Source organism: Vulpes vulpes, chromosome 2 (genome assembly GCF_048418805.1).
Source record: "Vulpes vulpes isolate BD-2025 chromosome 2, VulVul3, whole genome shotgun sequence".
NCBI classification, from domain to species: domain Eukaryota; kingdom Metazoa; phylum Chordata; class Mammalia; order Carnivora; family Canidae; genus Vulpes; species Vulpes vulpes.
In genome coordinates this window covers 161,513,720-161,615,259 of record NC_132781.1, presented here as the reverse complement: position 1 = coordinate 161,615,259, position 101,540 = coordinate 161,513,720, and the positions used below count along the sequence as shown (strand labels likewise).

The following is a 101,540-nucleotide window of genomic DNA, read 5'->3' as shown; positions in this document are numbered from 1 at the left end:
GCACCATACTAAGTGCTCATTAGACACAAGCCACAATGTGTCATTGTGTCACATAAAGGATCGGAGAGTGCTGAATGCAGTTTCTAGAAGTTGGCCGATCCCAACAGTCCGATGGGCTCCGCCCACTCAGGGCCTGGGCTGCCAGGGCTCCGCTTCAACACGTGGCTTCCAAGGTAGCCTTGGCCACCAGCATCCCGCTGACCTCCAGGAGGAGGGAACGAGGGCTGTTGAGGGCTGTTCACGGAAGCTTTTCTCCCAGGCCTGGAGGCGGTGCTGTCTGTCCCTGGCGGGGGGCGGCGTGCAGGGAGGCTGTGCACCTAAGCTACCCTGGTGCCCAGGTGAGAGGTGCACAGGTGTCCCCTGGCGGCGCTTCAACCTCCCCTTACACAGACCCCGGCCCCTGCGAGGAGGTGGCCCTGTGTCCCATCCGGGCACTCAGCCGGCCCCAGTCCAGAGTCCCCCGTGATGCCCCGTCTTCCTTCAGGCCTGGATTGTGGCTCCTTATGGTCTAGGAAACTGAACTCAAGAGAAGTTCTGTGCTCCCGCCCCGAACACAGTGTTGACTCAGGGACAGAATAACCGCGATAGCAAATCCCATTCAGAAAAGAAGAGGGAAATGCAACCACCCGCCAAGGGGTTGGGGAAGTTCCTCTGCTTCTAATGACCTCCTGTGGCAGGGACTCCCCTATCTATTGTCCACGGCCCCACCTGAAGCAGGCTCGGTTGGCCTTCCTAAGGGCTTAGGCAGCTCTCGGCTTGCCGCTGGCCCAGGCCTGGGACTGGGGTTGTCTAAAGCCTCAGAAAAGTCTCTGGTTTTTGAACTCTGGATCTGTAGTTTCTTTGGCAAAACAATTTACTCAGTAACACTTAAGGGGCTTCTGATTATTTGCTCCAGTCAATCCTGCACTGCCAGGGACCACACTCGAGTTCTCTCATGTACACAATCCCCAAGCATGATTCACTGCTTTGCTTTCTCACTGCCAGTCTGTTCTCCGTGGCATTGAGAGTTAATCTGAAATAGATTTGAATGAGAAAAACTTAATATTCTTTTTTTTTTTTTTTTTTTTTTTTGCCACAAGGCTGAGTCTTGCTGGGCCTTGGTATTCAAAGCCTATTTCAAACTTAGCTCTTACTATCTGAAGCCCAGAACAAGGAAATTTACTGGAACAACCCTAAATTCAAGACCCCAAATGTCTTGGCACCATTCCTTTTGCATTCTGCTTGCAACAAGCCAGTTCTTTCATAAACTTGGTTCTTTCTCATCATGTAAAAGTCAACACACCCACCAGACATTTTCCAACCCTCCCTTGGAGACCTGAGCTTCAGGGTCCGTACGTAATGGGTCAACCATCCGAGGTGCCACCAAAGAGGTTTACCAGATGTTTCACCCTCTGAACAATAAGCACCTCCATTTTTCTAGCCTCCCTATATCCATATCCTCCTTGACTATCAAGACAGGGCCTCTTTTAAGGTTTTATGGAGAATAAAAGTAGTACCAATATTGGTATGGACAGAGGCTAACTGCTGGAAGGTACCCAACTCAAATACCAGTAGCTTAACACAACAGAACCTCATTTCTCCTTGACAGCCCACACTGAGTTCAAGTCCTTGGAGGTAGGAAGACTCAACACTATCATTCAGGAAACTGGCTTCGAGCAGCTCGGCCCTTTTCACCTGGCTTCCAGAGTTTGCCCTGGCCTTAAACATTCAACTGGAAAATAATGGAAGAGAGGATCAAGCTCAAGTGGTTTTTATAGGTGGGACCAGAAATGGAACATATCGCTTCCCACACAAAATCAACGAAAACCACAGTAACTGGCCACACCTAGCTGAAAGAGAGGCTGAGAAATGTAGACCAGCTCTGTGCCCAGTAAGAAGACGTCAACTAACCCAGCTTTTGTCTCAAAAAGAATATCCACTTTTTTTTTAAGATTTATTTATGATAGACATAGAGAGAGAGAGGCAGAGACATAGGCAGAGAGAGAAGCAGGCTCCATGCTGGGAGCCCGACGTGAGACTCCATCCCGGGACTCCAGGATCGCGCCCTGGGCCAAAGGCAGGCACTAAACCGCTGAGGCACCCAGGGATCCCCTCTTTTTTTTTTTTTTTAAGATTTTATTTATTCATGAGGGACACAAGAGAGAGAGGCAGAGACACTGGCAGAGAGAGAAGCAGGCTCCATGCAGGGAGCCCGATGTGGGACTCCATCCGGGGTGGGACTTGATCTGGGTTCTCCAGGATCACACCCTGGGCTGAATGAAGGCAGTGCTAAACCGCTGAGCCACCTGGGCTGCCCGAATATCCACTTTCTAATGTCTGGTGGGGACACAGGAGCCTTGTCTTGACTCCCAGTTATATAGTCACAGATTGAGACCCCCTCATTCTGAACTACTGAGAATCAATTTCTTGCTGAGGGTATCAGGACAATCTCTTGTCTATCCTAAAGCTTGGAAATGTTGTGTGTTTAATTTTTTTTTTAATTTTTTTTTATTTAAGTGACTTGGCCACCTGGGTGGCTCAGTCTGTTAAGTGTCTGACTCTCAACTTCTGCTCAGGTCATGATCTCATGGGTGGTGGGCTTGGAGCCCCGTGTTGGGCTCTGTGTTCAGCAGGAAGTCCGCTTCTCTCCTCCCCCTCCCTCTGCCCCTCCGAGCACACTGTCTCTGTCTCTCTCTAAAATAAATACGTCTTGAAAAAAAATTGTGACTTACAATCAACCATTTTGAAATTAATGAGTAACTTGGAAACACCTTAGGTGTTGGCCAACGTGGAATCATTGCTATGTGAGCGATTTGTATTGTGGGGCCTTCACCTGAGAAGATTTCAGTGTACCTGGAACATACCTGGGAAGCTGGTGTATATGGGGAGTTGCTTAGACATATCCCCCCTTGTTCTGTTAGGGTTCCTTGCCTATCTAAAAAGAGTGATGAGAACAGGGGCTCCTGAGTGGCTCAATCAGTTAAGACTCTGGGTTTCAGCTCATGATCTCTGGGTGGTGGGATCAAGCCCCATGTTGGGCTCCATACCCAGCATCAAGTCTGTTACCCTCTCCCTCCACCCCTCCCTCTGCTTGCATCCTCTCTCTCTTTCTCTCTCTCAAAAATAAATAAAATCTTAAAAAAAAAAAGTGGGGACGCCTGGGTGGCTCAGTTGGAAGAGCCTATGGCTCTTGATCTTGGGGTTGTGGGTTCAAGTCCCACGTTGGGTATAGAGATCACTTAAAAAAAGGTGTCAGGGAAGTAAATGCATTGGGGGTTTATGACAGGAATCTATGGCTTGGAGGAGGAAAATATAAGGAAAGAGCAGGATATTCATTTAAAAGTAGAAATACAGGGGTGCCTGGGGGGCTAAGTCTGTTAAGTGTCTGCTTTCAGCTCAGGTCATGATCCTGGGGGTCCTCTGCTCAGCGGGGAGTCTGCTTCTCCCTCTCCCTCTGCTGCTCCCCCGACTCGTGTTCTCTCTCTCTCAAATAAATTTTAAAAAAGATTTTATTTATTCATGAGAGACACAGAGAGAGAAGCAGGCTCCATGCAGGGAGCCCGACTTGGGACTCCATCCTGGGCCGAAGGCAGATGCTCAACCACTGGGCCACCCAGCCGTCCCAATAAAATCTTTTAAAAAGTAGATTTATTTGTTTATTTGAGGAGGGAAGGGGCAGAGGGAGAGAGGGAATCCTCAAGTAGATTCCCCGCTGAGTGCGGAGTCCATCAGGGCTCAGTCCCAGGACCCTAAGAGCCAAAATCAAGCGTCAGCCGGGCGAGCGAGGCCCTGCTCACCTGGCTGCCTTCCCCTCCTGCTCCTCTCGGCTGCCCTCCCTCCCTCCCAGGCTCACCTGCTCCCTCCCACTCCAGGCCCTTTGAATTGCTTATTTCCTTCCTGGGGAAGCCCCTTCCTCCCACGCCTTCGTGCCTTTGTCTCCCTTCCTTCGGGTCTTCACGCAGATAGCACCTCCCCAAAGGCCTTCCCTGGCGTCTTGATCTGAAATTCAAGCTGCCGCCCTCTTCCAGTCACTTCCATTCATTCCTCTCCACCACGCTAACCACTGCCCAGCCTCCCTGCATTTCACTTCTGCTGACTGTCTTCCCCTCCCTTTAGAATGCAAGCCCCGTGGGGGGGCGGGGGGCCTGTGCCTGTCCCTCCTACTGCTCTACACCGGGTGCCTAGAACTGTGCTGGTGCGTAGTCGTCGCTGCGCTGAGTCAATAAATCCACGAGCACCGTTATGCTGCTTCGGTTTCTCATCTCAAAGGGCTCCACGGCTTGTACTGTAAGTGGAGGGACATAGCAGAACCGTGTCTGAGGCCCAGTGAGGCCACTGAGGTCAGCTTGCAGGTTTAGGGATTCTGGCCTAGGATGACTGCTGAGTCTGAGTTTAAAGTCGGTTTTTTCTAGGGACACCTGGGTGGCTCAGCAGTTGAGCATCTGCCTTTGGCCCAGGGCGTGATCCCATGGTCCCAGGATCGAGTCCCACATCTGGGTCCCTGCATGGAGCCTGCTTCTCCCTCTGCCTATGTCTCTGCCTCTCTCTCTCTCTCTGGGTCTCTCATGAATAAGTAAATAAAATCTTTTTTTTTAAAGTAGATTTTTTTTTACAAAGATTCATGAGAGACCCAGAGAGAGAGGCAGAGACACAGGCAGAGGGAGAAGTAGGCTCCCTGCGGGGATCCTGATGTAAGGCTCGATCCTGGGACCCCGGGATCCCGCCCTGAGCTGAAGGCAAACATTCAACCACTGAGCCACCCAGGTGTCCCGAGGTTAAAGTAGATTTTATTTTATTTTATTTTATTTTATTTTATTTTATTATTTATTTATGATAGTCACAGAGAGAGAGAGAGAGAGAGAGAGAGAGAGGCAGAGACACAGGCAGAGGGAGAAGCAGGCTCCATGCACCGGGAGCCCGACGTGGGATTCGATCCCGGGTCTCCAGGATCGCGCCCTAGGCCAAAGGCAGGCGCCAAACTGCTGTGCCACCCAGGGATCCCTAAAGTAGATTTTAAAATACAGATGACAAAAAAATAAATAAAATAAAATAAAATAAAATAAAATAAAATAAAATAAAATAAAATACAGATGACATTCTGGGGTTAGTAAGTTTGCGGCTTCCACGCGAAGTAGTACTTTCTATTATATGCACATATGCCACTAATTTGGGATATTGGCAAACAGCATCCCTCAGCTAATGGTTGTATGGGCTTTGACTATACTTCCTCATCCTTTACCTTCTAGAATGGAAAAGCCCAAATCAGATGTAAAGAGAGGCAGCTTCTATTGGGTCCTAGTTCTCTCCCATCCTTTTACTTCTACAGCCAGCTATAAAGATTTTCTGCATCCCAATTGGATTAAAAATTAATCAGAAGATATGGATTCAACAAACATTGAAAAATCATGTGCCAGACACTGAATTGGTGCTGCGAAGACATTCCATGAACTGAGCATATTCCCAGGGAGCTTACCCTATAGCAATCTCTTTGAAGAGTGACAACAAACAGCATGACAGGTAGTAATAAATTCAAAACAAAAATTTAGTAGATTTGCACATTGGAAAGGACTAGAGGCTACTTAATGTTGAGCAAGCAAGGAGAAAGTTCTTCTGAGAAGCTAACATTTAAATCAAGACCTAGGGGATCCCTGGGTGGTGCAGCGGTTTGGTGCCTGCCTTTGGCCCAGGGCGCGATCCTGGAGACCCGGGATCGAATCCCACGTCGGGCTCCCAGTGCATGGAGCCTGTGTCTCTGCCTCTCTCCCTCCCTCCCTCTCTCTCTCTCTCTCTCTCTCTCTCTCTCTGTGACTATCATAAATAAATAAAAATTAAAAGATAAATAAATAAATCAAGACCTAACTGACAAGAAGGGCCCTCCCAGGTGAGGATTTGGGTTATATTATGTTAGGCTAGATGGAGGGGAAAAGAGGCCAAATTTTTCAATAATTTGTTACAAACGAACTTTTTTTTTTTTTAAGATTTTATTTATTTGACAGAGAGAGAAAACACAAGCAGGCAGAGGGAGAAGCAGGCCCTCTGCTGAGCAAGAAGCCCGATGTGGGGCTCCATGCGGGGCTCTATTCCAGGGCCCTGGGATCATGACCCGAGCCAAAGGCAGATGCTTAACCACCCGAGCCACCCGGGCGCCGCTACAAAACAAGTTTTTTATCTTGATTATGTTACAGCCCAAGACAAGGGTTCCTGGTCAATGGGCGGCTCTCCTCTCTGCAGTGATGCGGGAAGCCACGCTCTTCACATCTTGTAACTCAGACATCCCCTTTGCTTCGTCATACCTGGTGGAAGAAGAAACAGCGTGGAGAAGGAGTACCCACTTGCTCAGGAGCCCAGCCCAGAAGTGGGTCACTTTATTTCTATTTACGTTCCATTAGAGGGAACTTGCTGATATACCCAGGCCTACCACAAAGGAGGCCGGGAGATGTCATCTAGCGCTGTGCCCGGCCGTAATGCTGTCACTGTGAGGAGGGCAGATGTTGGTGAACAGCTGCCTCCACACTAGGGCCTTTGCCACACGAGGGGAGAGTGTCCTAGCAAAGGCCCTCAGATGTGACCACGCCAGCGTGTTTGAGAAATGGAAGGTTGGCAGGGGCTGGCACACACCGGGACTAGGAGAGGAGTCAGGGAGAAAGGCTGGATCAGATCAGCTAAGGCCTCGGAGGCCAGAGAAGAGTCTGGATGTCATCCAGATGCTGTGACGTGTCAGAGGCTTTTAAACTCAGAGGCTGAACAACTTCCCAATTTTCACCAACCCATCTTGCTGACTGGACAGTCATGAGGAAGGAACTGGATGTTCAACACATTTTTTTACATTTTTAAAATTATGTTTTTAAAGTAATCTCTATACCCAGTGTGGGGCTCGAACTCACAACCATGTGATCAAGAGTCACACACTCTTCTGACTGAGCCAGTCCAGGTGCCCCTGGATGTTCAACATTTTATTTATTTATTTTTTAAAGTAACTTCTATTGATTTATGATAGTCACACAGAGAGAGAGAGAGAGGCAGAGACACAGGCAGAGGGAGAAGCAGGCTCCATGCACCGGGAGCCCAACGTGGGATTCGATCCCGGGTCTCCAGGATCGCGCCCTGGGCCAAAGGCAGGCGCCAAACCGCTGCGCCACCCAGGGATCCCTTAAAATCAAATCGCTTAGGCACAGCTGGCTGGTTTCATCAGTGGAGTGTGAGACTCTTGATCTTGGAGTTGTGAGTTCAAGCCCCACCTTGGATGTGGAGATTACCAAAAAAATGTTTTAACTAATAATAAAAAGGGCACCTGGGTGGCTCAGTCAGTTGAGCATCTACCTTTGATTCAGGTCATGATCCAGGGGTCCTGGGATCGGGCCCCAGCTCAGGCTCCCTGCCCAGTGGGGGAGTCTGCTTCTCCCTCTCCATCCCCTGCTCATGTTCTCTTTCTCGCTCACTCTCTCTGTCAGATAAATAAATAAAATCTTTAAAAAATAATAATTGATGTACAACCAGCTCCTTTTGTTGTTGTTGTTAAGGATTTTATTTATTTATTCATGAGAGACACACAGAAAGAGGCAGAGACACAGGCAGAGGGAGAAGGAGGCTCCCTGCGAGGAGCCCAGTGCAGGACTTGATCCCAGGACCCTGGGATCACTACCTGGGCCGAAGGCAGCCATCAACTACCGAGCCATCCAGGTGCCCCTGTTTTTTAAATGACTCGGTCCAGGGGAAGCCCGGGTGGCTCAGCAGTTTTGTGCCGCCTTCAGTCCAGGGTCTGATCCTGGGGACCCAGGGTTGAGTCCCAAGTTGGGCTCCCTGCGTGGAGCCTGCTTCTCCCTCCGCCTGTGTCTCTGCCTCTCTCTCTCTCTCTCTCTCTGTCTCTCATGAATAAATAAATAAAATCTTTAAAAAAATAAAAATAAATGACCGGGTCCAATGACCTTTTAAGCATATGGCAGGGTAAAGCTGCCAGACTTTTCCCCTACCCTTTTCCTCTCTGAGGCAGCACACAACTTTGGAAAGAAGAGTAAAGAAGACCCGGTGGCCAGGTCTGTGGACTCTCTAGGATGTGCCTTCCTACCCAACTCAACCCTCGCCCGATGGGAGTTGGGCAGTGGGAGACGGAGGTTGGGACCATATTTAAAGGAAGAGGGGATCCCTGGGTGGCTCAGCAGTTTGGTGCCTGCCTTTGGCCCAGGGCGTGACCCTGGAGTCCAGGGATCGAGTCCCACACCAGGTTCCCTGCATGGAGCCTGCTTCTCTGTCTGCCTGTGTCTCTGCCTCTCTCTTTCCCTCTCTGTGTGTCTCTCATGAATAAATAAATAAAATCTTAAAAAAAAAAAAAAAAGGAGGAAAAAGTCATTTTTCCTGTGGCACTGATTTGGAAACTAAGACAGTGATTTGCCCGAGGCCTTAGCATGAGTCAACTGAAGCTTTTGACTCCCGATGCCTCAGAGTCTCATGCACTGCCCACATGATCAGCAGGCTTGTGCAACAAACGGATGAACTTCAGTGGCTCCCTGTAACAGGCCCGATAGGCATCCTGGGGCTTTTTAATTTTGTTTCTTTCTGCGTTCCCTTTCTTTTTCTTTTTTCCTTAAGTAATCTCTCCACTCAACCTGGGAGTCGAACTCACCACCTCAGTCTACAGTCACGTGCTCTCCTGACTGTGCCAGCCAGGTGCTCCCTGGGTTGCCTTGGTTTTGACAGGCAAGGATGAATTCCACATTTGAGCTCTGGGCGTGGGGCAATTATCTGCACGTGAACACACACTCGGCCCCCTCCTGTTGCCTGCAAGAAGTCTTACGGGACTAAAATGTGCCTCACTTCCCCCCCCCCCCCCCCACTTACCCAGGCAAACCTGAGGAATTCGGTAGGCAGGCAGACCCTGTGTTCCTCCTGAATGTTGTAAAAGTTGAATGGGACCATCATCCCCCGACATGTGAAGATGAAAACAGTAGGCAGGGGATCCCTGGGTGGCTCAGCCTTCAGCCCAGGGCGTGATCCTGGAGTCCCGGGATCGAGTCCCCCGTCGGGCTCCCTGCATGGAGCCTGCTTCTCCCTTTCCTGTGTCTCTGCCTCTCTCTGTGTGTGTCTCTCATGAATAAATAACTAAGTCTTAAAAAAAAAAAAAAAAAGAAAGAAACAAAGAGAACAGTATGGCAGGCATGCCACCACCTTACATCACAGGTATGTAGCCAAGCAATGATACGTCAGTTGAAGCCGTCAGGTGCCCAAGCCATGAGTAGTCATTTATGGGAAGGTGGCACCCAGCAGAAGACGCCGCCCAGAAGATGTCTTACTGTTTGACAGCAAAGAAGAATCACAAAGCTTGTGGGTTCCACTCTGGGCTGAATGGATTCTCATGAGCCAGAGTTGCATGTGACAGGTCAGGGCCTGTAGGCACCCTGGTCCAGGTGCAAGGGGAAGCAGGTGCCGCGGAGCTATCAGACTGGTCGTTCAAGCATCTTACCTCTGCCTTGCCACAAACACCTTTGGACACGTGACTCTTTCCTCATTTGAAGTAACCCGTCCTCTGTTCTCAGCCTTTCCCCTACCTGCCCAGCGACTGCAGCCTCTTCCCCACCTGTCACCTACCCTAGCCCGGCTCCACGAGGCTGTTCTCTCTTATTTTCCTGAATTCCGTACTAATAAGAAATGCTCTCAGTTTAGAGACTTTGCTTCTTTTCCTAAAGGGTTAGTTAGGTCAAAGCCCCTGTGGAGTCACCTGCTACAACAGTACGAAGAAATGTAGAGGGATCTTTGGTTACAAATGGCTTCTATCATCTGTACAGGACCTGTCGTGTGACAATATATGACACAAATGTATGTAAAGCACTGAGTTCAGCGCATGGCACATAGTCAGTACTCAGCACTTACCACCATCATCATCGTTAGTGGTGAGAATTCTTGACCTAGATCCTGAAGTGGCGGTAGAATGCGGTTTCTCAGGTTGTCCTCCTTCTTCTTCTTGACACATAATTTGGTCCCCCTTATCCAGCCGCATAAAAACAAAACAATGGGTGCCCGGCTGGCTCAGTTGGTGGAGTATGCAGCTCTTGATCTTGGGGTTTTAAGTTGGGAACCCATGTTGGGGGGGGGTGTATTTTTTTTTAAATAAAACCGTAAGCAAATAAATAACTACCACCATCTTGGGTCTCTCCTGGGGAAACTGAGGGATGGAGGGGAATCTTTTGGTTGTCTCTGGGGTGGGGGCTGTCTAGGATAGGCTGTAGGATCAGCGTTTCATTACGGTGCTGAGATGACCAGGTCTGGGAGGCTGAGGGACGGGTAGTTGAGCAGAGAGGAGGGAAAATAGGGAGCTGAAGTTGAGAAGTGGGGCATCTTAAGAAAAAAAAAAGGAGTACTGATCATTTCTCAATATATACAAATATCAGATCATCATGCTGTGCCCCTGAAACTAACGTTATCTGTCAATTGTATCTCCATTTCATAATGTGAAAAAAATGAATCTATACTGACTTTAAAAAAAAAGTGTAGGTGATCCCTGGGTGGCTCAGGGGTTTTGTGCCTGCCTTTGGCCCAGGGCGCGATCCTGGAGTCCTGGGATTGAGTCCCACATCGGGCTCCGGGTGCATGGAGCCTGCTTCTCCCTCTGCCTGTGTCTCTGCCTCTCTCTGTCTATGTCTATCATAAATAAATAAATAAATAAATAAATAAATAAATAAATAAATAAATAAATAAATGTCAAAAAAAAAAAAAAGAAAGAAGAGGGACTAGCAGATGCATTAGGATCTATTTATTTGGGGACCAAATTAGCTAAGTGAGCCAGGCAGGAGACTGAAAACTGTTCCCACACAGGTGGCTCTCGGGGAATTCCGAGAGGGGTGCGCGTGGGGTTCAGGGCTGGGCAAGTTGGGGCCCCCCCGGAGTGGTCGCACCGAGCGGCTGGGATGTGGGCACCAACCAGGGCGGGTGCTGCGACGTTAGGAAGCGCAGAGGGTGTGTTGGGGGGGGGGAGGAGCCCCAGGGAAATGGCCTGAAAGTTTAGGACTGGGGCGGGGAGGGCCGGCTTCCCTGGGTGGAGAGGCCGCAGGGCTGGGGGTCTGGGTGGGTGGGTCGGGGCGCCGGGTCCCTGGGGGTCCCTGGGGCGGGGGGGGGCGGGGGGGAGGGGCTGGGCCGTCCGGGGGGGTGGGTGGGGGAGGGGCTGGGCCGTCGGGGGGGGGGGGGGCTGGGCCATCGGGGGGGGAGGGGGCTGGGCCGTGCCGGGGGGGGGGGCGGGGGAGGGGCTGGGCCGTCCCGGGGGGGGGGAGGGGGAGGGGCTGGACCGTCCCGGGGGGGGAGGGGGCTGGGCCGTCCGGGGGGGTGGGAGGAGGGGGCTGGGCCATCGGGGGGGGAGGGGGCTGGGCCGTGCCGGGGGGGAGGGGCTGGGCCGTGCCGGGGGGGGGGGGGGGGGGGCGGGGGAGGGGCTGGGCCGTGCCGGGGGGGGGGGGGGCGGGGGAGGGGCTGGGCCGTCCCGGGGGGGAGGGGGCTGGGCCGTCCCGGGGCGCCCCTCCCCCCCGCCCGCCCGCCCGCCTCGGCGCCGCCCCGCCTGACATCAGTTCCTGCCGCCGCCGCCGCCGCGCAGCCCGCGGCCTCCTCCCCGCCCGCCGCGCTCGGGAGCCGCCGGGCCGCGGCGGAGCGAGGGGCCGGGCGAGGCGAGGGCCGGGCGGCGGGCGCCGGGCCCCGCGGCCGGCACGACGGAGCCCCCGCACGGCCGGCGGCAGCGGTTGGCGGCGGCCCCGGGGCCCCGGCGCGGGAAGCGGCGGCGGCGGGGCGGCGGCGGCGGCGCCATGGAGCCGCGGGAGGTGAAGGACCGCATCCTGGAGAACATCTCGCTGTCGGTGAAGAAGGTGAGCGCGGCCGCGGCCCCGAGGCCCGCCCCGAGCCCCCGGCCCCGACGTCCCGGCGTCCCGGAGCTGGGGGCGCCCCCCGGGATCCCCGGGGCTCGGGGACACCCCGCCCTCCCCTGGTGGCCCCGGGGCGATGCGGGCAGCGGGCGGCCCGGGAGAGCGCGTGGCCTCCGCACTGCTAGTGAAGCCCGAGGTCCAGGTGAGCATCCCCGGAGCGCCCTGGGGCGTCACTCGCGGGGCCCCGACCCTCGCCCCCCCCAACCGCCTCCCGGGGCCGGCACCTTGGGGCGCCTGCCGGTTCGGGGTGACGCCGCCTCTGGCCCCGGAAAGTTCCCGGCATAGTCCTGCTGCTCAGGGGTGGCGCTGGGATGGCTGCGTTTGGGCGCTTTGACCCAGAGCCGCAGGTGCCCGAGGGCTGCGGTTCGGGGGCTGCTGACCCACGGGACTTGGTGGCACACAGACCCCGCTGCGTGGGGCTCCTTGCAGGAGGCATCCCCGGCCCAATTCCGGGTAGAAAAACTACCTATTAAGGGTATGTCACTGTCGTGAGAAAGTCAGCATTATCTGGAAAAGGATCCTATTTTCTCTCTTTTTTAAAGATTTTATTTATTTATTCATGAGAGACAGAGAGAGAGGCAGAGACACAGGCAGAGGGAGAAGCAGGCTCCCTGCAGGGAGCCCGAAGGGGGCTCCGTCCCAGGACCCAGGGATCTGAGCAGAAGGCAGAGGCTCACCGAGCCCCCCGAGGCCTCCCGGGTCCTATTCTCTTAAAACCAAACCAGAATTGAAAAATCATTTGAGGAACATGGTTGGATTTTTTTTTTTTTCTCCCTAATTTGACATCCTGGCTCACCTGATCGTCTCAGAAATGGGGAATGATTTAGAGGGGGAAAAAGCGGTCATCAGATTATTTTAATTCAATAAACCAAACCATTCAATCAACTGTTATATTTAAATAGCCCCCCCCACACACACACAGACACTTAAATTCCTCAAAAGTAGCATAGGCTAGCAATTTTACCTTTCATTGATATCAATGTGGCTTAAAAGAAAAGTAGATCCGTAAAGGATCTTACTGAAATGTCCTCCTAAAAGCACAACTGAAGGTAACATTGCAGACATGGGACAAAAGTTTTGTTTATTTACTTTTCCTGAGCTTTGCTAATGCAATTGAGGCATGGTTTTTGCTTACTCAAGGAGTCCGGGATTAAGCAAATACTTTGTCAAAAAGCAATAATAGATCTTTCATAATGGGAGAGAAAGGAAGACAGCTGACCCTTCTCATCTAATCTGGGCCGATGTTGGCTTCAGGTAGGCCAAGCGCTTTGTCCCTGCAGTTCCAACAAATAAATGGAAAGTGCCGGTAGAAAGGGGCTAGACATGGATGCTGTCATTCGTGTAAGCATGAATCTTTTGAAGACAGAGATTCATTCTGAGAATCAGGCTGCCGTTTATGAAGGAGTCGGATGTGCTTGTCAAGATTCTTGTAATCATATGCGTTGGACAAGCACATTTTATTGAGCTGTAATGCTCGCCGGAAGACAGAAGTCCCACACTGGCAACTGGAAACCCATCCCTGGGTGCATCACAGCCAAAGGCATGACGAGCAGCATGGTTAAGGATATGGATTCTGGAGCGTGGCCGCCTGCCCTGCCAATTAGTAACCCTCTAATCTTAGGTAGGTGCCTTAAGCTCCCCATGCCTCATTTTTCTCATCTGTAAAAGCAGGGGTAAAATTAGGGTTGTGAAAATTTAACAGGAGCATATATAGAATGTTGAGCAGGGTGCTTGACCCCGTCTTAGGAAGCTGTTCTTCATCTGTCCAGGCTGCTATTACAAACTACCATAAACTGGATGGCTTATAAACAGCAGATATTTACTTGTCACCGTTCTGAATGCTGGAAGTCTGAAAATAGGGTGCCAGTGTGGTTGGGTTCTGATGCGGGGCCCTCTTCCGGTGGCAGACTGCTTACTTCCCCTGGGTCCTCACGAGGGCGAAGCAGAAGGGAGCTCTCCTGGATCTCTTTTATTAGGGCATTAATCCCTAGCTGAGGGCTCCACCCTCATGACCTCAGCACCTCCCAAAGGCCCCACCTCCAAATGCCATCAGGACGGGTTAAGATTTCAGCCCATAAATTTACGGGAGGGACACAGAAATTTAGTCTATAGCACAAGTGGTTAGCTTTTTGTTTGTGGGAGAGCCAGTTCCTCACTTCTACAAGGTTCTGAAGATGGCTAAGTGCCTCACCACCTAAGGCTTGTTATACAACATCATTTGGACTTGTTACCTGCTTTCTTTGTAGGCTGTGTTTCAGGGAGCTGTTTTATATTCCCGAATCATGAAGTGCATTTGGTTTTCTGAATCAGAGTATCTGCTCCTAATCGGAATCAGATCAGCTACAGCCACAGGCGTTGAGGGCTACCAGGCTTGGGGTCACATTTGTCCTTGAACACCAATCTCACCTAAATTTGTTATTTAGCTCCTTGAAAGTTGCTTTGCCTTTTTTTTCTTTCATTCATCCTGCTGCTAGTGAAATGGTCTTGCTGATCCCTTTTAAGGATGTTGCCTGAAGAAAATGAGACGTGTATTTCTGCAAAAAAAGATCTGATCCGTTGTGTATTACTGTGTTTGCAAAGGGTATTTGAAAGATGTATCTATTTTTAGAGAGAGAGAGAGAGAGGTGCAGGGAGAGGGGCAGAGAGACGAGGGAGAGAATCTCAAGGAGGCCGCAGGCCTTGCGTGGAGCTACATGTGGGGCTCCATCCCACCGCCCTGAGATCATGACCTGAACCAAAACCAAGAGTCGGACACTTAACTGACCGGGCCACCCAGGTGCCCCTACAAAGGGTATTTTAGAACTTTTTACTAAAATAGAACATGCCTATAGAAAACAGAATATACCTGTACTCCTAAGTGTACAGCTGAATGAGTTCTCGCAAAGTGAACGTATCCACGCATCCAGCACCTGGATGGAGAAACAGAACATAACCGGCCTCCAGGAGCCCCCTGTGTCCCCGCCCCAGAAACTACATCCCCAAGCACAGCCACTCTCCCCAAGGAGTATTGTCGAGCTGAGCCATTTTCACAGGTTTTGTGATGACGAGCATGTGCTGTAACCCCTGAGAGGTGACATTAGCTGTTATCCCGCCTGGCCCCAGGGGCCCCTGTGTTTTGATAGGAAGGCAGGGTTGGGAGGGTTAGGGTGAATTGAGAACTCAATAGCACAGGTAAATGAGAAGCAAGTTCCATATGTTCTAGAAAGGGAGAGAAGGCAGAAACATCCCAGGGGCAGATAAAGCCTGCGGTTGGTGATTTGTTCATAGTTAAAGAGAGATGTCCAAGTCAGAGACAGTGTTGGCATTTAGAATTGGCATGTGGTTCTACTAAATAGCATCTTCTCCGGGGGGAGGGAAGGCAGTGGTTTTCCCGAGAGTTCTGTTTTGTTTTTGAGGAGCCTGTGTGGTGCACACACGCACAGTATGAGGAGGAAGCAGCCTCCGTCCCCCAATGGTTTGTGTGATGGTTGGAGGGAGAATTTAAAGTCAGTAGCTGAGGAGAGGCCCCCAGAGAAGGAGGGCTTAGCTGAGTCTTCACAGACTGGTAGAACTCCGAGAAGGAGAAGGAGCTTGTGGGTGGAAGGAACAGCCGAAACATCCCCGAGGACGTGGGGACACCCAGGCCGTCTTCTGGGAGACGGACCAGACCTCAGCGTGCCCAGGCGTCCGCTAGATGCAGCTAGAAAGGGCTTTGCGTGGAAGCCGTAGAGCGCAGTGGGCACAAGTGCAGGTTTCAGGGGCGCACAGGCCCGAGGCTGGGTTTGAATTCTGGCTTTGTCACTGACCTTTTGGACTCTGGCAAATTCCTGGGCCTCCATCAGCCGCAGCAGCCGTCGGAACTTACAGTATTGTCATGAGAATGAGGTCCCAGGACAGGATACACTTCAAGGCACTTAGCACCGTACGCAGGCCTAAGTGAGACACGCGCCACCGTTACGCTCATGTCAACTCTGCAGCTGCTCTCGTGGGCTCCCGCTCAGAGCCTCAGGCGGCTCTTCTCTGTTTCTTCAAGCTCGTGCTTTGCCAGACTTTTTCTATTTATTTATTTGTTTGATTGTTTATGTATTTACTTAACAAAATATGTTATTTATTTCAGAGAAAGCATGAGAAGCAGACTCCCCCCTGAGCAGGGAGCCCAATGTGGGGCTCGATCCCAGGTCCCCAGGATCCTGACCTGAGCTGAAGGCAGACATTTAACTGACTGAGCCAACCGGGCGCCCCTGTCAAACTTTTTCATAAAATGCCAGGTAGTTTTCAGCCCATATGGTCTCTTTGCAACTACTCAGTGCTGCCCTTGTAGCTGAAGAAGGAAGCACAGAGAATCCATCCGTGTAGGAGGGCAGCTGTGCTCCAAAAAACCTTTATTTACAAATGCAGACTGTTTTGTGGGCCCTACTTGGGATATGTGCCTGCGTGCACGCCTAAAAAGTCCTCATCAGGGATCCCTGGGTGGCTCAGGGGTTTAGCACCTGCCTTCAGCCCAGGGTGTGATCCTGGAGTCTCGGGATCGAGTCCCACGTCGGGCTCCCTGCATGGAGCCTGCTTCTCCCTTTGCCTGTGTCTCTGCCCAACCCCCCCCCCCCCCATGAATAAATAAATAAAATCTTAAAAAAAAAAAAAAAGTCCTCATCAGGGTAGGGGGTTGCCTTCAGAGAAATTGGTGTGCCCGGTCCTGTAGTTAATCAAGTCTCTATTGCAGCTGTGATTTTGTGTGTTATCTCAGGCTTGTGGAATGAATATGGACATTGGTAAATCCCATCACGTGTCCATGTGCTTAGTGTTTCAAAAATATTTACTGAATGCCTCGTCCTGCCCCCCCTCCCCCGCCACCGTATGTCCATATGTCCCTGCTGTCCAAGGCCCTAGCAGGGGAGTAGCGAGCAAGGCAGATCAGATCCCTGCCCTCATGGAGCAGATATTTCAGGGAGAGAGACAAGTGATGGATTAGTGACAAGCCAGTACAAAGATGATTTCAGATCACGATTAGTGTTACGGAGGCACGAGACCGGATACTGTGACAGACCTCGGCAGAGGAGTGTGCTGTATAGAGGAGGTGACCAGAGAAGACTGGCCTCAGGAGGCGATGCTGCCTCCAGTAAGGGACACTGGCCAGGCACCGAGCAGCGGTCTCAGTCGGGGTCTCTCGGCGGGGATCTGCTCACCCTGGCGAAGGAGCTGCAGCTGTGAGGTTCACCTAGCTTGTCGGGGCGGCTGAAGAGGCTGGCGAGGGTGGTGGGCTCCCCTTGGCCCCGTGTCCCCGTCCCCCCCAGAAAGGTTAGGTCAGCCAGCTCATTAAAAATTAGCTAGGGCAGCTGATTTCTAGAGAGGTCCTTGTATTTATATATATGTGGGAAATATAATGACCATTGGGTTTCAATCAATAGTGTTGTGCTCTCTGGCTTCATGGAAAAACTCTTAAGAGTCTAAAAGTCTTAAGAGTTCTGAAAATCCCCAATGACCTGAGTCACTGGGCAGAGCTCTAAATAAAATAATACCTACTCACACATTCTATAAACCGAGGTGCTGACGGTCAGGGTTGTTTCTCCTTGCTTCTTCTCCCCCTGCAGTAACTATTCTGTGCTCCTTCCCTCTCTCACAGAACAGAGGCTTCCCAGTGAGGGACACTGGGGACCTGAAGGCCCCCAGCTGGGAACCACCCGACCCTATGAGTGATCCCACCAGGCCCAGCATCAGATACTAAGTGAGAAGCGGGAACTGCCTTTCCTGAGCCCTGCCCATTCAGCCTTAGGACATAGGCTTTCCTTTTACACAATGCTTCTCTAACATTAGGTTTCTGTTTGAAGCCTTGTGACACTATGGGTCCCTCTGTCCCATCACAGAGCACCCTAGGCCCTCTCTTTCTCCGTGGCTTGCTTCTAGCATGAAGCTTGTCCAGACCAAAAGCCCCATTTGACGACTGGACGCCGGTAGAAACTCACCCGCACCTGGGGTTGGATGGAGCAGGTGGCACTCTGGTGGCCGCAGGCCCGCGTGCCACCGGGTGGGCCATAGCTGTCTCCCTAGTTGGTCTGGAGTTCCGACGGAGCAGCGGCCATCCCGCGGGTCCCCCTCAGAGCTCATCCAGCCAGAGCCCGTTGTGGCCTGCTAGCTGCCAAAACTGGGCTGAAAGCTAACGTGGAGTGGTCAAGCCAGGTTTGAATGTGGAAAGAAAGGAGCAGTATTTGGAGCATGAGTGTTGCAGGAAGAAGGTTGGCGTTTGTAGGTACTGTGGGGCTCTCAGGTGGTCGATTTCTCAACTTGAGTCTTTAGTGCTCACCTTGGGGATGAGGCATCAGGATTCACCACCCTGGCAAGGGTATGATGCCACTGAAGCTGGTGGTGCCCTTAGGTCCAGGGAACGCAGTGGGGCTCTTTTCCCAGGTGTCTGCTCCGAGGGAGGCTGAATGAGGCAGCAGGGCTGGTTGGTTCAGGTGAACTTTCCTTTCCAGCCCTGTCCTTATTGCTGCTTGCTTAAGGTGGGAACATCCTAGAACTTTTCTTTGAGGCAGGAGAGTAAGGCCAGTCTCTGGGAGAGTCCCTTTGGCTGGAGCTGAAAGTTCGGGTTTGGTCTGTTGGTTATTGTGACCATCCGGGGTCCCAAGAGGGCCTCCTGCATCTTGCTAGCAAATCAGCTGGCCCTGCCACGCAACCATTCTCCTGTTTTATGTATTTGTAATTTATCATTTGCCCCTTTTCTTGAATGCTTTTAAACGTTATAGAAATATATAAGGAAAGGGCCACCTGGCTGGATCAGTTGGTTAAGCATCTGACTGTTGATTTTGGCTCAGGGTGTGATCTCAGGGTCGTGGGATGGAGCCCCGCCTTGGGCACTGGGTGTGGAATCTACTTGAGACTCTCCCTCGCCCTCTGCGCTTCCCCCACACTCATGTGCACACATGTGCACGCTATCTCTCTCTCTCTCTCTCTCTCTCTCTCTCTAAAAAAAAAAGGAAATATTAGGGGTAGGGGTACCTGGCTGGCTCAGTCACAGGGGCACACAACTCTTGATCTTGAGGTCATGAGTTTGAGCCCCATGTACTGTGTATGATTGCTTAAATAAAGAAAACTTTATTTTTATTTATTTATTTTTTTTTTTTTTAGAAAACTTTAAAAAAGGGAAGGAAGTGTTAGTTTTCCTAGAATCACCTCTCCTCCCTGGATAACTGTGCTTAAGAGTTGAGATCAACAGATTCTAAGAAACTCAGTCATATATGAAAACAAGAAAGGCTACTGGTGTAAACTTTAAGTCCACAAAAATCTCCAAACTTTATTTTAGTAAGTAGTCAACCTCTGTTCACACTTTCTCCCTAGGTTCTCTTTTTTGGGTGTTGCAGGCTACTGAGGCATGAGGTGGCCGAGTACACAAGAGGTAGCAGGGTAGTAACACCAGAGGAGTCCCTCCATCGAGTTTCTTTAGCACCTGCTGGTCACACACATTTCCTGCGTCAGGCTCATAACAAATTTGCAGGGCAGGCCGGGAGCCCGGTCTAATACCTGAGTGGAATGAGGTCTGGAGAAGGAACTTGCGCGGGATTCTTTTTTTTTTTTTTTTTTAATTTTTATTTATTTATGATAGTCACAGAGAGAGAGAGAGAGGCAGAGACACAGGCAGAGGGAGAAGCAGGCTCCATGTACCGGGAGCCCGACGTGGGATTCGATCCTGGGTCTCCAGGATCGCGCCCTGGGGCAAAGGCAGGCGCTAAACCACTGCGCCACCCAGGGATCCCGGGATTCTGATGCTCATAAGGGGCAGACCTGGACTTGCACCATGATTCTGGCTGTTGGCTCTTTCCAATTCTCCGGGCCTTTTCCATCCCCGTGATGTTTGTCTTGAAATCACAATAGATAACCCATCCTCTCAAGTCAGTCTTGTGGGCCAGGCCTCCTTAAAACCACGTGTTCATGGAACAAATATCTGCTGAGTGACGGTGATGAGCTGGACGGTGATGAGCTTTTCTTCCAGTCACCAGGAATCGGCAGCGAACAGAACCCACCAAGCCCCTAGCCCTGGGGCTGGCACTGTGGAAAAGAAGACGGTCACCGGACCACAGTGGATTGGGTGTACACTCAGCTGTCCCCCCATGTCCTTTAGCAGCCAGCCTGAGTTCTTGATCCACAGAGTTGCCGTCCTGCCTCCTGACCGTGCATTTACATTTTTAGCCTCTGTCTGACTGTATTGCATGACCAGGGGGTGGAAGCAGGGGTCCCCCAGTGTCCCCCAAAACCTAACATTTTGATGTAGACAGTGACTCGATGACATTTTCTGTAGCCACAAAATGGTCGTCGGGTGAGGGGTGCCTTCACCAGGTCATGTTGCAGGTACAGCCGAGGGGAGGGGAAGTGAAAGCAGAATGCAGAACCAGTGAGGCTCCCAGGCTTTGAAAGACCCTCCTTCTTCCTGCCAGTGCCACACACACCACTGAACACGGGGCACTCCGAAAGCAGGGCCTGCCTCCGTCCCAGGGGTAAAATCGTGGCATGGAGTCGTGTGTGCTACATGTTCTTTCAGGCCAGTGTTTGGCTTCTAGGGCCGTCCTCCTGCCCAGTGACCTCCTAGTGGAGACTCTTGTGGTTTGTGTCCTCACTGTGAAAGGAGTCCTCAGTCCCACCAGGAGAGGTCAAGCCCTGTGCCGTGTCCGGAGGCAGGACAATCGCAGTACCTTGGGGCCAGGACACTCCTCCTCCAGGAAAGAGGCATGTAACTGCTTCTGAAAACCATATGCCATCAAATTTCCCAAAAGATCTGCGCCCAACGAGGCCTGTCCCCTTCTGCTGTCACTGTTCTAACACTCCAAAGAAAGCACAAAAAAAATGAAATCCGTGGATAATTCAAGTACCTGCTTTTTTTAGCTTTTTCCTCCTGCATGTCTTTCCACAGAGCTGCCAAAAAAGCAGAGAGCTTGCCAACTCTCCAGTAAAGGGGCTAATGAGTAGCGATTTGGGCAGTGGGAAAGAAAACCATATAATTGGGTGTATTTAGTAGCAAATAAATGGTTAAGAAGCATTGATTTCACTCATCTTGCTTAAGAAGCAATGCAGGCTCATGGGAAACAAACAGCACACCCTTCATGGTGACTCTCCGTACTGGGCCAGCCAGACCCAGGCTGCCACCCAGCCTGGGCACAAGCCTTTCCCGGGCATTCCCGGGCAGGGGCATTGGAAGATGGACAGTGTTTTTCTTTCTTTTCTCTCTCTCTCTCTCTCTCTCTCTCTCTTTTAAAGGTTTTATTTATTTATTAGAGCACAAGCCAGGGAAGAGGGAGAGGGAGAAGCAGACTTCCCGCTGAGCAGGGAGTCCGATGTGGGACTCAGTCCCAGGACCCTGGGATCATGACCTGAGCCGAAGGCAGGTGCTCAACCAACTGAGCCACCCAGGTGCCCCTGGACAGCGTTTTTCATGCCCACCAAGAAACCAGGCTGATCATTTCTGAGCTACAGGATCTCTGATTCTTACGAAGCGATGATCTCTGGTCCTGTAATCTTCAGTCATTGATTGTCATCGGGAATGAAGTATTTTTCAGGCTAAGGTGAGGTGGGATCTCAGGGATTTTAAAATTAGGTGAATAAGTCATGGGGCGCCTGGGTGGCTCAGTTGGTTGAGCATCCGAGACTCTTGACCTCAGCTCAGGTCTTGATCTCAGGATTGTGAGGTCAAACCCTGTGGTGGGCTCCACACTGTGTGTAGAACCTACTTAAAAAAGAATAATAATAAAATAAAACTAGAAGAGTAAGTCAGAAACACTGCAGTTGCCTGGGGTTGGAGGAGCAGCAGACACCCAGCAGGCCAGAGCCTCTGTTGAGGCTAATGTCCACGAAGGAGGCAACTAGGACACTCCTGACTTTGTCCCAAAGCCCAGCTCCCATTCTGCGAGCCTTGGGAAGGGCCCAAGGCCCTCAGTGAGAGATGGGGATGCGCGCTGCCCAGCTGGTTACGGCAGGTACCCCTGACTGTGCTTTAATCATCGGGGTGGATGGAAACAGAAGGTGTCCAGGAACAGCCACTCCGCGGCGTCTGAGCACACCGGCCAGGACTGTGCCGAAAGGCGCAAGGACCACCGGACGAAGCCAGGAGGGCCAGGAAGGGCCTTCGCCTCCCTGGGGCCCCAGTCTCCCTGCCGGAAAGCCAGGATTCCGGCTAAGAGATCTTCGGCGCAGTCAGTAGTCAGACTTTTTTTTTGTTTTCTTTTTCTTTATTCAAACTTGCTTCACTGATGGCCTCATCCTGACACACACCCCCGCCCCCCAACAATGGAGGAGGCCCCATTTTGTGGAGGAAACTCCACTTTGTAAGCAGGTGATTTCTGCTCTTAGATTCTGAAATTCTTCAACCTGGCCAGTCCCAGTCTTCTCTTAGATTCCAGTGGAGCTTCTCTACAGAGCTGCTGCTGGCCCGGGTCTTCTGTTCCTCAGACCAGGCATCATTATTCTTTTTTTTTTTTTTTTTATGGTGAAAAAAAATTAGATTTATAGCCAGCTGGACTCAGTTTAGATGATCCCAATTTTGTTGGCAACATCCAAAGCATCATAGCCAGGAACCAGTCGAACATATGCTTTCTCCTCTCCATCAGGCCTGATCAAAGTGTTGACCTTGGCCACATCAGTGTCATAGAGCTTCTTCACAGCCTGTTTGATCTGGTGCTTATTGGCCTTGACATCCGCAATGAACACAAGTGTGTTGTTGTCTTCTATTTTCTTCATGGCTGACTCCGTAGTTAGGGGGAACTTGATGGCATAGTGATCAAGCTTGTTGCTCCTGGGGGTGCCCTTTCGAGGATATTTGGGCTGCCTTCGGAGACGCGGGGTCTGGGTCTCGGAATGTAGGTGACGTGCAGATCTTTTTTTGTGACTGTGCACGCCTTTCAGCACCGCTTTCTTAGCTTTCAAAGCCTTTGCTTTGGCTTCGGCTTTGGGAGGGGCAGGGGCTTCCTTCTTGGTGAAAGGGAGGCATCATTATTCTTAAGAAGTTTTGCTAAGACTTAAAAGGCTCCACTTGGCTGCCTTGTTTGTTTGTTTACTTGTTTATTTTGGAGGGGATGAGTGCTGAGCACCGGCCTCTCAAATCTGTGCCTGAAGCCAATGCAAAATCCTGGTGCGAGATCAGGGTGGGGGCCACTCTATCGGTGGACTCCCTGAGGGGACATGGGTAGTTCTGAGCACACCAACTCTTCTCCAGTGACCTCTGCTATGGATGAGCCATGGTGGGGTCCCCCCCCAGGAGAGTTCAGGCATCAAGGTTTAGGGACATCCCAGCCCCCAATGCAGGTGATAAATGGTAGCACATGGCTGGACCTCTGCCTCTCCTCTGAGTCCCTCCCTTGGGGAGAAGAGTGAATGTCGTGATGTGAGGACCTCAGGGCCAGTGCAACCCCACATAGTCCCAGTGTGAATAGAATTCCAAAGGCAGGGCAGGCAGTGCCCCTCCTCGTTTTCCACAAGGCTCATCCCTCCCCCAGAGCACACCTGCAGCAGCATCAGGTGAGAGGCAGCTCGGGGACTGGGGACTCGGTGGCCCTGCAGGGTCCTGCAGCTCAGGACGTCTCTGAGTTTGAGTTGAGCTCCTATCTCCAGGGCCGTCATGGCTTTAATTTTTAAAAGAGGTGATTGGAGGTCAGGTGGCGTCCACCCTTTGTCCCGGGGGGTTTTCCTGCTTTTGGATTTCTACCTCCTGGGCCTGGAGTGCGAGGCTGTTCTAAACATTCTGTGGTCTAAATATACCTGGTCTCCATGGAGCCAGTGGGGCGGCTGCCGCTGCCTGGGGAGCAGAGGAGAGCCAGTTCCTCCGCCTGGTGGGTCCGCGGCTCCCGTGCTCAGCAGGGAGGGAGCGGGTCCAGGAGGGAGCCCCGGGCCAGGCGGCGACAGGCAGTTCTCTGTGCCCCCCTGCCTTGTGGACCCTCTCGCTATAGTTGGCGCAGGGATGATTTATCCTGCTCCATAAATACAGGGACGTGCCCCCCCCCCCCAGTACAGCCTGTGAGCAGGTGACAGATCCCAGATGTCCCTGCTGTTTGCCAGGCAGCATCACCGCGCCCTTGGTGTTGACCCCCAGGAAGAGAGAAGGAAGGGCCTCTGTGACTTCTTATTTTCCTTTGGCCCTTTATAATCTTTCATGGCCACCTTTAAGTTAACCTGTTAGGGACCAATTCTGGAAGGATTTCTTGGTACCAACCACAGAACTAGAAACTGTTCCTTGGTTGTGTCAGTAAGGGGAAGAGAAGACAAAGAGGGCCAGTGGCTCTTGGAGCCGAGAGTGGGCCCAACCTTAATTAAAATGTCCTGAGTCAGGCTTTTCTTGGCTTGCCGGAGCGGAGCGTGCCACCCACAGTTCCCAGCAGTCACGGGGTCTGACGCGGCCTGGGCCTCGCCTCGTGATGGCCATGGCCAGTCTTCCCAGGGTGCTCGGCCTGCCTGCCTGCCTGCCTGCCTGCCGTCCTCCTGGCTTTGAGCGCGTGGGCGGGCTGGGCCAGCACTCCCCGGCGCTGGGGCCCGAGTGCACCCCAAGAGTCAGGAGCAGCTTAGCCCATCGATCGGGGTGTGGTCTGGGAATATGCCTGACTTAGAGGACTTGAGGGAGACTGTGGCTTTTTAAAAAATTGCTTTAAATCTTAATCCCTCTCTTTATTGTCATCTGACCTTGCTTATTTTTATTTTTTTTTAATTTAAATTTTAGTTAGCATACACTGCGAGATTGGTTTCAGGAATAGGATTCAGTGACTCACCACTTACATACAACACCCAGTGCTCATCACAAGTGCCCTCCCCACTGCCCTTCAACCGTCTCGCCCCTCCCCCACCCACCTGCCTCCGTCAAACCTCAGTTTGTTCTCTATCGTTAAGGACCTTGCTTGTTTTAAAATTTCCTTCTGATGGGAACACTTCATCCCGCCCTGTTAGAGCACACCAGCCCACCTGTGTCCACGCCGCCTGGGGCAATGGGTGCCACCCTGTATTTCCTGTTCAAGGACTTGACTCCTTTACTCCACTCCCATTTTCTTGCCACTCTTGACAAAACTGGTCAAAGGAGTTTTCTGTATTGCTGTCTCCTCTCCTCTGTCCCTCTCTCATTTCTCATCCTCTTCCTCTCTCTCCTTCTTCCAACCAAAAGTAGACAGGTGTGCTGAAGTCCCTTGTAAAGCTCTTACATCGGGGACTGTTTTTGTGTCAACTGTACCCCTTTGTTATTTTTGTTTTTTTTTTTTTTAAGATTTTATTTATTTAATCCTGAGAGAGGGAGAGAGAGAGAGAGAGAGAGAGAGGCAGAGACACAGGCAGAGGGAGAAGCAGGCTCCATGCAGGGAGCCGGATGCAGGACTCAATCCCGGGTCTCCAGGATCACTCCTGGGCCAAAGGCAGATGCTCAACCGCTGAGCCATTTGCTCGGCATCCCCCTTTGTTATTTTTGATGCAGATCCCAGACATCCATACATTTTCCCATAAACATTGCTCAAAGATGAGGATTCTTTTCTCATGTAACCTAATACCAACTATCACACCTTAAAATTTTTTAAAAAATTTTTTTACTTTAGAGAAACAGCGAAAGAGCATGCACATGCAAGCAGTGGAAGGAGCCCATGAGGAGGAAGAGGGAAGGGGAAAGAATCCCGAGCAGAATCTGCCCTGAATGCAGGGCTCTCGATGACCTGTCATGACCCTGAGACCATGACCCCAGCCAAAACCAAGAGTCAGACGCTCAACCTACTGAGCCACCCAGGTGCCCCACTCACATTGCCTTTATTGGGGTTCCCAGCACTTACATTTCTGTGGGAATATAATCCCGATGAAGGGATCATTCCTGGGATGCCTGGCTGGATCAGTTGGAGTAGCATGCAACTCTTGATCTTGGGGTTGTGAGTTCGAGACCCATGCTGGGTGTGGAGATTACTTAAGACTAAAAACAAACAAACAAAAAACTTAAGACTAAAAAAATATATGTTTAAATTAAAAAGTGGGGGGGAGTTGTTCCCTCCCTTTGGAAACTTTCTTCAGTTGGCTTCTGGAGCACACACTGTCCAGATTTTCTACCTGCCTCTTTGGCTGTGTCTTCTCAGTCCAAAGCAGTGATCCTCAGCCCAGGCAAGGCATCAGATTTACCTGGTGAGCACTTTTAAGAATGCTGGTCCCCGGGCTCCACTTCCAGAGTTTCTGCTTTAATCGATCTGGGAAGGTGCCTGGGCATTATTATTTTCCTTCCGTTCCCAGGGGGTTCTGTTGTGCAGATTGAGTGAGGACCCCTGGTCTCACATTGGAGTGCCCTGGCTCAGTACTCAGTGCTTCCTGCACTCACAGGGTGACCTCATCCAATTCCTCAGCTTTAAATACCTCTCCCTGAGCTCCAGACCCATTTATACAACCGTCTGCTTGACATCTCCACTTAGATATCTGGTAGGTATTTTGAATTTACCGTGTGCAGGACAGAATTTCACCTGGCACCCCCATTCAGTTGCTCAGACCAAAAACCTTAGAATCATCCTGGCACCTTCCTTGCTCTCATATCCCACATCTAATCCATAAATAAATCCCCGGGGGACCACCATCACAATAGATCTTGAACCTAACCTTTCCCACTTCCACCACTACAGCCAGCTCTAAGCTTCCACTATCCATCCACACCAGTGATATAGCCTCCCAACCAGTCTCCCTGCCTCTACCGTGGCTTCCCACAGTCTGTGTATACACGGCACAGAAGCTGTAGCAGCCTCGTAATGTATTTTTGGGAGTATGGTAATTCCCTGTTCTCAACTTCCCAATAACTTGCTGTCAAACTGGCAATGAACTATGAAGCCCTTATTATGGCCTATATGACATGTGTGATGTGGCCCTTGGCTGCCTTCTGACCTCATATCACTCACATCATCACTTCCTGAGTTCCAGTCATACTCATCTCCTTACTGTTGCCCCTGCCTCAGGACCTTTGCACCTACTGTTCCTCTAACAAGAATACTCTTCCCTAGATACCTCAACAGTCATTTCCTCAGCAAGATCTTCTCAGATTGATAACAGATTCCCTGTATCCTACATTTTCTTTTTTATATAACATTTTTACTCTTGAACATGGTATAATGTATATGCATAGTTATCTCCATTTGCCACCAGAATATAAGTTTTACAAGGGCAAGAACTTCTGTATAAAATTAGTACCTGATATACACACAGTAGTTGTTCAGTAAATATTTCTTGAAATAACAAATATTGAACCTCCCCTCTGACCACTGCTGAACTGAGGTTTGGGCAAAAGACACCTCTCAACCCAACCTGTCACAGGTTAGGTATGCACTCCTTGCTGCCTCTACTCAAAGCTTCAAAGCTCTAGACCAAAAGTCAGCAAACTTTTTTTTTGTAGAGGGCCAGATAAGATTTTAGGTTCCATGGGCCATACAGTTTATCTTGCATTTACACACTGCTGCTATCATAGTATAAAAGGAACTGAAGGGGAGGCCAGGCTGGCTTAGTTGGAAGAGTCTGTGACTCTTGATCTCTCAGATACATGAGTTCAAGCCCTACGTTGGGTGTAGAGACTACTTAAAATAATAATAAAAAAAAGATAGCTGTAGATAATACAAAAACACTTGGACATAGCTGCATTCCAATAAAACTTTATTTATAAAAATAGAATAGGAGGCTGACCCCCCTGGCCATGGTTTGCTGGCCCCTGCTCTGAAATTGTCCACCTTTTCCCCAAATCCACATAGAAAGAAATACCCAAAACTACTTGGCAATCTGATCAGCAGGATGAATTTCTTCCCAGAGTGGGAAAATCTGGAGCAACTGCGGCTTGTGTTACCCAAACAGTATACTTCCTCACTACTGGGAAGATGCCAGTGTGGGGCAAAAGGATGGTGAGAGTAAGAGGCAAGCTTTCTTCTTTAAAAAAAAGCTGCACTGGCATTTTTCCTTGTCCATCTTCCAAGAAGAGGTGCTGCAGGAGACACTGAGCTCATTTCTACCCCGTGATGGAAAAAGTTTAGTTCTGTGGCTTGAAAAAGAGGGACTGCACTTCCCTTTCTTGGGTTCTCCTACAGCACATTAGATAGAGCATAACATTTCATATACATTATTCATTCAAAGATCTTGAGCCCAGATGGAAAGACCTGGATTAAGAGTTTGGCTCTGCCACTTACTAGCTCTGTGACCTACTTTATGTAGTTGCTGTGGTGATTAAATTAAACAGTGTTTGTAAAATGTGTCCTTGTCACTTTGATAAAGACAGTGTAAATATTATCTGAACCTTATAGCAGCCCGTAGGGAGGATACCATTACTAAACCCATTTCAGAGATGCAGACGCTGAGGTTAGAGAGGTGAAATGGCGAAGTCACTCGTCCAATGGCACACAGTGAGTGAGCAGCAGAGCCCACATTCAAATCCAAGTTGTCTGACTCCAGAATGCCTACTCTTATCCACCCTGCGACTTCCTGGTACCTGTAATAAGCACTCAATAAAGGATGGTGCTAAACCTAGCTGGCACTAGCTCCAGCAGCAGGTGTCGGATGTAACTGAAGAGTCCCTGGGAATACAGGTTGGTAACTGTGCTTCCAGGCTGAGTGATGTTCATTATCCTCATTCCCTAAATTCTGTTGCCCCAGAGCCCTTGTCTATGTGATGTGTGCTTCCCCCCCACTACCCAGGCCTTTCAGAGCCTGCTGACCTCACTGGCGCGGTGAGTGGCTACTGGCTGTGGCCTCTCCTCGGTGAAAGGAGACGCTGTTTACATTGGAGAGTTGCTGACCCAGCTCTCCAAGTATGAGCTCAAGCTGTGGACACGACTCCTAAGGTTCTCCTGTCATTGGTTCATAGGCATTCCCTTTCTTCTTCCTCTTCCTCTCAAGAACCATTCTGGGCTGCAGCATTGATACCAGAACACCTTGTCCCTTGAGATCATGGAAAATCTTGATTAAGTTGCTGTAAAAAGAGCGGTTAAAGAGTAGGCTTTGGAAACTCCCTGCTAGCAAACCAGTGATCAGTATGGTAGTTCTTGAGAGCAGAGCCCTACGTTGTGTCTTATTTGCACCTACTGTTAGGGTTAACCAAGTGCTGTATTTTGGTTTGACTAAGAACATGGGTTTGAGGAGTCTGGGTGGCTTGGACCCAAGGCTCAGTCAGTTGAGCGTCAGATTCTTGGTTTCAGCTCAGTTATGATCTCAGGGTCGTGAGGTAGAGCCCCATGTCAGACTTCATGGGGAATCTGCTTGAGATTCTTTCTCCTTCTGCCCCTCCCTCCACTCATGCTCACTCTCTATTTAAAATAAATCTTTAAAAAAAAAGGATATGGGTTTAATATTCTTAAGAAGCTTGGCTAATATTTATTGAGTGCTTGCTGCTTATATGGTAAGCCTTTTGCATGCTTTATATCCTTCCATTCCCCAAACTAGCACCATCTGATCGAACTTCCCCAAGGACAGAAATAGTCTGTATCTGCACTGTCCAGTTCAGTAGCCACTCACCACCTGGGGCTATTGAACATTTAAAATGTGGGTAGTGCCACCAAAGAACTGAATTGTTAACTGTGTCTAATTTTAATTAATTTAAATGTAACTAGTCGGGGCACCTGGGTGGCTCAGTGGTTGAGCATCTGCCTTCGGCCCAGGTCGTGATCTTGGGGTCCTGGGATCAAGTCCTGCATCAGGCTTCTCCCTCTGCCCATGTCTCTGCCTCTCTCTGTGTCTCTCATGAATAAATAAATTAAATCTTTTAAAAAAATAAAATAAATGTAATTAGTTCTATGAAGCTAGTGGCTGCTATACTGGACAGCTCAAGTCTCTCCCATTTTACAAATGAGAAAAAAATGAAAGTTGAGACAGTTGAGCAGTTTGGCAAAGGTACTCCACTCCATAGTAGCAGAGCCAAGGTTTGGACCCTTGCTTCCTGCCCACAGCCCCCACTCTTCACCACCATGTTACATACTCTTTCTGTTGTAGTTTCTGCAGAAGTGGTTTCCTGGTTGGCAGACTGTTCCCTAAATCATAATATATGTGTGTGTATGCAATCCACCTTGCAGGCAACGTGTGAGACCTACCTAAGAAAGCTGTGAAATTTGCCAAACAATAGAAAAGAAGACCTGCATAAATGTTCCTGTGTGGGAAGACCTAGCCTGGCAACGATACCACTTTTCCTCCCCGAATAATCTCTGGACTCAGTATGATTCTTTTCCAAATCCAAAAAAGGAACTGCATTGAAATTTGATTCTAAAAGATTGTGCTAGAATAGTCAAAACAATTTTGAAAAAGAATAGTTGTGAGATGGGGTGGACTTGTTCTGCTCGTATCAAAATGAGGAATAAAAGTGAAAATAATAAAAAAAAAAATCAGAGACTGGCACAGGAACAGGCAATGGGCTGGTTAAAATAATCTAGACAGGAGGCATGTGAAATCACAAATCAGTATGGGACCCTTAATAAATGTGGAAATGGATTACCTATCCATAAAGTAATAAGGCTCAATCCTTACCTCATGCCACATATAAAGTAGGGATCTAAATGTAAAAGAAGAAACCAAAAAAGTCTGAAAGCTATAGAAGAATAGAAGTACTTTTATATTAGACTGGGGGAAATTGGAAACCGTGAAGGGAAAGGTTGACAGATTTGACTCCATAAAACGTAGACGTTTCTCAATAGGATAAAAAAAACCCCACCTTAAGCAAAATTTAAAGGTCAGTTGACACTGGGCAAAAATAACAATTCAAAGCAACATACAGGATTGAATCCTCCATCAACAAAGAGCTACAACAGACCATCGAGAAAAAGGCAAGCAGATGGAAGATGGAGCAGATTGAAGAGGGAGTTCACAGGAAAAGAAATAGAAATGGTAGGAATGGCTGATAAGAATGTTCAGCTGCACTAGTGATGAGAGAAATCCAATTTAGATCAGGTCCTGGGGCGCCTGACTGGCTCCATCAGAGGAGCACGCGACTCTTGATCCCGGGGTTGTAAGTTCTCAGCCCCACGTTAGGCATAGAGAATACTTAAAATAAAATCTTAAAAAAAAAAAAAAAACAAAACAAAAAAAAAAAAAAAACAAAACAAAAAAAACCCCCAAACAATTAGGTACTGTTTTCCACCAGTTGGACTGTCAGGAATTCGACTAATTATATCCAGGGTTAGCTGGCACAGTGAGAGTGCAAATCGATCCAGCGTTTTAAAAGGCCTGCAGGTTCTCTCACCGTGCAAAGTACTCACACGGGATCCACGGGTGCTCGCCGATCGTGGGGCATCGAGGAGGGGAGACAGCAGCCATTAGCTAAGGCGTCCTATTTTAGCACACAGCGCGGCTCTGAAAAAATGTGGTCGCTCTGTCTGTAATGATACGGAAATAGATGCTTCATACGCTGTTAAGAAAAAGCACATTTGGGAACAATGAGTATAGCATGACCTGGTTTCACTTTTTAAAAAATTGTTTTTAAGTCTGCCTGTGCAGGAAGCGGGTTGGGAGGACACACAAGCCGTTGGCCAGGGAGGGGGGCCAGGAGGTCTTTGTACTTTATTTATTTTTTTAAAAAGGTTTTATTTATTTATTCATGAGAGACACAGAGAGAGAGAGAGAGAGAGACACAGAGAGAGACAGAGAGGGAGAGAGGCAGAGATACAGGCAGAGGGAGAAGCAGGCTCCATGCAGGGAGCCCCATATGGGACTCGATCCTGGGTCGCCAGGATCAGGCCCTGGACTGAAGGCAGCGCTAAACCGCTGAGCCACCCGGGCTGCCCATCTTTGTACTTTATATACACTTCCAGGTTGCTTGAATTTTTATGGTGAGCAAATGTTTTCGGAATAATTGTTTTAAAGGCCTCTTGACCCAAGAAAGGAGTCTGAGTTCCAGCTCTGGCTCCCTCACTGAGCTGACACTCCTAGAAAAGAACTTAACCTCCACTGGTTTTAGCCACCTCCTCTGTTGAAACAAAAACAACATTTAAAAAAAAAGCTTTTCCACGTCTCTTGAGTGTTCTAGTAAGCGTGGCTACTTTTATAATCAAGAAAATGAGTAAATGCCCGGTTTGCTTTCTTAATAACGGAGCCCACCAGATCTCAAAAGATCCCGCCAGCTCTAAGCCTCCCTGATGTCAGATCTGCTCGGGTTTGGGGGCAAAAAGAAGAAGAAAGAAAGGGTGGACACCCGCATGGTGGTTCTCAGCACTGAAGTGGGCAAGACCGTGGGGGGCCGTGGCTGGGAGGGTGGGATGGTTTGCATGAGCTCATTGCTTTCTTTCGGTTCTGGGAACCTTCCTCCCCGGCCTGCTTCACCCGCCTCTAGGGAGGGAGGGCAACCCCACGGGACTGGGGCCTGTGCCCCAGGCCTGGGGCCTGTCCCCGGCCAGCAGGGCTGCTGGGCTTACCCTGGGCCACAGGGAAGAGAGGCTATTTTTGTTGTGGGGCTGAGTGGTTGGCCTCTGGCCAGGAGGCGGGCTTGTCGGCCTGGTTGCTGTAGCTTGCTGCTGCCGTCTCTACCACCCACCCAGACAGCCCTCGAGAACACGATTGTCCCGTGCCAAGAGCTTAAACCTGAGATGCGTGTTCTTCTTGGGTGTCCGTCCCACGTCTGGCCGCTAGAAGGGCAACAGCAGACCAGCATGTGGCTAAAACGAACTTGGAAGCCCTGTGTCCTACGGCTTTACTTGAAAAGGACCCCTGCTTTCTTAGCCCTAACTAACCCCACAGAGCTGCCCTCACCTTCGTCGGCCTTTGCTCAGTGCTGCCGTTCATCTCGCCTCCTGTCCTCGACCTTTTATCCCGCCAGCCAGGAAACAAGCATCCTTCTGGGTGTAGACCCTGACATGAGCCTGGCACACACCTTGACCCGTGTCCATCCTCGTCTGTTTCCATGGGCAAATCCCGGGTCCCGCATCAGCCTCCGGAGCAGGTGCCCTGGTCTGCCGGCCCTTCGTTTGTGCAGAGGAGCAGCTCTGAGCAGGGCTGCTGTGGGATGCAGCTCCGGGAGCAGGGGGCATTTATACAGATAATACCACATGTGGGCCCCGGGGAGGTGTGGCGCCGTGGCCCTGGCTCAAAGCCTGGGACCACCTGGGACCTACACTCAGACCGAGGATCCTGGATCCCTCCCAGCATCAAGCTGTCATTGCGCAGGGCACTAACTGGGTGCCTCTTGGGGACTGGGCTCTGAGGATACTGCCCTCTGGAGCCTGTAGGGGTCAGCGGCTGGTGCGAGCGGGTCGAGGTACACTTCTCTGTTGGTCACCATGGATATCATTTAACTGGTTTTCTTTCTTTTATTTTTGTTTTAATATTCTATTTTTTTAAAGATTATTTATTTGTTCATTCATTCATTCATTCATTCATGAGAGACACAGAGAGAGAGAGAGAGAGAAGCAGAGGGAAGAGCAGGCTCCATGCAGGGAGCCTGACATGGGACTCGATCCCAGGACTCCAGGATCACGACCTGGACTGAAGGTGGCGCTGAGCCACTGGGGCTGCCCTAATTTTTTTTTTAATTTTTTTTATTATTTATTTATGTAGTCATACAGAGAGAGAGAGAGAGGCAGAGACATAGGCAGAGGGAGAAGCAGGCTCCATGCACCGGGAGCCTGACGTGGGATTCGATCCCGGGTCTCCAGGATCGCGCCCTGGGCCAAAGGCAGGCGCCAAACCGCTGCGCCACCCAGGGATCCCTGCCCTAATATTTTATTTTTAAGTAATGACTACACCCAGCGTGGGGCTGGAACCTCCAACCCCGAGATCAAGCGTCGCGCGCTCCACCCACTGCTTGTCTTAGCTATATCTGCCTCAGCCCTCCTCTTCATCTCTCTGTCTCATTTTGGGTGGATTTCTTCTCCTTTCAGTTGCAGAGCTACTTCGCCGCCTGTGAAGATGAGACCCCCGCCATCCGGAACCACGACAAGGTCCTGCAACGTCTGTGCGAGCACCTGGACCACGCCCTGCTGTACGGGTGAGCTGGAGGTGCTCCCTGCCGAGGAGCCCCGGGGACGTCCCGCGCAGGGTCTGCCTCTCATCCCGCCTCCCGGGGGCCGAAGGAGACTCGCCTCGCTCGGTGGCCGCAGGCTGTCTGTGGTTGCCCGGTGAGCGTCTCTGAGCAGGCGGGAGCGGCCGGACAAGCCGTAGCAGCAGATGAGCCGCGGCGGGAAGGCGGGAAGGTGGGAAGGTGCGGTGGTTGCCCGTGGGCGCCGCCGGGAGCCCGTCCCTTCAGCCTGGAGCTCGGCACCCACATGAAGGGGACCGGGCCGGGCCGGCTGCAGCTTCCCAGGGTGGCCTCCCTCGGGTCACGGCAGCTCCTGTCCTACTTCCTCAGCCTGCAAGACCTCTCATCTGGCTACTGGGTGCTTGTGGTGCATTTCACCCGGAGAGAGGCCATCAAACAGATCGAGGTGCTGCAGCACGTGGCCACCAACCTGGGGCGCAGTGAGTAGCACCAGCACGACGCTGCGGGCAGCCGGGGGCTCCGGGGGCCTGGGGGTCAGCCCCGGCGAGGCTGAGGGCCGGGGGCGGGCAGCTGCTGGTGCCCTGCACGTAACAATTAAGGGGGTGGGTGGAAGGAGAGTGAGGTGCTAAGGAGAACCCGACTCCTATGGAATCCCAGAGCCCGATCCCGGAACGGGGAGCCTGGCCCCTCTCCCTGAGCGAGGATCAGTGTTAGCCGGCAGGATCGGTGCACGCAGGACGGTGCACAGTCCTTAGGCTTCTCGACCCACCTGGAGTTTGTACCCTGCGCTCCCGGTCAGAGTTCACTGGCCTGCCACCAGCGAGGGTCTGACTAGGGAACACAGATTTCAGGGGTGACGGCACCCCCCACGAGAGAGGAGGCTGTCAGAGTGCTTGAGCCCCTCGGCTACCCTTGCTGCCCTTCCTGCCCTCGCTTGGCCGAGAGAGCCAGCCCCTGACAGACCTTCCCTCTGGTCACTCCTGCCCTTCATTTGCAGGCAGGGCCTGGCTGTACCTGGCGCTCAACGAGAACTCCCTGGAAAGCTACCTGCGGCTGTTTCAGGAGAACCTGGGTCTGCTGCATAAGTACTACGTCAAGTGAGTGTCTGGAACAGTTTGTCTCACGCAGCCCCGGAGCTCCCGTTGAACCTCGTCCCAAACACTCTTGTCACTTGCACACATCACGGTGTGCCGCGTTGGAGGCCCAGCCCGGCGTGGCATGCCGAGAGCCCGTCAGAGATGGCCGAAGAGCCTCAGCACCCTGCGTCTCATGGCTCTGCCAGGAGTACGGTTCCAAACGCTCCGCCCCCGCCCAGCCCTCAGACCTTACTAGAATGCTCAGCCTTTGCTCGGCTGCTGCCAGAACAAAGCATTTATGTCATCTGCTAAGAGCCAGATGAACCCTAGGCAGGCCCCGGATCTGAAGACCATGCCGACCGTGCCGTGGGGCTCCAAACCCAGGAGGAGGTGCTCCAACGGAGTGGGTGAAGGCTGCCCCAAGCTGGGTGCCCTCCAGGCAGTGGGGATGTCACATGTCAAATTTCAACACAGCCGGCTCGCCAGCGAGGTTGGGGCCAAGCTGGTAACCATCGTCCCTCCTCCTGTCTCACAGGAATGCCCTGGTCTGCAGCCACGATCACCTGACTCTCTTCCTGACCTTGGTGTCTGGGCTGGAGTTCATTCGATTCGACCTGGATCTGGTGAGACGCCCGGGCTCTTGCTGCCTCTAGGGGCAGACGTGCGGTTTCACTTCCCTGGTCCCTCTCAGGGAGCCTGTGAGTGTGACTGAGCCTGAGCCACCCCCCAGCCCCGTTTGTTCAGGGTCAGAAGAGTGGAACTGAATGGAAGGGGGTGATTCTCTCTTGGCTTCTCTAAGCCAGAATCCTAGTTCAGGGGACTCCCTCCTGCCTCTCTTCTAGACTTGGAGAAAAGATACACTGCCTGGAAAATTTAGCATTTTTTTTAAATTTTTATTTATTTATGATAGTCACACAGAGAGAGAGAGAGAGAGAGGGGCAGAGACACAGGCAGAGGGAGAAGCAGGCTCCATGCACCGGGAGCCCGACGTGGGACTCGATCCCAGGTCTCCAGGATCGCGCCCTGGGGCCAAAGGCAGGCGCCAAACCGCTGCGCCACCCAGGGATCCCTGGAAAATTTAGCATTAATGTACCCTCCTTGTTGTTTAGGATGTGAGTGTTGTTTTTGTGGGGTTTTTTTTTAATGATTTTATTTATTTATTCCTGAGAGACACAGAGAGAGAGGCAGAGACACTTGCAGAGGGGGAAGCAGGCTCCCTACAGGGACCCCATGTGGGACTTACTCCCAGGACCCCAGGGTCACGCCCTGAGCCAGAGGCAGATACTCAACCATTGGGCCACCCAGGCGTCCCTTGCATTACTCCCTTAGCGACTTATTTCGGAATGTAGCGCCGCAAGCCCCCTGATTTCCCAGAGGAGAGCAAGCATGGGAGGTAGGACGGCGGCAGGTCTGCCCAGGCCACCGAGGCCTCCGCAGCCAAGCCTGCTCCCTGCGTTCTCCTCTCAGGACGCTCCGTACTTAGACTTGGCCCCCTACATGCCTGACTACTACAAACCCCAGTACCTGCTGGACTTCGAAGACCGCCTCCCCAGCTCGGTGCAGGGCTCGGACAGCCTGTCCCTCAACTCCTTCAACTCCGTCACCTCCACCAACCTGGAGTGGGATGACAGCGCCATCGCCCCGTCCAGTGAGGGTAAGCGCCTCGGGCAGAAGGCAGCCACGCTGTGCTGTGGCACTGGTGCTGGAGCCACTTACACTTGGCTGGGTGACGGGTCTCTGGGGGAGACTGGAAGTTCAACGGGGCCGAGCATTTTCCAGGCCTTCATTCGTTTCCTCAGCATCTCCGTGGTCGGTGGAACACTGGTTCTGGGGACGAAAGGCCAAGATGAGACCGTGTGAATCCAGAAGGCTAGGGCCGCAGGCCTGGGGCCGGGGAGAGGGCGCGGGGTGGGCGGTGTTCTAAGTGAGGAAGGATTGACTGTGTGCCCGGAAGCTCCCTGCCATTGTAGGGGTGAGTGCTGCCTGCCCGGGGCGGTCAGACTCTGGTCCTAGGCAGAAAGAGGCTGAGCAGCCCCTGCAGGGAGGAGAGAGCCAGGTGGGTCCGGGGTGTAGTGGAGACTTGCCCCTGTCTCCTGAGCCCACCTGATTTCTGAGGCCCTCCTGCACCTGCTAGGGTGTTAGCACCAACGGCATCCACTGCATCAAAGTGGGAAAAAGTTGTCAAGTCTGTAGGTCATCTTGTCGTCTTGATCCAATGACTGATTGGAGCAGCCTGGTTTCTTTCAAACCTTAGGCTTCTGCGTTCATTTGAAAAACTGGCGGTTTCTCCACCTTCACCCCCACGTGGGAAACGAGAGCTCTTCATTTACTGCACCTGCCTCACCTCCAGGGAAGGAGACCCCAAGCACGAGTTCAGCCCTCAGGGCTCCCTGGAAGTGCTTTGGCCTTGCGACCTTGGCCTTCTTTCTTCATGAAAGCTTGTGCAATGGGCCCAAGGTCCATGAGGCCGGTTACTTCCAGCCTTGTTAGCAAGGCTTGCATTGCTCCTTGTACGAGCAGAGGGCAGTGGCTCAGTCTCCTCGGATTGGGCTCATGGGCCGCCTCCCAGAAGGCAGCGGCCGGGCCCTGAAGGGGTAGTCAGGCCGTCCACAGTGGAGGTGTCCCCCTGACCCCACCTCACCCCCGATGCTGGGTTCAGAGGAAAGGAAGGCAGGGGATGGGAGCCCACGCTCTTCTCAGCCAGAACCAGGTCCTGGGGCTGGCAAGGATTGTCCCCAGGGTCTTCCCAGCAACCCAGCTGAGAAGCAACGTGAGCTCCCTAAAGCCATTAGAGAAAATGCAGAAAGTTCACCCTTTTTCCTCTCTCGTTTTCTCCCCATGCCTCCCGCCCACCACCCCCACCCTCCCTGTCCCTCCACTGCCTGTTTCTAATCTTCAGTTTTGTCCCCCGTTTTTATAGATTATGATTTTGGAGATGTGTTTCCAGCAGTGCCGTCTGTACCCAGCACAGACTGGGAAGGTGGGCCAGAGTCCGCTGTTACCCTCTTTTCCTGTTTTGCTGCGTTTCTGTGCCAAGCTTGCTGCATGATTCGAAATCAGCTCGTTGTTTATAATAATGTCAATGATCCTAATAAAGCCAAGTTTGGTGTTCAAATAGATGGAATTCTGCAGTAGGAGAACTTGACCCCAATTCTAGGCAAACCCCTTCTCCTGGTGCAGGGCTCCTGCCTTTACGCGGTGGCCTCGTGGCGTCACCAGGTGACTGTGTTGCAGGTCCCCAGAGATCACCCTCCCCCTTTCTGATGCTCGTGGAAGCACCAGGTACGTGTAGGGAATTGCCAGCTCCTGGGGTGCCAGTGGCCTGACCAGCGGTGAGCTGAGACTTGTTCTGGAAAGCGTAGGTTGAACCTGCAGATCATAAGCTCCTTTAGGTCAGATGTGCTTCTGGGTCAGAAGCCTCAAGAAGTGGAGGCAGAGGTCTCGACCCCCCTGCTCCGGTGTGGGTGGCTTCCTCCCCGGTGGTGTTGAGAGACTGAGGATCCCGATGGGCGAGATTGCCCAGGCACAGCCGAAACTTCCTACAGGGAGATTCTCCGAGAGGTTTTAAGGCAGATTAAAATCCAGGCTGTGGGCCTCCCACCTGCCCACTAGGCGGCAGCAGCGCTCGGGCTCCCCGGCTGGGCTTCTGGAAACCAGGCGGCTCTACCGCACGTTCCCATGATTACTGAAAGCACAAGGCTCGTTTCTGAGGGGTTAATGCTTCCTCCTTAGATCTGAGGCCAGAACCCCCACCCCCCGGGAGGCAGAGCCTGCTGCCCTGTGGGCTGCTGCTGCCCAGGGCCAGCCCCGGGGGGAGCGGCTCTGGCTGCTGACTGCTCCCGGGGCAGGAGGGGCAGGAGGCGAAGGTGCCTCTTTCCACTGCTCCAGAGCTGGCCCCTTGTTACCAGCGCCGTGATCTCTGAGTAACGGATGACAGATGATCTTTTTCCGAGGAATGTATGAAATAGCTTAGTTTGTAGGGAAATAAGATATGGCCTTGGGGAAAATTAATTATATCATCTGGCCAAGAGAGTAGCCCTGGAGAGTGCCACGGGTTAGTTAAGACGAAATCCAGAATTCCATCGTAACATCGTTTATCGGCTCAGCCTCTCTTCTTGCAGTGCACATGCTGGGCATTGGTTTCTCCCCCTCTGATTCTAACCACTAACCCCCTCCTGACCCAGCTCCTTGCCGCCCTTTGCAGTCACCTGACAAGCAGGGCCCGACCTTCTTCCGCAGCCCTCCAGAGCTCCCGGTGGCCTGAGAACTAACAATCTGGGTTGCACTGCTTGCTCAGGCTGGGCCGGGCTGGGCTCCAGGGCGGGGTGAGCTTTGTCCCCACCATGGTCTCCTGCTTTCCTGAGTCCCCAGGTCTGCTCCGGCAGCTCACCTGGGGAGGCTTTGTCTTCTCCTTCCACCTGGAGGAAAGCAGGATTTGGGGGCAGCTCCAAACTCTGGGCCCAGGGGCAGGGGTGGGGGTGGCCTTCTGTGGTCTTTGGCTTGTTTACAGAGCTGGTGGGTAACCCAGCCCTGACACCCACCACGTCCCGTGGCCTGCTCACTCACTGGGCGGGACTCCTCCCACAAGCAACTGCAGACCCCTAGGGGCTGGGATGGCAACGTAGGGCCTCACGGGAACCGGGACAACAATGTAGGGCCTCACGGGACCTGGGGCAACAATGTAGGGCCTCACAGGACCCAGGACGACAATGTAGGGCCTCACGGGACCCGGGACAACAATGTAGGGCCTCACAGGACCCAGGACGACAATGTAGGGCCTCACGGGACCCGGGACAACAATGTAGGGCCTCACAGGACCCAGGACGACAATGTAGGGCCTCACGGGACCCGGGATGACAATGTAGGGCCTCACGGGATCCGGGACGACAATGTAGGGCCTCATGGGACCCGGGACAGCAATGTAGGGCCTCATGGGACCCAGGACAACAATGTAGGGCCTCGCGGGACCTGGGACAACAATGTAGGGCCTCACAGGACCCTTTTTTGAGACCTAAGGGCAAGGTTTTCCCCATGTGAGCACTGAGGCTGTGGGGGCCCAGGGCATCTGCAGGAAGTCTCGTATGTCACTCGTGATTTTCTGGCTGGGCTGGCAATGGCTTCTGGCCCCCACCTTTGTCCTTATATTAAAAGACAATGTACTTTTAAAAAAATGGATGATGTGCTGCATCAGCAGACAGCTGCCCAGTGGTTTCCAAGACCCACTAGGAAGTGGACAGCAGGTTGGGCGGTTCCAGATGAGGCTGAGGATGGGAAGCATGTTTGCCACGTCTCCTGTGGGCAGATCATGGCCAACAAGATGTGTGTAAGCTGGCCAGTGAGGCGTGACCATCCCGTGTCCCGTGCCATTAGCTCTCAGCCGACCTCTCTGACAGCTGGGCCTGCGTTCCCTGCCGCGGCGGCTCCATCTGCCACCAGATAATGCCCCGTGTGCTCTCCGTGCTCCTGTTTCTGGGCTGGCTGGGTGGGGGCATGGGGGTGGGGGGGCAGTTAAACCCGCCCCTCTCTGGAGAGGAAGCATCCCCTGCCCCCCTTCTCCCCCAGGTGGAGCCAAGGGTGAGGGGGACTCAGAAAGGACCCGCAGGAAGGCAGAGACTTGAGCGAGATGGAGTTCCCAGCTCTCGCCCTAACGGGGTGCCTGGTCCTGCCCCCCGCTGTGGGGGTGTGACCATGTCAGGGAGAGAAGCAGCCTTGGGGGCACCCACTCGCCACACCTCCCTTCCCTTTGCATCTCCTTGGCGCCCCGGCCTCATCCTCCCTACTGTGCTCTGGGCCCTTCCGCCTTTCCACCTTGCTCCTCGCCCCCTGGACTCCCTCTCCTGCCTCTCAGCCCCTCCCCGCAGCTTCTCTGATCCCCGCTGTCTCCTTCTATTTTCTCTCCCTTTTTTGCTTTTTATCTGCCTCTGGTGGGCAGAGCGGGGACCCTCCAGGGGACTTTGGGTGTGTCAGCCCTGCCGTGGCCGGTGGCACTGAAGGGGCTGCCGGGGACCCCTCTGGCTCCCTCTGACGGAGGGCTCTAAGGTTAACTTCTTGAGGCATCAAGGTCACCGTCCCTGAGGGGCCTCAGCCCGGAGCTGGTTAACCTCGGGGCTCGGCCAAGTCGCTGGGAGCTCTCGCGGGTTCTCGGTGGCGGGGCGATGGTGTCGCTCCAGGTCACTCTTAAAGCACAGATCCCGGGTCCTGTTGGTCTGGGCCTCTACTCCTCAGTCAGGGCCACCCCGACCAGATTTCCCCGGGAGGAGGAGGAGCTCAGCTGCCTCCGTCGTGAGATAAGGCAAGCTCTGGGGTCCGGGGGCCCCAGGTGGCGTCTGACGGGCTGCCTCTTGTTTCCCGTCCTCCCAGATGGAGACCTCACAGACACGGTCAGCGGCCCCCGCTCCACTGCTTCCGACCTGACCAGCAGCAAGGCTTCCACCAAGAGTCCCACCCAGCGCCACAACCCCTTCAGTGAGGACCCAGCAGAGACGGTGTCCTCCTCCGACACCACCCCTGTGCACACCACCTCTCAGGAGAAGGGGGAACCCCACACTCTCGACCTGCCGGACGCCTGCACAGAGCTCGAAGTCATTAGGTCAGTGGGGAGGGGCCCCGGGAGAAGTGGGGTGAGCATCCCCGTGTCCGGCCCGTCCACCCCTCGCATCACGTTTCAGTCCACGCACGCCGGGACCCTGCCCCCCGGGGGCAGATAGGCGTCTTCCTGGAGATGAAGTGGTTCTCCAGGAGTTCTTCAGGCAAGAAGAAACAGGGCCCGAGCCCAGGAGACGCTGTGGCCCAGGTCTCCAGGGCCGGAAGGTCACCTTCTCCCCGGGGGCTTCTTGGAATGTCGATGTACCGTTTCTGCGATCTGTGCTCATTCTGGCTCCGTGTGGCTCCCTGAAGGGGAAGTGTCTCCATCAGTAGACAGGGACCTTCAGGGAAGGGAAGGAGGAGGCGCGGGGCAGATTGGGACGCTCTGGGCCCAGAGCCTCCCGGGCTCCCTGACCTCCCCCCGCTCCTGCCCCTGAGACTCTCCACGCTGAGTAAGATGCTGTGCGTGTCGTACCCTCCGAGGCTTGCTGGCCCGAGGCGGGGGTCGGGGTCCCGCTCTGCGGGCCGGTTCAAGGCCTGAGCAGCTTAAGTGGCTCCGATCTGGGGTCGCCTTGCCAGACCCATTCCAGCCACCCTGCAACCAAAGAAGTGTGAGCCCAGAAGACTTCGAGTGCACTTCTGGTTGAGCCATCCCTGGTGATAACCTGCTGGGAAGTGAGGTCAGCTCAGGGTCCGTTGGCCACATCCCAAGGGGAGGGCCAAGTGGAGGTGCCATCGTTCTGACCGACCAGGGCCTGTGTTTGCTCCCGAGAGCACAGCTGGCACAGCTGCGTCCTCAGCTAGAACTCGTGGGACGGGCTCAGGGGTTCCTCGGGTCCCCACCTCCTCCAGCAACGGGGCGTACCTCAGGGCCTGAGCTGCTCCGGCCCCCTGGCCTGGCGCCTCCCACCCAGGACCTCTGAAGCTCTGGCTGTGCCCTCAGAGGTCACATGCCCAGATCCCCTCTCTAGACCCGGCCCACCTGATCGCCCAGTACTGCGGCGCTCAGGCCGTAAGCCTGCCCCATCGCTCCCGTCCCAGGGTCACGAAGAAGAAGAAGACGGGCAAGAAGAAGAAGGCGAGGTCGGATGAGGAGGCCAGCCCCCTCCACCCCTCCTCCACCCAGGACGGCTGTGCCCGGCGCGGGGGCGATGGTGACAGCCTTGTCGGCAGCCCGGGCCTGGGGCGGGCGTCCCCGGACGCCACCTTCACTGCCCCCCAGGAGGAGGGAGAGGGGCCCAGCAGCACGGCCGAGAGCAGCGAGCTCTCGGAGCCCGGCCAGGTGGGCCTGCTTATCCCCGAGATGAAGGACACGTCCATGGAGCGCTTGGGGCAGCCCCTGAGCAAGGTGATCGACCAGCTCCACGGGCAGCTGGACCCCAGCACCTGGCGCTCCCACGCCCGGTCCCCAGACCAGTCCTTTCGGACCGGCTCTCCCGGGGACGCCCCGGAGAAGCCGCCATTTTGCGACTTTAGTGAGGGGCTTCCAGCCCCCATGGACTTCTACCGCTTTACCGTCGAGAGTCCAAGCGCTCTTACATCAGGTGGCGGCCACCATGACCCTGCAGGGCCTGGCCAACCGCTGCATGTTCCTGGTAGCCCTGAGACTGCTGGCCAAGAAGAGGGAGGAGGAGCAAGAGGGGCACAGACGCCCGGGCCCCTAGAGCGCGCCCCGAGGGAGCCCCGGGAACTGGCCCCTGAGTCGCCCCTGGCCCGGGAGCCGCCCGGGCCTGAACCGGAGCCGGGGACCCGCGAGGCTCTTTGCCAGCTCAAGCGAGACCGGCCCAGCCCGTGCGTGAGCAGCGCTGAGGACTCGGGGGTGGACGAGGGGCAGGGGAGCCCGTCGGACACGACCCACTCGGCGGAGTTCAGGTGAGCGGGGCCCTCGGGCCGCCGGCCTGACGCTCGCTCCCGGCGGGCATCTGTCCTCCGGGTACCCCGAGCGCAGCCGCGGGCGCCCCAGCCTGGGCGGGGGGCGGGGTGGGCTGTGAGTGTCCCCCGCACCCCGTCGGCTCCGCCTGCCCCTGGCCTAGCCTGACACCCTCCCCACGCGTGTCCGTCTCTCAGGGTGGACAACAATCACTTACTCCTGCTGATGATCCACGTGTTTCGAGAAAACGAAGAGCAGCTCTTCAAAGTAAGTCCCGGGAGCTCAAGGACGGGGCGGGAAGGCCTGCGGGCCGGCCGGGGCGGCGGGGCCGGGGTGCCTGAGCCCGCTCTGTGTCGGCCCCGCAGATGATCCGGATGAGTACCGGGCACATGGAGGGCAACCTGCAGCTGCTCTACGTGCTGCTCACGGACTGCTACGTCTACCTGCTTCGGAAAGGTGCCTGCCGCCCCGGGCCCGGCCAGAGGCAGAGGACGAGACTGACTCCCTCCCTTTCTCTGTGCCCCCCACCCCGGCTCTTGGCCGCCTGGTGGTGACCGAAACACCCCAGCGAGTGCCACCGGCCGTCCCGGCAGCCCCGTGGGAGCCGGGGCCTGCCTGCCACGAGCCCCGCGCCCTCCGCCTCCTCCACCGTGTCAGATCGCAGGGCAGGGACGGGTCCTCTCTCAGAGAGGCCAGGTCTTAGACATGGGGCAGGGGGAGGGAAAAGAGGCCACTGCGAGTTATAGGCATCGGGGTCTCCTCTCTCAGGGGCCGCGGAGAAGCCATACCTGGTGGAAGAGGCTGTTTCTTACAATGAACTTGACTATGTGTCGGTGAGTGCAGGCTCTGCAGTTGCCATACGCTGTAGGACAGGGCCCCTCGGGCCACCCACCCGGCCACCCACAGTCGGAGCTGCAGAGGAGGCGTGTCCTGCCTTGGCCCCAGCGCCCCCGGGGTGGGGCGTCAGCTTATCTCTCGAGCAGCTTCTACAGGTGATGCGGGGGATAAGAACCGAGTCTGAGATGCCTCTTCATCCACCATATTTCTGACCATCCCTCCCCAGCTCTCGCCAGGGTCCCAGGCCCCTGGGGCTCTCCCTGCGGCCACTCCAGGGCGTGCTTCCTCCCTCCCCAGCAGCCCTCACCTGGCCGGGCTGCCTCTTCCGCAGCAGCCAAGCCCCGTGCGCATGTGAAGCTGTTGTTTCCGGCAGGTGGGCCTCGACCAGCAGACGGTGAAGCTGGTGTGCACCAACCGCAGGAAGCAGTTTCTGCTGGACACGGCCGACGTGGCCCTGGCCGAGTGAGTGACATGCCCCTGGCCCCCCCACCTCCCCTGGCCTGTAGCCCCCGCCCCTAGGGATGGAGGGTGCAAGGTAGGAAACAGAGAAGTGGAGATCAGGTGTGTTCCCTCTGGCACCTGCTGGAAGCGTGCAAGCACACTGACGGACCCACGTCATCAGCTCAGGTGACCTCAGACCCTGTGTAGCCTCCAGAGAGGACTGGCCTGAGGGCTGACGTGAGTTATCAGCAGGAACACGAGTCCGGCTGCTGGGCCACGGGGCCATGGGCGCCCCCCCCCCATGCCTTCATACAGAAATTACTGGTAGTGAGATCGTGTCGTTGTACTGACTTGGGTCCCACCCACACCGGTTCCGCTGCACCACCGGGGCTGGTCCTCCCTCGCCGGCAGCGCCCAGGCCCCTGGCCACTGGGAATGGCCTTTCCAGGTCATCGTTTGAGGCCAGTGATCACTGGGCATCACTGCCCCAGCTGCTGCCCTGAGCTCTGGCTCCAGCCAGCAACCTCCCTGAAGTTTCTGTGCCCCCAGGCCAGAATCCTGTCCAGTTGAGAGGCAGGCCTCCCCGCTGCCCCCCCCTGGGGCCTATGACAGCAAACCCCACTCCCTGTGTAGGTTCTTCTTGGCTTCTTTGAAGTCCGCCATGATCAAAGGCTGCCGGGAACCACCTTACCCCAGCATCCTGACTGATGCCACCATGGAGAAGCTGGCACTGGCCAAATTTGTGGCCCAGGAGTCCAAGTGTGAGGTAAGCACCTGGAGTGGAGGGAAACTGTCGTCCCTGAGAGGCCGCCTCTGGTGTGAGGTCAGGCCGTGCAAGTAGAGGTCTTTAGCTTCTCCGTCACCCACTGGGGAGGAGCTCTCCTGCCCCTGGGTCCTGTCCCCCACCCCACCTGGGGCGTGTCCTTGCTTCCTCCATGGCCATTCCTGGGCCTGGGCCGCTGGTGAGCCTGGCCCAGACCTCACCGCTCTGTCTGCTGCCCAACCCCCCAGGCCACTGCTGTCACCGTGCGCTTCTATGGGCTTGTACACTGGGAGGACCCCATGGATGAGTCCCTGGGTCCGGTCCCCTGCCACTGCTCACCCCCCGAGGGCGCCATCACCAAAGAAGGCATGCTGCATTACAAGGCAGGCACCTCCTACTTGGGCAAAGAGCACTGGAAGACTTGCTTCGTGGTACTCAGGTGGGAGTCCCCGCAGCTCTGGCCTCGGGCGTGGCCTGGAGCTCGTTGGGCAGTCAGGCCCTCAGCAGGGATCTCTGTGGGCAGGCCACTGAGGAGAGCAGCCCACGGGGGCCTCCTTCCAGCCCCGCAAGGCTTTTAGGGTAGACACACCTCGGGATATTAGAGCTCCTGGGTAAAGCCAGCCATCTTCGGGGCCCAGTCGGCTGCTCCAAGCCGTTCACTGCCCCAGGTCGGCCTGAGGGGGTAGCGTGCCCTCCTGTGCCTCTGGTTCCTTCTTCACCCTCCCTTCCATAGAAGACAGGCCCCTTGGTCCCTGGGGGGCTTAAGGCCCCAGCTTGCAGGGGGCCCCCAGGATGTGGGCTCCACCTGGCCCTTGGTTCTTGGGACAGGCCTCACCCCTGCTGTGTTGTGCTCCTGCAGCAATGGGATCCTCTACCAGTATCCTGACCGCACCGATGTCACCCCTCTGCTCTCGGTGAACATGGGGTGAGTGTCCTGGCAATGGGGGCTGGGCGGTGTGGGGACTCCGGCTGAGCCTGGGGCCCAGGGCTCCTGTCCCCCTGGCTTGAGCTGCCAAGGGCCTCTTGTCATCCTGCCCCACTCAGCCGCACCCCATCCAGCAGCCCTGACTGGTACCCAGGGGTCTGCGGAGCTCTCAGGGCCACAGGACCCCAAGCCAGGGGAGCAGGGGCAGCTTCCTGTCAGGGAAGCAAGAGGAACTCCTTGCCGGGAAAGGATCTGGCCCGGCAGGGGCGGCGGTTGCTGCCCTGGCAGCTCCTGACCTGCTGGAAGATTCACGTGTTTGGAGGAAACCCCAGGCCCAGAGAGGGAACGTGGATGAACGCGCCCCGATTCTGAGAGGTCCGGAGCTAAGAGCCCACCTCAGCCCTCTCCTGGCCATGCTGGGATAGCTAGAAGGATCTGGCAGTTCTGTAGACAGATGTTGTTACGCAGCAAGGGTGGGTCTGGCCGGCAGCTCCAAGCCTCTCCCGAGAGCCCAAGGGGTCTGTGTCCCCCCACCCCCCCGGGGCCGCGGGTGCAGGACGCTCGTGTCGCATGCCTCAAGCCACCCCCCCTTGCTTCCCTTTCACCCCTCGTCCTCTGGCCCAGGGGGGAGCAGTGCGGTGGCTGTCGGAGGGCCAACACCACGGATCGGCCCCACGCCTTCCAGGTCATCCTCGCCGACCGGCCGTGCCTGGAGCTGAGCGCCGAGAGCGAGGCTGACATGGCCGACTGGATGCAGCACCTGTGCCAGGCTGTGTCCAAAGGGGTGAGCGCCTCCGGCCTGCACCGTTTCCGGCCTCCCGACCCGATCAGGATCCCCGGGGTCCCTTCCCTAAACCCACAAGCTCAGGGGCAGCCTGCGAGTGGACCCGAGAGCTCAGGGCCACCTGTGGCCTGGACGCTCGGGCACCCCCCAACCCCACCTCCACTTCTGAGGTGGACGGAGCCCAGCTGACCTCTGGAGGGAGGGGCCGAGGGGCGGGCTGGACCCCCGGAGTGGGGAGTTCTGGTTCTGGCCAGCCCGGGAGAGCTCCAGCTCGCCTCTCCCCTCCCCTCTGCCAATGCCCTCCAGGTCATCCCCCAGGGGGTAACTCCCAGCCCCTGCATCCCCTGCTGCCTAGTGATCACCGATGACCGCCTCTTCACGTGCCACGAGGACTGCCAGACTAGCTTCTTCCGCTCCTTGGGCACAGCCAAGCTGGCCGACATCAGCGCCGTCTCCACCGGCCCTGGCAAGGAGTACTGTGTCTTGGTGAGCTGGGCGGGGGCGATGGAAGCAGGCCCTGCAGGAGGAGGGCGGCCCCTGCTCACCTGGGGACCCGCTCTCCCCAGGACTTTTCCCAGGACAGCCAGCAGCCTCTCCTACCCTGGGTCATCTACTTGAGCTGCACATCTGAACTGGACCGGTTCCTGTCTGCGCTGGGCTCTGGGTGGAAAACCATCTACCAGGTACCTAGCTGCCCAGCGCCCCGAGGAGTGAGTGGGGCCACTCCCTGGGAAAGGAACCCTGCTGGGACAGAGGAGGACTTGGGGCCTAGGGACAGCGCTGTACCAACAGCTCCAGGACAGACTCCAACTTGTAGGACAGAAAGGGCAACACTCGGGGTGCCTGGGGGGCTCAGTCATTGAGCATCTGCCTTCAGCTCAGGTCATGACCCCGGGGTCCTGGGATCGAGCCCTGCATGGGGCTCTGTGCTCAGCAGGGAGCCTGCTTCTCCCTCTGCCCTTCCCCCTGCGTGTGCTCTCCTGCTTTCTCTCCCTCACATAAATAAGATCTTAAAAAAAAAAAAAAGCAAGACTCCCCCTCCCCCCACCAGGGCATCTGAGGCCACAGCTGATAGTAGAACCTAGGAAACGCCGGTCCTGCCCTTGGTCCCTGGTGCGGAGGGCCTCCGGGGTCCCCACGGCAGCCCTCACGGACCCCCTCCATGTCCCTCAGGTGGACCTCCCCCACAAGCCCATCCAGGAAACCTCCAACAAGAAGTTCGAGGACGCCTTGAGCCTCATCCACAGCGCCTGGCAGCGGAGCGACAGCCTCTGCCGCGGCAGGGCCTCCCGGGACCCCTGGTGCTGAGGTGGCGCTGGCTGGTGTCCGTGGCCAAGAAACGCAGGCCGAGCAGCACCCGCCGTCATGCTCTGTCATCGTGCCGCTCGGGGCCAGGCTTCCACCCCTGTTCCATAGCCCGTTCCCGCCCTGGGGGACAGAACCACCAACCGGGGCTTGAGACAGGGTCCCTCTCCTTCCAGGGATGCAGGATGGGTGCTCCACACTCTTGGGCGTCCCGCCCAGCCAGTGGTGACTGGAGAGCGCTGGGGCAGAGGGTCTGAGCCCTATGGGCTCTGCATACGCGCGGCATATACAGATGCATGTGCATCTCTTCGGGATGGCAGCGGAGTAACATCCACTCTGAGGGGAGCAGAAGGACCGGGGGGCAGGAGTCCCTCTTCCTCTCCTGGGTCAGGGGTCTGGGCCGAGGCCCGGCCACCCTTGTTCACGCTGGAACACTCAGCTGGCTGTGCAGGGAAGCCGGACACTAGGCTGTCAGTGCATGTCCCCTCCTCACTAACTATCCCCAGGCACACTGCCGCCTGCCCGGCCAGGGCCTACAGCTGGGGGGGTTCAGGGCCAGGCGGCCCCTCCCTGGCTGCCCAGAGGCCCTGCATGTCCACGGCCCCTGCCTCTCCCCAAACCGCAGTGCCAGGAGGACCCAGGAGGACCCAGGAGTCAGGCTGCTTCTGCTGGGAGAGAAGGGAGGGTGGGGGGCTTGGAGAGGAGCAGAGCCCAGCGGCCCGGGGTCCCCGTGCGTGCCTCCTGACCACCCCCTTGCTTGGCTGGAGCCGGGCCCTCTGGGGGAAGGGGTCAGATGGTCTGGGTTTTGTTTTTTAAAATAAAATAGACATGTTATATTGCCAAGACTTGTCACTGGCCCTTTGTGACCAGCACGGAGGTGGGGGATGCCCGGCCCCCCTCTAAAGCCCCTCGGCCATTCATGCCATGATTTTCTTCCAGCCGCTGCTCTGCCGCCATGGGAGGCCCAGTCATCCACTGCCCCCGTGCCGCTCTCTGGAGCTCAGGCCATGAGGCTTCTTGGCCTGACCTGACCTTTGCTCTCCTTCCTACTTCCTGCCGTGGCCAGTGAGGGGAAGCTACCCCTCTAGTCCCAGGGCAAGTGTCCGTGGCCAGCCTCGCCAGCTCTCGGGGTGGGTGCCGGGCATTTGGGAGAAACCCAAGAGAGTCCACACTGTCCCCAGACCTCTTGTTGAGCTGCTGCCCTGGGGGCCCGCCGGAGGGTGCCAAGCTTACCAGGCCCAGGTTGGGGAGGGGGTTGCTGGGAGGCCCTCTGGCACTCTGCACTGCCACCGCCAGGCCCTCACACCTGGGAGGGTGGGTGTGGAGGCTGTAGAGTTGGGGTTCCCGGCAGGGTGGCTCTGCCTCGGGTTCTCACTGGAGCGGGAATGACCCAGGGTGTGCATGGCAGGGGAGAGATGCCCTGGGGACAGAGGCCAAGGTGGGCAGGGTGGTGCTGGCCCCCAGCCTGAGCAGCCTGGACCCTTCTGGCAAAGAGCCACTCCCATACCCCGGCCTCTCCTCCAGGAACAGCCCAGAAGGGGCCCCCACCAGGAGGAGGGGCAGGTCCTCATGGGGCGAGTGACCAAAGCCGCAGGCCACTCCTTGAGACACATGGCCCAGGGGCCCTGAAGACTTGGGAGGCAGATCTGGGAGAAAGGAGCCAGACGTGGGGGTGGGGGGCAGGGGCCGTGGGCCACTTTTTAGTGGGTGAAGCCCTGTGCTAGGCACGCTCTGCCCACATCCCTAATCCTCCAAAACACCTCGAAGCAGGTATTAAGATCCTTATATTACAAATAGACTGAAGCTAAGAGAGAGGAAGTGACTCGCCCAGGGTCACATTCAGAATCAGCTCCACAGGGTCGAGAAGCCCTTTGCCACCTCTGCTCTTCCTGACAGCGGGACCATAGGCGTGGGAGCCAGACTGGAAGACGGAGGCCGGCCACGGGGAGCCACGGGGAGCCACGGGGACGGTGCGGGGTGGTTGTGGGCAGTTGCCGCGTGGCCTGGGCACTGAGCTGCAGCAGGACCCGCCCAAACAGAGGTGGGGCAGGGCCACCAGCCCTTTGCCCCAAGGCCAGAGGGAGGTCTGGAGGGCACAACAGCAGGAGGTGTCTCAGCTGATTGGCACCTCCCTGCCCCCAATCTCCCTCCTGCTTCAGGTGACCTTTTCCCCAGATCCCAGGATCCAGGCACAGCCCTGCTGGGAGGTGTGGACAACTCCGACAGCTGGGGTTGGTCCGAGCCAGCAGGGGCGTGTCCCAGGCTCTGCCAGCCCTAGTGGCTCAGCAGAGCCGGGGGACTCCTGAGACAGACGGGGGGCCACCAACGACGATCCGCCTGGGACCTCCGCCCTCCAGACATGGCCCCAGGCCCCCTAGATCCCCAGCCCCTGTGACCGTGCAGGGGTGCAGGCAGCCTGAGCGCCACCACCCCAGGGCTGTGCCCATGTCCCTGACCCAGGCACAGCCGGCCTCGGGAAGAGAGGCCAGGGAGACGGTCGCCCCAGCCGTGGACCTGGTGCTGGGCGCCTCGGCCTGTTGCCTGGCCTGCGTCTTCACCAACCCCCTAGAGGTGGTGAAGACAAGGCTGCAGCTGCAGGGGGAGCTGCAGGCCCGCGGCACGTACCCACGGCCCTACAGGGGCTTTGTGACCTCGGTGGTGGCTGTGGTCCGCGCCGATGGGCTGTGTGGCCTGCAGAAGGGGCTGGCCGCCGGCCTCCTCTACCAGGGCCTCATGAACGGCGTCCGCTTCTACTGCTACAGCCTGGCATGCCAGGCTGGCCTCACCCAGCGGCCTGGTGGCACCGTGGTCGCGGGCGCCGTGGCTGGGGCACTGGGAGCCTTCGTGGGGAGCCCTGCTTACTTGGTGAGTGCCTTGTCTCCATCCTCCACCGCCCCATGACCCAGCTCCTTCGGCCAGCGGCTCTGGAGCCTTCCAGACTAGCCCTGGTGCCGGGTGGAGTGGGCCAGGCTGGACGGGGCTGCTCCCGGGACAGCCCTGCTCCGGGGTTGGAATCTGCCCCTTGGCCCAAAGCACCAGAGTCTTGCCTGGATGCTCGTTCTCCTGGGTCCCTGCCCCGCTCGGGCCTGAGCCACGGGAGGGCGCAGAGGGTGGCGGGACTCGCGCTGGCTCAAACCCAGCGTGGTCACTTGTCTCCCCGTGTGGCCTAGCAGGTTAAGAATAAGCGAGGCCCCCGCGTCCAAGGCTGCATGCTGGATGCTGAATAGTCCTTATCCCACTTAGTCCAGAGAACAGCTTGTCGAGCGGAGCAGATGGGCTGGGAGAAGGTTTGGTGACTTGCCCAAGGTTACATGGAGACGCAGACCCCGAGCCTCACCCCAGCCCTATTCCACACGCTCCCTAAGCTGTGGGTGTGGGCTCATGGGGGTCTGGATGTTGAGGCACAGCTCATCCAGTCCCCCTGTCACATCTGGTCTCACAGATCAAAACGCAGCTGCAGGCCCAGACCGTGGCCGCGATGGCCGTGGGCCACCAACATCATCACCAGGTAGGAACCGGGGTCCGCAGAGCTCCCTGGGCTGGATGGGCCCTGAGGGGGCAGGGGCTGCCTGGTGACCCAGTGCCTTCTCCCCACAGAGTGTTCTGGGTGCCTTGGAGACCATCTGGCGGCAGCAGGGCCTGGCAGGGCTGTGGCGGGGCGTGGGGGGAGCTGTGCCCAGAGTCATGGTCGGCTCAGCCGCCCAGCTGGCCACCTTTGCCTCTGCCAAGGCCTGGGTGCAGGAGCAACAGGTGAGGAGGACCATCTGCCTGCTTTCTCCCTGTCTGGGCCCTTGTCACGCCCTGGCATCTCCCCAGCTGGACCCCCACCTAGGGAAGCCCAGGGGGAGGTGACAGCCAGGGCCCCTGAAGAAAGCCGAGGACCCTGGCTCTGCCCTCGTGCCCAGCGGGTGTGTGGGGCCAGCAGTGAACCCTAACGCTGCGAAGGAGCTGGGGTGGGCGAATGGCCGGAGGCACCTGGCCTGCTCCCTTTCCCCAGCTCTCCGGGCCCCCAAGTGCTGGGAGGGTGCGGGGAGGACGGCTGCAGGGGTCAGAGCCTGCACCATCCCTGCAGTGGCTCCCGGAAGACAGCTGGCTGGTTGCCTTGGCTGGAGGCATGATCAGCAGCGTCGCTGTGGCTGCAGTCATGACCCCCTTTGACGTGGTCAGCACAAGGCTCTACAATCAGCCCGTGGACGGAACCGGCAGGGTGAGCAGGGGGGGTGCAGTGGGAGGTGGGGGCATGGGGAGCTGGAGGGCACCCCCGGGCAGAGGCAGAGCAAGCAGGGGGGGTGCAGTGGGAGGGGTGGGAGTGTGGGGAGCTGGAGGGCACCTCAGGGCAGGAGCAGAGTGAGCAGGGGTGGTACAGTGGGGACTGCGGGGACGTGGGGAGCTGGCGGGCACCCCCAGGGCAGGGGCAGAGCGAGCAGAGGAAGGTACGGCGGGGATGGGGAGTGGCATGGGGAGCTGGAGGGCACCTCCCCGCATGCATGTGCACACACACACACACACACACACAGCCAGAGACACACGGACATGTGACACACGTGCAAACACACTGACCTGGCTTGTTTGCTGGGCACCTGTGTCCCACACATGGGCTAATAAGCATTTTCCCAGCTGGATTTCTTTCTCTCCTCACAACCACCTTCATTTTCCTGATGAGGAAACTGAAGTGACGTCAGAGAGACCCGGTGCCGTGCCTGAGGTCACCTGGCTGATAAGCACAGGAGCCCGAGTGGGGATCCAGGCCTGACCCCACGGCCTCGCAGACACACAGGCCATCATGTACACCAGGGCAGGTTGGGCTCAACACAAAGGCGCCCTCCAAAGGCTGAGTCAGGGATGAAACCCACCCGTGTGCCACTAGCCAAGCTCGGGATCCCACCCGGGCATGGGGCCGCGGCCTGGAGGAGGAAGTCCCTTCTTAAATTTCACAGCCTAAAGGGCCACCTTTCTGTAATTTGCTCAGCTTGGGGAGAGTGTCTCTGCTGATGTGCCACAGAAGCCCCTGCACACAGACACCCCCAGCTGTGACCCCTGTGGTGACCTCCACCCTGTGTCTGTCCCCAGGGCCAGCTGTACAGTGGCCTTGCCGACTGCCTGGTGAAGATCTGGCGGCAGGAGGGCCCCCTGGCGCTCTACAAGGGTCTGGGCCCGGCCTACCTGCGCCTGGGCCCCCACACCATCCTCAGCATGCTCTTCTGGGACGAGCTCCGGAAACTGGCTACGCGGGGCCAGCACCAGGGCACCTAGGCCGCATCCCTCATGTCCCTGTCCTGACACAGCCCGGGGCCTGGCAGGAAGCCACGGCCCAAGCCAGCTGGGAATGGCCGTCTCAGAGCAGGCCACGGGTCCAAGGTCAACCCAGACCCATGGCCCACCCAGGGCCGGGGCAACTGCTCTGGCTCACCAGCCACTCTGTTCTCCAGCAAGTTCTCTTCCTTGTCTGTACTGGGTTAGCTTATCCCAGAGCCTTACCCATTATCATAATAACTGCTCCAGGGCATGGCCACCACCACGAGTGGGTCACCCACATGCATCAGCTTGCTTAGTCCTCTGAGACTGTGAAATCCTCTTCTACCCGAGGCTCAGCAAAGTGAAGCACTTTGACCAAAGCCACACTGCTTGGAAGTGGCGGAACCAGGACTGGAACTTAGCTCTGCCCAGCCCGGACTGGTGCCCCTGGCAAGAGCCAGGACCGTGGGGGCCGGAGCACCCCCGAGGGTCACCGTACAGGTGGGGAGGCCCTAGGATGCACCAGGAGGCCATCGTGTCACATCTGCGTTAGCGAGCTCGGGCTGCCATGAGAAGCGCCCCAGACCAGGAGGCTCACACAACAGCCGCGGTCTCACAGCCGAGAGGCCGCAAGTCCAAGGTCGAGGGGTCAGCAGGGTTGGCTTCTCCTGTCCTCTTCTCCCTGGGTCCTCGCGGGGACTTCCTACTGTGCCCATCCATGTCCTAATAGGACAGCAGTCACGTTGGGTTAGCACCCACCCTAATATCCTCATCTTAACCTAATCACCTCTTCTGAGACCTCACCTCCAAGTACAGTCACACCCTGGGGGTTAGAACTTCCGAATGCGGGCGGGGGTGGGGTAGGTGGGGGGACATCATTCGGCCTGTAACACCAGCTGCTCCTGCAGGCCCCCTAGACGCCCTGCACTGCGGGCACTTGCACAGATCCTCAGGCCAGTTCTGAAAGGGAGCCCTGGCTGTGCCCATTCTTCAGATGAGGAGGCTGAGGCCTGGGGCCGGGAAACGACCCGCCTCCAGTCAGTGGCAGAGCCGGGTGTCCTCAGCCCGGGTCCTTTCCCCCAGCTGCAGCCACACTCCCCCCAGGGAGCATGTTGAGAGGCCCAGGCCGCGGACCTTGGGCTTCGGGACACCGAGTCCCTGGAGGGGATGGGGCGGGTCCGGGGTCAGCAGCCCGCCCACCGCTGTTCCAAGGGGCGCCCCTGCCACACACTCCAAACCAATAAAGTTTTCTATTTTGTTCACTTCACGACTCCCTTCTGTGGGCAGCGTCAGGCTCCCTCACCCCGGAACCGCAGCGCTGGGCCCCTGGGCGCTCTCTCCTCGGTGGGGGGGGGGCGGGGGGGGGGGAGGACTGCAGGGACGTGGGCCAGCGCCACACCCGGCGGCGCCACCTGGAGGACAGAGGATGGCAAGGCCGCAGCGGGGGGAGGGGGAGGAGGCCCAGCTGGGTCCCACCGCAGGCAGGCGGCGGAGAGGGCCCGGCCTCCAGACCTCAGGCTGCGGGGCAGAGCCCAGCTGCAGGGCTGCGGCGGGGGCTTCCGGAGGGCATCCCTATGAGCAGGGACAGAGGCCCCCCTCATGCTGCCCAAATGTGGAGCCCCCAGAACGCTGAGCCCCGGAAGGCGCGGCCCCCGCCTCCCCTCCCCGCTGGACTTCTGACCCGCCTCGCCCCTCCCCTCCGCGCTGACACCTTTGCCCCAGCGAGAGGCCTCCAGCGCCGCAGGCTGGGGCTGATCCACGCCATGGCCGTGTTCTCCCTGCCCTCCCTCCCCTCCTGGCTCCCCGGCCTCGCCTCCCCGCAGTGGGGCTCCGGCCTCCTGGACCCCATCCTGCAGGGTGAGCGCCGCCTCCCGCCCCTCGCGCCCCGCCCCGTCGGGCAGCTCCGGGCAGGGCCCCCCCCTCGGCCGTGGGCCCCCCAGCACCCCTAACCCGGCCCCCTCGCCACCCCCCTGCCCCTCAGGCCTCATCGGGGCCTGCGGAGTCTCGGTCCTCAACAGCCTCCTGAGGGTCTACTTCTTCGTGAGCTGTGCCAGGTGAGCGTCTGCCCACCCCGCCCTCGGGCCCCACAGAGCTTCCCGGCCCGCGGGTGGGCCTGCCCCCGCCCACGCCCCTGTGCCCCACAGCAACCCCCGGCGGCGGCTGGAGAGGCAGCGGCTGCGGGCCCGATGGGCTTTGCTGGACACGGTGCACCTGGCCGGCCTGGCCCTGATCCTGACGGTCCTGGGAGCCCGGGTGGCCGCCCTCGTGGTGCTCGAGTTCTCCCTCCGGGCTGTGTCCACGCTGCTCTCCCTGCGCAAGGTAAGAGGCCCCGAGCGGGCAGGTGAGCCATTGCACGGCCGGGGCCCTAGTTTGCATGCTGGAGCTCAGGAAGCGGGGCCCAGCTGGAGCACCCCGTCTCCTGGCCACCCCCGCTGTAAGCCGGAGCCTGCAGAGTGCACGCTGCCCCCTGGGGTTGGGGGGCCTGCAGCCCCCGGCCGAGAAGACAGTGGTGGCGGCTCCTGGCTATCCGGCCTCCCACGGGCTGTGCTGTGCCAGACACTGTGGGGGCGTCACCTCGAGCATCCTCACAGCCCTAGGGGGTAAAGCTCTGCTGTGATCTCCACAGATGGGGAGACTAAGGCTCAGGGACAGTGCGCGGCTTGTCCCGGGACAACGGGCAAGAAGTAGAGTCAGGCTTTGAACCCAGGGCGGGAAGGCTCTGAGCCACCAACTCTCAGCAAGCGCTCGGGGCCCAAGTAACCATCAGGGTGGAAAGTGAGCAGGAGGATGGTCCCAGCAGGCCTTGACCCGAAGGCGGCAGTCCTTAGAGCATGACTGCAAGCTTCCGGCCGCCTCCAGCCCCCACAGAGTGGTCTGCGTACCTTCCCGGCTCCCTCGTGGCCCCCGCCCCGCCCCGTCCCCGGGTGGGCGAGCGGCAGCCTGAGCGCCCACCACCGAGACCCCCCTTGGGCTCCCTCCTGCCCAGGGCTCCGAGAGGGAGAGGCTGCAGCTGTACCTGCTGTGCCAGTACTCGCTGGGCTGTGCGCTGAGCTGCGGCCTGAGCTTCCTGCAGGAGGGCGCCCCCCACCGCACCCTAAACCTGCTGCTGGGCCTCTGGCTGGCCGCACTGCTTAGCTCAGGCGCCCGGCGCCTCTGCCGCCACGTGGACCAGCTCTACGAGCTGCACAGCAGCCAGAACTACTGCGGGGTCTGCCTGGGTCTGCTGGCGGGCGCCCACCGCCTCCCTCCGCTGCTGACCCGCGCCCTGGCCGTGGCCTTCGCTGTGGGTGACCTGGCGGCCGTGGCCCTCATCAACCAGGACTTCCCCACCACCTCGGACGCCGTGCGCTTCTGGACGCCGCTGGTCATCTGCTATGCCCTGCTGGTCATCTACATGCAGGGTAAGGGCCGCGGGGGCGCCGGGCAGCAGCTGGCCCACCTGGCGCTCGCATCCCGCCGTCTGACCCGGGCTCGGCGCGGTGCTAGGTTCCGGGGAGGCCAACAAGCAAAGGCCCAGTCTAGTGACGGAAGCCACACGGGGCAGCTCGGAGGGGCTGTAGCGTGCAGTGGGAGCCCTGAGGAGATAGAGCTTGAACTGGGTTTTTGTTTTTTAAGATTTATTTATTTATTTATTTATTTATTTATTTATTTATTTATTCATGAGAATACACAGAGAGGAGAGAGAGAGAGAGAGGCAGACCCACAGGCAGAGGGGAAGCAGGCTCCATGCAGGGAGACTGATGTGGGACTCGATCCCGGGTCTCCAGGATCACACCCTGGGCTGATGGCGGCGCTAAACTGCTGAGCCACCCGGGCTGCCCCTTGAACTGGGTTTTTGAAGGATAAGTAGGACCCCCCTGGGAGAAGTGTGTGTCTGTGGGGAAAAGAGATCCTGGCAGAGAGAACCCTACATGCCGGAGCCCAGAGGTGAGAGAAGGCATGGCACCGTCAAACAACTGAAAAAAGTTGAGTGTGGGATGAGGCTGGCCAGCTTCACGGGGCCTGATGGAGAGCCCTCATCAGCCAGTCTGGCCGTCGGATGAGAAGCCCCGACAGGGTTTTCAGCAGGGCAGGGTGACCTGGTCAGATGTGAGGTGTAGGAAGAGCCACCTGGCTGCAGGGGGCAGATGGCATAGAAGTGGCAGGAAAGGGAAGGGCAGTCAGGCAGAGAGCAGCAGGTGCCAAGGCCCTGAGGTGGAAGTGAGCTCAGCGTGCTTGATGAACAAGAAGGAAACCTGGGTGGCCGGGGGGTTAATAAGGAACGGGAGCAAGTCAGAGGTGAGGTGAGGTTGGAGCGGGCATGGTTCACATCAGGCAGGACCTCACAGGCGAGGTGAGGAGTTTATGGAGTTTACTCCGAATGCAGTGGAAAGTCCTGGGAAGAATGTAAGCAAAGGAACGATTTCATCTCGTTGATGTGTTTAGAAGGTCACCAGCTGCTGAGTAGACATGGAATAGACTCGTGACCTACAAGGTCAAGAACAGAAGCCAGGAGCTGGGACTGGGCAGGGAGTGGGGACATGGGCTCAGATGGGGATCTACTTGGTGGAGAGAGTCTCCAGGGTTTCCTGATGGATCGGATGTGGGAGCACAGTCGGGAGACTCCTGCCACTTGGAGCTGGTGTGCTCCCCCCCACCCCCACTGCAGGCAGAGCACAGGCAGCCTGGGAGTGAGCATGCCGCCAGGGAGGCAGGTGCTCAGAGAGTGGAGATGGAGGGGGCGGTGCAAGGGGAGGGGAGGGGGGGCGGGGGGGGGCTGGGCGGCCCAGGCCCTGAGGCCCTGACCCAGCTGGACCTCAGGCCGGGGCCCCAGGCATGATGGCAGGCAGGTGGTGACAAGCACCCCGCCCCCCAGAGGAGCAGAGGCAGCAGTCTGGCCTGCAGGGCCAGGTCCAGACTTTGCTGGTGCGCATGGGTGGCCTCTTCGTGCTGCTGCTGACCGTGGGCAGCTGGCTGGACCTCCTGGGAATCCTCCTGTCCCTGCTGGGTGAGCTCTGGTGCCTGGCCAGCATCCACACTCTGCTGGACCTCTGCCAGATACAGGTGGGCGCTCCACCCCGCGCGTCCCCCAAACACTGAGCCCTGGCTCCAGGCCACCCGAGGAGCCTCGACAGGCCCAAGTTTAAGAAGAGCAGGGGTGGGGGCAGAAGGAGCTGAAATCCCCTCTCCCTCCTGGCATTAACCTTGGACCCTCAGAGGTCCTGCATGGGAGGAGGGGTCTGGGTAACCGGAGGCCTGAAGTCCCCAGCAGAGGACCGGGGGACTGAGAGGTGTCCTCCATCCTTCCCTCAGGATTCTCCATCCCAGAGGCCTTCGGTGTCAGCTCCAAGGCAGCCTCAGTCCCAGCCCTCAGCACGTGCCCAGCCCCGGGGGACAGCCCCCTCCTGACCTGCCGTAGCAAAGACTCAGAGTCTGTCTCAGGCCCACCCGGGCTCATCCAGAGGCCTGGACCCCAGGACACTGCCCCGAAGCAGGGGGGCAGGCTGGCCCCCACCTGGGGGTTCCGTGGAGGGAGGGTAGGGTTTGGGGCTGGGCCCTCTAAAGGGGGGGCAGGTGGAGGCCACTGGGTGAAGCCCTATGTTTCTCAGCCCCCTCGGACCCGCCTTCCCTGGGAGACTATTGCATCCTCCGAATGACCCCCCTTCACCGCCCCCTCCACAAACAGTAATAAAGATGATATTTTTCAACCTGTGCTTAGAATCATGAACACACAGAGGGAAAGAGGCCGCCCTGGGGCCACACAGCCCTTCTGGCTGGGGCAGGGTCCCCTGGGGTGTAGGTCAGTATTGGGGTGGCTGAGGAAGCGACAGGGACGCGGCGGCGTGGACTCGTGGTCTATAGAGCAGCCACTCAGTTGTGGGTGGATGGTGTCTGTGTCCTGTCCCATCCTAGGCTAAGGGTCCCATCCTAGGTGGGGGTCCTTGCCACCTCAGCCTCGCTCCTCTGGGAGGCCACAGGGCATCTGGGAAGAGGCTGGGTACCAGCTCTGCCTACTTGCTGTGTGCCCTTAGGTGGGTCGCTGCCACTCTCTGAGCCAGTCCAAAGGAATATTGCCACGTGTAGGGTGCTGACCACGTACCAAGCACTTTTATGATCTCATTTTGTTCTGACATCAGCCCAAGACACAGATACTGTTATCCCTTTTTACAGATTCAGAAACAAGCTCAAGGGGCCCCTGGGGGGCTCAGTGGGTGAACGTCTGCCTTCAGCTCAGGGCATGACCCCAGGGTCCTGGGATCGAATCCTGCATCAAACTCCCTGCAGGGAACCTGCTTCTCCCTCTGCCTGTGTCTCTGCCTCCCTCCCTGGGTTTCTCATGAATAAATAAATTAGAAATCTTTTTAAAAAAGGAAGAAAAAGAAAGAAGAAAGAAAGAAAAAAAGAAAGAAAAGAAAAGAAAGAAAGAAAGAAAGAAAGAAGAAAGAAAGAAAGAAAAAGAAAGAAAGAAAGAAAGAAAGAAAGAAAGAAAGAAAGAAAGAAAGAAAGAAAGAAAGAAAAGCTCAGAGAGGTTATGGAACTTGCTCAAGGTCACAGAGCTAGTTAGTGGCAAAGTCAAGATTTGAATCCAGGTGGGCTGAACCCCAGAGCTCAAGTGCTTTGCATGCTTCCTGCTGCCCTCTTCTTGTTAAGCACTGGGGCCAGGGAAGCCAGCAGAGGTGCACATAAAACAACAAGATGAGTCCATTCCTGGAAGGTTCTGGAATGTGGTTCCAGCCACCTTATGAGAGGCTCCATCACAGCCATGTTTGCCTGGCCCTGGCACCCAGCCCATAGGGATTGAGAGCCCTTTCCGAGGAGGGGCCCCACAGGCAAAGAAGACTCCCGGCCAGGGGCTTCCAGGGGGTTGCCAGGGTCAGGTTGTTCGGCAGTGGCAGAGGATGCACCAGGGGGAAGGGAGGCAAGAAGGCCCTTGGAGGATTCCAGGTTCCGGTGAGTCTTGCTTCTGAGCAAAGGCCACCGTGGTCACCCAAAAGCGACTGCTTCCAGACAGTCTGGTGTGGGATTCTCTGCTCCCCACCCTGGGGCACACCTGGCACACAGGGACAGGCTGGTTCCAGCTCATTCCTCCACAAAGGGCCACCCAACTGACAGCTGGAGCCCAGCCTCTGAGCCCTTGCTCTCCGGGCTCTACCCCCAGGAGGGCCCCTCAGCTCCAAAGTAGCTGAGGTGGGGGAAATGCCTGTGGCTGCCCCCTCCCCCAAACCAGCCCCCCTCTGCCTGGGAATGCGCGCAGCTCCCTCTGGGCAGGAAACTTGCCCCAGCCTGGGAGGAAATGGCTCAGTGATTGGGCACACAGCCAGCCCTTACCAGACCCAGACTGGGCACCGGGTTCCGACTCGGGCCTGATGTTTTTGCTGGAAGGTTCCCGGGCCCCCTGGCCCCCAGTACAGTCTGGGACCTGGTGGGGACAGGGCTGGGAGGGGATTGGATTTGGCGGTCCTTTCCTTTTTACGGACAGAAGGACTGTTTCCAAACAAAAATTGGGGCCATGTGAGTTGGAATAGGATTCTCTTCTTATCTATTAAGTTATTTTTGTGAGAAGTCTGACAAGGGTCTGAAAATTAGATCACTCTAAGTGAGGCGTTTAGCAAACCTCCACACCAAACAAAGAAAAACAGGCCTGAAGTCCAAAGAGCAGAGGAAATCCAGGAGGTATGGTCTGGAAGGGGGTATGAAGTCAGGACTTGTTGTTCCGCAGAGACCGTGAGAACCTGAATCCTGGGCCTGGACCAGCATCCTTGTGAAGAGGCAGGACACCAGGGCCCCTAGTGTCAGCTAAGAGGGGACGGTAACCTCCAGGGCAGCCTCCTCCCTCCTGAGCCCCCTACTTCCGGCTCTTCTGAGCTATGGGATGGTCCTTTCGGGCATCTGCATACCTTCCCCTATCCGCTCGTTCACGTACCTACTGATCATCTGCGTGGGGCCGGGCTCTGGGCTGGAAAAGATGCACAAGCAGCAAGTGTCCTGCAAAGAAACAGAGCTGGGTGAGAGGCCAGAGTGGCAGGAGGTTGGGGGCGAGTGGGCTGGGGAGAGTGTGTGTGTCAGCCACGGCTGCGTAACAGGTGGCCCCCAAAGCTCGCAGCTTAAACAACAGACCTTCATCACCTCACTCTTTTTTGAGAGAGAGAGAGCGCGTGCTTGAGTGGGGGTAGGGGGAAGGTTGGGGGCAGGGAGGGTGGCAGAGAGGGAGAATTTTTTTTTAAGATTTTATTTATTCATGAGAGAGGAGAGAGAGAGAGAGGCAGAGACATAGGCAGAGGGAGACGCGGGCTCTATGCAGGGAGCTCGACGTGGGACTCGATCCCAGGACCCCGGGGTCACGCCCTGAGCCGAAGGCCGACGCTCAATCCCTGAGCCACCTGGGCATCCCAGGAGAGAGAGAATCTCGAGCAGGCTCCACATCCAGCTGGAGCCCAACACGGGCTTGATCTCATGACCCTGAGATCATTCACCTGAACCGAAATCAAGAGTCAGATGCTCAACCGACTGAACGTCGCAGGGGTCCCCACTGTCTTTTTCCGTGGGTCGGGTCCCACAGCCTGGAAGGGTCCTCTGGCTCAGGGTCTCCTCACAGACACAGACAAGGCGCCGGCCAAGGCTCTGGTCATCCTAAGGCTTGGCTGGGGGAGGATCCGCCTCCGAGCTCACTCACATGGTGGTCGGCGGGATTCAGTGCCTTGTGGGCTACTGGGACCGAGAGCCTCGGGTCGTCTCTGCCTGTTGCTGTGGGGTCTCCTCGCCACGTGCGCCTCTCCACGGACGGCTGACGTGGCAGCTGGCCTCCCTCAGAGCCAGCCAGTGAGGGAGAGAGGAAGAGAGAAGACAGCAGGACGGAAGCCACAGGCCTCTTGTAGCCGCGTGTTAAACGCAGCACCCGTTGCTCTTGCTGCGCTCTGTTGGTTAGAAGCAGGTGTCCGAGCCTCGGCCCACCCTTGAGAGGAAGGGCCTTACACAAGACACGGCGCAAGGTGAGGAGCCTTGGAGGCCGCCTTTGAAGCTGCCTCCCACGGAGGCCTTCTCTGAATGGGCCGAGGGAACAAGCCAAGCACGAAGCTGAGGGAAGAATACCCCGGCTGAGGGAACAGCACGGGCAAAGGCCCTGAGGTGGCCACGAGCTGAGAATATTGTAGAAACAGCAGGAAATGCAGCGTGGCTGGAGCATCAGAGAGGATGGAGTGGCAGGAATGAGGTTTGCAGGATGCCTGGGGGGTTAAGCAGTTAAGCATCTGCCTTCAGCCCGGGGTGTGATCCCAGGGTCCTGGGATCGAGTCCCGCATCGGGCTCCCCGCGTGGAGCCTGCTTCTCCCTCTGCCTGTGTCTCTGCCTCTCTCTGTGTCTCTCATGAATAAATAAATAAAATCTTTAAAAAAAAAAAAAAAAAGGAATGAGGTTGTGGAGGTGGGCAGGGACCAGATCGCCCAGGGCCCCGGTGAGGGTCAGGACGGCAGCCAGCGGAGTGTGCACAAGGGAGCGGCACAATGTGACTTCTGCTTTCAAAGGATTCTTCTTGCTGCTTGTGGAACCGACAGTGCAGAAACAGAAAACCAGCTTGGAAGCATTTGGAATTAGCCCCATGAGATGATGATGACTTGGGAATAGTAACCCAGGGCTTGGACCAAGACGGTAGCCAAGGAAGTAGCCCCAAGTGGCTGGACTGGATTGGATGCGGGGATATGGACGCGTCGTGAAGAGCTCCTAGGGCTTCCTGACCAATTAGAGGTGGGTTTGAGAGAACGAGAAGAAGCCGGGACTCTGGATTAGCTTTTTGGCTGGAAGAACCGGGTGAACGAGGTGGGAAGCATGTGGGGCAGAGCAGGGCCGCCTCCCGCAGGGCCGGTCAGCAAGGCCCGGGGTTACGAGGCGTGTGATGCGGTCTGGGGCCAGGAGGGGCTCCGTGGGGGCCCTGCTCTCGCCAGATGGTCTGGCCATCAGAGTGGAGATGCGTGGTCAAGGAGTAAGAGCAGGGCCAGTCCAATTTTAGGGGCCCCTTTAGAGGAGAAACAATACACGATTTGTACCAAAGTGAGTAGTAGTGGGGCGGCTGGGGGCTCAGTCGCTCAGCGTCTGCCTTCGGCTCAGGTCATGATCCCGGGGTCCTGGGATCGAGCCCCGCGTCAGGCTCCCCGTGGAGCCTGCATCGCCCTCTCCCTCTGCCTGCCGCTCCCCCTGCTTGTGCTCTCTCTCTATCAAACAAATAAATAAGATCTTAGAAAAATATATAAAGTGAATAGTGATCGAACGATAAGAAAAGCATAATAAATTGCTGGAGGCCTCGAGACTTGGGTTCTTTCTTCTGACGTCTCCCTGGGCAGGGTGCCAGGAGCATTTAATGGAGAATGCTTCCTGGGTGTGACCCGGCTGCCCCCCAGCAACCCTCATGGGTGCCCCTATGAGTAAGAGGCCTACACACTCACAGTAAACCCACCTTGGCTAAGAGAGGAGTGGGGAGGCCAGCTGGGGGCCAGGAGGGGGTCTCAGGGATGGGGGGTACTGAGACAGATGAAGCCAAGGGTGGGGGGCCCCTGGCAGGGATGGGGGCTCAAGTGGGAGGAATGGGATCAGTGAGGTGTTTGAACCGGGGCTCAGCCTTGGCAAGTGGCTGAGGGCTTAGGGCAGCCTCAGGGACCTCAGGGACTGGACCAACACCAGGATTTCCCCCTCTCTGCCCAAGAAAGGGCTCTGACCTGCAAGGCCGGGGTCCGGGAGGGGCCTTCCCAGCCCGCTGAGCCTCAAGCCCCCTCCATGCCCACCCCTCACTCCAGAGCCCATGCTTTTTGGCTAAGTGCAGGCAAACCGTGGGAACCAACCAGCCCAGACAGTGTCAGCTCCCTTGGGTCGCGGGGGTGGGGGGGCACCCTCCACCAGTACCAGGAGGGGATTAAGACCCAGACAATGTTGTCACAGCCAGGTCTGGGAGGCTAGGCCCTGTGTGGCCCCAGGGACAGAGGCTTGGGGCTTGAGAGGAGGGGAATTTATGTGGCTATAATGTGGTCCAGTCTGCTCCCTGTTGATTTTCATTTTATTTTATTTTATTTTTAAAGATTTTATTTATTCATGAGAGACACAGAGAGAGAGAGGCAGAGACACAGGCAGAGGGAGAAGCAGGCTCCCTTCGGGGAGCCCGATGTGGGACTCGATCACGGGACTCCAGGATCATGACCAGAGCGGAAGGCAGACGCTCAACTACAGAGCCACCCAGGTTCCCCTTATTCTTTTTTTTTTAAGATTTTTTAAAAAGAGCCAAAGGTCAGGGCGTGATCCCAGAGTTCTAGGATGGAGTCCCACATTGGGCTCCCCACAGGGAGCCTGCTTCTCCTGCCTATGTCTCTGCCTCTCTCTCTGTCTCTTATGAATAAATAAATAAAACCTTTTAAAGAAAAGATTTTATTTATTTGAGCACACAAACGAGAGAGCGAGAGATCGGAGGGACAGGGAGAAGCAGACTTGCCACTGAGCAGGGGGCTGGATATGGGACTCGATCCTAGGACCCTGGGATCATGACCTGAGCCAGAGGCAGATGCTTCACCGACTGAGCCACCCAGGCACCACATCCCCCTTGTTATTTGTGGATTTTTTTCCTTTCATTTCTTTTTTTATTTTTTTAAAGATTTTATTGATTTATTCAGAAGAGACACAGAGAGAGGCAGAGACCCAGGCAGAGGGAGGAGCAGGCTCCCCACGGGGAGCCCGATGTGGGACTCGATCCCAGGCAGGATCATGCCCTGAGCTGAAGGCAGATGCTCAACCACTGAGCCCCCCAACGTTCCGCCCCCTTGGTTTTCGTTTTGTTTTGTTTGCCCCCTTGGGTTTCCACCGTCTCCCTACACACCTGCCCGTCAGTACGTTTGCCTGGATCAGGCCGCCTGAGTTTTTTGTTTTTGTTTTTATTTATTTATGATTATGATAGTCACACACAGAGAGAGAGAGACAGAGAGAGGCAGAGAGACACAGGCAGAGGGAGAAGCAGGCTCCATGCACCGGACGCCCGACATGGGATTCGATCCCGGGTCTCCAGGATCGCGCCCCGGGCCAAAGGCAGGCGCCAAACCGCTGCACCACCCAGGGATCCCCAGGCCGCCTGAGTTTAAATGGAGCTCATGTGCTAGCCTTGTGACCCTGAGCAAGTCACCCTGTCTGCGGACAGCACAGGGCGGGCAGGAGGGCACCCGGAGGCCCACTGAGGCTCAGGCCCCCCACCCCTCCACGGGAACTCAGCCTCAGCCGCGCCCTCTGAGGTGAAGGGTGGGCGCCCCCGTCCAAGGCCAGGGATGGGAGGCGGCACCAGTTCAGGCCGATGCTGAACCACCTAGAGGAGGAGGGGAGTGAAGGGCTCCGGCCTCCCCCATCAGGCCCCCTGACTAATCCCGGATCGACAGCTGAGCACAGGGCACCCGGGGGGGCTCAGCGGTTTAGCGCCGCCTTCAGCCCAGGGCGTGATCCTGGGGTCCCGGGATCGAGTCCCACGTCGTCGGGCTCCCTGCAGGGAGCCTGCTTCTCCCTCTGCCTGTGTCTCTGCCCCTCTCTCTCCCTCTCTGTGTCTCTCATGAATAAATAAAATCTTGAGAAAGAAAGAAAGCTGAGCACGTCTGCATTTCACATCCAAATTGGAGCAGGTCTGACTCCAAAGCCCAAGCCCTTTACAGCTCACTGCCCATCACTCCCTCTCACATGATTTGCATATGCAGCTACTTAACCCCCCCCCCCCCAGTCCAACTGGTGCATTTGGTAGGAATTACTGCGTCCATACGATGCGCTAAGCTGCGTGCTGGAGACCCAGAGAGTGATGGGACACGGCCTTGCTCCCAGTCTCATGGGGAAAGCGTAGTGGTGCAACTGAGCAGCCTTGGGATGTAACCACGGGATGGACATGACCCCTAAGCCTGCCTGGAGGAATCAGGACAGGCTTCTCAAAAGTGGGGACAGGGATGCAGAGTTTGCCAGGAGGAGGAGATGATCCAGGCCCATGGGGTCTCACCAGTCTTCACCATGACTCTGCTTTAAGCAACAGAAACACCATTTTAACCTGTTGAACACAAGACAAGAAAAAAGAGAATGCATTAGCTCCAGAGGGAAGACTTCAGGTATGGCTGGATCCAGCAGCTCAAGTGATGAGATCAGTTACCTCTCCTCTTTCTCATCTCTGTTCCCCTGCCCTCTGTGTTGGTCCAAGTGCTTGTATAAATGGTGCCAAGCTTGCATCCTGGCAGCCTGGCAAAACGGTGTCTCTTTCTAAATGGTTCCAGCCAGGCACTGAGAGTGGGGAGTGGGGTTCCTCAAACAGAAATTAGATGCTGTTACAGAATCCGGGAAAGTGATGCTGGCTGACTGGAACCAGGATGTCCCTTGGATTCTCAGGTAGAACCAAGCACTTTAGGGCGGCCCAGGTGGCTCAACAGTTTAGCACAGCCTTCAGCCCAGGGCCTGATCCTGGGGTCCTGGGATCAAGTCCCACATTGGGCTCCCTGCATGGAGCCTGCTTCTCCCTCTGCCTGTGTCTCTGCCTCTCTCTCTCTCTCTGTGTGTGTCTCTCATTAATAAATAAAATCTTAAAAAAAAAAAAGAAGAAGAAGAAAAGAAGAACCAAGCACTTTGTTCCTCTCACGGTGATATCCGCGGACCTCTGTCCTCTACCGCTAGGGAAAGGAAAGGAACTCATCTCTGACCACCTGCCAAGCACCGGGCATATTTACCCACATTCATCCATCAGATCCTCACAGTGAAACCATGGTTTTCACCTGGGCTACCCCCAGGTTACAAGAGTAAACCGAGGCCCACAGAGAAGTGATTGGCCCCAGGTAACCAGCTGACAAGTGGTGGAGCTGGAATCACCCACAGATGCTGGTTTTACTCATATCTGCTTGGGCAGAGGTGGGGGGCACTTTCTGGACCCCGACACCCCCTGCCCAGCCCCACACCCAGTAGGTGCTCAGGAAGTAAGTGCTGAACTGATCTGACTCCCAGCAGGCAGAGCAGGGGATGCAGGAAGGAACAGGGGCAGAGCCAGGACCGGGAGGCCCAGGGGGGCTTCTGGGGCTGTTGGCCAAGAAGTGGACCCCCTGCCCCGACCCGGATGTGTGACTTCATGCAGCTGTACGTCTGCCTCCCATCCCCCACCCTGGGGCTGACAGTTCTGACCTGGCAGATGCTTCCCTTCCTCAAGGCCTCTGGGCCGGTGGGGGCTGTGGCTCCGGAAACCTTGACCCTGTTCCGGGCTCTCACTGCCCAGCGTGTGGACTGTGAACAGCAAGCTCTGGAGACCAGGCGAGGGTGACGTGAGAACAGCCATCGGTGGGCACTGACGATGGGCCCGGCCCTGGGGTGGCCTTCTAGTGCCTCCGTCCCCACAGTTCTGCACAGGGAACCATTCACGATCCCATTTGAGGGTATCTGGTCCAGCTCCCCTATGGGTTTTTGTTTCGTTTTGTTTTGTTTTTTGAAAGGTTTTTTTTTTTAAGTAATCTCTACCTGCAATGTGGGGCTCGAACCCACGACCCTGAGATCAACAGTTGCGTGCTCTACTGACTGAACCAGCCCGGCACCCCTCCCCTCTGTTACAGGTGAGGAAACAGAGCCTCAGAGAGGGAAGGAGCTTGTCCGAGGTCACCGCCAGCACCAGAATGCTGGGAATTAAGCCCAAGGCTGACCCCCAAGCCCATGTATTCCCACGGCCTCCCGTCCCTGGACCGTCGTCCCCTGTTCTTCTCACGGCTGGCTCCTCCTCATCTCAGCTTGAACGGCACCCGCCCCCCGGAGAGGCCTTCCCTGCGCTCACCCACACACTCCTTCCTGGCACATGTCCCCATGTAGTATGGTCACTGGTAGTAACTGTCCTGTTAATCTGTGTTACATGTTTCTCCTTCCCCCCCACCCCCGCCCCGGAAGTTCCTTGAGGACAAGGATGGATTGTGTCTGACTGGATTCCCTTGGGCTCCTTGACTCGTTTCAGCACGTAGGGACGGGGCAACAGAGGCCAGCTGAGGACAAAGGTCGAGCCCGGGACCTCACACTGACAAGTCCTTGAAACAGGCAGAGGGACCTTCCTCTAGGGACTCAGCTGCCTTGAGGTTCAGACTTTGCTAAGGGCAAGAGGCAACCTTAGCCCGACCCCCAGGATCCTGTGAGTCTACTTTACCATATAAAAATTCCTTTAGAAATTTCCTTTATCGGGATCCCTGGGTGGCGCAGCGGTTTAGTGCCTGCCTTTGGTCCAGGGCGCGATCCTGGAGACCCGGGATCGAATCCCACGTCGGGCTCCCGGTGCATGGAGCCTGCTTCTCCCTCTACCTGTGTCTCTGCCTCTCTCTCTCTCTCTGACTATCATAAATAAATAAAAATTAAAAAAAAGAAAGAAAGAAATTTCCTTTATCTCTAAGCCCCCCAAGATCCATGTTGGCGGTCATCCCCCAGCACATGACCCAGCGATACACATGGGGGTCCCATGACTCAGGGGGTCTGAAGGGTCCCATGACTCAGGTTTTATTAGCCGGTAATAAGTGACCTCTCCCCAACAATAGCCCCCTCAAGGTCCTGGAAACCTTGCTTCCCAAATTCCTTAGAGAGGACGGTATCCCTAAACCCCTCCCAATCAGCCACCCCTCAGGGCCCTGGGGTAGCAGCTCTTCCTGCCCCCGGGGCCTGTCCCTGTACTTTAATAAAACCACCATTTTGCACCAAAGACGTCTCAAGAATTCTTTCTTGGTCATCGGCTCCAGACCTCACCCCACCAAGCCTCACCTATATCCCAAAACTTCATCATAGAGTAGGTGCCCGCCCGACGTCTGCTGCCCCAAGCCCTCTTCCCGGGCGGTAGGTGCCACGCTCCCCTCAGACTGGACGGCGGCCAACGTCCACACTGCCCCAGGTCTATCCCCCAAACTCTCTCCTACCCCTTCCCTGCCAGCCCCACCGGGGGTCTCAGCTGCCACAGCCCTAATAAAAGATTGAGCCCCCTTGCTCGGTGCTTGCCAGAGGCCGGCCCAGGCCTGGCAGGACAGGAGGAGGGGAGCGGGGAGCAGGGGCGCTCTGAGCTCGCAGACAAAGGGCGTGTGTTCCCATCCAGTGCACTTCCTGGGTTTCCATTACAGGAAGCTTGGCACCTGCCAAGGTGACACTGACACCAACCGGGCTGGTGCGGGACCGCCTTAGCGGGACGCTCCTCTGCACCCAGGAGCAGCGACGGAGGCAGAACCCACGGCCAGGGGTGCTGAGCAGCAGGTAAGTGGTGGCAGCTGGACCCCCCATCACCCTTCGGCTTCCCCCTTCCCCAGCCAGGCTTAGCCTAAAGCAGCTGTGTGGAGGCCTGGGCCCTAGAAGGAGGCGGTGTGGCTCTGGACGGACGAGGGCCCCAGATCAACCCTTGGGTGCCTCATTGTCTCACCTGGGGGTGCAGTGAGGTGGCTCAGGGGAGATCATGGAGGTGAGGAAGGGCAGCTTCATTTTTGTCTATTCTAAATAAGCTTCTGGTTTACAAAGCACTTGAAAGGGGGGTTCTAGGCCCATGGTATCTGCAAACCCCGGGTCACACCTTCATCCTTAAGATCCTTCCCATCCCTGGCAGCCAGCAGCGCCCCCCTCCCAAGGCCCTGGGGAAGCTCCGGGGGCTGCTCCAAGCAGCTCCCAGCAGCGCTGCAGGCCCGGGAATGAGCCCGACCAAGGGTTCGGGCTGCCTGGAGTCTGCGTCTGCTCCGCCACACGGGGTTCTAGAAACCTCGCTTCCACATCCCTGCTGGTGGCAGACGCAGGGGCCTCGGGACCAGCAGAGCAGCACCCAGGGCACCGGTTCCTCTGGGTTTGAATCCAGAGCCACCACTTGGCCCTCCTGCGGCCTCACACCTCTCCGGGCCTCAGTTTCCTCAACTGTGAAGCAGGAATGACCAGCCCTGCGGCCTGGGGCTGTCCTGGAGATTCGATGGAGGGGGCTGTAGGTCAGGCGCCTGCACATCGGAAGCCTCTGCCACGGTGGTTACCGTTTTGGTATCGTTATGGTGGAGGCTGAGAGGCTCAAAGTGGGTGAGGGATTCAGAGAGGCTGGGATGAGGAGGAGGAGGGGAGGGGGGAGGAGACTGGTTACCCAGGTGCCCCCCTCGCCCCCCCCAAGTGTGAATCCCTCAGGAGCCGCCCCAGAGCCATCTGGCCTGGGGGACCCTAGGTCTGGCCACAGGGGCGAGCTAGACCCTGCCTGGCCTCTCCCCAGATGGCGCTGGGTTCAGCCTCTGGCCTCAGCCGCTGTGGGTTTAATCAAAAGAACAATCTGTTTGCCTCTGAATCAGACCCAGATTCCTTTTCCCAGCAATGTTCCCGAGGCCTCCAGGGACCCAGACGGCCCATCCCCATCCCGGCTCCATCTCCTGTCCTGGGGCCCGGGCTCTGCTTCCTCCTCCCTGCTCCGCTCTGGCTTGGGTCCGGGGACTGCAGGAGGTGGGAGGGAGGTGGACACTGCAACCGGGTGGCAAACCAGGTGAACTGATTGCCTCCTGGGCGCTGCATACCAGGCTTCCTGGAGGGGCCTTGGCCCCCCGGGTGACACTGGGACCCCGCTGCAGAGGGTTTGAGGGTGTACACAAGCGGCGATAGCTGCTCAGGACAGCAAATTCAGATGACTTGCTGCGATGAGCCTCTGAGACCCCCACCCAGGGCCACCCCTAAAAAAGCCCCAAGCCCAGAATATATTGACCCATTGGCTGCCGGAGTGGTTCTCACGGTCACTACCACCTTTTATCCTGAGGCTGACCCCGAGAGGTAAGCAGCCACTACCCCCATTTTACAGACAAGAAACTGAGGCTCTGGGAGGTGGTGCAACTGCCTAGGGTCACTGGGTTAGTGAATGGCCATGGAACCCAGGTCCCCCTGACTCCTAGGACCCTGGGGGAGCCCAGGTCCCCCTGACTCCTAGGACCCTGAGGGAACCCAGGTCCCTGAATCCTAGGACCCTGGGGGAGCCCAGGTCCCCCCACTCCTAGGACCCTGAGGGAGCCCAGGTCCCTGACTCCTAGGATACTGGGGGTGTCCAGGTCCCCGACTCCTAGGACCCTGGGGGAGCCCAGGTCCCCGACTCCTAGGACCCTGAGGGAGCCCAGGTCCCCGACTCCTAGGACCCTGAGGGAGCCCAGGTCCCCGACTCCTAGGACCCTAGGGGAGCCCAGGTCCCCCCACTCCTAGGACCCTGAGGGAGCCCAGGTCCCCGACTCCTAGGACCCTGAGGGAGCCCAGGTCCCCCTGACTCCTAGGACCCTGGGGGAGCCCAGGTCCCCCCCACTCCCAGGACCCTGGAGGAGCCCAGGTCCCCCCCACTCCCAGGACCCTGGAGGAGCCCAGGTCCCCCGACCCCTGGGACCCTGGGAGATCTCAGGCCAGACTCAGGGGTAGGTACCGACCCCCCAACATACCCCCGACAGGGCAGGTGGGGCCGCCGACCCAGGTGACCTAGGGAAGGCGGGGAAGGACCACGCAGGGCGCACAAAGGCGGGGGTGGGCGGGGTGGGCGGGGGAGGCCCCCGGGCCGGGCGCAGGGGCGGGAGGAGCGGTCGAGGGAACAAAGGGCGGCGGCGGGGGCGGCGCGGGCGCGCCGGGCAGGTGGGGGGGCAGGTGGGGGGCAGGTAGGGGCCGCCTCCGCCGGCGGGGATCCCGGCCCCCTCCCCCGAGCGTCACCTTTTATGGTAAGGCGGCGGGGCGGCGGGGCGGAGGGAGCGAGGGGCGGGGAGGGCGGCGGCGCGGGCGGCGGGGCTGGCGGGCGCGGGCGTCGGAGCGGAGCCGCTGGGGGCGCGGGCGGCGCAGGTAAGCGGGGCGCGGGGGGCCCGGCCCTTGCGCCCCTGCCCCGGCCGCACACAGGTGACAGCGCGGGCCGCAGCCCCCCGGCGCCCCCGGCCGGGACCCCAGCCCCGGCGCCCCGCGGGGTCGGCGGGGTCGGCGGGGTCGGCGGGGTCGGCGGGGTCGGCGGGGGCGCGGGGTGCGGGGCGCGGGGCGCGGGGCGCGGGGTGCGGGGCGCGGGGGGAGGCGGGCGGGGCGGAAGCTCCGCACAAAGGGGACGCGCCCGCACCTGGACCGCATTAGAGCCCGCGGCGCCCCGCGGTGACCCCTGCTCGCGGGGGGGCGCCGGCTCGAGCTCCGCGGAGCCCCGGGCCCCCCGCCCAGCCGGGGTCAGGGGAGCGGGAGGAGGGGCCCGGGGCCGCCCCTCTCTGGGCCTGCAGCCCCGCGGGGGGCCGGCAAGGGGTGTGCGGGGGCCTCCCCAGCCCTGCTCCGAGGTCCCGGGAAGAGCCCGGCAGCGCCCGGATTCCTGCCCTGGAGGACGGAGGCCAAGCCGGGTCCTCCCTGCGCGCCCCCCCTCCCCCCCCCCCGCCCCAGGCCGCTCGCCCCGGGCTCCTCCCCGTCGGGGGCTGGGGGACCTGCTGGCCTGCTCTCTGCACCTACCGGGGCCCCAGATCCGGAGCGCGCCCTCCTCGTGCTCCCCCAGCCAAGCACCTTTCAGGACAGACATTTTTATTCTCAGTTTAGGAAAAAAGGGAGGCCCAGAGAGGGTCAGTGACCTGCCCGGGTCACCCAGCAGGAAGGAGGTGGGGCTTGCTGTGAATCCAGCTCCGCTTCCTTGGCGTCCCTGAGGTGGGAGAGAGGGAAGGGGAGAGGGAAGGGGAGCCCCTACCTAAAGCTGCAGGGTCCTCTGCTGGGGGTGGGGGCCTGGGGGGCTGGGGGCAGGCGCAGTCTCATGCCCTCCTCCAGCAGAGTCATTCCAAACCGAGCATAGGTTGTTTTGTCCCAGTATCAAAGAACAAAGCTTACAGGTGGTTCCAGAAGTTTTTGGAGGGGGTTGAAGGAGTAGGAAGGAAGGGAAAGGGGGGCACTACCGGCAGGCCCTGCAGCTCAGCCAGCCTGTCCCCTGCCCTGGGCTGCAGCCTGAAGCCGGGCTGGGTGGTTGGCTGGCTGGATCTCAGCCTCCTTCCTTCCTCTTGACAGGAAATGACTTTCTTTCCCTTTGTTCCCACTTTCTCCGCTTACCCAACTGGATCTCAGATCCTCCCTCTGTGAGAGGAAGGATGGGGGGGAGGGTCCCCTGGGTGCGGCTGGCCAGTAGCCACACAGGGAGCTTTGTCACACATACCCCACTCCGGGGTGACCTGGGGGCAGTGGGACCTGAGCGGGCTGAAGCTCCCTCTCTCTGCAGCCCTGGGTCCAACTGACAGGCTTTGAAAGTCCCCAGCGGGGCCCCTTCCCCTGGGGCCTGGAGTCCCTGCAGGAACCGCAGGGAGGGATGGCCTGGGGGGGTGGGGAGTGGAGCTGCCCAGCTGTGAACATCTGGCCTCAGAGCTAGGACGTTTGCCTTGGATGTTTTCCGAGAAATCCACAGATCTGACTTCCCGGAGGGGTGGGCTGGGGTGGAGTGGGGGTCAGAGCGAGGTCGCAGGGAGGTGGAGGGGGCGTCCACACAGCCTCTGGGGATGAGCCCAGAATGCACTGACCACAAGGAAATCTATCCGGATCGGGATCGGGCCATTCCGGGGTGAGAACAGGCCTGAGGATTTGGAGGCCCTGCACCATCCAGGGAAGGAAGAGTATGCCAGCTCAGGTCCAAGGACCCCCCCTCCCCGGGACTCTGGGCAAACGGTGCTCAGTTAGAATCCGGGTCTGCTAACTCTGCTAAGATGACCTGGAGAATTCACTTAACCTCTCTCAGCCTCACCTGTAGAGTAGGGACTTAGCGGGTTGTGTTGCAAATTAGGTGCCTTTTTATTTTTTTTAAAGATTTTATTTATTTATTCATGAGACACAGAGTGAGAGAGAGGCAGAGACACAGGCCGAGGGAGAAGCAATTTAGGTGCATTGTGAGGCTCAGAAACCATGTGCCACAGTGCCTGGCACACAGCAAGCGCTTGGTCACTTAGTGCCACTGCTGTTGTTTTTTGGATGTGAATCTCTGAAAACTGCTCACGAAAATAGACTCTTAAACTTTGAACAAAGTGTAAAGCCAAAGTATCAAACCACGTGGTTTTACATGACATACGATCGTGGCAGCCAACAGAAGAAAGCACACATACTTCCGAACATCACTTATGGAACAAGAAACAAAAGGAAAGTCCTTTGAGAGAACTTTTTTTTTCTTTTTTTTGAGGGAACTTTTAAAGCTCTCTTCATATGTTGGTTTCTTATTCAGAAGACGTATTTTATATCAGAGTGAGCTATGTGGGTTTTTTTTTTTAAAGATTTTATTTAATTTTTTTAAAAGATTTTATTCATTTATTCATGAGAGACACAGAGAGAGGCAGAGACACAGGCAGAGGGAGAAGTGGGCTCCCTGCAGAGTGCCCGGTGCGGGGACTCGATCCCAGGACCCCAGGATCATGCCCTGAGCCGAAGGCAGAGGCTCCACCACTGAGCCACCCGGGTGCCCCTGAGCCGTATGTTTTAACCAAACATATAAACCAATGTAAGAGGAATTGAGGCACATTTGTTGTGTTTGTTACTATTATTCCTTCAATCACCAAGAGAGTCCAAGGTGGCCAGTGGACTTTGAGATAGAGGGGCCCCGTGAGTGGCCACGTAGGTTCCAAGCCCACCATGGGGTCCCTCAGAGCCCTCAACCCCGTCCACCCAGCCCCGCTTCTTGAGATTCACGCGCCAGGTCCCTGTTTACTCTTCTCTGCACACACCTGTGCGCTGGGCTTCGGCGCCACGTCGGGGTGGCTCAGCTGGAGAGTGACTTAGAGGGATGTCACCCTGGGCATCAGCCCTGGGCGCCCAGCGAGGACCTCTGGCTGGATGTGGTCGACTCGCCGTCCCCCCACCCGTGTGGCCCCAGCTCAGCCTTGGCCTTGGCAGTTTGCCTACTGTTTGCAGACACCACCTGGGAGCCGGTGGTTGGGCTGCTTGGTCAGGAGAGTGCTGCCCGCCGCCCGGCTCCCAGATCCCGGCTCTGATGCCTACACGGGACTTGGGTCACAAAGATTGCGGGCACAGCTGAAGTCACATGCAGTCACTTGGGGAGGGAGGGACAGACGTGGTGACAGCAAGCCAACCTGTCCTGTGATGGGCTGTCATCGCCCTGTGGAAGCAGACAGCTGCCCCCAGGAGGGGTTGGGAATTGGGGAGGCTTCATGGAGAGGAGAGTTCGAGCTGGGCCTCTGAGAAAAAGCTGACAATCGCCCTGTGGGGGGCAGGGGAGGAAAACCTGCGGGGGTGGGGTGGGGGTGGGAAGGACTCTCCAAGGCGGGCAAGAAGAACGTCCAGAAAGGGTGAATGGTCCCGGGTGGTCAAAAAAGAAGTAGAGGGGCGCCTGGCTGGGTCAGTCGAAAGAGCCTGTGACTCTTGATCTCAGGGCTGTGGGTTTGAGCCCCATGTTCGGTGTAGAGATGACTTTAAATATTTTTTTTTTACTTTTTTTTTAATCTTTATTTATTTATGATAGTCACAGAGAGAGAGAGAGAGAGAGAGAGGCAGAGACACAGGCAGAGGGAGAAGCAGGCTCCATGCACCAGGAGCCCGACGTGGGATTCGATCCCGGGTCTCCAGGATCGCGCCCTGGGCCAAAGGCAGGCACCAAACCGCTGCGCCACCCAGGGATCCCTAGAGATGACTTTAAAATAAAATCTTTCCCCCCCCTCTTTTTAAAGAGTGAGGGAGAGCGGGTGGGGGAAGCCGAGAGGGACAGGGAGAGTGGGCTCGATCACATGACCCGAGACCATGACTTGAGCCCCAAGCAAGGGTTGGATGCTTAACCAACTGAGCCACCCAGATGCCCCTAAAAACAAAATCTTTTAAAAAAAGAAAACAAGTTGAAGCCAGAGGAATTCGGACTTCATTTGGAAGGTAGCAGGAAGCCATGGAAGGCTTTTCAGGAGGGGAGAGACAGATTGATGCTCTAGAAGGATCACTCAGGGACAGGTCGGGAGCAGGACTGGAGACCACCGGGGCTCCCCCGCCACCCCCCCCCATGCCTGGTTTTGGAGATGGGACAGGCTGAAAGATTCTAGAATCCAGGCCTGACTGGATGCAGAGGCTGATACAGAAAAAAAAAAGGTGCTGGCTGTGGGCTGGGCTGGGGGGGCAGCAGGGCCCCGTGGTCAGGAGCGTGGGCCCTGGACTCCAATCCCAGCCGCGCTGCTATGTGACCCTGAACCAGTGAGTTTCGGTCTCTGAGCCTTGGGCTCCCCACCTGCCGGGAAGGTACTGCCCCCCGCGGCCGAGTCGGCAGGACTCGGAACTGGGCGGACAGAAAGTGCTGGGGGCCGGCGCCCGGGGTGGGCCCTGGTCCCCTGCCCTCTGCCTCCCGGGGCCCAGCCCGGGGCGCTGACAGTCCAGGCTGCGTCGGGCCCCCAGGGACCCCCGGGGCTTCGACCTCCCCTGAGTGGATCCCGGGGTGCGGCCCAGTGGCAGGCGGGGACCCTCCTCAGCTCTCAGATGAGGAACAGTCATCTGCGGGCAAGCAGGGCAGGGCTGCCCTTTGCTTCCCCGGGTGTGCCGGTCGCGGGAGGGGCCGTGTGCAGCACCGTTGGCCAGGTGACACCTGCCCTCCCCCACACGACACCCCAGCCCTTCTCCATCCGGGCCCAGCCGCTCCTGTCTTGTTAGGAGAAGGGAGGCCCCACGCCCTGGGGACGTGTGTCTGTCTGTCTGTCTAGGTGGGACACATCCCTGTGCCTTGAGCCCCCCACCGACCCTGAGCCCCCCTCTGTCCCCAGCCCCACCAGGAACCGAGACGATGGCCTCAAAGCCTGAGAAGAGGGTCGCCTCGTCTGTCTTTATCACGCTGGCCCCGCCGCGTCGAAACGTGGCTGTGGCTGAGGAGGTGAGGCGGGCAGCCTGTGAGGCCCGGCCGGGCCGCCCCTGGGCGCCTGCTGCTTCCGTCAAGGCTCCTGGGGCTGGCGCGACAGGGAGGCCCAGCCCTTGGACCCCCCCTGCCAGGGCGGCCGCCACGGTGCCAGCTGTACCACCCCAGCTCTCCAACGGAGGTAAGAGGGCCAGGGGACTGGGCAGGAGGCTGGGGCAGGGGCAGGCCACTCAGTCATCGAGCACCTGCTACGTGCCAGCACCCTCAAACCCACCCGCGCGGGTTTGAACCTGGCTCTTCCACTTGGCTGTGTGATGTTGACAAGCCACCTAACCTCTCTGTTCCTGTTTCCTAACCTATGGAATAGGCGTAATGATAGCACCTTCCTCAGAGGATTGGAGGAGTTAATGCATAAGTTTGGGCCAGCGCCTGTCATGTAGAAAGTGTTAAATGTGTTACCAGTTGTCACTCTTCTGGATAAGACACTAGGGACCTGGAAAAAAAGACGGGGCTTTCGGCCTACATGAAACTCAAATCTTAGTGAGGGAGACAGATGACAAAAATATATAATGTTGGAGAGAGAGACACAAATGCTGTACAGGGACAAAACACGGTGAAGAGGTGGGAGGTCCAACTTTTTATGGGATGGTCAGGATGGCTTCTCCAAGGAGCTGACATTTCAGCTCAGCTAAGACCTGAATGACAGGATAGAGATGGCCAGTGGAACAGCAACTGCAAAGGCCCTGAGGCAGGAATGAATAGAACATCTCGAAGGACCTCAAAGGGGGTCTTATTCTCTCTCAAGCTCTGCCATCCACTTGCTGCGTGGTCTTAGGCCAGCTGTTTGTTCGCTTGGTTTTGTCCTCTGGGAAGGGGAAATCTGGTCATGTATGTCATACATCCGTCATAGAAGGGATATACTTCGTACATGGCTGTTCCTTTACCTCGTGCCTGGGCCTGCTGGCGTGGTGACGAAGAGCCTTGGAGACTCTACTCCGTGGAGCCTTAGCTGTTGGCTGGGTAGAAGCAAGGAAGGAAGACAACCCAGGGGCCTGGGGCAGGGAGATGGCTCACCTACTAGGACACCAGGTGGAATAAGGAGGCACAGAGACATCAAGGATGAGCCCCCTGTGGTCCCTGGGTGCCGAGTCAGATGTCCTGCTGTCCCCGAGCAAAGTTAGGGTAGCCCCGTGCGTCCATCCCCGCAGAAACCACCTGAAGACCAATAGGAACTGCCCATGCCGGGAGGCCGGAGAAGGGGCCGTGCATGTACACGTGTGGGAATACGTGAACATTCGAGTAACCTGCCTCTTCGTGTGACACAACCCTGTAGACTGATCTTTCCTTCCCAACCACACACCCCAAGAACACGGTCTCCTCCGGGTACTTCTGTGTCCAACCAGGACCACGATGACCGGAATTCACGCATCACGACGTGTGATCCAGTGGGACCCTTCTGGGTAGTAGGGGGAGTCCAGGGTAGATAGTTTAGATGCCCAGATGCCAACATTTCCAGGCCGTTGTCACGGGTTGTTGGAATCACCGTCAGAAGATTTCTGGAGGGAGGGAATGAGAGCAGAGCGCCCCTGGGTGGGGGCGCCCAGCAGCCGTGGGCTGGTCACCCATCCTGTTTGCCATTTTGGCAGCTCAGGGAATCTCGGGGTTGAGCCTCACTTGAGTGGGACGGGTTCTAGGGGAGCCACTTGGTCGCGGGTCTGACCGCAGAACACAGAGCGGGCCCTGGGGCCCTGCCAGCTGCTCAGAGCCATCTCTGCTGCAGGCCGACATCTGACACCTCGGCTAGGGCTTGTCCCCTGGGAACCCACACCCATTTCTTCAGCCCTTTCATCCTGATAGAGGTCCCCACGCCCCCCTCTTGATGCTCACGCGGACTCCCACGGCCTCACCAACTTCAGGAGTCCGTTTTTCTCTTGGCTTCTCTTTCAAAGTCTGCTCCTGGCCGTGTTGAGCCAGGGCCCCGCTGCACCCCTGCCTGGGGCCTCAGGCCTCTCTCTGTCTTGAACCCTGTCCCCTGCCTTCGGTCCCGGGAGAGGCCCGAGCGCTCCCGCTGCCCCTCCGGGGATCCGGTTCCTGACTCACCCCAGCCCATCTGGAGCGAGGCTCTCGCAGCCCAGCAGCCTCGGCACCAGGAGGGGCTTGTTCAAACACAGCCCTGGGTGTGTGGGCCCCACCCCGGGTGTTTCTGACGCAGCAGGTCCGCGGTGGGGCCGGAGAATTTGCATTAATGCAAATGCTGATGCTCCAGCCTGGGGAGCACACTCGGGGACCTGTTGCTCTGGCCCACGGGCGGTACCAAGCAAGTGAAGCTTGGGGAGTAGAGGACTATGGTCTTCAAGGCGTGACGCCAGCAGGGTTTGAACCAGCAGGGGCCGCTCCACCTGGGAACTGATCAAAAATGTGAATTCTCAGGCGCGTCCCCCAAGGCCGCTGAGTCAGAAGCTCTGGGGGTGCGGCCCACCGTCGGCATTTGAGCAAGCCCCCAGATGATTCTGCGGCTTACTCACAGGTCTAGAATAATCCTCCCATCTGTACAGTCCCTCGGGCCTTGGGAGAAACGGGAAGGGGCTCATCATCTTTGCAGATGGACAGGAAACGTGAGGCCCGGGAGGCGCCCCAGTGAATCCGCAGGGAGCGGGAGCCCAGGCGGGGTCTTCAGGGCGGGGGCGCTGGCGTCTGCTTTCCTGGGGGTCTGAGCGGTGTGACCCTGCGTGGCCTGACCGAGATGGGAGGCGAGTGGAGGGCAGGCGTGGACGCCTTGCCCCATAGGGTTTTTGGGGCAGGTTCGCAGCCGCACTCGGGCTTCTCCCCCGAAGCCCCGCGCCCTCCTCCCGGGGAGCTGGCGGCCTTGCCGGGCAGCCGGGGTGGGGGCCAACCTCAGCCGCCCTCCGGCCCGGGTCTGGAGCCCGGGGACCCCGGGGACCCCGCTTCCCAGCCGGGGTTAGACTCTCCTGCGCTACCTGTGAAGCTGATACCATGCCAGGATCCTTTCCCTGTGTGTGTACGTGTGTTGGCTTTGGGTGATTCTTTTTTAAATTTTATTTTATTATTTTATTTTGTTTTTTAGAGAGAGAGAGCAGGGGAGGGGCAGGGGCAGAGGGAGAGAATCTTAAGCAGACTCCGTGCCCAGGCTCAGCGCAGAGCCCGATGCTGAGATCACCACCTGAGCCGAAATCAAGTCAGACCCTTACCCGGCTGAGCTACCCAGGCGCCCCGAGTGGTCCTTTTTAAAATTTTTTTAAAATTTTATTTTATTTTTTTAAGATTTTATTTATTCATGAGACACAGAGAGAGAGAGAGAGAGGCAGAGAAACAGCCGAGGGAGAAGCAGGCTCCCTGTAGGGACTCGATCCCAGGACCCCAGGATCACACACTGAGCCAAAGGCAGACTCTCAACCGCTGAGCCTTCCATACGCTCCTGGTCCTTTTTTTTTTTTTTTTTAATGAATCTTTTTTTTTTAATTTTTTAAATTTTTTTAAATTTTTTTATTTATTTATGACTCACACACAGAGAGAGAGAGAGAGAGAGAGAGAGAGGCAGAGACACAGGCAGAGGGAGAAGCAGGCTCCATGCACCGGGAGCCTGACGTGGGATTCGATCCCTGGTCTCCAGGATCGCGCCCTGGACCAAAGGCAGGCGCCAAACCGCTGCACCACCCAGGGATCCCTTTAATGAATCTTTAAAACATACACAGAAATAGAGCCTCCCTGGCATCTAGTTCCCATGACTGCTGATTTTGCCACATTGTTTTACCTATTTCTTTTTTTTTTTGTATTTTTTTATTGGAGTTCGATTTGCCAACATACAGCATCACACCCAGTGCCCATCCTGTCACGTGCCCCCCTCAGTGCGTGTCACCCAGGCACCCCAACCCCCGCCCGCCTCCCCTTCCACTGCCCCTTGGTCGCTTCCCAGAGTCAGGAGTCTCCCGTGGTTTGTCTCCCCCTCTGTTTCCCCCTCAGCTCCCCTCCCTCCCCTATGATCCCTTCCACTAGGTCTTATATTCCCCGTGTGAGCGAGACCATATGCTCATTGTCCTTCTCCGACTGACTCCACGCAGCATCACCCCCTCCAGCTCCAGCCACGTCGAAGCTAATGCTGGGTGGTCGTCGTTTCTGGCGGCTGAGGGATACCCCGTGTACACAGGCCACGGCTTCTCTATCCATCATCTGTCAAGGACCCCGAGGCTCTTCCCACAGTCTGCCTGTTTCGGACACTGCTGCTGGAACACTGGGGGGCAGGTGTCCTGGCGTCCCCTGCATCTGTATCTTTGGGGTAAAACCCCGGCAGTGCAATTGCTGGGTCGTAGGGCAGCTCTATTTTTGACTCTTTGAGGAACCTCCACACTGTTCTCCAGTGGCTGCACCGGTTCCCATTCCCACCCCATGCAAGAGGGTCCCCCCTTCCCCACATCCTCGCCAACATTTGTTGTTTCCGTATCACCTATTTCACTTTTATTTTCCTGTTTACGTTTGTGAAAAAATTTTTTAAAGATTTTATTAATTTGAGAGAGAGAAAAAGAGAGCAAGTGCACAAGCCAGGGGAGAGGCAGAGGGAGAGGAAGAAGTGAGGGGGCTGGATCCCAGGACCCTGAGTTCATGACCTGAGCCGAAGCAGACATTTGACTGAACCAGCCAGGCGCCCCTTGTGAAGTAATTTATTATTTTTTTAAAGATTTTATTTATTTTTTCATAAGAGACACAGAGAAAGAGAGAGGCAGAGGCACAGGCAGAGGGAGAAGCAGGCTCCATGCAGGGAGCCCGATGTGGGACTCGATCCCAGGACTCCAGGATCACACCCTGGGTCAAAGGCAGGTGCCCAACCGCTGAGCTACCCAAGGATCCCCTTGTGAAGTAATTTAAAGGAAACCCCAGTAATCGGGTCATTTCACCCCGCTTCTTCAAGGTAGACCTCCAATGATGGCCAGCTTCTTGCAGAACCACAGCACCAAACAGCGCCTAACAGAGTTAACAAGATTGCCTTATGGTTGTCTAATACTCCCTCCATAATTACTTCTCCCTGATGTACCATAAAAATGCTTTTCGAGTGTTGGATTGTAGCAGAATGAAGGGTTCGCAGTGTCTTTTCTTGTGTTCGTATTGTATTCCCTGCATATTTCTTGTAAACTCAGTGGAATATTTCACTCTTCCTCATCTACAAAATGAGAATCCATGAGATGATCAATCCTTGGAATCAGGATCCAAAAAAAAGCCTATGTCAGCTGGCCCATGAAAATAAAAAATGAGGGGATCCCTGGGTGGCGCAGCGGTTTGGCGCCTGCCTTTGGCCCAGGGCGCGATCCTGGAGACCCGGGATCGAATCCCACATCAGGCTCCCGGTGCATGGAGCCTGCTTCTCCCTCTGCCTGTGTCTCTGCCTCTCTCTCTCTCTCTCTCTCTCTCTCTGTATGACTATCATAAATAAATAAAAAAAAATAAAAAAAGAAAAGAAAAGAAAAAAAATGAGTCACCAACACAAGTCCCATGGAATGGAATTTAAAATTTTTCTAGGGGCGCCTGAGTGGCTCAGCTGGTTAAGCATCCAACTCTTGATTTTGGTGCAGATCATGATCTCAGGGTACTGGGATCGAGCCTCAAGGCGGGCTCCGTGCCCAGTAAGGAGTCTACTTGAGAGTCCCTCTCTCTTTCTCCCTCTGCCCCTTTCTCTTCAAAGAAATAAATCTTTAAAAAAATAAAATAAAAATTTCTAGTATCCACATGGGAAAAAAGTAAAAAGGAATAAGTAATATTAATTTTTTTAAGATTTTATTTATTTATTTGAAAGGGAAAGAACATGGGAGTGGGGCAGACTGCCCGCTGAGCAGGGATCCCAACTCGGGCTCAATCCCAGGACCCCAAGATTGTGACCTGAGTCAAAGGCAAACACTGAACTGACTGAGCCACCCAGCTGCCCCAAGTGATATTAATCTTAATAATGTCTGGAGGGGGATCCCTGGGTGGCTCAGCGGTTAAGTGCCTGCCTTTGGCCCAGGGCGTGATCCTGGAGACCTGGGATCGAGTCCCACGTCGGGCTCCCTGCATGGAGCCTGCTTCTCCCTCTGCCTGTGCCTCTGCCTCTCTCTTTCTCTGTGTCTCTTATGAAAAAATAAATAAAATCTTTAAAAAAATAATGTCTGGGTGCCTGGGTTGACTGAATAAACAAATGAATAAATAAAATCTTAAAAAATAATAATTTTAATAATGTCTCTTATGCCATATGAGATAGTAAAATGATCATATCAGCGGTAATGAAAATTATCAATGAGATATCTTATATATTTTTTTTCAGTCCTGGGTCTTCCAGCACATCTTGATGTGGACCAACCACATTCCAAGTGCTTAATAAATAGCCACATGGGATTGGTGGCTGCTTTATTAGAACAAATATATGAACTCTGTATGGTTGTTTTTCTCTAAAATCTTTTAATTCCCCATTCTTTTTCTTTTTTTTTTTTTTTTTGCATGCCATTGCCTTTTTGAAGAAAGTAGGGTCAGTTTCTGATTTTTCCCTTTGCTTCCTTGAGGCCTCGTTCAACTCACCTGCTTTTCCAAATTTATCCTAAGTGGAGTTAATTCTAGAGACCTGATTAGATTGAGTTTGGCTCTTGTTTGTGTCTTGGGATTTGCTTTGGAAGAACATCTCTTAGGTGTGCCTGTACCTGCCTACAGCATAACATGAGCCCGAAGACCCCTGGTGCCTGCTGGGGTTAATCAGTGCATTCACATGGGGACAGCCTGACCCCTCCTCTGGAAAGTTCTACATCAACCTTTAGCTTGATGCTTTCAACACTTGATATCAGGATCGATTATTTAACCAGGGTGGTGGTTCCCACGCTTGGGTGACAGTCCCTGGGAGGGCTGCTTATGCTCTATATGGCTGGGCCTCCCTGCTGCAGGTTCCGATTCTCCAGATCTGGGGCAGACCCAGAAGGTGCATCTTTGACCCAGTCCCAGGCACTGCTGGCTGCTGCAGAGCCAGGAGCCACACTCTGAGAGCCACGGCCTTAGGGGTTGAGTTTGTTGGGAGCCTTCTCGCAGGGAATCGGGACCCTCGAGCACCCAGGAAGGGCGTGCTGTGATGCAGGGCTCTGATGCCTGTTTTCTGAGTCCAGCCCGTCCCATCCTCACGACGGCCTGGAAAGATTGATTCCCACCTTTCAACTGAGCAAACAGACCCAGAGAGATTAAGTCTCTTGCCTAAGGAACCTAAGGAGCCTGAGATGGAACCAGGTGTGGGTGACCCTGGACCTGAGCTCCTGGCGCCCCCACCGTATGGCCTCCTGGTAAGTGGGCACCTTTTCTGTCCACCTGCAGAGGCTCAGGCCAACCCTCTCTCCCCTTCTGGTTGCAGGATGTTCTCCGCCTCCTCCTACCCTGGATGGCGAGGACGCGCTCCCCGACCTGGACCTCCTCCCACCTCCGCCACCCTCCCCCGATGAGGAGCCTCCTGCCTCGATGGGGGCATCGCTCATTTCAGACTTCGAGCAGCTGCACCTGCCCCCGCCCCCGCCTCCGCCACAGGTACTGCTAGCCCCTTGGTCCCCCCAACGGAGCCCTAGGGCCTGCGGGGATTTAAGCCTGGAGCTTGCTCCTGCTTGGGGGCTGTCCCTCTTGGAGACCCCCAAAGCCTGTTAAAGGTGGTCATGGTTTTCAAGGTCCCTGGAGGAAGGCTGCCGTAACTCCTCCCCCTCAGCTCTGAGGTGAGGTGCCCCTCACCTCAGGAGCCCCCTTCAGCTCTGAGAAGAGGTTTCTAATCCTCTGCCCTTAGCAGAGCCCATTGTAGAAATGGGAGGGATTTCCAGCCATGGGAGGATTCCAGGAGATTCCCCAGGAGTCGAAGGCAGCAGCTTTGGGCCCAGCCACCGCTGTAACCATCCTGCCGAGTGACGTTAGGTCACCTGCTTCTCCATGCCTTGGTTTCCTCCTCTGTACAGTGGGGCTGACTGTGCCCGGTGCCATCAAAGGAGGAGCGGAGCTCCAAGGGCTGTGGGGTCCCCACTGGATGACACCTGTCCTGCCCTCCCCCTGTGTCTCCCACAGCCCCTGGTGGAGGGGCCTCCACTCCAGCCTCGGCCCAGTCTTCCCAGGCCCACGGAGGAGGAGCTGCCACCTGCCCCAGAAGAGCCTGCTGGTTTCCACGAGAGAGAGGCATCCACAGGTAGGGGCTCGGGGCCGAAGGATTCTGGGTGCTCCCCAGGGGCCCTCACTGGACAAGCATGAGCTTCCAGGTGGGAACTAGGAGAGCAGAGACTCCAGCCTCTGTCCTCACTCACTGTTCCGTGATGGGCTGTAGAATCGTACATCAGTTTTATGTGTCTTGCCTTCATCTTTTTCTTTTATAGCTGAAATCCATTTTTTGATGCTAGGGGTGTTTTTGTTTTTTTTTTTAAGATTTTTTTTATTTGACAGCAAGGGAGGGTGGGGGAGGGGCAGAGGGAGAGAGAGTCCTAAGCAAACTCCTTGCTGGGTGCGGAGCCTGATGCAAGGCTTGGTCTCATGACCCTGAGGTCACAACCTGAGCCTAAATCAGGAGTCAAGTGCTCAGCTGACGGCACCTCCCGGGCGCCTCTAACTGAAATCCATTTAAATATTGATCAGCAAAATGTGCTATGATAGCAAGATGCCTTGAATCTTTTCACTATTTAATTTTTTGAATGCACAATGTTCTCACGCACACAAGATAAAAAGGATAGAAAGGCATACGGGGAAAAGTCTCCCCTTTGCAGCATCCCTGTGTCCCCCACTTTCCTGCCAGATGGGCAGCCTCTGTTGTTAACGTCTCTGTTGTTAACGTATCCTTCCAGAGATATCTTTTTTTCCTTAAGGTTTTATTTATTTATCCATGAGAGACACAGAGAGGAGAGAAAGAGGCAGAGACACAGGCAGAGGGAGAAGCAGGCTCCACGCAGGGAGCCCAATGCGGGCCTCGATCCCAGGACCCCGGGATCACGACCTGAGCTGAAGGCAGACTCCCAGCCATTGAGCCCCCCAGGCGCCCCCCTTCCAGAGATATCTGACCCATATGCAAGCAAATGCAAATACGTGCCTCCCCCCAACACCCCCCTCAGCTCACAAACTGTAGCAAACCGTGCTCTTCTGTACTTTACTTTCTTTCCTTCAATCATCTTAGAGCCCGTCCCACATCAGAGCATAAATGGCTCTTTTGTTTTCACGGCTGCATAGTATTCCCTGTCGGGCCCTGCCGTATGCATTTAGCCAGTCGCCTGTGGACGGGCACGTAGGTGGTTTCTTGCTGTAATAACAAGGCTGAGACAGGTTGCCTTGCACGTAGGTCATTTTGCCTGTGTGCAAATTTCTGAGAGAAATTTCTAGAAGAGGAAATACTGTGGCCAAAGGGTAGGTACATTTCTAACTCTGATCTTTTTGCCATATTGTCCTTTGTGCTCCTCCGGACCTGCACCCCTACCAGCAGTGTCTGAGGGCACCGCTGCCCGCAGCCCCCCCAGCCCCATGTGTTATCCATTTACTTAGTAGCTAGTAAGTGCTTAGCAGGCACCACGAGCCCTCTCTACTCCAAGGTTATAATCTAATTCTCTGGTGTCTTCTAGTCTTATGGTTTCATTTTTCACGCTTGGGTCTTGGATACATTTGGGATTATCTGGGTATAAAGGTGTCACAACGGAGCCTCCTTTAAATTTTTACACATGGCAACCCACTTGTTCCTATGCTTAGTCCTTTGAGGCTGTGTCCTTTGATTTAGGCTTTTTTTTTTTTCTTAAGATTTTATTTTTTTAAGTAATCTCTACACCCAACATGGGACTCGAACACGACCCCGAGTCAAGAGTCACAGGCTCCACTGAGCAAGGCAGCCAGGCGGCCCTGATTTAGGCTTTCGGAGGCTGTTCACATTCCTTGTTACTGCTCCTCCAGAAATGAGGCCACACACACAACCCCCGGGGCTCGAGGCAGAGACCCAGCACTCTGGGCTTCTAGAGTTCTGGGGGTGCCTGGGTGCAGTACTCCCAGGCCGAGTGGCTTCCAACCCATGTCTCTCTCCTCTCCTACAGACGTCTGCGGCTTCTGCCACAAGACCGTGTCCCCCCGAGAGCTGGCCGTGGAAGCCATGAAGAGGCAGTACCACGCCCAGTGTTTCACGTGCCGCACCTGTCGCCGCCAGCTGGCCGGGCAGAGCTTCTACCAGAAGGATGGGCGGCCCCTCTGCGAAGCCTGCTACCAGGTAACCACCGCCACCGCCACCCCACCGAGGCTGGCCTCCGGGCGCCAGGCACTGGGCTGGGCACTTGGAAGCTGTCCCATTATTTCATTCCCCACAGGAACCCTGGGGGGCAGGCGTTCTTGAGCCATTTCACAGGTGAGAAAGTTGAGGCTCAGAGAGGGGAAGGAGCTCAGCCACGGTGTTTTCGGTTTCTGTGGCTGCTATAGCAAAGTACCACACACAAGGTGGCTTCCAACAACACACGTTTATTCTCGGAAGTCCAAGGGCAGGTTTGCGCTCCCTCCAGGGGCTCTTGGGGAGAATCTGTTTCCTTAACTTTTCCGGCTCCCGAACCTGCACCCCTTGCATCCTTTGGTTCCTTCGCAGGGTGGCATCTTGCTGCAGTGTCCTACTTCTTCTGTGTCAAAACTCCCTCTGCCTCCCGCTTGCAGGGACACTTGGGATGGCACTTAGGGCCCCCTCAGGAGCGTCTCCCCATGTCAGGACACTTCATTCGATCATATCTGCAGGCCCCTTTCCAGGGAAGGTTCCAGGGATTAGGCCCTGCATGTCCTGGGGGCGTTTACCGGCCTGTCACACAAGTCACACTCCGGAAGGGAGTGGAGCTGGGATTCCCCCCAGACCCTGCCTGTGCTCTCACCTCTCTCACCTAAAGCCACACGTTCCGATGCAAGGTCTCACGGAATCTGTGTCACCTCTGAGTGCCAAATGCAGTCCAGGAGAGAGAGCCAGATTGGATGTACTGATGTTAGAATTGCTAACCTCGGGGCGCCTGGTGGCTCAGGGGTTGAGCACCTGCCTTCAGCTCAGGGTGTGACCCTGGGGTCTCGGGATCGAGTCCCAAGTCAGGCTCCCTGCATGGAGCCTGCTTCTCCCTCTGCCTGTGTCTCTGCCTCTCTCTCTATGTCTCTCATGAATAAATAAATAAAATCTTTAAAAAAAAAAAAAGAATTGCTAACCCTCTGACGGCATGTGGTGTACTGACCACTCACAGACGCATCACCCGGGTGTGTACAGGCCTCACGTCATCCTTGTAAGTTGGTAGCACCCAGGAATCTGCGTTTTTAGCGAGTTTCTTGGGTGATTCTGATCCACACTCCAGTTTCAAAACTACTGATCTGAAGGGTTAGATTTGGAGGACTAACGGGTAGAAGCCAAGCAATCTGATGACAGTCTCAAGACATCACCACAGCCAGTGAGGCACCATGGGAACAGCAAGGAGCCAGGCCGTCCCCACCCCATCCCTCTGACCCCATCAGATGACAGCAGGGGATAGCCTTATCCTCTTCCCTCAGCTTAAAGCCAGGCAGGGGTGAGGCACTGAGGGGAAGTGGGGGCGAGGGAGGGCTGACAGCTGGAAGCATCAGGAAGAAGACTCGGGGTGTTCTAGGGAGGGAAGAGCTGCCCCCGGACAAGGAGAGAGGGAAATGTCCCCACCAAATGGGAGCAGATATACAGGCAGTGGAGACCAGCATAGCTATGAAGTCAGGTAGGTGAACAGGAGCACAGCCAGGAAGGGGAGAGAACTGTCTAGAAGAGAAGGTGGACAGGCTGCAAGGTCTTTACCCTGTGTCTCTCTCTCTCTCTCTATCTTTCTCCCTCTCCCTCTTCCCTACCCCCTCTAATCCTTCTCATTCCAGAAGGGATTTGAGGCAGCTTATAAGAATGTACAAATACCTATAGTAAACAATATTTGTCAAGAGTGTTCAGAATGTTGTCAAGAGTGTAGATCTCATGCTAACTGTTCTTACCACAATGAAACTTCAAAGATAGATCAAGAAATCAGAAGAGAGGAAAATCAAAGTAGAAAGTGAGATGAGACCAGAGGGCAAGTTCGTACCCCAAAATTTATGAATAAAGGACTCCCTACAGTCAGTCCTAAAAGTGGAACCTGGAATTTGGTTCTGGGCTTCCAAGTGGCCAAATGGAAAAGGGAAAGAGTTTCAAGGTGTATTGTCTACAAGATAAAAAGCACACCAGTTCTTCCAGGAATTTCTTTTTCTGACTCTGAGGTTTAAGAGAAATCTCTTAATCTGTCCTGTGGGCCCCTAGTGGCCACTGGCCTTAAGCATGTCCTAGTGACAAAAAAATGCAGTAATAGTTTCTTGGCAGGATTGCTAACTGTAGGCCAAGGATACAATGCCAAGCTTGATACAACTTTAAGCAATGATGGAGGTTTTGGGGGGCGGGGGGGTTACAGGCTGGTTGCATGAATACGAGCCCTTCTCCCATAGCCATGTGGGTAGCCAGCCAGAAACCCCTTTCGGCTTGGAGTGGGCAAAACCATGGGATGGCTCTGAAGCAATGTCCCTCTGTCCCAGGACACCCTGGAGAAGTGCGGCAAATGCGGCAAGGTGGTCCAGGAGCACATCATCAGGGCCCTGGGCCGGGCCTTCCACCCCACCTGCTTCACGTGCGTTACCTGTGCCCGGTGCATCGGGGACGAGAGCTTTGCCTTGGACAGTCAGGATGAAGTGTACTGCCTGGACGACTTCTATAGGTGCGAGAGGGGTCCGCGCACTGGGTGGGACTTGGCCACAACCGAGGTGCCCAGCCCGAGCTCCCAGGGCTGGAGCAGAGCTTTCCTGCACTCCCCGCACTCAGAAACCAGTTGACCTATTCCACACACCCTGTATTTGACCGCGCACCTGCTTGTAGCTGAAACTCTGGGTACCTGCGCTGTGCCAGCCACCCCACATGGGTTGGGCCCTTTGATCCCCAAGACTGGCCTGTCAGGCACGTTCTATTAGGCATTCTGCTTTACCAAATGTGGAAACTGAGGCAGGCAACAGACAAGTGCCTGGCTGATAAGTATGGAAGTTACCATGCAAACCCCCAGACCCCAGGAGCTCCCCGTGGAACTAGGGCCTTAGGAAGCAGTAGCCCCAAGCTCGGGGTCAGGCTCAGCCCCTGCCCTGGGTTGCCCACTGCCCAAGGGGAGACACATGTCTCTGTTCGAAAGGAAGAGAAGCAGCAGCAGCAGTGACCTACATTACAAGATAAACGAAATGGGGGTCAGCCCCACGGAACACACAGGAGATTTCCCCACTTTCTCAAATTCAAACGTTGCCCGGTCACTTCCTTGCCTCGAGCTAATTATACCCTGGGAAGCGGGCGCTGATTACACAGTCTCTCCATCCGCTCCTGCCCGGAAGAAGGAGGCGGCTGTGGCTGTGGCTGCAGGTGCAGTCACACGGCACCACGTCTGAAATAGCTCCGGGCGGTGGGGGATGTGGGGGCCGTGGGGGGTGGGGGGAGGCGAACCAGCGCCGCCCCGGCTCCCGCAGCTGATTTCTGCGGGCCTGGCCTCAGCGCCTCGAGCGTGGCTTCCCTTCCCTCTAGGAAATTCGCCCCGGTGTGCAGCATCTGTGAGAACCCCATCATCCCTCGAGACGGGAAGGACGCCTTCAAAATCGAGTGCATGGGGCGGAACTTCCATGAGAATTGCTACAGGTGCGAGGTGAGTGGGGCGGTGAGGAGCTAGGATCGTGCTGCAGGGGGGGTGTCGGGGGGGCTGGTGGGGGCGCCCTGAGCCGTGCGGAGAGCCCTGCAGGTGCCAGGCCTACGCTGGGCGCCGGGGCCCAGGGACGAGTCAGGGTGGGGGCCCAGCTCCCACGTGCTCACCGCCCAGTAGCAGACACGTAAGAATGGAGACAGTTACAGACACGGTCTATTGACCTGAGCTCCGAGTTAATGGTAAAAACCAAGCTCATCCTGCTTTTCTCAAGAAAGGGAATCTCATGGGAAGGCCGTCGGTGAGGTCGGTGAGGTCGGTGAGGTCTCCCTCCATCTCTTGGTTCTCCCTGTTTTGCGTGCTGGCTTCATCTTCACTTCCTGGGGGCTAGCATCCTGGGTGAGGAGAGGGATACGGGCATGGTCACCCTTCCCACTGAGGAACCCCATCTGGGGACCGGTTCAGGCTCAAGAAGGCTTCTGATTGACCCAGCTTGGGTCACATGGCTATTCTGAGCCAGTCACTGCCTGGGAGCTCTGATTGACAACCCCCCGGGGTCAGGGACGCTGAACCCTCGTTGGCGCAGAGGGGGTGTGGGGCAGAGCCACAGCACAGGCGTCCTGTCCAGGTGCTGGGAACGAGCGTGTATAAATCAGCTTTGGGACAAAGGAGGCCGTGATCAGGTCCAAGCAGGGCGGTGCCATCAAAGGCTCTCTGGTGGAGGAGGCCATGCCTCACCTGGGTCCCGCAGGTGAGCAGGAGCTTACCAGGCATTCGGGGGAAGAAGGGAAGTCCAGACCGAGGCACAGGCCTTTGAAAACCCACCGGGACACAAGCAAGCCTGGAGAATCAGAGAGGAAGTTTTAGGTTTGTCTGTAGTGTCGTGTGCCAAAGGGTGTGGTAGCAGTGAGGCCGGAGAGAAGGAGAGGGCCTTAGTACCAAGCCAAGGAGTCTGGACCTCAGGCTACCGGGTGGAGGGAGGCTGAGATGGGGAGGCCGCTTAACTGGGTGCAGTAGCCCCAGCCAGAAATGCCCAGCAGAGAGGCCCCCCGCTCAGCAGGGTCCCTTGCTTGCTTCCAAGCTCTGCTGTCACCGCCCTTGAAATCCTTCCTCTTTGAACAAGAGGCTGTACTTTGCACTTTGCCCCGGACTCTGCAATTATAGTCAGTCCTGCTGCGAAGGCTCTGAGTCCTGCCCATCCTCTTCCCCTGTCACACCCCATGTTGCTGATGTGTCTTCTTGGTGATGGTGACAAAGGTAGCAACTTTTAGGGGTGCCACCGAAGTGGGGTGTCCAGAGGAAATCTCTTAGTCAGCCGGTGAGTAATTCCAAGCGTCGATGTTACTTTGCACTTACTTAGACCTGCCTGGAGCCAAGAGGCTGTTTGCACAGTGACCAGGGCGCTCGGTGGAGAAGTTGACGTGGTGCGTTGCTCCTGGTTCGAGGTCCAGCTGATAACACATCTTGAAAGAACAATGATGTCGTTCAAGTGCTGTTATCACCACCTCGACTTCCCCAGGCTGGTGGCGACTAGCGTCTCCCTGAGGCCGGCTGCTGAGCCAACAGACCCTGCCTGCCTGCCTGCCCCTGGTGGGCTCGGCCAAGGCGGCCGTGAGCGCCACCCGCGCTGCTCCCATAGGTCAGGGCTTTTAGGACCCGAGCTGTTACATTTCAGAGGGTAAGGCTTGTGCCGTGGCCTGGAACTGACTCGGGGTGCTGTTTCCCTGGACAAGGAAATGGGCTTCGAGGTTGCCATCTCAGATGAGGAACAGGGGAAAAGGCTGAGCCCGAGAAAAGTGGCTCTAAGCCTTGTGGGTCTGACCCGGGGCTAGCCAGCTTTGGGCCCCCCCACAGCTGCCTCCGGACGGCGACTCGGTCATGGTGGCAGTGTTTACTCCCTCGATTCTAATTTTGGAGAGGTCACATGTCCCCCTCCGGGATCTCAGGCTTGGCACCTGATACTCTGGGAACGCCTCGCAAGTGGCCTTTAGGATCCGGGCACCCTGCGGGACTTGGGGTGCAGTTGCAGGGAACAGACACACGAGGGCGCCCTTCTCCCCCGCTGTGCCGGGTCCGGATGGTGGCCTGACCCCAAAGTTGTCCCCGTGGGGAGCAGCCCCTCTGGTCTGATCCATGCGGCTTCCAGAGGCTGCCAGCCGCGCCCTGTACCAGGTCCAGACCTGGACATTAATTGTTCCCCTCGTTGCTGTCCAGCTTGTGCCCAGGTGAGGCCCTGATGGGGTGTGGGCAAAGTTTGGGCCCCGAATCCCCGTCCTCCCTGGTCCGAAGTCCTTGGGTGATTGGAAAAATTGGAAACATTAAAGTTTGTGCCAGGGCCGAAGCTGTGCAGATGGGGGAGCTTCAACCGCTGCAGAAAAGACCCCTGGACTCGGGCTGGAGACCTGTCCTGTCCCAGCTCCGGAATCAGCTGTATGGCCTGGGGCAAGCCCATGTCTCCCCAGACCTCAGTTTCCCCATCGGTGGAATGGAGGGACTGGACCAGATTCAGTTATTCACCAAGCAGATGTTTATCGTTTGCTCGTGGTGGACCAGTCCCTGGTCTAGGTGGGGTCTAGTGGTAAATGGGGTTACCGCCTCGCAGAGCTCACGTTCTAAAAGGGCCGCTGAGTGGTTTGTGAGGCCCTTCTAGCTCCTTCCACGATCCTCTGAGCGTCCTCAGCTGTCCCCCTCGGCTGACTCTGCCCTTATCACTCACACCTCCGTGTGGATGAGAGCCCCCACGTGTCTTGTCTTCCCTGACCAAGACCTGGCCCAGGTGTGTTGGGAGAATGGGAGTGGGGGCCACGTTCCCCACCCGTCGGGAGTACATTTATTTGGTGAATTTCATCAGCAAATGCTGGGGTCCCCCCTGCCCCAGTGGGCTCCAAGCTGCCGTGCTCAGGCCTAGGGTCCATCCACTTGTGCCCTGTTTCCCGCAGGACTGCAGGATCCTCCTGTCTGTGGAGCCCACGGACCAAGGCTGCTACCCCCTGAACAACCGTCTCTTCTGCAAGCCGTGCCACGTGAAGCGGAGCGCTGCAGGGTGCTGCTGAGGGTCCCTTCCGGACCCTGGGGCTGTGAGCCACCCACTAGCCCTGGACTCGAGGGGGGGTGGGGGGAAGCTTTCCTGACTCAGTTTGCCTTTCTGACTCACTCTTGCACACTTTCCTTCTGAGCCAGGACAGGGACTAGCCTGCAGCTCTGCCCACTATGTCTGGGACACAGGGGCTGAGCCACCCCAGCCCCCTCCCAGCTCACGGGTGGGTGGCTGGCAGCCGCTCCTCCTGCTGGCCTCTGCGTCCAGAAGGCTTCCATACCATCAGCCTCATGCCCAGGGTTCCCATCTCCAAGGCTCCAGCCCCGCTTGAGCACTGGCCCTGACCCCCATTTCATGGGTGAGTTAGAGTGAGTTCTCTAGATGACACCCTGTGTCCCTAGCAATGACACTTTAGCTGTCCCCTAGGGGATACTAAGACCAGCCCTGGCCTGTGGACCGAGCTGTTTGAGTAAAACTCCAAGGTCCCTTAAAAAGCCTTTTTGAAAAATTTGAGGTTTAAATGATGAGCAATGTTCTTTGGATTTGGGGCAAGGTGGGGATCTTAATAGGACGTTTCATAAATGTACAAGAATGTGACCTCGTGGTGGCAGCCGTGGACTTCTCACCCACCCATGTCCAGGAGGACATGTCATTCTGACATGGGGACCAGACCGAGGTATGCACCTGAACGACAGACAGGAGCAGGAGGAGAGGGTGGTACATGCTGATACCCAGGGACATCAGTGACCACACTCTGCTCTGCCATCTGGCGCTCCTCCCGGTGCGACGGTGACTCAGCATTGATTAAGTGCCAGTTGTATGCTGGGGAACAGGGTACAGGAGCTGTGCATGTTCCTCCTACAGCCTTGACTGGGGCTGTGCACACAAACCCCACACATGCGCAAACATCTTCCAGGACAGTGCTGGGGTGTCCCCTCAGCCTCCCTGTTTATCCCCCTGTGTCTCCCTCGACCCTCCAACCCAGGCCACCCTGTGACCACTGCTCCCTCAAGGCTGTACCTAGAAGATTCTTCTTTCCTTTTACGGAAAATCACTTTTGTTGCTTTGTAACTTCTAAGACATTTTGTAAGGCATAAACAAATTAAATGTGCCTTCCTCCCTAGGGTGGTCTGGACGCACCACGCACCCCTGTGGGGAGGCCCTGGGCTCTGAGCACCGGGAGAGTCTCCCTGTTGAGCCCCGTTTCTGGCCCAGAGCTTGGACAGTGAGTCCCAAGCTCCAGGCATTCACAAAGCACCTCCACAATATTTGTCGTAACCGAGGACCTCCTGTTCGCTTGTTCCTTCATATTTTCTTTGACTCAACATACTTTTTACTTATTTCAAACTTTAGTTATGCTGAACGATGTATCCTGCAGCCACGTCTTATGTGCTAGTTATGTTTTTTCCTATTACACATGAAAATAAACGCATACCCACTAGAACTCCATCTGTTCCGACTAAGATCTCACCCAGGCGCACGCTGGCCTTTGGCGGTAGCTGGGGACATTTCTGTTGGGTGTCCGCTCACTGTGGCATGACGGTGTCCAGACGGTGCCTCTACCTCCTTCCCCCAAACTGGGGCTCAGCTCAGCAGGTGGACGGACTCGGGTCCCTCCTCATGCCCAGCGATGAAGACTTGCCGCGGCCGACCCCAGGCGAGCCGGGCACTGGCCCTGGCCACAGGCCGCGGGAGCGAGGCTGGGTGGGCTGCGGGGCCCTGGGGGAAGCCTCTGCGGTGCGAGGCCCTCCGGGCCCACTAGACCCTTTCGGGGAGTCAACACCCGCCCTCGGGATGTGCTGTCTGCACGCGAACAGGACGCCGACACCCGGGCTTGCTTGGCCAGCTCCGGAGAGGGCGGTGGCAGGAAGGAGCGCTGGCCTTGGCGGTGCTAGACCTGCCCCTGCTACGTCGTGCGGACAAGCGGTCAGTCCTGAGCCTTGACCTTCCCCTTTGTAAAATGGGAACGATGCTGACATCTGTCACAGAGGCTTGCTGTGGCCGGAAGAAAGAAGTGGGGGCGGTGAGGGTTCTGGCCCAGGGCTGGCTGGCGGCCCTTAGTGTTCCTCGCTGGTCCTGCAATGCACGTCGGAGACCCGGGGGGACATGCCCGCAGCGACGGAGCCGGGGTTCCTGTGCCCGCTGCAGCACTGGAGGCCACAGGGCATGGGAAACGGGCTTCTCAGGACACGAGTGTTAGAGGGACTCCTGGGACTCTGGGACTCCGAGGGATTTGGGGGAGGATTTAGGGAGGTGAGGATTTGCCCCGTGTGCCATCAGGAAGCAGGAGGTCTGATGCATTTATATCCAGGAGGTGGCGCGACAGCAGGGGTTGGTGGGCAGGTGGCAGAGGCTCAGGGCAGGTGCTGGCCATTTTTGCAGTTGGCCCAGAGCCACTTGGCCTGGCAGGTTCCTGGCTGCCAGGGACCACTTTGTCCTCTTAGTCACCACGTTCGGCTTGTTTTGGTTTTTTCCTATCATTGATACGTCACCTTGCACTATGATGCCTCGCGTTCCGGCCTAATCCTGGCTGGTTGTGTTTGGGGGGCCAGTGTTGCATGAAATTCTGGGGATGCTCTTGTCTTCCAGGCAGCACGTTTAGAAATCATTCCATCAGGGGACACTTCTGGGGAGCTTTCTGCAAGGTGAGACGAGCCAGTGACAAAAAGACCATTACCGAATGATTCCATTTCTGAGAGGTCCTCCGCGGAGCCCAGTTGGGAGAGACAAAGTAGAAGGGTGGTTGGTTAGGGGCTAGGGGAAGGCGGGGATGGGGAGCTGCTTGAGGAGTACGGACGTTCAGTCTGCAGGACAAAGTGTTCTGGAAACCATTGGAGGAAGTGGTGCAACCACAGTGCGATGGTGCTTTAAAAAAAAGCCACTAAACTGGACACACTTTTGTTTTGTTTTGTTTTGTTTTTGCCCTGGACACACTTTTGAATGGTTATGATTCATTTTGTGTTATGTACATATATTTTTAAAGATTTTATTTATCAAAAAAAAAAAAGATTTTATTTATCTACTCACGAGACACACACACACACAGAGAGAAGCAGAGACACAGGCAGAGGGAGAAGCAGGGTCCATGCCGGACGTGGGACTCGATCCCAGGACCCCAGGGTCACTCCCTGGGCTGAAGGCGGCTCTAAACCGCTGGGCCCCCCCGGGCTGCCCCGTGTTATGTATATTTTACAGTTAAGCATGTGCATAAGCATATTTAATGCTCAGGGACGGGGAGAGGGGCTGCTAAAGCGATGTGGGAGTCCTAGAGGTCGCCCCGCGCCCCGGCGCCCCAAGGCGGGTCCCTGGGTGACCGGGACCTCGGGAAGGCAGGTGCGGTGCCCAGCCACTAGGGGGCAGCATGGGCCAGCGAGCTGGGCGCTCAGCCCGGGGCACCGAGGTTCTCACGCCCCGCCCCGTGGGGTCCTCAGCTTCTCCCACGCGGGATGGGAAGGATCCCTGCGGCCCCTCGCGGGATGGGACAGGTGGAGAGGCGCGTGGCCGCGCAGCTAGAACACACCCTCTTGGCGGGAGACGGCGCTGGGAGACAGTTCCTCCTGCGCCCCAGCTCCCACCTGCGTGGACGCTCCCACCCCGGAGCGCTCACGCTGCACCCCCGAGCCGATGCCGGCAGCCTGGACTCTGCAAGCACATCGCGAGGACAAAGGAGAGCAGGACGCTGCAGTAACACGGAGCCTTCCTGCCTGTCGCCCTTGCCCAAGGCCATAGCGAGGTGCCCAGGGGTGCCCAGCCCCCTCCAGGCAGCTGAATGCTGCCCCTTACTCTGCTAGGGGCACAAATGGTGGAAATAGGGGTTAATGGAGAGGAGAAGGGGGTCAGGATGCGGGAGACAGAAGGCTGGGCTGATAGGGAAAGAACCCCAGTGACCACAGGACATTGGCAGCGAATGGTTTTATCAACTTAAAATATAGTTGTCTGGGCGCCTGGGCGGCTCAGTCGGCCAACCTTCTGACTCTTGGTTTGGCTCAGGGTCATGTGATAAGCGTGTTGGGATCCAGCACCTCTTTGGGCTCCTCACTCAGCAGGGAGGCTGCTTGAAGGTACTCTCTGCCCCTCCCACACTCACATGCGTGTGCTCTCTCTCTCTCTCTCTCTCTTTCTCTCTCTCGGATAGATCAGTACATCTTTTTAAAAAATAAAATAAAATACAGTTCTCAGGAATACCCGGCTGGCCCAGTCAGTAGAGCATGTGACTCTTGATCTCAGGGTCCTGAGTTCAAGCCCCACTTTGGGCATGGAGTCTACTTTAAAAAAATAATTTAAAATACAGTTCCCGGGGCACCAGTCTCTCTCTGTGTCTCTCATGAATAAAAAAATAAAATATTTTTTAAAAATTAATGATCTATGAAGTAGGTACTGTTAATATCCCGGTTCAGGGCAGCCCAGGTGGCTCAGTGGTTTAGCACTGCCTTCAGCCCAGGGCATGACCCTGGAGACCTGGGATCGAGTCCCGCGTCGGGCTCCCTGCATGGAGCCTGCTTCTCCCTCTGCCTGTGTCTCTGTCTCTCTCTCTCTCATGAATAAATATATAAAATCTTTTTTTAAAAATCCCAGTTCAAAGACAAGGAAGCTGCACATCAGAGAGATGGTGTAACTGCCCAGGGCTGCGCAGCAGAGTCAGTACCAGACCAGGTCCAGTGTAAATTATAGGTCACAGATCCACATCACAAACACCCACATTCTAGAATGTTCTAGAACCCATTGTGTAACACAGATGCCAAAATCCAACAGAAATATTGTATATCAATTATACTTTAAAAAGAAAAAAAAAAGAAAAAATCCTGCTGAAAAAATCCGTAAACGTCTTGGGCCACTCGTCTTTTAGGCTGTAGGCCTCTGGCTTGCAAGTGAGAAGTGATGTCCCCAACTCATTCAGAAAGGACCTTCTAAAAAAAAAAAAAAAAAAGATAAAGAAAGGACCTTGTATTCACAGTGCATGAGTCATACTCATCTGGTGAATGATCATCAGATTAGAGACCACGGAGTGCACCCTGTTCATGGCCTTCCTTCTGCGGAAAAAAAACACATAGTTCAGTGGAAAACTATGTCTGCCTCCAGCACACCCTTCCGGAGTATCAGATTCTAGCCTTCCTTTCTTGCTTCTTGCTTGCTTTTATTTTCTTTTTTTTAAATTTGAAGTAGGCTCCACGCCCAACCAGGGGGCTCGAACTCACAACCCTGAGAGGAGCTTGCTCTACCAACTGAGCCAGCCAGGCCTTGCATTATTATTTTACAACTGTAAATTGTAGGTAACTGACCAATTTTGTCTTGTCTGGTAAAGGCCCTTTCACCTCCCCTTGTGGAAGACTGGTTTTCCCTCCATGTGCCCATTTATTTCCATTTTCTGGCCTATAAACGTGAATGGTCTGTTGCCTCTTGGAGCCAGTTACCACATCTGACCCATGTTCATTTTATATCTTCATAGGAGTCGTGATTTTACCATTTTTGGAAAATTATCTGTAGCACTTCCTTCGTCGGGTGTTCCCAGATGGTGTGTTAAGTTGGGGGGCTGGGGGGCTCCCTGGCGGGGCATCTCTTTGGCAAGTTCAGATGCAGCAGGCAGCTGGCGGCTGCCCAGGAGCCTCCAAGTGAGTCGGGGAGGAGGGCTGTGCTCAGGTGGATGGGATAAGACCTAGCCTCTCTCCCTGCCTAAGCCTCTCATCGCTACTTGACCTTGAGACACGACCTCTTTAGGCCGGAGAGTAAGAGGCAGAGTGGAAGCTGATTTCCTGAGTGGTTGCTTGGGGTGAGGCTGGGGAGGTTGGGGATGATTGATTATCCCTGACAAGAAGCTGGGTCTTGGCAGGGTCATGTAGCCTGCCTAGGGTCACACAGGGTGGACCAGAACCAGAACCAGGCCGGCCTGGCTGGCGGCCCCTCACCCTCGGGGGCCAGAGGTCTGCCCGGATGACCAGCTTCCCGGCTACTGTCCCATGGAGTCCTCCCAACGTCTCTGCGGTCCCCATCGTGCAGGCCAGGCCAGGAAACAGAGACCCAGGGGATGCCATGATTTGCCCAAGGACACACAGCCAGTGGCCACGGTGGGACTGCACCCTAGGATTTTGTTCATCTCAAGGGCCGAGTCAAAGCACAGTCTGGGGGGCCCCTGGGGGGCTCAGCGGTTGAGCATCTGCCTTTGGCTCAGGTCGTGATCCCGGGGTCCTGGGATCGAGTCCTGCATCGTGCTCCCCACAGGGAGCCTGCTTCTCCCTCTGCCTCTCTGTGTCTCTCAGGAATTTAAAAAAAAAAAAAAAAAGCGAGTTCTGGAAGGCCTATCTTCTTCCCCAGGAAAAGCGCCCAAGGATTGTCAGGGGCTCGTCTAAACAGAATCCTTAACAAAGAACCTGGAGTCCTGAGGAGGTCTGGGCCCCTCCGTAATGATGGTGCTGACGGTCATAATAACAACAGCTCCCGTTTTGTGGGCAGGAAGACGCCTGCAGACGTGATCTCATTCCGTCCTCGCTCTTGCCTCCAAGTGACTGACTACCCATCCTCCAGACGAGGGGCCAGGGTGGGCCGCACTACCGGTGGCTTCTGGCTCTGAGTCCCTGTCTGCCCCTGCCCTGGCCTTCGGGCTGTTACTGGGCGGGTCACTCACCTCCCCCAGTCGCTTCCTTTTATTAAACAATACGTTGTTGTATATTTGGGGTTTTTGTTTGCTTTAAGATTTTATTTCGGGGGGCAGGGTGGGGAGCAGAGGGAAAGGGATAAGCAGACTCCATGCTGAGTGCAGAGCCCCACGCAAGGCTTGATCCCATGACCCTGAGATCATGGCCTGAGCTGAAATCAAGAGTCGGATGATTAACCGACCGAGCCACCCAGGCGCCCCCCAGTCTCTTCTTCCTTCATCTGTTGGATGAAGATAACTCCACTTTCATCATCACATTTAAGGGGATTAAATAGCATGTGACTACATGCAGTGGGGCTCCCTGGATGGGATCCCGAGATGGAAAAAGGACGTTAGTGGAAAAAATGGTGAAATCGAATGAAGTCTGAGTTGAGTGAGTAGCATCTTACCAGCGCTGGTTTCCTCCCTTTAGCCAATGTGCCGTGGTTGTGTAAGACGTTAACAGAAGGGAAACTGGGAAGGGTGTAAAGAAACTGTGTGATCTTTGAGCATTTCTGTTTATCTGAAACTGTTCCCAGGTTAAAAGTTTCTCCTTAGGGGGCACCTGGGTTGTTCAGATGGTTAGGCGTCTCCCTTTGGCTCAGGTCATGATCCAGGATCTTGGGATGGAAACCCGCTTTGGGCTCCCTGCAGGGAGCCTGCTTCTCCCTCTGCCTGTGTCTCTGCCTCTGTGTGTCTCATGAGTAAATAAATAAAATCTTTTAAAAAAAGAAGAAGAAGAAAAAAAGAAGAAGGCCGGAGATGGCTGAGAAAACTCTGGGGCCCGTGAGTCATGGGTCAGGCAGCCTGGGGCTGTGGCATGGCCAGAAGCCAGCTGGAACCTCCCTTGAAAATCTGCACCCCCTCCAATCAGCACCC

At 56.3% G+C, this 101,540-nt stretch overlaps 4 protein-coding genes and 1 long non-coding RNA gene across 10 annotated transcripts; 4 read left to right on the top strand and 1 right to left on the bottom strand.

Annotated features, from left to right (window-relative positions):
* Positions 1 to 5,978: 5,978 nt before the first annotated feature.
* On the bottom strand, positions 5,979 to 10,601 carry LOC140596233 (uncharacterized). Its single transcript, XR_011998268.1, has 3 exons — positions 9,844 to 10,601; positions 8,815 to 9,081; positions 5,979 to 6,272 (listed from the first exon to the last, which is right to left on the bottom strand). It is a non-coding gene; the product is annotated as an uncharacterized lncRNA (long non-coding RNA).
* Positions 10,602 to 11,522: 921 nt separating this feature from the next.
* On the top strand, positions 11,523 to 49,179 carry PLEKHM2 (pleckstrin homology and RUN domain containing M2). 2 transcript variants are annotated; one of them, XM_072751117.1, is made up of 20 exons: positions 11,523 to 11,816; positions 33,653 to 33,759; positions 34,120 to 34,229; positions 34,748 to 34,847; positions 35,362 to 35,449; positions 36,294 to 36,480; positions 37,747 to 37,806; positions 41,187 to 41,415; positions 42,453 to 43,283; positions 43,479 to 43,548; positions 43,647 to 43,737; positions 44,050 to 44,114; positions 44,492 to 44,580; positions 45,193 to 45,325; positions 45,571 to 45,761; positions 46,182 to 46,247; positions 46,872 to 47,031; positions 47,338 to 47,517; positions 47,598 to 47,714; positions 48,205 to 49,179. In XM_072751117.1, exons 1-20 carry the CDS (start codon positions 11,757 to 11,759, stop codon positions 48,337 to 48,339), a joined length of 3,069 nt encoding a protein of 1,022 aa, XP_072607218.1. In that variant the 5' UTR covers positions 11,523 to 11,756; the 3' UTR covers positions 48,340 to 49,179. The 2 variants fall into 2 exon arrangements, with proteins under 2 accessions (XP_072607218.1, XP_072607217.1); XM_072751116.1 differs by lacking the exon at positions 37,747 to 37,806 and having other exon boundaries at positions 11,619 to 11,816.
* Positions 48,721 to 54,833, top strand: SLC25A34 (solute carrier family 25 member 34). The gene is made up of 5 exons (XM_026011970.2): positions 48,721 to 51,201; positions 51,779 to 51,844; positions 51,934 to 52,086; positions 52,409 to 52,543; positions 53,407 to 54,833. The coding sequence occupies exons 1-5, from the start codon at positions 50,782 to 50,784 to the stop codon at positions 53,587 to 53,589; spliced, it is 957 nt and encodes a 318-aa protein (XP_025867755.1). The 5' UTR covers positions 48,721 to 50,781; the 3' UTR covers positions 53,590 to 54,833.
* A 202-nt stretch (positions 54,834 to 55,035) lies between these two features.
* Positions 55,036 to 68,278, top strand: TMEM82 (transmembrane protein 82). 2 transcript variants are annotated; one of them, XM_026011972.2, is made up of 6 exons: positions 55,042 to 55,428; positions 55,553 to 55,625; positions 55,716 to 55,890; positions 56,558 to 56,972; positions 58,427 to 58,614; positions 58,864 to 59,258. In XM_026011972.2, the coding sequence occupies exons 1-6, from the start codon at positions 55,146 to 55,148 to the stop codon at positions 58,957 to 58,959; spliced, it is 1,230 nt and encodes a 409-aa protein (XP_025867757.2). In that variant the 5' UTR covers positions 55,042 to 55,145; the 3' UTR covers positions 58,960 to 59,258. The 2 variants fall into 2 exon arrangements, with proteins under 2 accessions (XP_072607216.1, XP_025867757.2); XM_072751115.1 differs by lacking the exons at positions 58,427 to 58,614; positions 58,864 to 59,258 and adding an exon at positions 68,130 to 68,278 and having other exon boundaries at positions 55,036 to 55,428.
* A 1,378-nt stretch (positions 68,279 to 69,656) lies between these two features.
* Positions 69,657 to 95,477, top strand: FBLIM1 (filamin binding LIM protein 1). 4 transcript variants are annotated; one of them, XM_072751113.1, is made up of 8 exons: positions 69,657 to 69,786; positions 77,238 to 77,507; positions 84,696 to 84,865; positions 85,385 to 85,502; positions 87,373 to 87,542; positions 89,864 to 90,042; positions 90,885 to 91,002; positions 93,936 to 95,477. In XM_072751113.1, exons 2-8 carry the CDS (start codon positions 77,258 to 77,260, stop codon positions 94,047 to 94,049), a joined length of 1,119 nt encoding a protein of 372 aa, XP_072607214.1. In that variant the 5' UTR covers positions 69,657 to 69,786; positions 77,238 to 77,257; the 3' UTR covers positions 94,050 to 95,477. The 4 variants fall into 4 exon arrangements, with proteins under 4 accessions (XP_072607214.1, XP_025867758.2, XP_072607215.1 ...); XM_026011973.2 differs by lacking the exon at positions 69,657 to 69,786 and adding an exon at positions 70,882 to 71,310; XM_072751114.1 differs by lacking the exon at positions 69,657 to 69,786 and adding an exon at positions 72,145 to 72,227.
* Positions 95,478 to 101,540: the final 6,063 nt, after the last annotated feature.

Excerpts from the sequence above, each read along its gene's own strand:
- PLEKHM2 (XM_072751117.1), top strand. The coding sequence starts at position 11,757 with ATGGAGCCGCGGGAGGTGAAGGACCGCATCCTGGAGAACATCTCGCTG. Across the intron at positions 34,230-34,747 it reads GGCCACCAACCTGGGGCGCA|GCAGGGCCTGGCTGTACCTG; the intron begins GTGAGTAGCACC and ends CTTCATTTGCAG. Across the intron at positions 44,115-44,491 it reads ATGAACTTGACTATGTGTCG|GTGGGCCTCGACCAGCAGAC; the intron begins GTGAGTGCAGGC and ends TGTTTCCGGCAG.
- SLC25A34 (XM_026011970.2), top strand. The coding sequence starts at position 50,782 with ATGTCCCTGACCCAGGCACAGCCGGCCTCGGGAAGAGAGGCCAGGGAG. Across the intron at positions 51,845-51,933 it reads GCCACCAACATCATCACCAG|AGTGTTCTGGGTGCCTTGGA; the intron begins GTAGGAACCGGG and ends TTCTCCCCACAG. Across the intron at positions 52,544-53,406 it reads CCGTGGACGGAACCGGCAGG|GGCCAGCTGTACAGTGGCCT; the intron begins GTGAGCAGGGGG and ends GTCTGTCCCCAG.
- TMEM82 (XM_026011972.2), top strand. The coding sequence starts at position 55,146 with ATGAGCAGGGACAGAGGCCCCCCTCATGCTGCCCAAATGTGGAGCCCC. Across the intron at positions 55,626-55,715 it reads TTCTTCGTGAGCTGTGCCAG|CAACCCCCGGCGGCGGCTGG; the intron begins GTGAGCGTCTGC and ends TGTGCCCCACAG. Across the intron at positions 58,615-58,863 it reads TGGACCTCTGCCAGATACAG|GATTCTCCATCCCAGAGGCC; the intron begins GTGGGCGCTCCA and ends TCCTTCCCTCAG.
- FBLIM1 (XM_072751113.1), top strand. The coding sequence starts at position 77,258 with ATGGCCTCAAAGCCTGAGAAGAGGGTCGCCTCGTCTGTCTTTATCACG. Across the intron at positions 85,503-87,372 it reads CGAGAGAGAGGCATCCACAG|ACGTCTGCGGCTTCTGCCAC; the intron begins GTAGGGGCTCGG and ends CCTCTCCTACAG. Across the intron at positions 90,043-90,884 it reads TGCCTGGACGACTTCTATAG|GAAATTCGCCCCGGTGTGCA; the intron begins GTGCGAGAGGGG and ends CCTTCCCTCTAG.